Genomic DNA, 121,896 nt, shown 5'->3' with positions numbered 1-121,896 from the left:
AGTCGAACCCAAGACTTGTTGATAAAACCCAGAGACATATTACATGAACAATGCGCACCAAATACCGACTAGATTGAGTTAGGGAAATTTTATTTTTCATTAATTGTCATTGATATTATAAAATACGGTTTATAATTAATTAGTTCAATAATGAGGTGGGGTATGGGGGTTTGTCTAGCATTTAGTTGTTTTCCTCCAGAACGGTAGTGGAACTTCCACCGTCCGTCATGCCTTTGGATTGACTGTGACGTGATCGATCTCTATCAGACGATGAAGAAGCAATGACGCTGAGTCCAATAACCACTGATGTTAAAAAATAAAAAGATATAAGCACATATATACAAAATCGCACTTGACACCATTGTATCATTTTTTTTGGCATATTTTTGTTCGTGTGTGTGGGTTGGGGGTTATGATTTTATATGGAGATGTCAAGGGGTTAGAATTACAGAAGTCCATTTTGATGAGAATAGTCAACAACAAGCCACGCAAAGGCTGAAGACGTTTTTAATGAAAAATTCAAATTTTCTTCATGAATTAGAATGAAACCGGTCCAAAAATATAAGTATCGGTAAGAAATTTAGCAAACTTTATTTCAAACTTTCCTTCAACTGGTTTTATGAACCGGTTTTGATATAGAAAGCTCACTTTTTCCCTAAATCTTGTCAATTCTCATACCGAAGTTCCCTATGAAACGGGGAATGTATAACGTTATTGCTAAATAGACACCGAGGTCTCTTTCCGGTTGCCCTTTTTAGAATAGGAAACTTAAACAAATAGAATAAATTAAATAGACCTGCATTCGATGTTGTCTTGACGATGAATCGCCCCAAGAATTGACCGCCATTATGGCAACTAGACCCTCCAAAGTCGACTTTTCTTTTTTTATTCTATACAATTAATTTATATGCTTTATGGTTAATAATCTTCTAGCATGGAAATGTATACTCGTAGTTGTTGCCTTAATTATACATTTGGTATGAAAAGAGAGGTCATATTGATACCACATTATTTGATAAATTACCACATCTAATACACAACCATGATAATTAAATTAGTCAAAATTTCACGGTACCTTTATCAATTTATGTAGCAATAAAAACAAGTTGCACATTTCGTGGTTATAGAAAGTGTTATGAGTTGAAATCAAGTTCCTTCCATTAGAATTTCTTGATGATCCTCTTCCCTGCTTATTTTTAGAGCAATGGGAACAAAATCAGCTATCTACCAAATTTCACCAGCAGCTAACTTCCATTTTGCATAAAAACATACCTCTTGTAATCATCCTGCATTTCTACTAGGTGTTTGAAATTGTATTTTCAAAATATTGTTTTTAGAAAAACATGTTATAATTTACCGTGTTTTGTCGCGTAATAATGAATAATCTTTCAAAATGCGATCCAAACATCTTCTTAATATGTTACCCAACCACTAGACACACTTTTTTACCCACTCTCGTTCACAAATCAGTGAATCACAAGCCCCTTTGGTCAGTTGGTGTATGCTTGTCTGTGTTAATTCGACTGTCTTCTTTTTCCCCTTTTTATTCATTGGGGGTTTGGCCCAAATTTTATCATGGTCCTAGAAAAAGATGTGGGCTATAAAATCTACCAATAAGGCCTTTTTCATATGTTATTTGTCGTCGCGTATAGGTCTATTGGGCCAGACTAGTTTTATGACATGATGGATCCTTACTTTACAAGTTTACCATTATTAAATTTTTTTTCATTTTTGCGATGGTTATTAAATTTGAAACACAAATTTTAGGGGGTGTTTTGGGATTGATTTCGTATAATAGCTAGCGTTTTGAAATAGCATGTCTAAAACTGCTTTTACAAAACTCTGCAAAAACGTAACTAATTATTTTTTTTCAAACGCTTTTTTCATTAAATGCACGTAGTAAATAAATAATCATTTTGAAACGCAATTTCAAACCCCCTCTAAATTATCTTGATAGTGACCCAAAACCAGTTGCAATTTACCAACAGCTACATAATTGATAATTCCATTGATTCTTAACCATAACGTGGTTTTGTTGGTTTTCTTCTATAATAAAAATAATATAATAATAATACTAATACAAGATAAAAGTCAAAAACATACCAAAACAAAAAAATCCATAAAATATGAAAAAGCATACACTTGTTAGGATTTGCCACCACTTCTCCGAGTAACTGACCTCACCTCTGATTTCACTACCCACAGTACAGAATACATTTCTACAACCTTCCCCAAACAATTCCCAAATTCTCTCCCAAAGTCATGGTTTTCCCTTTAATTTCTACACCTTTTTTTTTTTACATTCTCCTATTCTGTTTTCACTGTCAAAACATACAATTACATATACATACATATATATAATATAAATTTAACAAATGGGAGAAAAAAGTGTCTTTGATGCCATAATAGTAGCAGAAGATACATTCAAATATTACTCAGAAGGTGAATGGAAAGTTTCTTCTTCTGGCAAACATGTGCCCATCATCAATCCCACTACCAGAAAGACACATTTCAAAGTCCAAGGTATTTATTTTGTTTTATTTATACTTTATATAGATTAAAAATTGTTAATTTCTGTTTTTAACCAGTGGGCTGGTGATCAGACATCTTAGATATCTCTAATATCAGGGTATTTGAAGAACTGAATAATTTTAACAAAAATCTCTCTTTAATAAAAGAAAATCAAGAACTGAACTTTTTGCTTATTTAATGAATTTCTCCAAATGGGTACCCATTATTCTCATGTTTTCTGTCATGGGTATTCATTAGAATTTAGAAATTCAAAAAAAAGTTTGGATTTTTTTATTTTTATTATTAATGCTTAATTGTTATTGTGATGTAGCATGTTCACAAGAAGAAGTGAACAAGGTGATGGAATCAGCAAGAGTTGCACAAAAAGCATGGGCTAAAACTCCTTTATGGAAAAGAGCTGAATTGTTGCACAAAGCTGCAGCTATTCTTAAAGATCATAAGAAGACCATAGCTGATTGTCTTGTTAAAGAGATTGCAAAACCTGCTAAAGATGCTGCTATTGAAGTAAGTTTGATTTAAATTGCAAGTTTTTTACTGTGTTTTTATGAAATTTTATGGTTAGTGACGTGATTGATTGATCGAATTTTTTAAACATTTTTGGATGATTTATTGTTACTTGTAACATTTAGTTAGTTACATTATGTTAAGTAACTTTTTTAGTAATTTACAAATAAGGGAAGGGAAATGTGTTAGCAAATTAACTAATTCTTCCATTTTTTGCACGTTAATAATCGGTATTAGAAATGAAGAAGCTTATACTCAACGACAGTAAATTTTTGTAGCGATATGTTCTCGCTACATGAAGAAAATAAGAAAGATGCAGCATAGCTTATGTTTGTGGATGACAAAGTTATAGTTATGTTATCTTTTAAGAATCAAATAAAGAAAGTGTTACAATATGAGCACATAAACATATAACAATTCACGAGTACGCAGTGGAAAGAAACGTATATGTAATACTATTAATTAACAAAGAGAGAATTGAAACGTGTACCTTTGCGCAAAGCTTCCAATAATATTAATAATAAGATTATTATTATTAGTTAGGGTTTAAAGCAAAACCCCTCTACGATCGCACACTAGACACCCCTATACCGTATGCTAGTACCCGAATCACGATCTCACAAACCCTTTTGTGCTTTCCCTTTTGTTGAAGTCGAAATTCAAAACATCCCCACAATCTATAGATGTTGTATAATGAATGTTTCATGAATAAAACTTATATTCATATAAGTTTTACGGATGAAAAACAAAACAAGAATCCTTATTTTGTCTCTTTCGTATTCAAAAACCAAAGTCACAAAAACCCTTTGTCTTTGATGCTTATTCGACCGAACTAAAAGAAGAGAGAAAGAAGAAAGATTTTCCTATGTGAAGGAATGAATAAACCCTTAGAATAAAACCTTTATATATAGGGATTATTTAAGGTTTATTTACTTGGTGACCAAGTTAATCAAGACCCCTAAAAGGCTCTCAAAAACCGGGCCCCCCATATGGATTTAGAGCGCAACTCTAATTTCCATATTTCACATTTTAATCTTTCATTTAATTAATTAAATATAATTAACCCCTTAATATATTTAAATTAATCATTTCGTGATCTAATTAATTAATATATTACTTTAATATACTAATTAATAATATAGAGTTACCGTGTCATTTCTTGTGACCCCGTAGGCTTAAATTATTTCGGGACATGCGATTTATAATAAAATGATCGCACTCCAACAGAAAGAAGCTTTAAGAAAAATCTAGTTTGAATTTCAGTTCTGAGTTTGAATACCGTGTGCATCTTTTGTTGCATAAAGCCCAAGTTTCTATATATATGATTTTGAAGGTTGTGAGGTCAGGGGACCTGGTGTCGTATTGTGCTGAGGAAGGGGTCAGAGTTCTTGGTGAAGGGAAGTTTTTGATGTCAGATAGTTTCCCGGGAAATGAACGGACAAAATACTGCCTAACGTCAAAGGTAAATTTGCTACCATCTATGTTACTGATCTTGCCTTCATTGAACAATAATTAATGCTGCCTATCTGGACAAGTGAAGATACTTGCATGACATTGTGTGTTCGGTTATTGCAGATTCCATTAGGTGTCGTACTAGCAATCCCGCCCTTCAATTATCCAGTCAATTTGGCCGTCTCAAAGATTGCTCCAGCCCTTATTGCTGGCAACTCCATTGTATTGAAGCCTCCTACACAGGTATGTCTGTTGAGGCAGGGAAACGTGCGGGTTGAGTAATGGGTCAATATGGGTTAGGTTCATAAACATTAAAATTGTAAATTCTGGTCACAACATGTTTGTTTGGGTTAACTGGCGCACACATTTATCACTTTTATCAACAATTAATGTATTGTTATAATTTCCTTATTGATATTATTAAAATGACTTCAGTTTTGAAGTTGTAAGCTTGTTTATATATGCTTAAGGCGACTTTTGACCCGTTTGACCACTTTTTATAGCTTATATATTCTTTCTTATCTATATGACTAATTTTCTGTAACGTATAACCCGCTCTGACCCTTTTTGCTTATAAATTGCCACCTCTTTTGACAAAAGGTTTAACTATCAGTCAATTGCCTAAAGTATATTTTGACTATGACTTAATGAAGGAATTTACACACTCCAGTTTAACAACTTCCGTGTATATTTTGATATGTTGATGTTCTTATATGTTAATCGGTTCAGGGTGCAGCATCTGCTCTCCATATGATACATTGCTTTCACTTGGCTGGTTTCCCAAAGGGGCTCATCAGTTGTGTTACTGGAAAAGGTTCAGAGATCGGAGACTTTCTCACAATGCATCCCAGAGTTAATTGTATAAGGTGATTGTGATCTGCTATTTTCCAATTATATAACCATATAAAATTAAACCTTTTTGTTAGAAGAAGAAAGGAATTTAAAATCTTAGGCCTGAAACCTTTCTTGTCATTCAGCTTCACGGGTGGAGACACTGGTATAGCTATATCAAAAAAGGCGGGAATGATTCCTCTACAAATGGAATTGGGTGGAAAAGACGCTTGCATTATTCTTGAGGACGCGGATTTGGACTTGGCCGCATCTAACATCGTCAAAGGAGGCTTTTCTTACAGGTTCGTGGAGGTCATTCTTGTTTTGCGGCTCTCGCTTTATAGTCTTTTAAGAAATGAAGATATTAAAGGTGACAATTTGAACTCCTCTATCTATAAATGACTTGATTTTGGTTAATTATATCTCAAACGGGTCAGATAATAAAATTCGTATATGAAGTTTGAAGATTTCTGAATATTACTGTTAAATCTCAAGTTCATTAATTTGTTGTTTTTACAACTTTTATCACACTTATTAGTTATGTCTAGGGGTGTTATCGAGTCGAGCCGGGCTCAAGCTCGACTCGAACCATATTTGCTCGGCTCGAGCTCGACTCGATAGCTCGATGAGCTTTCAGTGTGTAGGCTCGAGCTCGACTCGTTGTACCTACAATATGGCTCGAGCTCGGCTCGAAAAGCTCGAAAAAGGCTCGAGTTTGGCTTGTGTCTATAAACATGACTCGAGCTCGGCTCGAAAAGCTCGAAAATATATATCACTTTTAACAAAATTTATACAAATAGCCCCTGTAGAATTAGAATTTACTATTTAAGGATTATATATATAAATATTTACATAATATATGGAAAGCTCGAAAAAATCGATAAGTATTCGAGCCGAGGTATGTAAAGCTCGAGCTCGACTCGATAATATTTCGAGCTTTAATTTAAGGCTCGGGCTCGAGCTCGATACTTGTTCGACTCGATCGAGTCGAGCTCGAGTTGCTCGATAAAAGCTTGGCTCGTTGGCAGCCCTAAGTTATGTCCATTAAAATTTCAACTAGACTTAATTTACCCGACTCTCATATCACAACATTGTTCCATTTCTTATACTCAAAGGCAGTTAAAATATTTGACTGATAATCTAATTCTTTGTGAAGACAAGTATTGTTATCTTAATGATAGAGTCATACACATTAGAATGTCAGAGTTGACATAGTTTATCTATCTTTTTCGAGTAAAGGAGGAGAACCTCCCGATAAACCTAGTTTATTTGTCTTAACTTCTTGGGGTTCTTTATCCTTATCAGTGGTCAAAGATGCACAGCAGTTAAAGTCGTGTTAGTAATGGAATCCGTAGCCGATATTCTCGTGAAAAAAGTTAACGAAAAGCTGGGAAAATTAAGTGTGGGCTCACCTGAGAATGATTGTGACATCACTCCTGTAGTAACAGAGTCCTCTGCTAACTTCATAGAAGGTTTGGTTATGGATGCTAAGAAAAAAGGAGCAACATTTTGTCAAGACTATAAGAGGGAAGGCAATCTCATATGGCCTCTTTTGCTCGATAATGTAAGACCAGACATGAGAGTGGCATGGGAAGAACCGTTTGGACCCGTGGTGCCTGTTTTAAGGATTCGTAACATTGAAGAAGGGATTAACCATTGTAATGCAAGTAATTTCGGGCTCCAGGTATGATCCGTTTGACTCTTAATGTCAAAACAGAACAAAAAAAGTTGTTTCTATGACTTGATTTTTTTTTCCAATTTCAAGAATAAATAACGACTATGTTGGAGCTTATTATATATGCTGTTGTTTAGAAGTTTTTGGTCTAAATATGCAAGAAAAAGAAACTAGAAGAGGCATACTATGTTGAATTTAAGGAATTAACATCTTTCACATCAGAAGTATCTTATTCTTCCAAACACACACAGTAGTAAAGTTGTTCGTATTTGATTGTTGATTTCATAGGGGTGCATTTTTACGAAAGACATCAACAAAGCTATGTTGATAAGTGACACCATGGAAACTGGTACCGTACAGATAAACTCAGCTCCAGCTCGAGGACCCGATCATTTCCCTTTTCAGGTTCACATTCTTTCACTTGATCATGAATTTACGTAAAACAATTCTGCCCCAGATGCCTGATCAAGGAAAACTTGTTTTTCTATAGGGCTTTAAAGATAGCGGAATTGGTTCACAAGGAGTGACAAATAGTATCAACATGATGACAAAAGTCAAGAGTACCGTGATCAACTTGCCCATACCTTCGTACGCGATGGGCTAGTAAATTTTACATCTTAATATAATGCTTTGGAGAACACTATGTGTATCTATAGCTCGTGTAATATTACAGTATTTGTGATTTTGCTTGTAATAGTTATTTTTGTTGGCAATATAACATGAGTTATAATATACTAAATTGGTTAATTACTTAAAATAGAATGTTTTACTAAATTATTTTTGCTCTAAATTTTTAAAGGGTTTTGTTAAACACTGATTAAATAATTGTACACTTATCACAAAATTTAGAGGTGAATTTTTAATATATGAAGTATATTTTTTTATCCACGAGAAATTTTGCCCTAAACGTTACATTCAACATTTTGTATTTTTAAAAGTGAAGGAAACCAAACCCAATAAATTTTTTTTTTTTAAGAAACCAGACTTTCCAATCCAGTTTCTTCTTTTACAAAAACATACCCGCTCCTCCGAATCCACGTTGACCCTGGCCCGGTCCAAGCGGTCAATATATTCTCGATGGGTTAAGTTTTTTTATTTAACCTTTTAACCTTTTTAAACGGCATAAAGTATTTACCTTTTTTATATATAAACAAACAAAAACCCTAAAATAAATACAAGTCCATTACACATATATCGCACATACGCACACGCACCACTTTCTTTTAGTTGTTTTTGTGTTAGCTTAATTACACGTACGTGTGACTTATTTAGAATAATGACGCTTACAGATGTTCAATCTTTGGAACAACAGCTTAAAGACGCAGGGCAACAGCTATTTTATCCTTCACATGCCGTTGATGGTCTTCTTTTCCTTCTTGATGTATAGTATATCTTTTTATCTAAACCCACCCTCTACTTTTTAATCAATTCTAGTTTTTGTTTTATCTATATTATTTATATCTTTAGTCTCTTTAGTTATTCATAGTTGTTATATGTTGTATAATTTGTGCTTCTTTATACATTTATATACAGGCTCTAAAAAGTTTTGTTTTTCCATCTTCTTTTGTGTGTATGTTCCTCAGCATGCAGAGAAACTTCTATCAAAGGTTGACCAGGAGCCCACATTGTCAATGCGAGATGCTCTTAAGCCATCCATGAAGGCGTTGGTTCAACACAGTCTTTTATACCATTCGGATGTCGATGTGAAAGTTGTAGTCGCTTCCTGCCTTAGTGAAATCACGAGAATAACAGCTCCTGATGCACCTTATGATGATGACCAGATGAAGGTACAACCAGAGGCGGAGCCAAGATTTAACATTGAGGGAGGCTCAACTGTATTTTTTTCTCGATCATTGTATACAATATAATGTGAAAGACACAACCATTTAATAATATGTTAGTATAATAGAATTTTATTACCATGGTCTACTTTTATGGGCCGAATATAAATGTTTTACTTGCACTAGCATGACTAGAAATCAAATAGTTATAGATTGGGGGTGGCTCGGTTCGAAAAAACATGTGTAATAGTTAGCTATGAGCTAGCGTTGCAATGTAAAGCATGAACGGTTGGCGGGGGCTAAGCACCCGCCAGTCCCCCAACTGGCTCCGCCCCTGGGTACAACCGCATACGCCCCCCACTTGTTAGACTAATTAATCAGTTAATCTAATCATTTATTAGCTGTTAATTAAACATCTTATGTATGGACAGGGTGTGTTGTAAGTGATTGTCTCTTCCTTTGAGCATTTAGCTGACTACTCCAGCCGATCTTATAACAAGCGAGCCTCAATTCTTGAAACGGTTTCTAAAGTCAGAGCGTGTGTCATCATGCTTGATCTTGGATGTGATGCTTTGATTGTACAAATATTTGAGCATTTTCTGAGATCAGTAAGGTGTGTTATATGTATCTCCTAAGATACGATGTATTTTATTTATTTTTGTTACTGTATACAGCATATAGTTGATGCAATCCTTACAACAAATGAACAAATGGAAATTTCTTTTATATCTGCAAGATTTCCATGTAAGATATAAACACAAATAACAGCCAGACGGGTTCTTCCTTTTCGGTACAAAAAGGAATTGAACCATGCACTTGATTTATAGTTTCGTTTTTCCCTAAATTTTGGACAGTGTTTATATCAGGGACTATCATCTTGACTCCATATATTCAATGATGGAAACTATAATGGTTATGGTTTTGGAAGAAAGTGATGAAATTGAATTTGGGATGCTCAAACCACTGCTGGCCAGCGTCAAGAAAGATAGTGAGGTACGGGTTATGAATTATGATAGCGTTATGAATGATGCATGATGTTTTTTTCTCGTTTTCTATGAAATTTTCCGACCCATTATGTTATTCTCATTTGTAGGGAGTTCTGCCAGTAGCTCGAAAGCTAGCTGAAGGTGTTCTTCTGAAGTCTGCAGATAAACTAAAGTCCGGCTGCCTTATGCGGGCTAAATTATCTCTGGGTCATACTTTAGATAGTTACAGTGAAGTTGTTGCTTCAGTATGTGGAAAGACAACTAGCGCTATGATTGGAAATAATCATGAAAATACTTATGGGCTACAATCGGTATGATTTATTTATGGACTAAGATTCATTCTTTACTGCAAATTTGGAAATTATACATTGATCTGTTGTGACTTGTCAGACATCTCTTATTTTTCGTATTATTGAGTATGATGAATCGCTTGTTTTTGTTTCTTCTAAGTTGGTTTTTTTTTTTGGTTTTTTTGCCACTAAGAACGGATATCGAACTTTTGGCTCAAATATATATGACGCGCTACAGGCTGATGAGAGCATGCTTGACGCAGAGTTATCAGATATATCACACAGTAGACCAGGTATGTCTTTAGCATTTCAGTAGTTGTTACAGGATATTGTGGAATCAATAAGTGTGTAAAGTTTCGAACACCACATGGGCTGTAAGTGTTAAGCTTAACTCACTATAAGTCTATTTAGACTAAGGTGCACGTAGTCACCTGGGGTTACCGTACATACTCCCGTGTGAACCAAATCGTGGAATAGTATTCCGGGCGGTGGGATTTAGCACTTTGTAAGATTATTGGAATTACTCATGAATTGGTTATGCCGTCCATAACGACAACAAGGGCCACTGGGTTTACTCATCATGTTTGTGAGGTTCCTTGTTAGGCCATGTGACCGCCTACAGACAACCTTCATTCCTAAGTGGCTAATGTAGTTAAAGTGGATAACATAAGCTAATGAAGTGTGATAAAATGAATATTATGGATTGCTAGGACATATTAGGAAGGTTTGATGTGTGTAGTTGTTACCTATTTGAATGCGTGAGAATATTTATAATGAAATTATTTAATTAGAAATCCTATTGTTGTATTAACTTTTATTTTACTCAACCTTTAAAACTGACACTTGTTTTGTAAAAATGTATTGTGTACTCAGGTGAGACGTTTGAAGATCTAAGTAGGTTGTTCGTGAAGCAGGTTGCTATTATCGAAGCTATTGGATGATTTTAGTTACCTTCTACTTAATGCATTTATATAGGCTCTATTAATGTAGTTGACTATTGTCTTATGGCTTTCTTTTAAGGAATAATGATCTCTAGATGTAGTGAATTATGACAAAATGTCTATGTGTATTGATCTAATCGGGGGTCTATGTTATGTAACGAACTTACCAAAATTGTTTCAGTGATGCATGTTTGATAAACGCCTAATCCATACTACTTTAAGATATGAAAACGAACATGTTTTGTGAATGTTAATAGACGATTAGGGCGTCTTTATGTTTGTTTAAGTGTTTCAGGTCTTTGGTGACAAATTGAAGTTAAATGGATCATTAAGAAGTCAAGCAAAGTCAAGAATTAAGTCAAGAAGTGTCAAGGCAAAAATCTGAAAAACTGCCATTTCAGGAAGCAGTCTGGGACGGCCCTAGCTGCACTAAAAATCCGAAAATTAGGGATTTATTTACTTTTCAGTTTATAACAATTCCATACACGACTTTGGAAGTTACCAATTCATAATTTCACATACTTGGGCAGTTTCTTAACACACACAACACCCCAATTTCATCATCAAATCATATTTTCATGGAGATCAAAGCTTTAATTGAAGAATCAATGATGCTATCAAAGATGAAGATTTTAGGCTAATTCTCTTTTGATCATTCTCATGTGAACAATTATGTAAGACAATTGTATTCAACTTTTCATATGTTTATGTTGGATTAGATGTTTAATTTCCCATTAGTCTTTTAACATCTAATGTTGTTTGGATTGTTTGAATGATTACTAGTTTATAACTTTGAATGAATTCCATCTATTTTTTGATTTCAATTTCTTGTTAATCAATTATTATTGGAAGAATCTCTTGTGAACTTGTAATCTTGTTAATGAATAGATAATTTAGTTGTGTCAATTCCCCGCTTTTCATTATCGTGAATCATCACAACCTAATTGATTAGTTCTTAGCATTCATTCAATCCAAGCATATAACGAATCATGTCTATATGGTTTCCAACGAACATAAGTTAGGTTATACTTTTGAAAACATAATTTGAAGCATGAGAATGATCCCTTTATTTAATTGAAGTATTTTGTTAAGTTTATGCTCAATTTTAGTTTTAATCAAACAAACAAATCAATCAAATCGTTTTAAGTTTATGTCTAGTTCAATTAACTCTTGTAATTTGTTTAACACTTTCCCTTGATTCCCTGTGGATACGGTACTCTGCTTACCCGTATTAATTATTGGTATTTAGTTTTAATTTTGATCGGTTCAACGACATTGATCAATGTTACCAGGTAATCTACAGATAGCCGGTTACCATCCATTCTTTTATACTTGGGATAATGACCTGTGGATGTAGTGAACTATGAGAAAATGTCTATGTTATGTATTGATCTAATAGGGGGTCTATGTTATGTAACGAAATTACCAAAACTGTCTAAGTGATGCATGTTACTGGGTAATCAACATGTAGCCGGTTATCATCCATTCTTTTAAACTTTTATGGCTAACCCCATTATCTAATGATTCATAAGTATAATCTAAATCAAGGGATTTAATCAAGAAAACAAGATACAACAAATATGCTAAAAAGATAGATCATAGTCGGGATAAACTACAAAAATGCCGGCAGTGCCTGAGTTTTAAGGAAAGAGGGTTATTGTAGAGATTGGATCAATTCATAAACGAAACAGAATCAAAGAGTGACTAATCTAAAAGTGATAATATGTTGACAAAAACTTTAGAGATATCAAAACTTTTATTTTTTTTTCTGTTGTTAAATTAAATTATTTATTTATCTGATTGACAACTAGTCAAATTCAAACAAATACATTTCCTTAAATACGAAGAACAAAAGACCCAGTAAAGTTTAGGGACTAATCTAAAATGTTAGATTATTATAAGGGGTTTTATAAAAATCTTTTAAAAAAGAAAAAGAATAATGGAATATAAAGACATTGCTAGTTACTGGTCCTACTTGCTACTATATTTGTCTTCTTCGACACACCTTCTTTAATTTTCATGGAAACCCAAACTCCATTAAAATGAAAAGTTAAGTTTCATTTTCAATTTTTAATTTCACCATATTAGCTAGATAAAACATACTTCATTCATCATGATACTATGTTTAGTCATACTAATCGTAAGAAAAAACCACTATAGATCTTAAAACATACTTAGATCTTGTTTTGGTAGACATCAAAAATTTTTGCCTTGTATTATCTGCTGCTCAGGGCTGTAGCCCAGCCTGTCCATAGGCAGGGCCAGCCCTGACAGTAATATAAGTAACTCTTAATAATGTCTTTCACGTCTCTGTGACTAAATAAGGATGTAATAGAATAATTGTGATTGTTCAGAGACTAGTTTATGACAATTTGAATATTAGTTACGGATTGTTGGTTTTGGAGGGCTGCAAAAGCCAAAACCATGCATATAGATATAGATATAAATATATATAGATACACTATCCATTTCAGATATCCATGTTTGATTTTTTAATGATGTGGCATGCCAAAACTTAAATAGGTTCTTTAACGACAAAAACTATCAATTTCAGATGTCCACGATTGACATCAAAACCTAACAATATTAGCTTTATTGAAAACTTTATAAAAAGAAAACTTTTTAATAGTCAAAACTTAAATAAGTTCTGTCAATTATGAATATTGAGTATAAAAATTTCTTTTTTTTTTTATTGAATCTCCCTATATATATAATGACACAAAGTTTAGTTGTCTTTTGTAAGACATATTTGGCAATGTTCGAGAAAAAGAGAGACATGTTTGGCAATTTAACATGAGTTATTAATATACTAAATTGGTTAATTACATAAATAAAAAGTTTTACTAAATTAATTTTGATCTAAAATTCAAAAAATAAAGGAAACCAAACCCAACAATTCTTCTATTATTAGAAACCAAACTTTTCAATCCAGTTTCTTGTTTTAGCAAAAACATAAACGCCCTTACGAATCCACGTTAACCCTGGCCCAACCCAAGCGGTCAATATAATCTATCCTTGATGTTTTGAACGGCATAAAGTAACCTCTTTTATTTATAAACAAAACAAAAACCTCTTTTATTTGGTGGGTGGTTTTTGCAAATAAAATCTCAACTTAAAAGAAAAAAAATTATCAATAAACAAAATAAAACCCTAAAAAAAAATAAAAAGTGCATTACATATATATCGCACATACACGCACTCACCACTTACTCTTTTAGCTGTTTTGGGTTAGCTTAATTCACGTTCACGTGGCTTATCTAGAAAAATGGCGCTTACAGATGTTGAATTTATGGAACAACAGCTTAAAGACGCAGGGCAACAACTAATTTATCCTTCAAATACCATTGATGGTCTCCTTTTTCTTCTCGATGTATATATTTTTATCTAAACCCACCCTCTTCTTTTTAATTTTAGTTTGTAAAATAAATAATTATTAAAATAAAACAAATAAAACTATAGGTTTCTTTTCACTAATAAAAATAAAAATCATCTTGCAATACATATAGGGGGAGTGGAGGTGGTTTTTTTTATTCTAAAAAATTTATGGGATCCAATTATTTATTCAATATACAAAAGAGATTTTAAAAATAGTATGTGAGAGGATTAATTTTCACCTAAGTTTGGTGTGACTCACTTTTCTCATATAGTATATTTTGAGCTTTGTGAACTTTGTCTTATTTATTTTATTTTAATACTTGTTTACTATAATCAATCCACATATATATTGGAGAAAAATGAATATGAGCATGTTACACATCCAAATTGAGTGAATCTCACATGAGAATTTTTTAAATTTTTAATAAGTGATTAGGCTCCATGTTTGTTATGTATTAAATTTAAAACTAGTATATGAGGATTGGTTGCCTAACAGTCCCATATTCGTTCCTTAGCTATAAATGTATATGTATATGTAAAAGGAGTGAATATGTATACCATTGACTCCCCTAGCTATATATGTATATATCTTTAGTCTCTTTAATTATTCATAATGTTGTAGAATTTGTGCTAATTATAGAATTATATATTGGCTAGCTCTAGTATTAGGGATAACCGGATAAATACATAAAAGTGTATTAATTAACCTTGTCATCTTTTGCTTTTGGATGTATAAATATAACTCTAAAAAGTTTTGTATTGTATGTAACAAAAACTTTCAATTCCTAGCTATTCGTCGGATATATAACATGTATATTTGTTGATGTGATGTGACAACTTTATAAGATGCCACATTACCTGATACGTCATCAAATCGATGCCAATGCCCCGTTATCAAAATCGATATCATGTAGCTTAACAAGTTATAAGTGATCACGTTCAAACAATAGAAAAATTTGGTTGTTTGATACACACGATTAAGGTTTTTAAGAGTTTGATATGTACAACAGAAATACTTTAATACATTTTCATGCCCTTTTATGTGTATGTCTTAAGATGTGATTCTGGTATAATTAATTAGCTAGTATTTTTTTACATCTTCTTTTGTGTGTATGTTCCTCAGCATGCAGAGAAACTTCTATGGAAGGTTGACCAGGATCCCACAATGTCAATGCTAGATGCTCTTAAACCATCCATGCAGGCGTTGGTTCAACACAGTACGTCTTTTAAACCATTCGAATATCGATGTGAAAGTTGCAGTCGCTTCCTGCCTTAGTGAAATCACGAGAATAACAGCTCCTGATGCACCTTATCCTGATGACCAGATCGATGAAGGTACAGCCGCATACGCCCCCCAGTACTTGTTAGACTAATCGATTGATCTAATCATTTATTAGCTGTTAATCAAACATCTTATGTATGGACAGGGTGTGTTGCAAGTGATTGTCTCTTCCTTTGAGCATTTGGCTGACTATTCTAGCCGATCTTAATTATAACAAGCGAGCCTCAATTCTTGAAACCGTCAGCTCCAAAGTCAGATTGTGTGCCGTGATGCTTGATCTTGAATGTGATGCTTTGATTGTAGAAATGTTTGAGCATTTTCTAAGATCAGTAAGGTGTGTTATATATGTGTTCTTCCTAGAAAAATTCACACGGATGGGACAAAAACTCCCTCTGTTGGTGTAACTAGGAACAAGACCTATATATTTGTAAAACTAAGAAGTCTGGTCTCTAAGACCCCGAACTTGGCCACATACATTGAAGTCCGGTGTTGTAGACACCGAACTTGCCCACGTGGAGTAAATCTGTTGATGGTCCTTGAACTTCGATTTCAGATTTACAAATATATTAGGCAAGTTCGGTGTCTACAACACCGGACTTCAATGTAAGTGCCCAAGTAAGACACCGGACTTCCTTGTTTTGCAAAAGTTTTGAGTAAAGTTCCTAGTTGCACCATTGGGTTGAATTTTGTTCCAATCCGTACAAAAAACTCGTACTTCCTAAGATATATACTATGTATTTCATTTTATTTTTGTATCGCATTTTTGTATACATTATATACTTGAAGCAATCTTTACAACAAATTTAATGGAAATTTCTTTTATATCTGCAAGATTTTCATGTAAGAAATAAACACGAATAATAGCCGGATATATGGGTTCTTCCTTTTTAGTACGTACAAAAAGGAATTGAACCATATATGCATTTGATTTATAGTTCCATTATTCCCCTAATTAAATTTTGGGGCTTGTTTATGTCAGGGACTATCATCTCGACTCCATATATTCAATGATGGAAACTATAATGGTTACGGTTTTGGAAGAAAGTGATGAAATTGAATTCGAGCTGCTCAAACCATTGCGATGTTTTATATTCACTTGGTAATTAGCTGTGTTTTGAAAAGACGCTTTAGTTGTCTATCTAACTGTGTTGGTATTTAAAGTTGAATTTTTTAGAAAGTCATATTTTCTTAAAGCAGCTTGTTACACAAGCATGCACGCATTCTCATCACACCAACATCTCGTTAATCAGGATTGCTAGTTGTGTCGATTTTTCATGGCGCATGTCGATGCCAATGCTTGCTGACACCTAAAGGATGGAGATGTTGTCTTTAACACCGAAAGTCTCTTCACATAAATATTTTTGTTGAAGGTCACCATTTGTATATAGCTCATGTGATAACGAAAACTTCCATCGAAGTATATCTTTTTTATATTTTATTATACTATTATAATTATTATATTACTTATGCTTGGCAAATCCATAAAGATATTTAAAACTTTTATTTTTCTAGTCTACAAAACAAAACAATTGTATTGTATATTTTATATGAGAAAAGTGAGTATAGCACTGTTATACATTCAATTTGGGTGAAAAACCCCTTACATACCAATATTTTAATATTTTGAATAAATATTTGTCACCCATGATTTTTAAATATAATTGTTAACATATATGATATTATATTTTTATTATGCATGTAAAATCTGAAAGTAACATATATAAAGTAAAATGTAGAAAGAAAAAAAGAAGGAAAAATAATATATAAAGATGAAGAGAGAAAATTTAAATCGAATATATAAACAAATATCAAAAATATGTGTGTGAAATTGATAAACTAAATATCTATTTTAACATTGATAATATAATCGGATAATAAAATATTAGATAAATTTATAAATATAATCTAGTTTTATATTATATTATAGTAGTAAATTATATTCCATATACAAAGATAATTAAATATAAAAGAAAATAGAAAGAGATAAGTTACAAATATCGACAATTATATATTTAATGTCTTTTAATTAGCTTTAATATTCACTAAATATCTAACGTATTTTTACAAAAAATAAACAAATATTAAGTTAGATCAAGTGGTTTGTGCATAATATAAAAAGTTAGAGGTTACGAGTCTCAATCTTGTATTTGACTTTTTTATTTGCTATTTAAAACTGATTAAAAAAAATGTCCAAGTAGAAAAATGATGATGTGGCAAATGAAGTCCACATGAGAACTAAAAAAATATAGATTTAAATGTAAATAAATCTAAATAAAACATTAAAATTACCAGAAAATGTTACCTAACCAAAAGGCCTAATTGACATGAAAAAAAATGTGTCACCTAGAAAAAAAACTATCATCTCTTAGTTATATAGAGAGAAAAACCTTTTATTTGTATTTATTTAATTATTCATTTTATTTTAAAAATGTTATTAATTTTCTATGTATTTGATACATGACTAAATCTAATAGATCAAAAAGTTTTCATTGCTTGACCTTTTTTTAGATGTTTTAAATAAAACCGTATATAACAAATCATTTTGGCTAACAAAAAGTATATCAAATGCAACACCTAATAGTCTAATACCACCACTTTGGTGGGGTGGTAGAGGTCTTGCCTATTAGTGTAAAAGACTAAGGTTCAATCCTTGGCAATAGGGCAGTTCAGGATTATTTGAAGTATATATATAATTGTAATATTTGATGTTAAAAAGAAATGCAACATCATTTATTGAGCACCAGCTTTATATGTTGGAGGTCTCGAGTTTGAGATATGAAAAAGACATTTGAGAAAATTTCACAATAAAGTTCTCCAGTGAAGCAGGTTGAGTCCTACAGAGGGGACAAGGTTTTATCCCAATTAAATGTCGTGCATTCGGACGGTTTAGTTGGGAGTTTCTCCTCCTACTAGGTATTGAGGGTGAGGAGGCTCTCTAGCGCGGACGCAGTTAAGAGAACGTAAGCTAGATCCCTGTTGCGAGCAAATGATCCACACCTTTTAAAAAAAAAAACATCCACGTTAACCCGATCGTTCCACACGGGTCTACATATACTGGATGGGTTAGGTTGTTCGATCCCCTATAAAAAAGAACCCTAAAAAAGTCCACTACATATATATCGCACGAATCACCCCTTTTTTTTATTTTCGCGTTTTGTGTGTTAGCTTAGTTCACGTACGTATGTGTGAGTCTTGTTTGTATATATCTAGTCTAAACTAGATGAATGGCGCTTCCATATGTTGAATATAGAGAACAACAGCTTAAAGAAGCAGGGCAACAGCTATTTTATCCTTCACATTCAATTGATGATCTTCTTTCTCTTCTTGATGTATATATATCTTATCTTAGCCCCACCCTCAATCTACTTTTTAATCTATATATTATCTTTCTTATAGAGGTGAGTTAATTTAGGGACATCTTAAATTAGAGACCATTAAGGACATGTAACTTACACTTGTGTAAGTATGGTGGTCGCCGCCGTCGGAGGATCATGGTGGTGGTCGGAGATGATGGTGGTGGCGGTGGTGATGGTGATTGTATAACTTACACTTGTGTAAGTTGTAACTTAACTTACACATGTGTAAGTCGTGGTGGCGGCGGTCGACGTCGCCGGAGGATCATGGTGGTGGTGGTGGTGGTGATGGTGGTCGGAGATGGTGAAAAATGAATGATTGAAAAGTGTCCCTAGTGTCCCAAAACTAACTTTTATTCTTTCCTATGTATCTATATCTATATATTTTAAGTCTCTTTTTAACATATGTTGCATAATACGAGTATATGCTTATATATAGGTTGGAGAATAATAGTAGGATAAGTGCATGAAAATTTATTACCCTTTGTCGCATCTTTTATTATTGTATGTAACAAACTTCCGATTCCTATCAATTCATATATCCCTTGTTTTTTTTTTTTTTGGATGTGGTGACGTGACAATCACATAAGATGCCACATTACCTGACATGTTATCAAAATCGATGTTAATGCCACGTCATCAAAAATGATGTAGCAAGTTAGAAGGCTCCTCCTTATAACACCCCACTTCTAAATCACTTCTAACACTATTAATCAGTTTCTCTCTCTTCTATACACACCAAGAACACCCCCTCCTTATAACCCCCACTTCTTCCCCTCACATCATCTTTTCGAGCCCTACTTTCCTTCACAAATTCGTGCGTCTAACATCCGAACAAAGCCCCAGACGTTTTCCTAGACGCGGCTGGTGCTTATTGCGTCTGAACGAGTGGCTGTGTCCGAAGCAACAAAGACGCAGGGACGATGCCCTATAAGCATGGGTCTAAGTGATCATGTACAAACAATAAAAATATTTGGTAGTTTGATACATAAAAATGATCAATAGAATACATTTTTCATGCCTTTTATGTGTATGTCTTAAGATGTGAATTTGATATTGTATGTTTTTCTATCTTCTTTTGTGTCTACTTCTCAGCATGTCGGGAAACTTTTATCGAAGGTTGACCAGACACCGGAAAAGTCAAACTTTCAATTCCTATCTATTCATCCGATAACAAGTATTATTGTTGACGTAGTGATGTGACAACCACATAAGATGCCACATTACCTGACTTGTCATCAAAATCGATGCCAATGTCACACGTTATCAAAACGGATGTAGCAAGTTATAAGAGATCATGTACAAACAATAGAAATATTTGGTAGTTTGATATATAAAAATGTACAATATTGTACATTTTTCATCTTGTTTCTATCAGGGATTCTGATATAATTAGTATGTTTTTTCATCTTCTTTTGTGTACAATATCCTTTTATGTGTATGTCTTAAGATGTGATTCTGATATAATTAGTATGTTTTTTCATCTTCTTTTGTGTCTACTCCTCAGCATGTTGGGAAACTATTATCGAAGGTTGACCAGACACCGGAAAAGTCAATGGCAGATGCTCTCAAACCATCCATAGAGGCGTTGGTTCAAGATAGTCTTCTAAACCATTCGGATGTCAACGTGAAAGTTTCAGTCGCGTTCTGCCTTAGTGAAATTACGAGAATTACAGCTCCTGATTTACCTTATGATGATGATGACCAGCTGAAGGTACGTATGTACAGCCATAATACATACACCCCACTTATTAGACTAATTCTATATATAATCAATTACTAATTATTGTTAATTAAACATCTTAATTATGTATGGACAGGATGTGTTGCAGTTGATTGTTTCTTCCTTTGAGCATTTAGCGGACCACTCCAGCCAATCTTATAAAAAGGGAACCTCAATTCTTGAAACGGTTTCTAAAGTCAGATCGTGTGTCATCATGCTTGATCTTGAATGTAATGCATTGATTGTAGAAATGTTTGAGCATTTTCTAAGATCAGTAAGGTGTGTTATATGTACTTCCTAAGATACCATGCAATCTTTACACAAATGGAAATTTCTTTTATATCTGCAAGATTTCCATCTAAGAAATAAATACAAATAACAGCCAGAAGGGTTCTTCCTTTTCGGTACAAAAACGAATTGAACCATGCATTTGATTTATAGTTCCATTTTTCCCTAAATTTTGGGTCTTGTTTCTATCAGGGACTATCAACTTGACTCCATATACTCAATGATGGAAACTATAATGGTTATGGTTTTGAAAGAAAGTGAAGAAATTCATGTAGAGATGCTCAAACCACTACTGGCTTGTGTTAAGCAAGATAGTGAGGTTCGGGTTATAATAGCTTTATGAATTATGCATAATGCTTTCTTCTTGTTCTCTGTGAAATTTTCCGACCCATTATGTTATTCTCATTTGTAGGGAGTTCTGCCAGTAGCTAGAAAGCTAGCTGAAGGTGTTCTTCTGAAGTCTGCAGAAAAACTAAGGTCCTACCTTATGCCGGCTATATTATCTCTAGGTGATACTTTAGATGATTACAGTGAAGTTGTGGCTACCATATGTGAAGAGAAAACTAGCGCTATGATTGAAATAAATGATAAAGATGCTTCTGGGCTACAATCGGTATGATTTATTTATAACTAGGAATCACTCTTGACTGCAAATGTGCAAATTTTACATTGTGAGGCATCTCTTATTTTTGTATTAAATGTGAGTATGCTAAATCAGTTGTTTTTGTTACTTTAATTTGTTTTATCTTTTTTTTTTGTGTGTGTGTGTGCCAACACTAAGAATGGATTTCAAACTTTTGACTCAAATTTATATGACACCGGTACAGGATGAAGAGAGCAAGCTTGCCAGAGGCTTATCAGATCACACAGACCAGGTATGTTATTTAGCATTTTAGTATTTGTTATAGATTCTGGATTCTTTTGATATGTATATATATATATACATGAAAGAAGCTGCAAATAATTTGTACATCAGGTGGTTATAGCAGGCGGTCATGCAGAAGTGATAGATCTCACTATAGACAGATCTCCAAAGTCAGTAATGAGTAATGGAGATGTCACTGGTAATGAAGAAACTTTAGCTGATCAAGAACTCTTAAAGAAACCAGAGGAAGATGACATAAATCAAAAAAATCTTAATAAGAAAGACACTGATGATTCAGATGCCGATAAACAATCAAAGCTGCAAGAACAAACTTCTAAAGAGAGAGGAAAAAAAGATGATATGGTAATAACTTCAACTGAACCAGGGGTGGCCTTTAATCACAAGAGGGCTAGTGAGGAAACTTCTGATCAAAATGCGAAAAAGAGCAGGATTTCTGAAGTGGCGGGGGGTACTGCCCAATGTTCCGAGAAGCATTTTTCTAAGGAACCATTACCTACCTTTGAGGGAGTTATAGATTCCTCTGAGCTTTCTGATCATTTCCCCCAATGTGATAAGGACGTTATGGGTCCACCATCTAATCAAATGTTTCTGCCTGACGAAAGGGTGAAGCATATGGGCCCTTCAGGTGTTGCTGATCGGCTGGGTTGGATGGCTAATGGCTCTGCTGCTTTTTTTTCTCATGCTGCAGAGTCTATTCGTGCTTTGGAACGTCGTGTGTCTGATCATGAAGCAGAAGTAAGGACTCTTAAATGCCAGGTTGCTAGGGATGCTGTTACTATTGATGATCTACAAAAGATGTGTGAACAACATAGTAAAAGGTACGCTGAGTTGTGTGCTCAACATACAGCTAAAATGAAGTTGTATGAATCCAGGGTTGATGAATCAGATTCTCTGGTTACGACTAAAAATCTAGAGACTTCACAGCTGAAAAAACAGCTGGATGAGTTGGTTATTCGTGACAAGGCTTCTATTGAGAAGATTGGTATATTGGAGAAGGAAGTAGCAAATCTGAAGTCCCTGGATAAGCAGACCAAGCTTTCTTTTGGCCCGAGGGCTGTGGATGCTGAGAGAAGAGCTATGAAGGTTGAGATAAAAACGGAGACGGAGAATTCAGAGTGAAGAAGTCAAGAAGCCACTAGACTCGTGATCAGGGTTTACGATGAGAACTTTGGTGTGTTGGAGAGGGAAGTAGCAGATTATATATGTTCATATGCTGAAGAAAAACTTCACAAGACCCTTTAATGTGAAGGCATTTTTTGAATGGTTGATCGAACTTGCATATATTTGATACGTACTACAAAGTACAAAGTTCATTTGAATTTTCCCAATGATGAATTTCAATCCCTATACCCTAAAGAGTATATACATGGAGTGGCGGAGCCACGAATCGATGTTTTTGACTCATTGGAGGGGGTCGTACTATATAAACTTTGAAAAATATTTGGTCGAGCTATAGAAAATCCGTTGCGTTTACGCCTATTGGGGGAGGCTTGGCACCACCCAGCCCCCCCTTGTCTCCGCCTCTGTATACATGGTAATTTTCAAGCCGAAGTGTCCAACAAATTTAGTTGTTCGACGTAGGACTGTAATCCAGTCGAGCTATTATGAAGCTCAATCCAAATGGCACATTGGAAGAATACTATTAAAACAGGACGACCATCACCAACTTATATTCACACACACATATATATATATATATATAATATATATATATATAATATATATATGTTAGGTTTGTACAGAAAACACGGTGGTTGTCATGGTTAAACTCATCATTATCACCGAGCTTGTAGTTTTATGCTCAAACATCTATATAAGATTTAAACGATTTTTATACAAACTATGGATTAGATAACTTTTTTTTCCAAACAACGAGTTAGTAGTTAGCATTCGAGACGTCACAATAACAGGCAGTTGGCGAAACCCGAACCATGATTCAAGATCCCTTGTTAGTACCCTTGTAAGGAAAACTTCAGTGGAAACTCAGACTTGAAGCAATAACATTTCACCTATACCACATGTTACAAGTACCCAATAGATGGCCACTTGAGCTAACTCAAGTGGTTTATTGGATAACTTTATTACTTGAATACTTGATTGTACATAATGTGATAATGAGGATTATGACTTTAATGATTTAGATTGTACATAATGTGATAATGAGGATTATGACCTTGTTAACGATTTAGATTTTATTTTCCGTTTGAATAGACATACACACCAATGTTAATAATTAGTGAATGAAATTTATAGTATTAAACTGAGATTGAGTAATCTTGTTGTATCATTTGAATTCGATTCTTGAATTCAAATTCAACTTTTAAAAGTAAAGTTTTTGCAACCAAATTTGTGAAATACAAAAACATTCACTTTACTAAACGTTAGATTAGGTGCATCGCATATCGCGACACCATCAGTATAAAGTATAAACCATATTCCTCTCTTTTAAACCACAAAGAGTTAATATAACATCACTAACCGAACATAACACTTGATGAATTAACTTGCAATAGCTATTTATTAACAACTAAAATATTTCACTATTTCATTCTCCATCAATTACATTTATATCAATATTTTATCCCAATAACACTTCTTATTACATCAATAACTTACCCAACCTGCCAAACACCCCTTATATCATTACCTTCCAAACACCCCCTTACACTTGATAAATTACCTTGCAATATTTTTTCATTTTATCCTACCAAATGCATCAATAACTTACCCAACCTGCAGTAACACTGCCCGCCTTAGCCGCGCGCGAAATCCACTTAATTAACAGTTAACTAGGGTTTACAAATCCTATATTTTCCCCCCATTTATTTATGGTCATCAATACCACCACCACCATATCACCGCTGCTTTGAAGTTTTCCGGCGAGAAATGTGGACTTAAACCACCCAATCAACACCGCCACCGTATCACAGCCCCATCTTCCTCTCTTGTCGGTATGATTATTCATATATACACATATATATTTACAGAGCACATTATTATTATTATTATTATTATTATTATTATTATTATTATTATTATTATTATTATTATTATTATTATTATTACATATGTTTATACATATACATATATATAAATGTGGATCAAATATAGTGTCCTATGTGTCCCGTAAAGAATACTTCAAGTCTTGAATCTTTTTAGTATTTTGGTAGATTATTATAAACGAGAGCAAGTACCCACGCGTTGCGGCGGTAAGATGGTGAGGGTCATAGGTAGGTGATATGTGATAGGTCATATATAGGAGGTGATATGTGATAGAGTGTCATAGCCAAATGTCTTAGCCGTATGGAGGAGAGAGAAAGTTGTAGGAATTGATGTATGGTACATCATGCATTATCATTTGTATATTGTTGAAATTGAAAGTTGAAACCTTATTTGCTTTATAATATACGAGAGCAAGTACCCGCGCGTTGCGGCGGTGAGATGGTGGGGTGATACCTAGGTCATAGAGTACGATAGGTTATAGGAGTTGATATGTCATAGAGTATGATAGTCAAATGCCTTAGCCGTACGGGCTCCGCCCTCGGATTTAAAAATTTGTCGAAAGTATATCGAATGACATCTCTAATGAAAGAGCATGAAATCTTAAGAACACCCATACAATTTTTATAATTTATCGATGTACGGTTTTTAAGATAAAAGATTTTGAATGAATTGGAGGAATAAATGATTTATGGAGGAGAGAGAAAAAAGATGATTGGTTGAGATTTGAGGAGAGAGAAAGGGTATTATAGTTATTTTAGATAAATATAGAATAGATAGGAGGGGCATTTTTGGGAAGTACTTAAAATCAATATTGAAAATTTCAAATTCAATGTTGAAAATATAGGGAAAATCTGCTTTATAATATAGTATAGATTATAAATATATTGCAATTGCAATTGAGTTTAGGGTTTTTTTTTTTTGAGCGGCAAAAAATTGATTTTAGTTTTTGTGTGTTTTGACTGTGGATATTTTACTGTTAGGATTTCAAGTGGGGCGAAGAGACCCTGAGCTCTAATTTTTGACTTTTTTTAATTAGATACAACATTTGTAAAAAAAAAAAAGTGAGAGAAATCGAAGATATGTGGCATATAGAAGCCAAGCTGCAACAAGAGCTTAAAGAAGCAGGGAAGCAGCTATTTTATCCTGCACATATTGACGAGTCCATTGATGAACTCCTTTTACTTCTTGATGTAAGTTTATATACACACACACACACATTTATAATTTATAGTTTCAGATTACATTATTGTATGTTATAATGTATATTTTAATTAATGATGGCAAAATCTGAATGAATTGTTTTTATGTGTATGTTAATCAGCAAATACAGAAACTGCTATCGGAAGTTGACGAGTCACCGGGAGAATCAATGCTAGAAGCACTCGAACCATCAAGGAAGGGGCTGATTCAATCGAGTCTTTTGAAGCATTCGGATATTGATGTGAAGGTTTCTGTTGCTGCATGCCTCAGTGAAATCACGAGGATTACGGCTCCTGGTGTTCCCTATAGTGATGACCAAATGAGGGTATACTACAACAACTGACGTTTGGTATTTTGTTTTATGTAACTTTGTTTTGTTTTCTGATTGTGAGCATGTTGTGTATCTGCAGGATATCTTTCAGGTAATCGTTTCCTCTTTCCAGGATCCAAACTAGCTACTCTTATATGAAGAGAGCGTCAATCCTTTATACAGTTTCTAAACACAAATTGTGTGTCATCATGCTTGATCTTGAATGTGATGCTTTGATTGTGGAGATGTTTGAACATTTTCTAAGATCAGTAAGGTGTGTCATATAGCTATTTGTGACTACGATGCATAGTTCTTTGCTTTTGTAATGATATGCTGTTTTGTTTATATCAGTGACTATCCTCATAGATTCATACCATCCATCAATGGAACGTATAATGGTGTTGGTTCTGGAAGAAAGTGATCGGATTTCAGCTGAGATGATTAAACCGCTACTGGCTAATGTTAAGAAAGATAACGAGGTTTAGGTTTTACGTTAGATATATTAACGAAATTCAATTGTCTATTCTCTATAAATTCTTACCAGTTATTTGTTGTTGCTGTAGGGAGTTCTGCCAGTAGCTAGAAAGTTGGCGGAAGGAGTTCTCCTGAAATCTGCAGATAAACTAAAGCCGAATCTGATGCCTGCTACAGTATCTCTGGGTGATACTTCAGAAGAGTACACCAAAGTTGCGGCTTCAGTATGTGAAGGCAAAACTGCTACAGTTGAACACAGTGATGAAGTTACTTCCGGGGTACAACAGGTATGATTCTTTTTATATGAGTGACAGTCGTTTTTAACTGCATTTGTGCAAAGTTTATCAATTGATTTTAATATGATGCACATTTATCCCTGCTATAATTTCGACATTGATGTGTCATAAGGCATATTCGACAAGTATGTTGAGTTAATTGTTTTTGTTACTTATAATACTTTATGTTTCAGGCCACAGAGTGCAAATTGGTTAAGGAATCTAAATTCAAGGCACATCAGGCATGCCACTCATCCAGTATTTATTTGTTGATTTATGGTTCTTTTTCATTCCACTTTCTATAACATTATAAATCATTGCAATCTACAATGTACTCTATATTACATGCTACAGGCTGATGAGATCATCCTTACCACAACATCATCAGATCACACTGGCCAGGTATGTTATTTGGCGTTATAAGTAATTTGTATGATCCGGATTCCATGATAAATTTATTGAAGGGTGAAATAATCGTAAATTAGGTTTTTAAAAAAGGGGCTTGTCTTAAAGAGGTAGATTCTACGTTAGATAGATCTCTAAAGTCGGTAATGATCAATGGAGTAGATGGGATGGGTAATCAAGAAGCTTCATTTGATCTTGAAACCTCAAACAAGTCGGAGGAAGAAGTCATAAATCAAGAAGGTGATAAGAAACACACAGAAGGTTCCATTTTGGATAAAGAATCAAAGCCAGAAGACCAGGCTTCCAGAAAGAGAGGAAAAGAAGATGATACTGTAATGAATTCAACCGAATCAGTGGTGGGTCTTGCTGACAAGAGGGCCAGTGCAGAAATTTCCGATGGAAGTGCGAAAAAGATCAGGGTATCTAGAGTAGTGAGGGATAGTTGTTTAGCTCCTTCCCCAGTCACATGCTCAGATGCCACTGTGGAGGGGAGAGAGTCTGACAGGACAGCATCTGGTCATTTACCCTTGGGTGATAAGGATGTCATGCGTAATCCATCTCACCAAATGTTTCTGCCTGGTGCTTCGATCCCTACTGCAGAAGAGAGGGTGAGGAAAATGGGCCGTTCAGGTGTTGTTGATCAGCTGCAGGGGATAGCTAATGAGTCTGCTGCTTTGTTTTCTCATGCTGCAGATTCTATTCATGCTTTGGAATTAGATCATTCGGAGCTGGAAAGGCAGCTAAATGAGTTTATCCTTCGTGATAAGGGGTATCATGAGAAGATTAGTGTATTGGAGAGGGAGGTGTCAGATTTGAAGTCCCTGGGTGAACAGATGAAGCTAAATTTGGAGGCGAGGGTTGTGGATGCCGAGAGAAGAGCTTTGGAGGCTGAGACAAAGCTTGCAGTGGCAAAGAGGAAAATGGTGGAGGCAGAGGGTACCATGAAGGCTGCTTTGGCCTCTTTTGCTTTATAATGTAAATCTGGAAATGTGAAAAGCGTAGGAAGAACCACCCTATGTTGCTTGTTACAATGATTTTTATCATTGCAGAAGGAATTTGCCATTGTAATGCAAGCAATTTTGAGACTTTGACCTTCGGGTATGATATCTTTTGACCTCAATATTGATGTGATTTCTTTTTGTTGTTAAAAAGGTCAAGATCAATACAGTTTCCGAGCTTTATAAAGTATGGTCTAATTTCAAAAATTTTGTCTACCGTATTATGGCCTTATGGGGTGTTTTTTTTTTATAGTTTTTTCACTTTGTTTGTTCTAGAGGGTTGGATAACTGAGTATGATGTTACCGTTTAAATATTGATGTTAAATCTGTAGCAGAGGAAGTATCGATCACATTATTAAATGCCAATTCCTGACTGCGAATGAAGGGTTGTGATGTTGGATTGTAAATTCCGTTTTCTTTTGATATATTAGGCCTTTTAAGCTCATTTGAGGTTAAAGAAAAAGTTTTGAGCATCTGACAATGAAAGGGTAACTTTGGTCCTTCATATGTCATCTTCAGTTTTTGGGTCGAGACTTGAGACAGATTAGTTTAGTCACCACTTAAGCCGGAAAAGTGATGCTATGATTATAAATTACATTATACTAGCACGGTACCCTCGTAATACGGCGGTGGCGTGGTGGTGCCGTTTGCGTCGGTGGGTGTAAATAATTGATGTTAAAAGTAATTGATGTAACAGGTTAATAGAGCTATTTTAAAAGGTAAAGACTGATATTGTAATTTCATTAAGAGTGTTTTAGACAATCTCTCATGTAACTTTCAGCAGGGCACTATTTTTTATAAAATAGTACAGATTATATTATAATGTATAAAATATTTAATCAGTAAACTATTGTTAACCCAAAACCAAAAAAATTTAAATAACTAACATGAGAACCCAATCATTTATCCATTATACAATAAACACTGGGTTTAAATCGCCTCACATTTTAGTATTTTAATTCATAAAAAACATGAGAACCCAATCATTTATCCATTACAATAAACATTTTTCACTTATTTATCTAACAGTCATATATTCACTTTTCTTATATAAAAATAATAAATCTTTAAAAAGGAAAACCAAAGTATGTCAGCTTTCTCTTATATAAATAAAATAACAATGTTTCTAAAAAAAATTTTAAAAAATAATATTTGACAAGTTCACATTCTTTTTCATGCTTATTTTAGAAATATATGATGTCATGTTGTATTTATGTAATTTTCTTTTTAACATTGGACTTTTGTATATCATTAATTTTAAAGAGAAAGGAGTTGGTTTTAAGGAGAAAGAAGTGCTCAAGTGTATTGTTTTTATCACTTGTTGATGCATATGGAAAGCTTGCAACGACTTAAGGTTTTCCAATATAACTATTAATGTTGATAGGATTTTCAATGATATTAGAACGCTTGGTTTCTTATGGTATAGGTATAGAGGAAACCACGGATCGATCATGTGGAATGATTGGTGTAATTGTGTTTTGAGGTAATTATTGTATACATTTTTGGCCTTACCACTAATTGGTGGGTTATGGTTTTGTGAATAATAGTAAACTTTCAAAAAAAAAAAATAATAAATTTTTTTTTCATTTTCAAACCTAAACTCTTTTATTAAACAGTTTGATTTTAATCAATAACCCAAAGATCATAGATATATATGCATACTAGACGAATGCCTGCCCAATGCGGTGGCAAAAGTGTAGCATCAATGTGATGGTGACGACAACAGTTAGTGGTGGTAGCGACGACACAAGTAGTGTCAATTATTGATATAAAAGGATGGTGTAGTTATTTTATAAAATAAAGAATAGATATTATATATTAAATTTATTACAGGTATATCTATACTTCTATACTCCTTTATAAAAATTAGGGTTATTTACTGAAATGGTACCTGGACTATCCACCATATTACTGGTTTCATACCTATAACTTTAAAATTACTCTCATCATACCCCAACTTATCAATTTTTCACTCGGACGATACCCGACTTGACGGGCGTCAGTTTGGCCGTTAAGTTGGGGTATGACTACCGTAAATTTTAAAGTTTTAGGTATGAAACCAGTAATATGGTGGATAGTCCAGATATCATTTATGTAATTATTATTATTATTATTATTATTATTATTATTATTATTATTATTATTATTATTATTATTATTATTATTATTATTATGGTTGTTGTTCTTGTTGTTTTTTTAATTACACAAAGTACATTGCTATTTTTTTTGTAAATATTTATATTTATTTTATAAAAGAATACTTTATTTTTATAAAAAAATTATTGTAAATATTTAATTTTTTATTAAAAACTATTAATATTTCAAAAACTATTATTTATAAAATTTATTTTTTAATAAAATAATATTTTCTTTTATAAAAGATCATTTTTAGTACAAAGTTTTTATTTTTATAAAAAATATTTTTCAATCTTCTTTTTTTATTTACAATATTTTTTATAAAATAAAGTATTCTTTGATACAATAATATTTTTAGTACTATATTTTTTTATAAAATAAAGTATTCTTTATTTACAATAATATTTTTTATTTACAACATTTTTAGTACAAATTTATTTTTTAATAAATATTTACAATATTTTTTATAAAAATAAAGTATTCTTTTATAAAATAAAAGTAAATATTTACAAAAAATATCAATGTACTTTTTAAAATTATTTATTCCTAAATAATACTTTGTGTAATTAAAACAACAATAACAATAACAACAACCATAATAATAATAATAATAGTAAAAGCATCACTACCATTAGAAATTAATAGGATTTACAAGAAATTATAGTAATAATATAATAATAATAATAATGGTTAATTACATAAATGACACCTGGACTATCTACTAGTTTCATACCTAAAACTTTAAAATTTACCGTAGTTATACCCCAACTTAACGGCCAAACTGACGTCCGTCAGGTCAGGTATCGTCCGTGTGGAGAATTGATAAGTTGGGGTATGATGAGAGTAATTTTAAAGTTATAGGTATGAAATCAGTAATATGGTGGATAGCCCAAGTACCATTTCAGTAAATAACCCTAAAAATTATCACTCCCCATTTTTAAATTTAAAAACAGAAAAATGGGAGTTTTAAAAGAATATTCAGCGCGTGATGAGGTGAGAACACTGTAATTAGCATATGAATCTCTTTCTAGTTGAAGGATTGAACCCAAAGTTGTGGGTCAACATGGGCTGATGGATGTTCTCTTGTTTTATTAGGCTATCTGCAATGTTAAGGATGTCTCTACATCATATTCCTTACAAATCCTTAAAATCCTTACACATCTTATAAATCTTTCAAATCCTATAACTTTATCTCCAACCATACAAACATCTTTACATATTCTTACATATCCTTAGGCTATCTCCAATGGGGGTGCCTTTAAGCACCATTAGGTGCCTTTAAATATCCTTTGCCGTTATAGTTTGTCCAAAACTAAGGATTTTTTAAAGGATACCCTTACTTGTCCTTACCTAAGATATTTTTGTTTTTAGTTTGAGGTAAAGAATGTGTAAGGATATGTAAGGATGTTTGTATGTTTGGAGATAAAATTATAGGATTTGAAGGATTTATAAGGATGTATAAGGATGTGTAAGGATATGATGTGGCAGCACAAGAACGCCTAAGGACGTCCTTAGCATTGGAAGGCTATCTTCTAATCTCCAATGGGGGGTGCTTTTGGGTGCCTTAGGTGCCCTTGAATATCTTTTGTCGTCGAAGCTTGTCTAAAACTAAAGATTTTTGAAGGATGTCCTTACCTAAGGGCATGCCCTTACTAAAGATTTTTATCCATGGTGCATACAACACTGATATAATATTAAGGCTATCTCCAATGGGGATGCTTTTGGGTGCCCTTAAGTATCTTTTGCGGTTGAAGCTTGTCCAAAACTAAAGATTTTTGAAGGATGCCCTTACCTAAGGGCATGCCCTTACTTGTCCTTACCTAATATATTTTTGTTTTTAGTGGGAGGTGGGTATGTAAGGATATTTGTATAGTTGGAGATAAAATTATAGGATTTGAAGGATTTATAAGGATGTATAAGGATTTGTAAGGATATTATGTGGCAGCTCAAGGACGCCTAAGGGCGTCCTTAGCATTGGAGATAGCTACAAAAGATTCTTGTTTTTAGGTAAGGACAAGTAAGGGCATGCACTTAGGTAAGGGCATCCTTCAAAAAATCTTTAGTTTTGGACAAGCTTCAATGGCAAAGGATATTCAAGGGCACCCAAAAGCATCCCCATTGGAGATAGCCTTAATATTATATTAGTGTTGTATGCACCATGGATATTAACCCATTTCGATTGAGTCTACTATCTTGTAATCTTTTGGTATTCCAACAATAAAAATCAGTAACTTAGCCTTAATTTCCGGGCTCTATCAGATTACTTTTTTAAGTCTACAGATAAATTAAAGCCTTACTTTATCCCTGCTATAATATTTATGGGTGATACGTATGATAACTACCCTGAACTTTTGGTATGTGAAACTGCTACAATCGAACTTAATGATGAAAATGCTTATCTGGGCTACAACCCGAATGAATTTATTATGGACTAAATATCATTCTTTACTGCACTTGTGTTGGAAAGATTAGCCCTCGTGTGTATTTTTAAAATTTATTTTATATACGCAACGGAAGACTGAAAATACAAACATGTATTTTTATAAAACTTGCACACGGTTAATATTTCCGCCAAGATCCAATTACACCATAATAGTTGTCATAATAGATGGACTAGATATTATACCTTCCAATTAAGTAGATGAAATCTTGTGTGATAAGAACAATATTCAATAATATGAATATCTCTACAGTTGATCCACACGAACACTTCAACCAATACCCGAAGGCCGCTAGACCTTAATTGCCAAAACTAAAAATACCAAACTGTTAGTTTGATGTTTTTGTTTCCCACCGTAGTCAATCTATAACAAGGAGCAATTTTCCTTTATTGTTTTCCATTTGCAAATATGGAGTTCCAAAGGAAGATATATCTAGTGTGGTGTCTTACTACACTCAACACATGCTCCTTTTATAGCCGATTGATCAGGAGACAGAGGATGCAAAATCTATACTAAATCCATGTCAAGATATCATATTGATTTGCATATCTCACATTAGATCAGATAAGATTGGATACATGGAATCTTATTCCCACTTGTTTCCACATACATTGAATCCATATTATTTGGTGTATACAGTATCATATATCCGGGTATTTAAGTGTTCATTGTGTGTGACCCCGTAGGCTCGTGTATAAACGGTAGTATAATTTTGTGTTATTATGTACACACTAATCCAAAAAACTCCCACTTGTGTATGGCATAACATCTAGAAATTTACACAGACAATGATTGGTGTCTAGCAACACATCATTGCCCCCGAAAACACACGAGTGTTTGTTTTAGCTAATCGAACGATCATTATTAAAATAATGATTTAATGATTAAGTGTCTATTGTCCCTTTATTTCGGATACCCTATTGATATGAGACATGGATCTAGTCAGTCTCATTAGTCAACAAAATATTTTCTCGATATAGAAAAGTTGAATGCGATCACCAAGTTAGATTTGATCAACAATCAATATAGCTTGGACACGGCCGTGTAAATATCCATTCGTTTTCATCGAGGGGCCCAGTGGTATCATACTCTCACATAGAGGAATAAATTCCATCTTGATTTTATGCGTACATCATGAACTTCACATCGTACCTAATGATGGCCTTTATAACTACCTTATTCAGGATAGCGTTTAACCATATCAAAGCATAACATGTCATACAATCAGCAACCAACATACAAATCTCAGGTCTAAGGGCACAAAGACATAATCATTTCGAGATTCACTATTTATGTCGATCCATGTAGTGACATCTCGTGATTGGGTCATTCCAATATTCATCAACAATGAATACATGTGAATTTTGGTCTCATCAAGTTAACTATTCACCATCAGTGAATAAAGCCAAAACTTCACATTAGTCTTAATTCATGTTACTCCCATAACATGACCGACTATGAAGATTTTGAATAATCAACAATTATTCATGGATTAAACATGCTAATATAAAACACAGAAATACAAATGAAAATGACCATACCAAGTATATCAATTCATTAAAATAAAACTGCTTATTATTTTAAAATATCCAAATACTAAATCACAATTGTAAAAGATCAGTAGCATAGCGAAGTCCAATACTACTAGCATGATCATCATGCTTATTGTGTGTCATTGGCTTCGTGAACGAGTCAGCCACATTATCATCTGTGTGAACCTTAAGAATATTAATCTCATTCCTCTCAATGACTTCACGAATGTAGTCAAACTTTCGAAGAATGTGTCGACTACCTTTACGTACACGTGATTCTTTCGCAAGTATAATAGTACTTAAATTATCACAGTACATTTCCATAGGAGATTTAATGCTGGGTACTACCCCAAGTTCAGCAACAAATTTCCTAATCCAGACAGCTTCCTGAGCAGCTTCTGAGGCAGCAATGTATTCTGCTTCTGTTGTAGATTGTGCAACTGTGCTCTGCTTTGAGCTTTTCCAATCAACTGCCCCGCCATTCATGACAAAGACATAACCAGATTGGGATCGAGAGTCATCTCGATCAGTTTGGAAACTAGCATCCGTATAACATTTAATACTCAACTCTTCTTCCAAACCACCGTAAACCAAGAACATATCTTTAGTTCTCCAGAGATACTTAAGAATGCTCTTAACAGCAATCCAGTGCTCTTCACCTGGATTCTGTTGATATCGGCTCGTCAAACTCAAGGCTAACGAGACATCAGGTCTAGTACATAACATGGCATACATGATGGATCCTATAGCTGAAGCATATGGGATACCTTTCATTCGTCTTATCTCATCAGGTGTGATAGGACTTTGAGACTTGCTCAAGGTTATGCCCTTTTGCACAGGCAATCCTCCACGCTTGGAGTTTTGCATGTTAAATCTTCGCAAGATTTTGTCAATGTATGTACTTTGACTCAAACCAATAAGCCGTTTGGATCTATTTCTATAGATCCTGATTCCAAGAATGTAAGTAGTTTCTCCAAGATCTTTCATTGCAAAACATCTTCCAAGCCAAGACTTAACATCTTGCAAAGTTAGAATATCGTTTCCAATAAGTAGCACGTCATCAACATACAAGATCAAGAAGACTACTTTGCCTCCACTAGCTCTAATGTAAACACAGGGCTCATCTTGGTTTTGAGAAAAACCAAACTCTTTGATTTTCTCATCAAACTTAAGATTCCAAGTCCTGGATGCTTGCTTTAATCCATAAATGGATTTATGAAGCTTGCATACTTTATTAGGATGCTTTGGATTAACAAAACCTTCTGGCTGAACCATATATACATCCTCACTTAGGTGGCCATTCAGAAAAGCGGTTTTGACATCCATTTGCCATATTTCATAATCATGAAAAGCAGCTATGGCAATAAGTATCCTGATCGATTTAATGCTCGCGACTGGTGAAAAGGTTTCCTCATAATCAATTCCTTGAGTCTGAGTGTATCCTTTTGCTACCAACCGAGCCTTAAAAGTGTTTACATTACCGTCCATGTCAATCTTCTTCTTAAAGACCCATTTACACCCTACTGTCTTACAATTGGGTGGAAGATCAATCAAGTCCCATACTTGATTATCCTTCATGGACTGCATCTCTGCATTGATAGCATCTTGCCATTTATCATATTCCGGATCCGATATGGCTTGACGATAAGTAGAGGGTTCATCATAATCCCCTATATCATTTTCATCTGAATTAATTAAATAATTATACCTTGCAGGCCGATGAGAAGTTCTATTAGATCTACGAAGTGCAGGTGCAACATGTTCTGGCTCACTAACTGTGTGCTTAGTTTCAACATCTGGATAGCTAGTGCTTGCAGAAGGTATGTCACTTTGTGGTTCTTGAACTTCTTCAAGATCTACTTTACTCCCACTAACTTCTTGTAAGAAAAGATCTCTTTCCAAGAACTCAACAAAACGAGCTGGAAACACTTTGTTGTCAGCTTTGTAGTAAAAGTAGTAACCCATTGTTTCTTTTGGGTATCCCACAAAGTTACATTTGATACTTCTAGGTTCTAATTTGTTTAAAGTGTCACGCTTCACGTAAGCTTCACAACCCCAGACTTTCAAGTAAGACAACTTGGGACTTTTCCCATGCCACAGTTCATGTGGTGTCTTTTCTACCTTCTTGGTCGGAACCATATTGAGTATGCGTGAAGCAGATTCTAACGCGTATCCCCAAAAAGACGGCGGTAGAGTAGTCAGACTCATCATAGAGCGAACCATATCAAGTAAAGTCCGATTTCTCCGCTCAGACACCCCATTATGTTGTGGTGTGTATGGCGGAGTGAATTGTGAGACAATCCCACGATTCTTTAAGTGGTCCAAAAACTCTTGACTCATATATTCACCACCTCGATCAGAGCGAAGGGCAAATGGTCTTTCCAAGCTGATTCTCTACTTCGTTTTGAAATATTTTGAATGTTTCAAAAACTTCATGTTTATGTTTCAGCAAGTAAACATAACCATATCTACTATAATCATCAGTGAATGTAACGAAGTATGATTCACCATTTCTAGACATAGTTCTAAAAGGTCCACATACATCAGTATGTATTAGTCCTAAAAGATCTTTAGCTCTTTCACCTAAACCGGAGAAATGAGCCTTTGTCATCTTTCCACATAAACAAGATTCGCATACATCAAATGACTCGGAGCCAGTTGATTCCAAAAGTCCATCAGATTGGAGTTTTGAAATGCGTTGTTTGTTTATATGACCTAGACGACAATGCCATAGATAGGTTTTATTCAAGTCTTGCTTGAATCGTTTGGCAGTACAGGTATATACATGATTATTACTTGAAATGGCACCACACATATCAATTTCAAAAATACCATCAGGTGGACAAGCATTAAAATAAAAAAACATTATTCTTAGAAACTGAAATGCCAAAGTGCGTAAATGCAAGTTCATAACCAGCATTTTTCAAAAGTGAAACTGAAATTACATTGCTTGTAATACTAGGAGCATAATGACATTCTTCCAATAAAACAATAAGACCACTTGGAAGAGTAAGCTCATAGGTGCCAATAGCTTTAACAGCTGCTCGATTCCCATTGCCCACTCGCAAGTCCAGTGTCCCTTTTTTCAGTTTCTTACTTCTTCTCATTCCCTGGATATTGTTACAGATGTGAGTGCCACAACCAGTATCAAAAATCCAGGAATCACTAGAAAAAGTATATAGTTGTATATGAAATATACCTAATTTGCTAGTCTCACCAGCTTTGCCCTTTTTCAGCTCAGATAGGTAGACAGGACAGTTCCTTCTCCAATGGCCAACCTTTCCACAATGGAAACATTCGGCGTCTTTTGCTGGGTTTTCTTTCTTGGGATGCGGTGGAATCTTATTCCTGACAATTCCTTTGCCTTTTCCCTTCCCATAAGTTTTAGGCTTATTCTTTTTAACCCTTCTATCCCTAATCATAAGGATGCCTGGATTGGAGGCTTTGGATGGAATATTCTGTTCAGCAGCTTTGAGCATCCGATGCAATTCTGACAGAGACTTATTCCAACCTTGCATGTTATAGTTCATGACAAAGTTATCATAAGACTTTGGTAGTGAAGCCAAAATGGTGTTCACAGCCAAAAGAGTCGGCATAGGAGTTCCAAGCTTTTCCAACCTGTCAATGTAGCTTTTCATTTTCAAAGCATGAGAGCTCACTGACTGACCCTCCTCCATTTTGCATGTGTGAAGAAGCTTGTGAGTTTCATACAACTCTTGATTTGCCTGTTTCTGAAACATATTTTTCAGCTCAGTGATCATATCATATGCTGTGCGATCTTCCATTTCCTTCTAGAGTTCGGGAGTCACACTCGCAAGCATTATTAAAGCTATCTTCTCTTGCTCATCAAACAATTTTTGATAAGCATCTTGCTGAGCAACAATATCTATCTCGGCAGGAGGATCGGGCAAGGGTTCATCAATGGTTTTCACCTTCCCTTCATACTTGAGGACAATCCTCAAATTGCGATACCAGTCTAGGAAGTTAGTATCATTAAGTTTCTCCTTCTCCAACAAAGAACGGAGTGAATTTTGGTTTACGTTTTGATTGTTTGCCATCTACATTAAAAGTAAGGTTTATTTTAGTATTTTCGATATGAGAACTTTAATAAATTATTTACCCAAGTTTTAATATTATAAAACGATTAATTATTAAAGTCTAAGATCCATATAGGGATTCCACAACTACATCTGTTGATCAGCTAGTAGTTATAGAGTCTATTGGTAGGTAGCGAGTACCAATTGCATTACAAGTGCAACTCTTAGATCTTTATGGGACCTAGAGATATGTGTAGTTCAACAAACTACTATTATCTACTGACATGTTTATCCCATCCTTGCCTCGGATTCAGGTCTCACCGAGAACTCGATTAAGTCGTCCAATTTGTAAACTGTGAATATTTAACCTAGTCTCACTCGAAACTAAAAATCTACCTCGTGGATAAAATTCGATTAGGTCTTACCGTAACCAAAAAATAACGAGGAGTATTCACAAGCTCATTGGATGGCATGACTTAAGTTTAACGGGTATATTTTAAAAAATTTGTGTTCACGAATATTTAATATACCAACAATTCGTTACGCTATGTTAAAACTCATTTTAACCGTTTATTATATAGTTTCAAAAGAAAACTATTTGAAGTTTAACTTTTAAAATCATCAATTTTAAACTTTAAACTCATTTTATGTTTTTATTTAATGTTTCCATCAAAAACATTTTAGCATATTATAATCAACAATTATATAAATAAAAACATATCCATGCATCAAACACTTATAGCTTAGTCCAAAAGAAAACTCCCACTTAATCTAACAACCAAGTGAGATTTTGTGTATAGCTCATTATTTTTAACTTGACTTCAAGTCTATCTTTTAAGCCAAATTAAAAACCCTTTTTGTAAAATTTAATAACTACATTATTAAAAGTTATATATGGCTTGTCCATGATTACAATGCATGGGTATAATCATGGATAAATTTAAATAATCAAGCCATAATTAATAAATTCAAAATTTATAGAGGTGATTTATTTTTCGATCTTATTTGTGCGCCATGAGGTTAAATCTGAATCAATCAAGTTGATTCTAAAAACCAAAAGGTTTTATTAAATACCAATACGCCACAAAGCTAGATCAAAAATAAAATCACATGACAACTAAAAGGTGTAAAAGTGGCTCTGGTACCACTGTTGGAAAGATTAGCCCTCGTGTGTATTTTTAAAATTTATTTTATATACGCAACGGAAGACTGAAAATACAAACATGTATTTTTATAAAACTTGCACACGGTTAATATTTCCGCCAAGATCCAATTACACCATAATAGTTGTCATAATAGATGGACTAGATATTATACCTTCCAATTAAGTAGATGAAATCTTGTGTGATAAGAACAATATTCAATAATATGAATATCTCTACAGTTGATCCACACGAACACTTCAACCAATACCCGAAGGCCGCTAGACCTTAATTGCCAAAACTAAAAATACCAAACTGTTAGTTTGATGTTTTGTTTCCCACCGTAGTCAATCTATAACAAGGAGCAATTTTCCTTTATTGTTTTCCATTTGCAAATATGGAGTTCCAAAGGAAGATATATCTAGTGTGGTGTCTTACTACACTCAACACATGCTCCTTTTATAGCCGATTGATCAGGAGACAGAGGATGCAAAATCTATACTAAATCCATGTCAAGATATCATATTGATTTGCATATCTCACATTAGATCAGATAAGATTGGATACATGGAATCTTATTCCCACTTGTTTCCACATACATTGAATCCCATATTATTTGGTGTATACAGTATCATATATCTGGGTATTTAAGTGTTCATTGTGTGTGACCCCGTAGGCTCGTGTATAAATGGTAGTATAATTTTGTGTTATGATGTACACACTAATCCAACAACTTGTTCAGATTTTACATTGATGTGTAATGTGTTGTGAGGCAAATTCTACAAGTATGTTGAGTTAGTTTGTCTTTATTACTTATAATACTTTGTGACTTTGTGTTTCAGGCCAACGATGCAGAGCCACAAAAGCTGGAAGTTTCTTGTTCTAGTGACTTGGATGCAGAGCCACAAAAACAAAAAGGGAAGAAGGTAGCTGCTGCTAAGGAAGTTAAACTCCCACCAAGGAATGAGTCGGAAGACGATGATGGAAGAAAATTTGGAAGTGGTAAAAATGCTACAGAGAATGAGCAAGCAAAAGCAATGTCCAGCGATGATGTCAGTAATTCAAAACTTTTTTTATTTTGTTTTTTATTTTTATTAATTTGAAACCCGCCTGATTTTTAGTTTTGGTTAGTGAAGGAGGTGGATTATTCACAGAAGTCTGCAGCAAAATCAGCTAAAGGTGAAGGCAGCTCAAAAGAGATACCAATGAATAGTGCAAAACGGAAGCGTTTTGCAGTCAAAGATAAAGTAGGTATTCTTAAATCTTGACTAAAATACCTTGTGCGCTTCGGCTTCTAACTGTTGGAATTTGACATATCACAGGTTGCTGATACTATGAAATATGATAAAAGCCTGGTTGGTTCAAAGGTCAAAGTTTGGTGGGCTGAAGATAAAACGTATGCATCTTCTTCATGCACCAGAAATTATTCTAGCTTTTGTCAATGGAACTTTATAGATTAGAATATATCTATATAGACGAGAACATATATGAACACACGTATAGCTGACATTTATGCCAATGCTTGTAGGTATTATGAAGGTTTCATTGAGTCATTTGATGCTGCGAGAAAGAAGCATAAGGTCTTTAAGTCATTTAATGCCGGAGCTCACTTTCTTTTTGTTTTGTTTTTCAACCAGTTTGATCCAACATGTTTTGGTGTTCAACAGGTTCACTATGTGGACGGTGAGAAAGAGACTTTGAATTTGAAAACAGAAAAATGGGAGATTTTGAAAGAATATTCTGTGTGTGATGAGGTGAGAAAATTGTAATTAGCATATGAATCTCTTCCTTTGATTTTTTCTTGTTTGTGCTGATGTTGTTCATCTGACAGGAGCAGGACCAATTTTTATTTTTTAGTTTAGGGAGTTCTGCCAGTAATTAGAAAGCTAGGTGAAGGATTATGATACGAAACCCACAGTTGTGGGTCAACATGGGCTGATGGAGGGTAACAGAATGTAAATATCAAGTTGACCATAACTGCCCACTAAAGTATAACTGCTCTATTATATTCTTTATAGGCTAGCATGTTTTGTTTTTGGGGGTGTCTTGTTTTATTAATATTATCAGTGTTCTTGTATGAACTATGGATATTAATCCATTTTGAATTGAGTCTACTTTCTTGTAATCTTTTGGTTTTCCAGCAATTAAAAACAGTATCTTCGCCTTAGTTTTCGGGTTCTATCAAATTACTTAATAAAAAAGTCTGCAGATAAACTAAAGCCTTTACTTATTCTTGCTATAATATATATGGGTGATACGTATGATAACTACCCCAAAGTTGTGGTATGTGAAACCTATACAATCTAATGTAATGATGTAAATGCTTGTGGGCTACAACCGGAATGATTTTATTATGGACTATGGACTAACGATCATTATTCACTGCAATTGTTCAGATTTTACATTGATGTGTTGTGAGACACATCTTACAAGTATGATGACTTAAATGTTTTTGTTACTTATGATACTTTGTGTTTCAGGCCAACTATGCAGAACCACAAAAGTGGGAGGCTTCTTGTTCTAGTGACTCGGATGCAGAGCCAGAAAAACGAACAGGGAAGAAAGCAGCTGCTGCAAAGGAGGTTAAACTCCAACCAAGGTATGAGTCGGAAGATAATGAATCTGATGCACCTCCTCTGAAAATGTCGGTTTCAAAGTCAATGAAACAATCGGATAAGAAGTCAAAGCTTTCTGGGAAGAAAATAGATGTGGGGGGATCAAATGCAAAGAACCCAAAACAGACTGGTAAGAAAGCAAAAGTGGGAGATAGCGATTCGGAGACTAATCCAATGAAATTGTTATTTAAGAAGGGGCAAAAAAGCAAACGTACCACTGAGGAAGAGGAGGAAAGTGATTCTGAAGGTACACCACTTAAACTCTCTGCAAGAAATGGTAAGTCAAAGAAGAAAGATGATGGAAGAAAATGCAGAAGTGGTAAAAATGCTGCAGAGAATGATCAAGCAATAGCAAAGTCCAGCGATGATGTCAGTAACTCAGAACTTTTTATTTTGTTTTTTCCATTTTTTTACTTGAAACCCGCCTGATTTTTACTTTTGGGTTGTGAAGGAGATGGATTATTCACAGAAGTCTGCAGCAAAATCTGCTAAAGGTGAGGGCAGCTCAAAAGAGATACTGGTAAAGAGTGGAAAACGAAAGCTTTCTGCAGTCAAAGATAAAGTAGGTTTTCTCAAAATTAATCAAAATACTGTGTGCGCTCCGGCTTCTAACCGTTGTAATTTGAAGTATTCGCAGGGATCCAACACTATAAAATATGATAAAAGTCTGGTTGGTTCGAAGGTCAAAGTTTGGTGGACTGAAGATAAAATGTATGTGTCTTCTCCATGCATCAGATATCTAGTTTCTAGTTTTTGTCAGTAAAACTTCAGAGATTAGAGTATCTATACAGACAAGAACATATTTGAACACATGTATCGCTGACATATATGCCAATGCTTGTAGGTATTATGAAGGTTTCATTGAGTCATTTGATGCTGCCAAAAAGAAGCATAAGGTCATTAATTCATTTGATGCTGGAGCTCGCTTTCTTTGTTTTGTTTTTCGACAGTTCGATCCAACATGTTTTGTTAAGGGTTTTGCTAACCGAAACCCTAAGGGCTTTCGTTAAGGTGCATTAATTAATTGTACACTTACTATAAAATTCAAGGGTGGGCTTTTGATATACAAAGGTACAATTTTATATGCATGTTAAGTGAACTCCTAAGGGCTTCATTTAGCATTTTCCTTTTGTTAAACAGGTTCATTATGTGGAAGGTGAGAAAGAGACTTTAAACTTAAAAACAGAAAAATAGGTATTTCTGAAAGAATATTCTGTGCATGATGAGGTGATAACACTTTTATTGGATATAAATCTCTCTCTTTGATATAATTGTTTGTGCTGATGTTTATCTATTTGACAGTGGCAAACCATTGAAGCTGAAAGTGAAGAAGCTTCCCCTGAAATGTATGCATTACTTTTTGCTATATTGCTTGATTGATCGAAGTTGGTCTTGGTTGATGCAAGTGACCTCTGTGATGTGTTTAATAGTATTTTTTACTCGGATGATCTTATGTTTTGACAATTATGTTTATTATATATTAAGAAGTAAAATACAATATAGTAGTTCGCTATACACAGTTACACACAACAGAGAGAGGGAAGGGGAGATCAGATGTTAGAAAGTTCAGGAGTAAAGCATTCTGATAAACATGGGTTATTAGATGCATATGCTGAGAGATAGAAATATAGTTGAAATACTTCCAATGTTTGTTGTATAAGGGATTCTAAAACTAGTTATTTAATCATCAAAATCAGGTGACTGGGTTTAGTTAAAATATGCTATAAATCGCAGTGCTTGTTTTTGTACGGAAAATTTATTATTAGCTAAGTGCAACCACACCAAACACGATGTTCTCTTAGGTTTTCTTCGCATTATATGATTTGTTTTTTTTGGTTTTGTGGTGCTGCTTCTACCCGACTTTTTGGCACTTATAATTTTTTTGGTAAATAATGTGGCAAAATGCCTGAAAGTCTTGTTGAAGTATTTTCATTTAAATCTGATTTACTTATATAAGTAATAACCATAAAAATGTGTGTGTATTTGTAAAAAATCAAAGGTCCCAATGTTTACTCACTATTAACCAAGGTGTTCATGCTATGGCTGGTAGATGTAGTTGCTGCTTTGATAAAACTTGATTATTGTGTTCTCATGGCCGTTCCTACTCCAGACACAAGAAGATGAAATCAAAAACAGATGTTACACCCTCTGCTTCAGAAGATCAGATCAAAGATTCAGCCAAGAGGTGTATTTCAAATTCCTTATGCCCAATTGTTCACTATCATTGTGAATGACCCGTATTACCAATTTTTGACTCTTGTTAATAAATAACAAGCAGAACTGGTGGGGTCTCTTCGTCCGGCAAGACAAAAGGTCCAACTTCAAAAGATAATAAGTCCAAGGACAAATCGGCTGCAAAATCAACTTCCAAGAAATCTACTGGCAAGTCTAGTGATGCAGCGACCTCCTCAAAATCTAAGGATGAAGAGACACCAAAAGCAGGTACAAAGACCAATCAAGATACTTGATTCTCATTAATTTCCCGTTGTTTTTTGTTTGTTTGTGCCGATGTTGTTCATCTGACAAGAGCAGGACCAATATATATATATTTATTTATTTAGGGAGTTGTGCACTTGTGCCTGTAATTCGAAAGCTAGGTGAAGGAGTACTTTTTAAGTCTGAAGATAAACTAAACACTTGCCTTATCCCTGCTGTAATATCTATGGGTGATATGTTCGATAACTACCCTAAAGTCGAGGTATGTGAAACTGCTACAATCGAACTTAATGATGAAAATGCTTCTGGGGTATGACAATGCTATGATTTTATTATGGACTAATGATCATTCTTCCCTGCAATTGTTCAAATCTTACATTGATGTGTTGGGAGACACATCTTACTTCTTACAATTCTGATGAGTTGCTTGTTTTTGTTACTTGTAATACTTTGCATTTTTCACTTTCAGGCCAACAAGTGTAAATTGGTTAAGGAATCTATATACAAGGCACATCAGGCATACCACTCACCCAGTATTTATTTCTTGTTTTATGTTTTTGTTCAATCCACTTACTATAATGTTATAGCTCATTACAATTTACATTGTACACGATATTACATGCTACAGGATTATGAGAGCAACCTTACCACAACATCATCAGACCACACAGGCAAGGTATGTTATTTGGCATTATAAGTAATTTTTGTATGCTCTGAATTGCGTGATAAATATATTTAAGGGTGAACTAATTGTAAATTAGGTTTTTAAAGAAGGGACTTGTCTTGAAGAGGTGGATTCTCGTTCTCGCTTAAATCTATATGTTAAAGAGATGATGCCAATCATGATCAAGCAGTTTGAAGGGGCTTGTCTTGGTGTAGATGTGACGAGTAATCAAGAGCTTCACTTGATCTTGAAACCTCAAACAAGTCAGAGGAAGAAGTCATAAATCAAGAAGGTCATGATAAGAAACACACCAATGGTACAAATACGAATAAAGAATCAAAGACAGAAGACCAGGCTTCAAAAAAGAGAGGAAAAGAAGATGATATTGTTATAAATTCAACCGAATCAATGGTGGGTCTTGCTCCCAAGAGGGCTAGTAGAGAAACTTCCGATGGAAGTGCGGAAAAGATAAGGGTATCTAGAGTAGCGGGGGGTAGTTCTTTTGCTCCTCCTCCAGTCACATGCAGTACAGATGCCACTGTGGAGGAAGGCAAGTCTGACAGGATAGCATCTGGTCATTTACCCTTGGGTGATAAGGATGTCATATGTTATCCATCTCACCAAATGCTTCTGCCAGGGGCTTCGGCTCCGGCTATGGAAGAGAGGGTGAGGCAAATGGGCCGGTCAGGTGTTGTTGATTGGCTGCAGGGGATATCTAATGAGTCTGCTGCTTTGTTTTCTCATTCTGCAGAGTCTATTCATGGTTTGGAACTAGATAATTCGGAGCTGAAAAGGCAGATCAATGAGTTGGTCCTTCGTGATAAGGGGTATCATGAGAAGATTAGTGTATTGGAGGGGGAGTTAGCAGATTTGAAGTCCCAGAATGTCCAGATGAAGATTACTTTAAAGGCCAGGGCTGTTGATGCCGACCGGAGAGCTACAAAGGCTGAGAGGAGGTTTGCAGAGGCGAAGAGTAAAATGGAGGTGGAGAATTTGAAGTTGAAGAAGCAGCTAGACGAGTGTGTTCTTTGCAATCAGGGTTACAAAGAAAAGATATGTATATTGGAGAGGGAAGTAGCAGATATGAAGTCTCTGGATGAACAGATGAAACTTAATTTGGAGGCGAGGGCTGTGGATGCCGAGAGAAGAGCTACGGAGGCTGAAAAGAGACTTGAAGAGGCAAAGAGGAAAATGGTGGAGGCAGAGGGAACCGTGAAGGCTGCTTTGGCTTCTTTTGCTTTATAATGTAATCTGGAAATGTGAGTAGCACAGGAAGAACCAAAGAACCACCCTGTGTTACACTGTTGTTTGTTAGAAAGAATTTTATTCATTGCAGAAGGAATTTGCCATTGTAATGCAAGCAATTTAGAGCTTCAGGTATGATATTTTTTACCTCAATATTGATGTAATTTCCTTTTGTTGTTTAAAAGTTCAAGATCAGTACACTTTCCAAGCTTTATAAAGTAAGTTTCGGCCTAATTGTAAGTTCTTTTGAGTTAGCAACTTTGACCTCAATAGCCTTTTTTTCCCAAACGTCTGTGTACCTATGTATATGTTTTTGACCTCAATTGCCATTTTTTTTCCCAAACGTCTGTGTACCTATGTATATGTAGATTCAAATCCTTAGATGTTAATGCAACTATTTCATCCTTATTATCGATTATCACATGGTTGTATTTTGACACAAGACATTATTAACAAAGCAATGTTGATAAGCAATGTAATAGATACTCGTACCATACAAATAAACTTAGCATCTGCTAAGTGATCTGATCATCTTCTATATCAGAGTCATACTTTTTCATGCTATATTATTGTAGACCCTTTTGACCCAAGTTTATTTACTACTGAAAAGAACTTGTTCTATTACAAGGTTTGACAGATAGTGGAACTCGTTCGTAACCGATAGTATAAACATGGTCTGGAAATTAAGAGTATCAAATTGCCAACACCCTTCATATCATGGGCTAATAGAAATTAGGGACTGAATGCCCATAGTTGGCTTATTTTGGGATGTTATTTTATTCTTTTTTACTCTGTTTGTTTTAGAGGTTAAATAACCTAATATGATGTTATGGTTCAAATATTGATGTTAAATCCGTAACAGCGGAAGTATCTTTTACTTGTTCTGTTCATTGAGTTTCTCACTGAAGTGAGATTACAATGATCTTGTGAAGACAATCAGAAACTTGCTAACTTAACATGTCAACAGTCTTAAAACTTGATGACATTATCAAATACCGATTCCTGGTACTGAAAGAAGGGCTGTGATGTTGAATTGTAAAATCGGGTTTCTTTTGACATATAAGCTCATATGCAGTTAAAGATGAAGTCTTGAGCATCTGAATGAGTAAATGAAAGGGTAACTTTGGTCCTTCATATGTCACTACTTGAGCAGAAAAAATTGGTTATTCAACAAGAGTTGTACATTGCGAATGATTCAATAGAATCCCTGACTACATCATGTAACGAACGTCTATACTAAACATGATGGTTGGTGACTCAAAATGAAGTTTCCACATGATTTTTCATCCATCTCATGTTTGTAGTTTGAAATACCTTGCGTAAAGATTCAAACTTTGTTAAATAGATGTTCAGCACTTGAAAAGTTGAAAAGTATCTCCTACTAGCAAAGGAGAAACCATTGGTCAGCTTATTGAAAGATAAAGTTCACAAGACACTTGGATGTTGAGGCATCTTTTGAATGATTGATCAAATGTGCATACTTCCGGTACATACCACAATGTTTATGTTTATTTGGATGCTGACAATCTTGAAAATCATTTCCAAAACATATCTACGGCAATTCACAAGCCACAATGCCAAACAAACCTTTATTGCAGTTTTAAGTTTTCAGTCATATCAAGTTGACATCCATATACAAATTTGGTAACCTTTATAAATCACACGAAGGAATATAACTGAAATATTTTGTAGCTCAATATTGTTCAACCTTTTGTAGTCCTACTCTCAGTGTTGCTTAAAGATATAAATTCCATTTCAATCATTTTGTCATTTTGACAATATCTAAATATCTACCAATAAACTAAAACAGGATTGAGATGTTCTTGAAAACGAGACGTGGCTTAATCCTTGATCAACACGTATCCTTTTAATTTATTTATTTTATAAAATTATCTTTTTTAATTGTATTGTATATTGATTCAATTTCCTTAGACTTATAATGAAACTCTAACTCTTGACTTATAGATACAAAACACATTATAAGCTAATTTGATTGATCGTTTTCTCATTAATAAAATTGTCAATAACTTATATTACTTATAATAAGTTATTAACATAAGACTTCATAATTTTGAGTTTACGATCCGAAATCACAAGGCTATTTGCCGTCATCCACTATGCTTACAAGTTTCGATTTTGATAGTGATTGTAAAATTTTAAAGTAAATTCAAAACTCTAACTAAAGATATATTGTATTTATCATTATTGTTTATTGTAATTTAACTTTGATTATCGTTTTACTTTAACCACAATTTTTGTCTCATACTCATGAATCATATATGAGGCATATTCGAATTTCTTTACAATACAATATATATAACTACCGTACATCGTACAGGTATTAGGACTAGTAATTTTAATAAATAGAAACAATTCATTATATTTTACTATTTTGGATATGTACATTGACATGCTTAATCCCCGAATACCATCATTGCTTCTTTTTTGGGAAAAGAATTTTATGACCCATTGACCTTTTACTTACATGTGGGTTGTGACAATGTTTCATCTGACCTTCGTCTATTGAAAAAAAGGAAAAAATTCTAGTAGCATCTTCATAGACATTAAGTCATGTCTCTCTCAATCCCGTATGACTAATTATCATTCTAAACAAGGAGCTGATCATCTTTTTAGTAAGCTATTACCTCACCAATGGCTTGGGAACTTCCTGGGTTGGCAAAACAGGTGGTTTTAGACATCGACATTGAATATATCTAAGGTGGTTGTAAGTTAAGTGTCACACCGGGAAGAGGTCTATTGTTTTGTTTTTCCTATACAGCGGTATAAATTTTTAAAAAAATAAATAAATAATGAGATATATGTCTATAAATATGACGGTTAATAACTTGCGCACCTTTTTTTAATCCATTTATTTACAATCATAAGTGCTATAAATACACAATAATTTATTATTTCTCTCGCTTCTTTATACTTTTAAACATCAAAAGAAGCATGTGAATAAATACGACAAGATTTACTGAAGATATAGCCAAAAGTCAAAGTATCCAAACAATCGAAACAAAAATTTGGTAGAAAATTAATTAGCACCGCGTATCATTATTTTATTTAATTACAGAAAGAGATGGCGTATGCAATCAATAAAGTATCACTAGCGACAAAAAAAGGACTTTGAAACGTTTACGTGAATTCATTGAGCCCTTCACAATAAAGGGGTCATCCCTTGTCAACCTTTCACATGTTCCATTACATTAATAGCAGAGATTCGTCGTTTGGGGGCATTGTCGGATAGTATCTACTTTTAGAAGTGCAAGAATGAAGAGAGAGAATGTGGTAGGGTTCCGGGGTCTATCACTTACTCAATAAAGAAACTTTTTGAAATGAGCTGAGGATGTAAAGAGAGAATGTTCATTGATGGTACGAGTATTATTAAGGATTTTTTTTTAATGATGTGACAATGAGGATTATATAAACTAGTTAATCGAAGAAATCTAAAGCTTTATATAAAACAATTTAAATCTTAAGTAAAAACAATATGTCACATATAATGAAAAGGGTTTTGCTAAATAAAGCCCTAAGGGCTTTCGTTTAGGTGTATTTATTAGTTGTACACTTTACATAAAATTAAGAGAATAAACTTTTAATATGAAAATGTACAATCTTTTTATGCAGTAGAAATATAAGCCATACACCGTGATAAAAAGGAATCAACTATAGAAAGGGAGAAGAGGCATCCAACTTTTTTAAAAAACTTACAAATATCACAAAAAAGATAAGAAAAAAAAAAGTGAGAGTATCTATCTAAAACATAAATTGCTTTTTAAGAGAAAAAAAAAAATCTAAAACCTAGAATATCATTTTAATTTAAAATTTTTCGAGAAGCTATTTGATTCACTGCAGCAATCTACAACACTTGTTCTCCACAATTTTCTCTTTCTTTTAACTCAACTCAATAATCCTTCCCATTCACTTTCTTTCACCCCCCCACATATTCAAAATTTTCACAAAAACAAACAAACAAGCCCTAATTCCCCCTTTCCTTTCTCTCTCTACACACATCTTATATCTATCTATCTATCTATATATCTATACATCTCATATATATCTATCTATATCTGTATCTCCAATATATTCAAAAACCACCTCTCGCCGGTATCTTTTCTCTCTCTACTTTTTTACTTTCTCTCTCTACACTCACAGTCTAGTTTTTGTTTTTAATAGATTTATTATTCGATTTATTATATTTATATATAATAATAATAATTACTTGATATTTTGTAGGTTTTTTTTTCGTACTATATATATAATTATAATTATGATTATAGATATAAATATAGTAATTGATTTTAGTATCTGTGTGATTTTGACGGTGATATTTTATTGTTAGGGTTTCGAGTGGTGCGAAGAGACTGAGCTCCAGTTTTGACCTGATTTTTTTTTTTTTTATAATTCTTTTTAATAAAAAATTCAAAAAATAAATAAATAATAAAAAAGTGAGAGAAATCGACGATATGGCGAATACGGATGCTGAGCTGGAACAACAGCTTAAAGAAGCAGGAAAACAATTATCTCGTCATTCAGATTCCGTTGCTGCACTCCTTTCTCTTCTTGATGTAAGTTTATATATATATATATATATATATAATTGTTATTATATGATTATTGTAATTGTATAGATTAAGATTACATTGTTTTATGTTATGATATATTTTGATTAATGATGATAATGAAGAATTTAATGTTAGTAATTTTGGGGAAATCTGAATGAATTGTTTTTATGTGTATGTTAATCAGCAAATAGAGAAACTGCTATCGAAAGTTGACCAATCACCGAAAAAGTCAATGCTTGATGCACTCAAACCATCAATGAAGGCGTTGATTCAAGAAAGTCTTTTGAAGCATTCGGATGTGGATGTGAAGGTTGCAGTTGCTGCATGCGTCAGCGAAATTACGAGGATAACGGCTCCTGATGCGCCTTATGATGATGACCAAATGAGGGTATAGTATAACGAGTGACATTTAGAATTCTGTATTATCTAATTGTGTTTTGTTTTCTAATTGGGAGTATGTTGTGTATGTGCAGGATATCTTTCAGTTAATTGTTTCTTCTTTTGAGGATATAGCTGACCAGGCTAGCCGGTCTTACATCAAGAGAGCGTCAATTCTTGAAACGGTTTCTAAAGTTAGATCGTGTGTCATCATGCTTGATCTTGAATGTGATGCTTTGATTGTGGAGATGTTTGAACATTTTCTACGATCAGTAAGGTGCGTCATATAGCTCTTTGTAAGTAATCCGCTTAGTTAATTTTTTCTTCTTTGCTTTTGTAACGATATGTTGTTATGTTTATGTCAGGGACTATCATCATGAGTCCATATATCCGTCAATGGAAAGTATAATGGTGTTGGTTTTGGAAGAAAGTGAAGAGATTCCAGTTGAGATGCTTAAGCCGCTACTTGCTAGCGTTAAGAAAGATAGCGAGGTATAGGGTTTATGTTTGAGCTATTTTAACAAAATTTAGTTGTCTATTCGTTCTCTATTAATTCTGACCAATTTTGTTTTTTCATAGGGAGTTCTGCCCGTGGCTAGAAAGTTGGCAGAAGGAGTTCTTTTGAAGTCTGCAGATAAACTAAAGCCATATCTGATGCCTGCTATAGTATCTCTGGGTGATACTTTAGATAAGTACACCGAAGTTGTGGCTTCAATATGTGAAGGGAAAACTGCTACAGTTGAACAGAATGATGAAATTGCTTCCGAGGTACAACCGGTATGATTACTTTATATATGATTAGCAGTCATTTTTTACTTCATTTCACATGTAGTTATCTGTACATTATGTGGAAATGTTGAATTATTTATTTTCATGACTTCAAATCTTACGTATTTCAGGCCAATGAGAGAAAATTGGAGAAGGAGTCTGTGGATGAGGCACCGCAGGCATGTCACTTATTTATTGTTTTAAATGTTATGTTCTATTTCAGTTGGTTTTCTTTTTCGTTCAATTTGTTTTTTCTCAATCTTACAATGTGCTCTGTAACATGCTACAGGCTGATGAAAGCAAGTTAACCACAGCTTCATCAGAACATACGAAACAGGTATGTTATTTGGCAGTTCGATTGTTATTATGTATTCTGTAATTCTTTGATAAATATGTTAAGGAGTTGCAAATAATTGTGCGTTAGGTGGTTAAAGGAGATTCTGCTGAAGAGGTAGATCCTACTATTGACAGATCTCCGAAGTCAGTAATGAGTAATGGAGTAAATGTGTTGGGTAATGAAGAAGCTTCAGTTGACCAAGAACCTCCAAAGAAGCCAGAGGACGAGGACACAAATCAGCAAAGCCTTAATAAGGAAGACACTGATGATTCAGGTGCTGACAAAGAATTGAAGCCAGAAGAACAGACCTCGGAAAATGGCGGAAAGAAATCAGATGCAGTAATAAATTCGGCTGAGCCTTCTGATTCTTCTCATGTTGAAGGTGACAAAGAAGCAGACAAGCCATCATCAGAAATTGAAAAGGATAATGATGTTAAAGAGTCTGAAAGTGGAGCAGTTATTCCGTCAGAAATTGAAAAAGATAATGATGTTCAGGTTTCTTCACCAAAACCGGTGGAAAGTAAGCCAGCAAGTGTTACTTCCCCGTCCCAAAGCAACAGCCTTCCAGATGAGAGTCGTGCCAAAAAGGCTGCTCAATCTAAAAATAAGCAGGTTCCTCAAGAAGATGAAATTGTTTCTCAATCTAAAAGCGAGACCCCTCCTGATGAAACCCGTTCGAAGAAAGGTGGCCAGCCCAAAAAGGATGACACTCAAGAGGATGCATCTGAAGAAACAGGTGATTTGGATATAAAGCCACAAAAACGAATTGGAAAGAAGGCAGTTGCTTCAAAGGAGGTTGAACCACCACCAAAAGATGAGTCGGAAGATGATGAAGCTGCTAGTGACTCGGATGCAGAGCCCCAAAAACGAACAGAAAAAAAAGCCTTTGATGCAGAGGAGGAGGTTAAAGCTCCTCCAAAAGCTGGCTCAGAAGATGATGACGTTGTGAGTGACTCGGATGCAGAGCCACAGAAACGAGCAGGAAAGAAGGCAGTTGCTACGAAGGAAGTTAAAACCCAACCAAAAGATGAGTCGGAAGATGACGCCCCACCAAAAGATGAGTCGGAAGATGATAAAGCCACTAGTGAATCGGATGCAGAGCCACAAAAACAAGCAGGAAAGAAGGCAGTTGCTGCAAAGGAAGTTAAATTACCATCAAAAGGCGAGTTGGAAGATGATGAAGCCACTAGTGAATCGGATGCAGAACCACAAATACCAATAGGAAAGAAGGCAGCTGTGGCAAAGGGTGTTAAACTCCCACCAAAAGATGATACGGAAGATGATGAAGCCACTAGTGAATCGGATGCAAAGCCACAAAAACGAACAAAGAAGGTAGCTGCTGCAAAGGATGTTAAACACCCACCAAAGGATGAGTCAGCAGACGATGAAGCTACTAGTGAATCTGATGCACCTCCTCCCAGAAAGACGGTTTCAAAGTCAACGAAACAACCGGATAAGAAGTCGAAGCTTTCTGGGAAGAAATCAGATGTGGTGGAATTAAATGCAAAGAAGCAAAAGCAGACCGGTAAGAAAGTGACCGCGAAAGTTGAAGATAGCGATTCGGAGGCTAAGCCTCCAAAATCGTCTGTCAAGAAGGGACAGAAAAGGAAAGCTGCCGTTGAGGAAGAGGAGGAAAGTGATTCTGAAAATAAACCACTTCAGCTGGCTGCAAAAAAAGGTAAATCAAAAAAGCAAGATGATGGAAGAAAACGTGGAAGTGGTAAGAATGCTACAGAGAATGATCAAGCAAAAGCTATGTCCAGCGATGATGTCAGTAATTCACACCTTTTATCCCTGGTTTTTCTTTTTCCTTTTTGAAACAAGCCTGATATTTACTTTTGATTTGTGAAGGAGATGGATTATTCACCAAAGTCTGCAGCGAAATCAGCTAAAGGTGAGGGAAGCTCAAAAGAGATATCAACAAATAGTGCAAAACGGAAGCGTTCTGCAGTCAAAGAAAAAGTACGTATTACTTAATCTTGACTAGAATACCGTGTGCGTTTCGTTTCTAACCGTTGGAATTTGACATATCACAGGTATCTGATACTATAAAATACGATAAAAGTCTGGTTGGTTCGAAGGTCAAAGTTTGGTGGCCTGAAGATAAAACGTATGCATCTTCTTCATGCACCAGAAATTATTCTAGCTTTTTGTCGATGGAACTTTATAGATTAGAATATATCTATATAGACGAGAACATATATGAAAACACGTTTGCTGACATATATGCCAATGCTTGTAGGTATTATGAAGGTTTCATTGAGTCATTTGATGCTGCGAGAAAGAAGCATAAGGTCATTAAGTCATTTGATGCTGGAGCTCATTTTCTTTTTGTTTTGTTTTTCAACCAGTTTGATCTAACATGTTTTGGTGTTTAACAGGTTCACTATGTGGACGGTGAGAAAGAGACTTTGAATTTAAGAACAGAAAAATGGGAGTTTTTGAACGAATATTCTGTGCGTGATGAGGTGAGAACACTTAAATTGGCATATACTCATCTCTCCCTTTGATGTAATTGTGTGTGCTGATGTTATTCATTTGACAGGAGCAAAACATTGAAGCTGAAAGTGAAGAAGCTTCCCCGGAAATGTATGGGTTGCTTTTTGCTATTTTCCTTTACTTTTGTTTTCCCCTCTAAACCATAATACATATTTTGATTGATTGATCGAAATTTCTCTTGACTGATGCAAGTTACCTCGATGATGTGTTTAAAAAATAGTTTTGCTTTGGATGATGTGATGTTTTGACGAGTATTAGTAAGAAATAGTAAAGATACAATGATACAGTAGTTGACTATACATAGAACACATAACAGAGAGGAAGGAAACATCAGATGTTAGAAAGTTTAGGAGTATAGCAGTCTGATTATATGGGTAGTTAGATGCATATGCTGAGAGATAGAAATATAGTTGAAATTATTCCAATGTATATATGTGAAAGGGATTCCAAAACTAATTATATGATATTCAATTTTTAGAATCTGATGATCGGGTTTAGTTAAAGTTATGCTATAAATTGTATTGCTTGTTTTTATATGGAAAACTATTAAAATAGAAGGGGTACCTAGCTAAGTGCAACCACACCAAACACGATGTTTGTCTAGGTTTTCTTTGCATTATAGGCTCTGTTTTTGGTTTCGCAGTGCTGTATCTACCCGAGTTTTTGACAGTTATAAATATTGTGGTAAATAGTATAGCTAAATGCCTGAAATTGTTGAAATATTTCCATTTGAATATGATTTATTTTTAACTATAAATGTGTGTATAGTTTCAAAAAATTGAAGGTTCCAACGTTTATTCACGATTAAATAAGGTGTTCATGCTATGGCTAGTAGAAATAGTTGCTGCCTTGATAAAATTTGATTATTGTGTTCTCATACATTGCCGTTCCTACTCCAGACAGAAGAAGAAATCAAAAACAGATGCTGCACCCTCTGCTTCACAAGATAAGATCAAAGATTCAACCAAGAGGTGTGTTTCATTCTCTGTATGTTCAATCATTGTGAATTTATAACCTGTATTACCAATTTTTGACTCTTGTTAATAAATAACAATCAGAACTGGTGGGGTCCCTTCATCTGGCAAGGCAAAAGTTCCGGCTTCAAAAGATAACAAATCCAAGGACAAATCGGCTGCAAAATCAGCTTCCCAAAAATCTGGTGGCAAGTCTAGTGATGCAGCGACCTCCTCTAAATCGAAGAAGGACGAAGAGACACCAAAAGCCGGTACCAAGACCAAGCAAGATACTCCAAAGACGGTGAGTAAGTCAAAGGGGAAAACCCCTCAAACTGGCAGCAAATCCAATGCCAATGGCCCCACTAAGGCAAAATCAAATGTGAAAGAACATGAGGATGTGAAAGCTCCCGATAGCACAAAAGGAAAATCAACAGTCACCACAAAGAGCGGATCAAAGAAACGAAAGCATAAGAGCTAGATGGTTAGAGAGCATTGTTGTCGTTTGCTGGGGTTGTCAGATATAAGCAGTTGACGGTAGTGTTTAGGGTGAAAATTAGAGATTTTCGCCGTATTGTTTGGTAGAAGTCTTGTTGGCCGTTTGTAGGGTAAGATACTGTTATGATTGTTGTTATTAGTTGGTTAGGTTTTGTTATAAAGGAGTTAGATAATGTGGTAGATTTTACTGGTGATAATTGGCATCAGTGCATGGTGACCTTGTTCTACTCTTTATTTTAGAACCTTGCTAGTGGTGATTGCGTTTTTGATTTGCAAAGTTTTCCTATGTTCATCTAGGTGTTTGTTTTCCATCCTTTCTATATAAAAATCATGCATTCTACCAATACAAAGGTGGACAGATATAATAGTACCCTTGAAGTATCATCCCAAGTGAATTCCTGTGTTCTGGTCCGAGCATGACCTCTCTTATTTTGGGGAAGTTACAATTTGCCGTTACTCACTTAGTCCTTTCACTCCTATCCCCTCATAAGAGGAGGATGCCAAGAGTTTCGCTCAACGGCCTGTGAGACAAGTTGGTGTGGGTGCCAACTCCCTTGCCCCTTGGAGAAGACATTGTAACCCCTCGTGATCATATTCAAGAGACAAAGCGACATCCATATCTGCTCAATTCAAAACATGAAACTGCATCCATTTCTTGTTTGTACCAACTTCCAATCATCTAATGACCATATTTATCGAGATTAACCTCTTTACTTGGTAGCAGTGAAGGTTTCTTGTAGCAGTTTTAATCGTAATCCTCACCTAAATGGCTAAATCCTTACTTCGGCTGCTATTTTTCCTTTTTTTCTTTTTTTTTTTTAAATCTTAGCAAAGCTTAATCTAACTTTGTAAATGTAGGCTGCTGGCTAACAGTATGATTGTTTTATTTCTTGTTATAAGTCATGTCCCTGTGAAGTTTTTATGGTTAGTTAAAAGTGTCACAAAAACGATTAATGAGAAAACTAAAGACAACTCGATAATTAGTTTAATTTATTTATTTAAGTACAGCATGACATATTGGACTGATTTGATGTTCGAGAGAGACTACGAGTGTTATTTAGGCTAGGCCTATTTTCAGTTGTTGGGCTTTTTATATTGCAATGGGTTGACTCTGCCTGCCCACTGGGCTCCTGGGTGTCAACTATGTAGCTTTGTTTATTTGTTTTTACATTTGTTTTTGTTAAAGGATTGACAATGAATATTATGGGGTTTGGATATAGATATGAGAGATAGTAAAACTAGAAAAAATGTTATCTGTTACAATAGCTTCTTTTTTTTTCTTTTCAATACATAAAGAAACCTTTTATCCTCAGCCAGATATAAAATTAAGATAATTTATGTAAGGATATAGAAACAAATGAAAAGTAAATATCAAATAAAAGGTATTTTAAGAATAATAGTAAAATTAAATCTATCTCAAAAAAGTATTTTAAAGTCTATCTCATTTTCTTATTCCATCACCAGCTATCACACACAACAAGCCATCGGGCCGGGGAGTCAGGGGCCAACACCTCAAACCTCATCTCCTAGTTGCATAAATTGAAAAACCACCATCACCGCATATCACTTGATAACTAGTTGTATAAAGAACTCGCTATTTATATGTTCATCCACATAGTTGAAACAAGTATTATGATCCACGTACTTTCTTGATCAGAAAACCCGTTACTCATGTTACATCGTTAGTTAGTATATGTACATAAACTTAATAAAAGAAAGTAACCCCCAATGTCGTTTTTCATGGGTTTTAAATCTCAATACATTTTCGACAGTTTATGGGGAAGTTGAGATGTAAATAGTCTTAACCCTACAAAATGTAGATAGACTAATTTCAAGTTCTACCAAAGGTAGAAATTAAAGGACATTCAACCTTGTTGTGCATGAAAACCGAGCCCTTGATCTTTGTCTCTAGAGGCAAAATGAGCACCAAGTCACCAACCACTTGATCTAACCTAGTTAGTTTATGTACATAATATCCTTGGGCCTTTAGGCGTCCTTGGGTTACCACATCATATCCTCACAAATCCTTATAAATTCTTCAAATCCTATAATTTTATCTCCAACCATATATACAGACATCATTCAATATCCTTACATATCCTTTTACTTTCAACTAAAAATAAAAATAGTTTATGTAAGGGCATGTCCTTAAGTAATTAAGGGCATCTTTCAAAAAATCAAACAAGTTTCAACAACAATGAATACTAAAAGGCAACTAAAGTCAATCAAAATCGACAATCCATTGGAGATAACCTTACTATTTACTACTAGCATAATAGTACTGTATTGTCATGTCATTATCACATGATCACTATCCATCACTCCACCTTTAAATTGGATTTGGAAACAAACAAAAGTTATAGTCGGATGTCACACCTCGAACCGGCACAACCCCTTGTCCTCCCAATCGATCCAGTTCTCAAATAGTTTGGACTATAAAGGATGTGAAAACGTCTAACTAAACTTCAATAATTTAAAAATACTAAAATGATCAACGGTACGGGTGATGCATGCATGGTATATCCATGCATCTTATGACATATGAGACAGCAATTGATCTTTGTACAATTTGATACCCGTTGACCCATATATGGATATATATTGAATCTATTAATCTTGATCTATACTATACTTACAGTCTATACATATATAGCTTATTATATTTTATTAGATGCAATGAACATGATAATATAGTTCTATTCAATCGAAAACAATGATATTTTAACATTATTAGTTTAAGGTTCATTTTGTAGGTGTCACGCGCACATAAGTCATCCAATTATTCTAAACACTTATGGGGTTGTATTTTTCAAACACAAGATTCTCTTTTAGTGTTAATACCAGAGATCAAGTTTTGGGTTAGTTTACTAATTAGAATAATATTGTACGGTTGGATTAGTTTACTAATTAATTTGATTACATCAGCTATCAGCTGCTTCAAAAGTTGTTGGTTGTTCCAACCAATCACAAGTTTGATACAAGAAAAATTATATATATATAATGATGGAAGGGAATATGTGGCTATCTTGTACCTAAGCTTGCATATAGAATTTCTCACATGTCATTTCTTTAAATTATAAAATTTGTGATTTTATTTATTTTACAAATATTAAAAAATTAATATGTGAGAGTATTCATACTTAAGTTTGAGTATATGGTAGCCACATATTCACTTTTCCATACATAATTTACAATATAAATTTTTCCTTTGACGTCGTGCCCGGATTTAAATACTTTGTAATCAACGCAAAGCATTACATATAAATTAATACTACTGTTAAAGATTACAAAAATAGAATTTAACATAAATAATTAATTAAATTTATATATGCTAGAAAATCAAAAATATTTATTATTCATCCCTTTTCTATATTTTACACTTAATTATCCCTCTGTGTTTGGGATTGCGTTATAGAGTGATTATCTGATTATTACGTTTGTAAAACGCAAATAATCTAAAATAGTGTTTGTATGAAAAAGTTATTATTGGCTATGAAAACACAGTTTTAGATAAGCATGTACCTACATGCTTTTTCAAAACGTAGTTTTGAAAACGCATAATCTATTTTAAAAATGTAGATTTTGTTTTGTAATCGCAATACCAAACACCCCATAACTGTAGATAGGTACTAGTTACATAACTTACATTGATCCATTTGTATTCCTTTTATACAATTTTTTTTATTATTAAAGCATATCGAAGTACTTATGTTTCCTTTATTTTTCATAAAAGATATAAGTTATTCGTCAATGATATACATAATCTTGATTAGGTTTCACTTAGAGAGTTCTTTCGCATAATAGATTCTTAATTTAAACACATCGATAAAAAACCTCTATCACCTAAAAATTTAAAGAGAAAATTAAATTCACACAAACTCACTATATAGGTGGATGTGACAACCCCAAAATTAATATGCATAGGGTAGAACTCGAGACTAAGACCTCTTGTGAGAAAACATGTCTCCTTACCACTAGCTAAACCATCTGGTGGTGATTTCCTGGACGTACCTATCTAGCCTTCTCACCTATTAACTATTTTAAACATTATAACTTGATATACATCTTATACCTCTATTAGTTTATTAGTTATATTTCTTTATTCGTTTAATGGAACTATCATTTAAATAGATACTTTGTTTGATGACCAATTTAATTGTTATAAGTTACATTATTTATGAAATAGAATAATAAATTTTATTAATTTATCTTTATAGTACTTTATTTGTATCTTGTGTGAGTAATATGTAATTATTATTTTCTTATACAAGTGTTTCATTGAAATTAAAGTTGTCAAAAGACACCAAACACGTTATCTATTGTCGTCAGCGCCATATTGCGTGGGTGTCCATACATCTAGTCTGGTAGTAACACGTGGAACCGATTTCTCTATATTTATAGTATTTTTGACAAAACTAGCTTATAGCTAATGACTGATAACTATAATTAAAAGATGATGCCTGAAGTTTTTTAAATATATTAAATATTTGACAAACTAACCAAAACTAGTAATAAAAAAATGTAAAATGATAAGATTAGACAATATATATATAGGAGGGGTTATTTGAGAACTCGTAAAAAAAAGAACCCAAGAACTTCTCTACACCATTGGATCAAAGAAAATGGATGGACAAAATTAAAAATAAAAAACTTCTCTCAACACTAGAAGGGTATTTTCGTCAGCTCTTTTTTTTCTCTCTATTACTTTAATATAATTCTATCTAATTCACTAAAAAACTTTTATCTCACAAACTGTAAATCGTTAGACGAAAAGAAAAGCATGGGTAGTCTTAGAATTTCGTCCTCTTTCATTAGAAATGCGATTCGATATACTTTTGACGACTTTTTAAATTTCATTTTTTTTCCATCACTATCATCTTACACATGTGTAAGTTGTACTTACCCATGGGCAAGTTGTACTTACCCCTAATACATCACGTTCTAAGGTTTAGGGTTTGAAAGTCGAGGTTAGCCGATAGGCTAACCCTCGGGCTTCAAACCCTAAACCCTATAGTGGGAACCTCATTCTTTTTAGGTTTTTAGGGTTTAGCATTTAGGGTTTAGATTTTCCAGGGTTTTTAAAATGTAGCTTCCCCCTCGGAGGCTAACCCTACAACTTCAAACCTTAAACCTTAGAGTGGGAACCCTCATTCGTTTTAGGTTTTTAGGGTTTTGATTTTCCTGGTTTTTCGAAAGTAGCTTCCCCCTCGGATTAGAAATTAAGTTTTAGGGTTTAGTATTTAGGGTTTTACAATGCGTCCTCATCATTTTTGAACTTTATAAGTAACTTACCTATGTGCAGGTTGTACATACCCATGGGCAAGTTGTACTTACCCATGGGTAGGTTATACAAGTCACCAGTTCCAGGTCTTTCCTACACATGTGTTAGGATGAACGTGATGGAAAAAAAAACGAAATTTAAAAAGTCGTTAAAAGTATATTGAATCGCATCTCTATTGAAAAAGGACGAAATTTCAAGACTACCCAATCTTTTTTTATTTTCGTCTAACGATGTACGGTTTGTAAGATAAAAGTTTTTTAATGATTTAGATATTTTTTGATTTAATAAGAGGAGAGAGAAAAAAAGTGTTGGACAACTTTTTTAATAATGACAAACATGCCCTTCCTGATCTTGATGAATGAAGGGCTGAGATTGGTTCTCGCGGTTTTTTTTTAGTGGTTCCCAAAATAACTCATCCCTATATATATAACTAATAATGAAGCTGGTAGTTAGTTGAACTTAGAAAGGTATTTAGATATCATATTTTAATCTTGACCATTACCTATAAAGCTGGATCAACTTTACAGAATCTCAATCCTAAAAAGACGCATAAACGTGTATTTCAGAGACTTTTGAGTGGTAAATAAAATTTTTTTTCTTCTAATCACATTTGATCTAAGATTAAAAAAAAAACCTTATAAATCTGTTAGGGATAAAAATTCTTTCCCTAAAAACACAAAAATCCAACCCACTTTATATTACAAATTTACAATAATCAACATATTTCCTCTTTGTATAATTGGTTCAATCCAACGAGGCAATTGGAGAGGTATATCATATATGGTAGACAAGGATATTCATGGCAACCCTATAATGTTTATAAAACATAATATTATTTTAATATATTTATTTAATTTTAAAGATAATTGACAACTTTATATGGATATAATTTAATTTTTTAGTTTCATTTTATGCTTATTATTTATTACGAGCATGGTACCCGCTCAATAATACGGCTACGATAACAGTGACATTGTTGTGGTCGATTAGGGGCGATACCACATGGGGGGCAAATGCCCCCTCAAAATTTAGATTTTGTCATGTATTTTCAAAATTTTCTTCGATTTTAATATTATTTTTTATAGGTTTTTAACATTTTGACCCCTTTCATATTTTTATTTCATAGATTTTTTATTTTTGCCTCCTCTGGATTTTTTTTTTGGTACCGTCTCTGGATGTGGTGACATCGACGAATGGTAACGGCGGCGCTAACCGTTGGTGATGACATATACGTCAAGTGGTGTAGATAGATACTTGATATAAAGATATTTAATTTAAACGAGTCGTGAATATTTTTAAAAAATAATGAAATAATTGTAGAAATTTATCTATTAAAAATAAAATGATAATTTCACATGTTATAAAAATTTTTTAACTGTTTGATGAGGAAAGGATAAAAATCCGGGCTCTGATGCTGAGACCAGAATGATAACAAAAACCAAGTCGATAAGAAGCCCCAAAGTCGCTGGAACTGTTCATCTTAATATCTCATCCATCCCTGTGCCCATCCACTCTTTCTCTCTCTTTAGATTCCCACACCTATATTCTTTTTTTTACTTATTCAAAAAATTATAAAATTATATATATGTATGGTGACCATCTGTGCTACTGTTTCATATGTCCAAAGAAGCCACTGCATCATCAGAAAACTAGTTTTATTTTTTACCCCCATCATCTGCAAAGTACACCAAGTACTCAATACCCCTTAATTACACCCCTTATATATATATATATCCACTCAGAAAGCAAAGCAGTAAAAGTTGGGGGTTTCTTTTACTGACCCAAACCCTAGCTGTTATCTTTCCAAAAATGGGTCTTTTTTCTGTAATTTTTTCAGATCTGACTAATCAAAATATTTACACTTTTTTTTTTTTTTTGTTATTAAAAAAACCATATTTGGCCAAGTATAGTTGAGATATATATATAAAGAGTTGACAGAAGAGAGTGAGCACACAAAGGCAAATTGTACCAATATTTTTGTATGATTGTTTTGTGTGCTCACTGCTCTATCTGTCACCTTCATTCTCTTCTTAATTGGTACCTAAATTAAGTTATTGGTTTGTCATTTGTGTACATATGATCTCTTTGTTTTTCATATTCAAAGATAGATTCTTTTTTTTTGTGTGTGTGTGTTTTTGTTGATGGGGGTAGTTGAAGAAACACACCTGAAATAGTCTGTTTGTTTTAGTTATTGTCTTTGTTTAAGATAAAATAAAACAATGATTTATTATTGTACTTTATTATTATATTATTGATAGACTTATTAATTAGTACTACTCATAGTAGGTTTAGTTTGATAAAAGCGTGACTTTTCATGGTTTTAATTTACTGTTCTAAATCAACAGAAAACTGACAAAAAAAAATTATGTTAACATCACCTTTCATTCTTTTCATTTTTATTCTATACTCATATATATTATACTAGTATATACATATTTTTTTTCCCTTCAACTATGCCATATCATACATACTTGCAGTCAGAAATTTCTTGTCTTGGTTTGGATCTATTCTTACAATCAAGGTATTGTAAATCATCTTTTGGTTTTGACCATATTTGAGAAGTTGGTAAGATTAGTTGCACTGTCTAAAAATCATGGAAAAACTCCTTTTGGTTTTAATTATTTTCTGTTTTTTTTATATATAATTATTTGGGGGTGGGGAGGCAGACTATGATGACCATGTCAAGTTCATTTTTTAAGTTAATATAGTTACCTGTATCTATGATTTTTAACCTACCCAAGTGATTAATTTGTTGACTATATTTTAAATTTTATGTGTTTTGATATATGACATTCTATCTTTATATCACATCACTTTGACTGTGTTTGCTTCTGGTGTGTCTATAGCATGTCTTTCTCCTTATCTTGTACTTTTTGTTTCTTGTGTTTTTTTTCCCTTTACTTCTTGTTTTCACATTTTGTTTTTAACCATATGTTCAGTAATTGGGTTGCTGTATTTCTTTCTGTTATGATTTTACAAGATTTTCTACCTAGCTTCTTTAGAAGCACAACTAACAAAAAACCTCAAAAAGATCTAATTAGAGCTTCACCTAGTAATATAAGTTTGTTGGACCACTACCCTCTACTAGGGTTTTTCTCATATTGTAGTTATAATTCCCAAATGTTTGAGTAGTTGAATGCAGCTAATAAATTAGTTTCAATAATAATCGAAGTTTTTCGCTTGTGTGCAGCATTCCCCGTTTTCCCCCTCGATCCCCTCTTTTGTGTTTAAGTACTTGGTTTCAACTTGACTGCGCGTAAGTCTTTCGATTACAAAAGAGACGGTTTAATTACTTGTAATGAAACACACCAATTAATTGTATGTGATATTGATCATGTCAACACCTGACTATAATTTTTTACAATATACATTGTAATGAGTTTCTCAGCTGCTTTGGTATTTCACAGTTAATAGTATCACATGAAATCAGCCAGCTAGCTACCTGTATTATTTGATAGATGATGAATTGAAGTTGTTCCTTTTTTTTTGTGTGTTCTCTTTGAATCTGTTTATCCATAACATCATGCAATTAACCACCTGAATTTTGTTATTTTTGTCTGGTCAATGTGATTAGTAGTGATTTTATTTTTGTTATAAACGAGCGATATGATTGAAAGGGTTGATCAATCTGTTTTATCATCTTCAGTAGCTTAGTTTACAAACTGACCATGTTCCTTTTTTGCAGTTAAACGATATAAAAAAAACTAGCATGAAATCAGGGTCCGGCCAGTAGTATTTGTCACACCATGATCTTTTTAAGCATTTACTTATAATGTCGAACTTTTAAATGACTAGCAACAAGTGCATTTTTTGTAATCACGGACTACAAGTTGTTTTAGTTCTCGAGCTGTTAACATTGGTTTTGTTGTGGCTCTTGGAAAGGTCTTGGGGGTGGAGGGGACCGCAGGGATACCTGTTCTATGTGTCCCTTAAATAGGTTCAATTGCAGCATGATATATATATATACATGATAAATGAGACTAATCTCTACACAACATATTTTAGCCATAGACAACACTGTATACATTATACAGCTGTACAATACAATCATATAATGCATATATTGTTGTGTATACAAAAAAAAATGTTGTGTAAGGATCGCCTCCCATAAATGAATGCTTATGTGAATTTATAATTTCATCAGTTAGCTAACTAGCTATGGGATCGATTAAACCTAAGATCAGTCTGATTCACTTTTTTTTATTATTATTTTAGATTGTCTTAGTTATTATTCATGGTCTTTATGGATGTACAGCTTATGGCTTGGATATAGCTCCCAAATTTGAGATTTCACATTACTTTAATTACATACGATATATAGGTATTAAAAATAATTATGATGTGAACAACGTTAGGTTGTTACGAGTATTTCTTAATTACATGGTAAAAATTCTTTTGCATATCCTCTACTCATTCTTCAAACATGTCATTCTTTCACCTTCCCTGCCTATAGAAAAACTAACGCAAAAACTAAGATTACCTGTATGACAGGTGCTATGCTAGCCTTTTTCGGGGAGCAAACGTATAAGGGCCTTTGGCAACTATAGTTACAGCATGACATAATTTTGCTAATTTATGTAATCTTTCATATACAATGACTGAACAAGATTTTGCTCGTTCTTTCTAGATTTTTCAGGTTAAAAGAGACAAGGTTCAAAAGTACATTGATTAAATAAGGACATAAAAAGGTAAGATCTTACTGTCCTTTGTACGTGGTACACTTTTTTTTGTTAGTAAATTTCCCTTTCTAGTAATTTGGTCCTTTATTTTTATGAAAGTTGAAGTTGTACGTTCAAAAAGAGTCCTATACTGTTGTAGGGGTATAAGGTGGGTAACTGTGAATTTTTTTTTTTATTCAAATTTTATTTGTGTCTTGAACATACATAAAAAAAGAGCAGGCAAATTGATGATATGATGTTGATAATTAATTGAGATGTTAGTTATTAAGACTTGAATAGAGTAGGCTATTTAATTGGGAAATTGGGTATGAACTGACAATAAAGAATTAATCAGCTGGGTGCTAGCATTGATCGAAGACGACTTGTTGTGTCCAATCTTATGAAATTACTTGAGAGAACCTCTTAGATCTTTTTTGAACTTTTAGATTCTACACGCAAGATATTCATATTGCCCGTTGCCCCAGTTTTGATGGGATGTTGAATGGACATATCTGGGATCGAGCTTTTCATTAATCAATTGTCCCTTTGCAAGAGATGTTTAATTAGTCGGAAAGTGTTAAAATCTTGGTAGAATATCAAAACACAAGAACCTAATTCAGCTATTGATTGTCTGCATTGGGCTGCCAACTTGGGCTTCATACTTCGATTAAAATCTTGGTAGAATATCAAAACACAAGAACCTAATTCAGCTATTGATTGTCTGCATTGGGCCGCCAACTTGGGCTTCATACTTCGATGCAGTGGTACGTACAGATGGGCAATTAGGAAAAACAGACACTCCACTTCGTTAACTTCAACTTATGCGGTCCAAACCTGAAGCTGTCTTTGATGTTATTGTTCTCTTTTTCTTTTCTTTTTTTATTAGGATTAGCAATAGGAGCAAAAATTGTCAAATTGATCTCCAATCTTGTTAATTTTGATTTTTTTTCCTATAATTGTTTTAATATATTCAGCGGTAGTTCTAGCTTAATAAAAGATCCTACACACAAGGTGAAGCTGACCCAGTCTTGACTTGATTTGGCATGTTTCAGAATAGGGAAAATTTCATATATATCCCATTTTAAAGACATAATTACATATATGCCTTAGGTGCAAGTTTTTAATGCATAAATACAATGCTTTTAAACCATGCTTTGGACATATATGTAATTATATATGTCTTTAAAATATGACATATTTGAAAATGTCCCGAATAGGGAAAATATGTTGAATATCACTCATCATGTTTCTGATTAACCTTTTTCTAATTTTGATCACTTCTTTTATAGCAATAATGGCGAAAGATGAAGTGTCGTCTGAATTGCAAGTTTTAATATTAATTGAGGATTTTATTGCACCAGGAAAGTGTGGCTTTGGTAGCTCCATAATAAGTGGAACCAACAGTAGTTTGTCACTTTGTCTTTGGTACCCTTCTAGTGAACAATCCGGAATGGCTGGCAGATCGAGATTAAATATGATTGTCGTTAGGCATACGCTTCTCTGTGTTTCCATTGTCTGATGATACTTAGAAGGAAAATCCCGGTGAGCACATTCATGCTGAATTGCTGATAGCTAGATACCTGGCTCTTGATACACACAGTCCCATTTCTGGTATATACTCTCTTTAATTAATTATTTGTGTATTGTGTAAGCGGTGATTAAAGATGAAGCATACATCAGTAACACCACATTTACTTTTTCTCTCCCGTTGCGATGTAGGTTAAACAACGTGCCAACCAAAACACATTGATGTTGTACATATGAAGATGCATCTAATTAACCTTTGACAATAACTACAGGGGCTAGCTTTAGAATGAGTGTACTTATCCTTCAAAGTTTCTTTAAACGCCTCATTGGAGATCGATAGTGAACTGACGCTGAATATGCTTCAGATTACAAGCTAGTACGCCGGTTCTTTTTTTTTGAAAGAGTTATTGTATGCAACAAGCTAGGAAGTAATTAACCTGGGGGGTAACTTAGTTCATTCTATCCAATTTTAATGTCTACACTATATATAGTACCTATTAACTAGATGGCTTCAATATCATCTGAATATTGTGTCATGTTTTATGCTTTGAAAGCTTGAAGTAGTAGATGTCGTTTCTCTATCAGGAATTTTCATATTGACTACACCCGGTATGCCAATCAATTGAATTCTGTACGTTTTTTTTTATACCATCCAAAATTCCATAAACCGTACTTGGTTGACTTAAAAGTATGCTGATTACTGATTAAGCAAAGATTCTATTTGTTTTCAAGTTGTTGCAAGTTTTTCTTTTTATTGTAGGTTCTTTTACAACGGAAAATTGAACTATATAATTAGCTACTTATGCGCTACTGGGAATCTGGGAGACTATGAAATGGGGCGCATGGCCGCTATTGGTTTACAACTTGTCAGTCGTTGTGTATCGCATGTTGGACAAGTCGAGATCTTTTTTTTTGTTTTTTTGGTATACTTCATATAGTTCAGTTCAATCATGTTGTTTTACTGCCTTTTGTATTTAAATCTGGGGGTTGAGGGGGAGTAATTGTGTATAAATAGAATCATTTCAGATTTTAAAGAGAAGGCAAAAGTAGTTATAGAGAAGCTTTCTCTTAGCTATGTTTATCGTACGTTTTAACCCGGCTAAATGTAAAAATATCAAAATGCACATTTGATTCACGACTTCGACTCGTGGGTGGACCTCACAGGTTTAAAGGCTTTATTTTTCCAAACCAGTCAGAATTATACATTTGGTATATACCTCGCCACTCGATCACCTACCTACTCGTGATCATTTGTGACATGTCAAATCAATTACTCATCTTCAACCCACCTTACCCCACCTCCCACCATCCATGAGACTCACGTACATGTGTAAAGCCATTCATGATTTTATTCTTTTTTTTTTCTTTGATATATTCATAAATGTTAAAGCTATATTTGTAAAAGTGAGACCGTCCACTCAAAATCTTGTATCAAAAGTATATTATATTTTTGATATATTTATGTCTACTTGGATTAGATATCAAATACATCAAATAGCTAGGAAGGATGATATCCACACAGTTATACCCACCCAAGAGCATATATAGAGGTACGGCTAGGGTTTAGAATTAAAGCAGGTGAGCACATATGGTTGAAAATTTAACACTATTCAATATCTCACTTTACACTTTTATTTTCTGGCGAAATCTTGGCCGTGTAATAAATTCGTCTCACACTTTTTGATTAATTGTTTGTCTTTAACAGAAATTTATTAAAGTAGACAGTGTTAGTTATCAATTATAGAACCTTTCAGCTAAACATCTGAAGACCATGGTTATTATTATTATTATATGGTCAAGCTAGCTAGTCCCCTGCTCCATAGTGACAAAGCTATTTTGGATGGCAGTGAAATTGTAAACAAACATTAACAGTTCATTACATTACAATTTACAAAGCCTACTAAAACTCATCAGCTGGACACGCTATTCTTTGTGACCGCCTCAACAAATCTAGATTTAAAGACATTGATCAATCTTTGCAAAACTGAGTAGTATACACAACAATCCGGATTATTCTAAGAAATAAGTTCAGCGTCACCGTAAGTATGCATAACAGAATAACATCTTATTTCTCACTATTTGCCTCATACAGTCTACCATGTTCTGCTTTTTCAGATAAGAAATGAGGACCTTTTGACACAAAAGTAGTAAATATCATTACAAGCTGACCCGCTCTTGAATGAGCAATTGAAATTTAGAAAGAACTTACAAAAGTGATCATTACTAAAAAGTCGTGGGTTTATAGCGATGGAGAAAAATGTCCAATTTTAATAGTGGGTCCACTATTTTTCTAAAATAGAAAAGAGAAAAAACACTTTACTTGAAAAACCTTCTACGCTGTAACTAGTTAGGAATTCGACATTGATCACTACTATTAAGGTTGGTTACGATTTAACTACAAGATAAATATAAGATCCTCTAAAATCGCCATTTTACACATTTGCCGAAAGTGCTCCAGCAGCAAAAAGAAGATTCCTTCGCGAAAACTGTCAGAAACAAGAAAAAATAAGCACCTCAACCAAGACATCAAAGAAATCCACCGACTTCCCAATCCCATAAAAATGTGCACAGATTTAAGAGCACGGCCCATCTTACTTAAATTTTCATTATACATACTAGAAAGATACCAAATTGATGTATTATACCAAATTGATGTATTTGGGAGAAAGATACCAAATTGATGTATTATACATAGCTCTTGGAAACAAATGTCAAGATAATCATTGGTACACATTTTCATGAGGCAGGGAAAGGGATGTGATCTCACAAAGTTAATTAAGTACATGTGTGTTATACCCGTAAAGAATAAACTGGGGTGGACTTGGTCGGTAGAGTCTTCAGCGATCTGAGTCTATTTGTATTACCACTTTTACTAAATAAACAAAATTACATTAGATGTCATTCTACAATATACACAAGTGAAAATAAATGACCCAAGTGGGAGCAAATGACGGTGAGAGCTTACCTTTCTTCTGTTTTTGGCTGTTTTGCGCTTGCGTTTACATCCCATAACTTGACAGTTGAATCAGCGGAACCAGATGCAAGAAGCGAGCCCTCACAGCTGAAAACATTATTTCGAAAGAATATTCATCTCACATCTTAAATAGTACAAACAGCATTAGCTATAGGTGGGAAATGGGCGGGATATGTTAAGCGTGCCTGAAGCATAGTTTTTTTCATTTTCTTTTGAACTTTATAATAACGATCCTAGAAAATGTGATTAAAAGATATATTATTCATTGCAAGATGTACTATTCATTGCTAAAGCAATAATCGTATTCTTGAAAAGTATTAAAGCAATTACAAAGGCGATATGGGTCAAAAGTATACTAAAAGCTAAAAACAATAGTCTTATCATCCCAAATATGTAAGTACTTTTAAAGTACACCTTTTAATCATATCTTAAACTTTAACTATTTATAAACTCAAAGAAGAAAATTGAAAGAATAAGCAGTCAATACAACCCATTGAACATGTTTTGACCCTTTTATCCCATTTGGGCCAATTTGAAGATGATGCTTCCCCCATGAAAATCCAAATAATCAACACTAACGAAAGCCCGGATTGACCCCAATTTATCTGTTTTGGGCTAAAAAATAGAATAGAGATCTTACCTGAAAGCAAGTGACCAGACACAGGATGTATGGCCCACGAGAGGAGTGATGCAACGACCATTCGAAACATCCCACATCATTATGGTTCCATCCTCATCACCAGATGCCAGATATCTACCATCAGGTGACATCGCCAATGATAAGATTGAACTTCTATGACCAATGAAAATCCGCATGCAATTCCCAGTTTGCACATCCCACATGCGGATAGTCTTGTCACTGGATCCAGTTGCAAGGTAATTGCAGTTCATATGCCACTGTACACACTGCCCAAAAGAATCCACTTTATACCAATGATTTTTAGAGAGAACCATAATTTAGAATGATGCAAATATAACTCACATCAACATCAGATAGATGTCCTGCTAGTATCCTTAAGGGCTGTACTCTATCCATTGACCAAACCCTTGCTGTTCTGTCATGAGATGCACTTGCAAAATAATGCCCAACTGGACTAAACTGTACACAGTTTTACAAAGGGGAAAATATAAAGAAATAAAATGACAAAGATAGTTCTCCATAAGTTGGATTTCTGCGATCAATTTCATATGTTACTAAAAAGAAAAGGTCCAAGCAACAATAAAACGAAAAATCCTATTTTGTTGTGTTTATAGAGGCAAAACTGTTGCAGAAATATGTAGGTTTGGCAAAAGTGGATGGAACTGGAGTTGTGGCTTGGTGTTGGAGCTAGAAGCTGTGGCTTTATCTTAACCTTCTTTCTAGTGCTTTTATTTTAAAGACTTTTAGGTCAGGACCGGGGCTATCTTTTTCAATAGCATATCCAAACAAAGCTTTTTTCCAGAACGGGTTTTTTTTTTTTAAAGCCCCTAAAAAACCCTTTGCCAAACATACCCATAAAATGAAATCAGATTCTGCTTTTTGAAATTGCAAACGGATGTGTCTTGCACCCTTCTTAAAAAATAAACATGTGCACAACATCTGAAATTAGAATCATTTATCCTTCCATCTTTATACATGTGTACGCAAATTGTATCTATTTTCTATGTAGCAATTGTGTGTTAAAATTTAATGAACGAATGATTTTTGCAGAACATCCCATATACAGGGAAATTGTGACACTTGTAGCAGACATATGATCATACATGTGTATGCAATTTGTATATATTTTCTATGTAGCAATTTTGAGTTATAACTTTTCTATAAGAATGCTTTCTACCTGCACATCCCATACAGGGTAATTGTGACCCTTGTAGCAGACAACGTTTGCATTAAACTTTGTGCTCCATAATCTTACTGCAGTAGATCATAAACCATAAGTAGGCACTTCAATTTACAGATGTGGATAGAAAAGCATTCAAATAACATACTTGTTGAATCTGATGAAGATGATAGAAGAAAATCCCCCATTGGACTAAATGAAGCGGAATAAACAGGTCCAGAATGACCCTGATACAATGTGTAAGGTCTTTTTCCACCATTTGATCCAACATTGTTTTCACTTAGAGCCGGATCAATTTCATTCTGCATAGCTGACACCACCAAATTTTAACAGCTCAGATTTGTCATATGGCATGAAGAGGTGGTTTTTGTATTCCATAAATTCAAAATACAGGATAATGTAATATTAAACAACGGGAATAACAAGTTGGATGACTTACAACTACCCATACGCCCAAGTTTTGCAACATCCCAAACCTGGCATACAACAGAGAAGTTTACAAATCAGAAGATTAACAGAGACTGCACTTGCATCAAAAAACAATATTAGTGAGGAAAAAGGACCTTGAGAGATGAATCTGAGAATCCTCCAGCAACTAATGATCCATCATGGGATATAGATGTACAGTTTAATCTGAAAAAGATTGACATGAATTAAACACTTGAGCACAAAGCAGCCCCAAAACACTTGGTGAAAAAGGACACATACATACCCGTTATGTGTGTTGATAAATGTGTAGAAACAAACTGAAGGAAGTGTTGAACTGCTCAATTGTACACGATTACGAAGGTCTTCCAGAATTGAATTCTCAACGTCTGCTGATCTGAGATAAAAATAAAGATACATAAAACAAAATAAGATAACATACTCCCTAAAGAATCTCATACATACATTGTTGGTAATGCAAGCTCAGGTTTGACACGTGGTGCAGCAGCTGCCTTGTCACCCTCCCCTCGAGCACCTTTCCCTGCACCACCAGCAACTTTATCCTTCTTTAACTTCTTGAGTGGCCCACCTTGCTTTCCACCATCTGTAGATTTCTTCTGAATAATAAAAACATTCCAAAAGAACCATAGATGATTGATGTGCACAGTTTTTATTTATTAAAAAAAAATAAAAAGTAAAAAGTGATAAATAAATTCTAAAAATTAACAATAGGCACATCAAGTAAGTGACCTTTACCCTGGGAACATCATACAAGTTTATCCGTTTAGGTAATAATCACCTGAAAATAAACTTTTCTGCAAGAACATCATATAATGTTACCTTATTCTCATCCAACTCCACTTCCTTGGCATCTCCGTCTGCCTTCTCTGAATCTGAGAGCAACCCTCCTGCTTTATCAAGCCGATCTTCTAACGAATCCTCAAGCAACTGCAAAGCTTAGTGGGGTCAATTTTCGTTACCAGGTTTAAATTTTAACTAATTGGTTTCTTTCTTCTTATTTTCCATATTTAATTTTGTATCAATAAGAGTCAATGATACTACTAAATTATTTTGAAATTTGAGTCAGATGTCAAATAAATCAATACTGTTAAACCTAGCATCTGAAGATAGTAAGAAGTGTCAAGAGTATGATTAACAAAGACACACAATGAAACTAAGTTAAAAGTAAACGTTAACAACAGAAAGGCAGACCAGAGTTCACAATAACTAACCCCCCAATGTATTTCTTTCTGATTTATTAAATTAGCAGCATCTTGACCACTACCAACAAGTGAAAAGGCTTCAGCATCATCAGAAACTGAGCTAGGCTGTCCCGGAGAAACTGAAAAAGCAACAAAAATGAGTTCAAAATGAGCTTAAGAGCACACTCTACTCCGGAATGCATGATAAAGTATACATCAGATTGTATCTAAAACTGACCTTGAAAATCAATATGCTCATTGATAATACCTAGCATTGTAATCAACTGTGTCTTGTGTAGATATTGCAGAAGAATCTCGTAAGAATACTGCATAAGGACAATAAAAATTAATGCTAGCTATTTAACTTGCCCTTTTTTAGTAGATTGTATTGTTGTAACCATAAATATTTACATGATTACATCAGTTATTCAGCAGATTTTGATATAAGTGAGCATAATAATCATCTAGCGAAAACAAAGATCAAAAGCTAACCTGGCATATCTTTATGCTCACTTTGCTCTGCCTTAAAGAGTGAGCAAACTCCATCTCCTGCATACTCACAAAAGATGAGGTATTCAGGCAAAGTGCTGATACTTCACATAGTTTAGAATTAAAGGCTTATGATTATTCACCTCCAGATGAGACGGAGAAAGAACACCTTCCAATTTTATGAGGTCACGTGAATGCATCATCTCATGATCTTCACGGAAACTACTGAAAAATGCTCGAGCTAAAATCCAGTTTAAGTTTGAATTGAAAACTTTAATTAGTATATGGATATGTTATGTTGTGTATTTAAAGAATGTATAATATGGCTACCTTCTTGAAGATGGCCTTTTGCTATGAGATCCATGAAACAGTGAATAAATACTGGATACAGAACACGAAGCAATTCATGCTGCATTGATAAACATTGTAACATAAATAAATAGAACAAATGTACGAAACAATACTGAATAGAAAATACGAAGCAATTATGGACACCTTGTACAGATCTAGTGAGCCATAAGTCCATGCCCTCAACTTGCTGTACCCATCCTGGTACAGTGCAGGGATATTTTCTGACCTGAAAAGTACAAGCCTTAATTAGATAGAGAACGCAAGAATACCAGTGGAATAAGTATTAAAAATAACTAGAGACTTGCACAAACATAAACCATAGAATGAAATGCACTTGGTTTCCACATTTTCATCATTCGAGAAGTATATAATACGAAATACAGAAACACAATTCATGGAGTTAGAAATAACTACACTATATAATGGAGGGAAGGGTCTTTTGAAGAGGTTGACTCTTAGACTTTTTAAGAAAGAGAAAGTGTGAAGTGGGGGTAAGAATAGAGAGGATTGAAATTTTAAAATTAATTAAATGGGGGGAGGGGGGGGGGGGGGGGTATAAATGATATGGATATTATTCACTATACTATATCAACAACGAGAATCATCATCATCAAGCCAGGCCACAATAGCGGATTTAAAATTATTCCACAACATGTTTGGGGCCACCACATTGTGCGGGTACCATTCTACTTTAATTGAATATAGGCTAATTTTCTTGGTAAACAGCATTATTCATCACGTATTCACGTTAGATTCTCTTCAAACTACTACACCAGCAAGTGCATGATAAATGGCTCATATAAATAAAAAAGAACAAGAAGAAGAGCTTAACAGCATGTTTATTTTGATGTTTACACATTTATATGCAAAGAAATTGACTATACAACAAACAATACTAGCGTTATATTTGCAGCAAATATCTACATATTCTCATTTCTATAACAAATGGAGTTGTAAACAATGATAATATTTACGTAGTATCTCCGCGTTAAAAAATGAGAAAGAATTAAAAACCATTCTATTTGGAACCTCAAAACGCAAGATTTATGCATCATTCAAGTGTTCCAATAAATTCGAAATGAGAAAATAGTAAGCAAATTCAGAATGACAATGATAAGTTGATAACAATTATCAAAATATATAATATTTTGGTAAGCATCAAAGAAGAATAACATACTATAAACCACAGATAATTCGTTAATAATAATAATGGTAAGGAACAATGTAAAGAGAGGGGGAAAGAATGTACTGGGAAAAGGTGAGGATTTGTTTAGTAAGATCTGGATCCAAAAGAGAAGCATCAGTAGCATTGTTGTTGTTAATCGTTTGCTGTTCTTGCTGAAAAATCTGTTCAGTTTGTGTAAATCCCTTTTTCTTTAAATATGTAACAACCGCTTTATCCAAATCTTCCATCTCCGACTTGTTTCTGTTTCTTTTACTGAAACTTAAAACAAATCAAAATCCAAACTTGTATCAAAATAAACTCCTATCAGTAAGGGGGGAAAAAAAAGAAACGTCTAACAAGCTAAATCCCTAACTTTATTCATATTTTCTAACACGCACTTAATCTTTTGAGTCCTATATTTCTAGATATACTAATATATTCGCACCTGAACACATAATGCAGACTAATAACAATAGCAATTGGATCATAACTATCTCATTCGTTCAGAAAATTAGCGCAAATTCATATTCTTTTTGTAAGTAAAAATACGTCATCATTTCAGTTCAGTAAATAAAAATTCCGTATGACGATGTGCAGTTGATCAATGTATCAACTGCATCGGGGGAGCGTGTCAGGAGTAAAACGTAAAATGCATCATCCTTCTAACCGTTTTTACGTTGTTCCTACCCGAATCTCGCCCCTCGACACGTATACCCAAAAAAGTCCTAAGAAATACAAAAGGCTAACAATCAAAAACCTTTCTAAAACAATGATACATATTCTATTGAGGCTAAAAATTATAGGCCTACAGGGAGTGGTTACTACTGAAGCACTTTCTTTCAACAGTTTTAACCACCGTAGTAAAATAATAATAATAAGTAGCTAAAAATTTTAACCTAACTAATTATTATGAATTAACAGTAACAAATTGAAAAGTAGGTTGTAATTTAGGTCACAGTTAAAATTAGGGCTCAATTTAGGGAGGGAATTAGGGTTTACCAGTCTCGGGTCGGATCCGACTGAGTGGTCGGATTTACAAATGCAAAGCAGTTATAATCGTTTCAAGCTCTCTATCATCAACAACCAAAGTTTTTTGCTTGCTCAAATACCCCCCTCGGCTTTTCGTTATTTAAGCCTTCTTTTTAACAGTAGAATACTGTATACTAAACCCAAAAAAAAACAGAATTTGGGCGGATATATTTTTTTTCATAGATAAGACTTTTATTATGTATCTATATTTTTCAATTTGGACCATCTACTTTTATGTTTATAAAAAAGTACCTTCAAGTAATATATTTGTTACGAGTATATTATTATCATTGTTATTTATATAAATTTATAAATAAATGAAAGTAATGTTTATTTTAATCAAATGTTTTAAGTTTTTATTATAAATGTTTGATTAAATTAGAAGAATAGTAAAATAAAAAAGTTTGAAAGGGTTGAAAAAGTGATGAATGTCTAAGAATTATATTGGGAGGGTTGAAAGAATAAATTGAGTTGAAGAGATATGATTGGTGAAATTTGGGAGAATTGAAATTTCTAACTACATGACTCCTAACTACATGATTTATTGTACCTATAGCAACTTTTGTGTCAAACTTTGTTGTTTTTTTACGCAATTTAAAAAAGTAATGATGTGGTAAAGTGGTATTAATAAACAAACATAAATACGTTAAAAAATTTCCTTACAAAAAATTGAATTAAACCAGTGTGTCTGTTATGGTTATTTTGGATTGTGTTTCGAAAAAAGTAGTTTACTTTATATAAAACACAAAAAATGACACTACCTAATGTGTCATGTGACATTTTTATATACAGTATATACCAATTTAACATGACATTTTTATATACAGTATATACCAATTTAAAATACATAATCAATTAAATTATTTACAAGAATATAATTTTTAATTACTTATAAACCACCACCAACTAATATGTTATATTACACCACTTATACCCATACCCCCTTACCCGATGGTCAATAAAGATGATTGTTGTTACCTTTAGTTGCGTACGCTGAGTGAGTTGAAGTTCGTCATCTTGATATTTTTCCCCACTCTAAGAATGGGAGGACCCATCTCTATTGGCGATGAAATCATTCATTATGTACATTCCACAACTAGAATTTTAGTAATAATAATATTAATATAACATAAGCTTAAAATAAATTAAGAAGTGTATATTTTAGTTCGATTCAGTTCTTTAAATATGTTTTTTGGTATGAAAAATCCAAACCAAAACAAATGTGAGGTGTGTTCAGTTACTACAAAACATCTTTCGATTTCCATAACTGTTCTTCAAAAAACATGAAAAATAACAAACACGATCAAGTCATAGTTTTACGGTTTTCTAATTTTCTAATGGAAGTTTAAAGATACTATTTATCGTTTCCACATTTACCATCTCCAAATTTTAAAGATCCCAATTTTCATTTGCCCGCTTTGCGTCCTCCCTTCTTCAAGTATGTTTACTAATTTTATGAAAAAATGAAAATAGTATTTTTAATTTAGTAGAATTATGATATACTTTTAAGAAATGGAAAATACTTTCCAATTTTTACAATATTATAAAACATAAAACAATTTCATTAATTTGGTTATCGGTTTAAGAAAAAGTAGACCATATGTATAAGCCCATACAAGTCAGTTCGTTAGTCCCGAGCATGTATCTATCGATAAGCCCATATTCACAATAAGTGAATGTATATAACTTCACAACACTAGGGTTTGTTATTTTCTCACTTGAGCTGCCGTCCCTCTTCCACCTTCAGAAAGAAAAATGGTATTTTCTCAATCTCCACATCTTCTTTCCCCTTGTTTGTTTGTTTTATATTGTTCATGATGATCTGCTATGCTGGGTGTTTTGATTTTAAGTTTCTTTATGACATCATTTTTATTAGTTATGATGACACCCATTTAAACTTTAGGAATCATGAACTTGATATGTATATATTTGTACTAAGTTTAAGTCTAGAGATTTTAATGTCTTAGTTTTTTTCTATCTTTTAAAAAAACTTGTATGGATAGAACCTCCATAGGATAAAATATTTTAAAGATTTTTAAGTTTGTTAAGTATTTTGAAAGTGAGTTTAGCAGATATAACTATACATTATGAGTATGTTTTTATGTATAATTATAGTCTGAGACTATATTAAAGTGATACTCATACTAGCTGGTTTGTAGTGTTATCAAGCTGTATAAATGTTTAAAATGTGATTTATTTTAGGTACTATAAAAATAAAAGTTTGTTGCCATTGAAATTTTTGTTTTGGCACAATGTTCAATGATCGGACAAGTTTTAAATGTGTAATGTAGTTTTAACTTTTCATAGTATGTTTCTTGTGTTGGCAATCCATCTACTCGTATACAGTCTTGGCTCGTTGATTGTCATTTTATATCTAAAAGATTTCGTTTTGAGTGGCATGACTACAGTGGAGTCTGACAAAATTCATCAGGATTTGTATGGTGTTAATGTTGGTCTAACAATTTGTTCTTTGTTTTCTTTTAATTGGTTTCTAAGTACCGACAGGTGGCTAACAGTATTGGTCCTAAATTTTAAATTCTGTTGTTTGTAATGATGCAGCCGAAGCAAATTCACGAGATTAAGGATTTCCTTCTGACGGCAAGAAGGAAGGATGCACGCTCTGTGAAGATCAAAAGGAGCAAGGATGCAGTCAAGTTTAAGGTTCGCTGCTCAAAGTACCTCTACACCTTGTGTGTCTTTGACAAGGAGAAAGCTGATAAGTTGAAGCAATCTCTTCCACCAGGTTTGTATATGTCTATTGCTTTACAGATAGATGTTTCTTATAATCTTATTCCAGTAGGAAATACGCCACTTTAGACAACACAGAATATACAAAATAGTTTGAACTCAACTTTAATCTAGTAGGGTCAATAAGCATTCTTAACGCTTTAGCTAATGCAGGCTTTGTGATGCTTATTCTTCTAGAATTGAACCATGTAGTCATTATTGTTTGGTCCTTAGTGTTTGATCTGTATCTAAGTCTTTGAGATGGTATCTATACTGTGTATATATGCCATTTATTGATAATGGTATATAAAAGGTGCAGTTTTTTATACCAAACATCGATACAGTTGCAGAATGGTCAACCAATCAGACACTTATAGAGTTATATATAGGTGTAGATTTACATCTTTTTTTATAGTTTATTCAAGTCTACGTTGGCATAAAGTTGTACTCTAGATTAAAAAAACTTGAGTGTTGATTAGTAATTTAGTTATGACCTGAAACATGTGAAGGACTGTGATTATTATCAACTAGATGATGCTAAACATAAGTTATAATATTCATACATAGCTTTCTTTCAATCTTTGTTCATTTCTTTGAAATCCCAGGTAAAGTAATGTTGAACCAAAAAAAAGTTAGTATCTTGTCACATAATGAACCATTAGCATTTTCTCTGCTTTGATATTTTTTCTTATGATGGTTAATGGGTTCCTGAATGAACCAATAAACATGAATTAACTTAAATCTTAATAAGTTGTCTTTAACATTTTTAATGCAGGTTTGAGCGTTCAAGACCTTTAAGCTGTATCTTTCTGAAAGTGTCGGGTCAATAACCTTTACCCAGTTTGAAGTTATCAAAAGGATGTTGGTATGCTATTGAATTTCCATATATTGCTACATGGTCAGTTTATGTTTGTTTTGTTTGGTATAGCAGACATGTAGTTGTAGTGGTAGTGTTTAATTTTGATTTTACTTTGTTGATGTTAACTTTGATTTGGATGGATTGAAATGCATTGTTGAACATGAAGATATTTAATATTTGTTAAATCATGGTCTGAAATTTGTTATCCGGGGTTTCTGTTAATTGTCGACTATTATGGTTGTGCTCGGTTGAAAGTGACCTTGTTGCTAGAGAGTAGAGACATATTATGTTAGTTATATAAAAATGGATGTTAGGTTAGTTGGGTTGGGTTAGTTAGGCTGTGTTGTATGGTGGTTGAACAATCATTACATAGTGTATTAAAAAACTGACTTGATAAATTCCACGACATTTCTGTAATAAGTTGCTAACCAGGCTTTATAATTAGTGGGGCATTCATTTATTGTAAAGCTTATTTTGATTCTTTTAGAGGCAGAATAATCAGATTTGCAAGATTTTAAAAATGCTCTTAAGACAGAATATGGTCTTTAAGGTTGTTGATCTTAATCATTTGAGATTCTTACATTATTATTGCAAAGTTTTAAGTATCTTCATTAAAAAAAAAGTTGTTGTCGACAAAAAGCATTTATGCCATCTTCGTTTTCATTATCATTTTTATTGTATCAATCTTTACCACCCATCACTTACGCCACCATCACTCATCCTAACCCCATCACCCATATCGGTGAGTGCTTTTTTTAGCCACAAAATTACAGATATTATCGGAGAGTGTAAATTTGTATATATATGGTGTCAGTTTGTATGATTGTATCACACCCATCATCAACGGATATTCATATGATAGTCACTTGGGACGACCCAAGACGCCTTATTTGTGTAACACTACTTTTTGTCAAAACTAATGAAATGATTTTTTATTTCTAAAATTTACACAATTAAAAAATAAACTAACTTTTATTCAATTAAAACACATCACATTATAAGGCTTACTCTCAAAGTTTTCCTAAACAGTCTCAAGGGCTACTCTCAATATGCTGTAATAATATAAATTGGATAATCAATTTATTATTATATATACTAAAAACCGATATACAAGTCTTGAAGCTTAAGGTACAACACCTTTTTAACCTTTGTCAATGTTCATTTTAAACCCTAAATTTTTTAACAATTTTACCTTTAAGGTTTTAACATAACTTTTGCCACTTTTTACCCCCTTAGAGTTTTTATTTTTAACTTTTTCCCCATAAAGTTTTCGCTTTTAAATATTTAATACCAAACTTTTAGGTTCTTATGTTTATATCAAACAACTTTCACACATGTAGTATTACTTTCAAGCATTTGGTTTTGATAATTTCTCTCTTTTCATTATATATAATGGCTAATTGGCTATAATGGCTTTTAATATCTTTTTTAATATATAACAATTTTCACTATCATTACGCTTAATATTTAAAACAAGATACTATTATATCACTGTCGTTAGAATGTCATTCCAACCATTCTTATTTTTTTATACGTTTTATTTTCTTTATTATTTATATTACATCATCGGTTTCTTTTTCTAAAATCCGGGTTCAAAAAATTGTATTATACTTATACTACTATATATTGTTTGTATCTAAACTTTAAACACGTAAAAAACATTATCCGTAATAACGTGCAGGTATAATAACTAGTTATTGCTAACATGAAGAAATGTATATTATGTGGTATTATGGTTAAAGAGACATTTCATGAGATCTAAATTCCCGACACAATTACATGTTGTGAACTGTAAATTCATTTAAAATAGTTATACCATTAATGGAAGATTTATCTTTAACACACAAATAAGAATCACATAAGCCAATGGGTTGATAGCCTAGTGTCATCAGGGTTCGAATATAAAGGGGAGCATGTTTTACCCCAAATGGGGGTGTAGATGTCGTGCCGATTGGCGATCTATCCGAGGGTTTTCCTTATGAACTACTGCGATGACATTCTGCTGGGTGGGTGTAGAGACCACATATGAGTTTGGTGGTTGATTGGTAAGGTCTTTGACCTTGTGAGGATGTACCTAGGTTTGAGTCTCACTTCTCACATTTGTGAAGGTGGATTAATAAGGGTTTTTTGAAGTTCTTGGTTTCCAGGCACACGTATAATTTAAGAGTAAGAGTAAAATAAAAGCATTAAAAAAAATCACATAAAAAAATGCAAGTTTCGAAAGAAATATTGTATTAGACGAATAAATAAGTCAAAGACCTAGAAGAAACTAGAAACGGTTGGGTAGTACTGTTAGCATTCCGTAGAAGAGTAACTCTACTTATTATAGTACGAGTATTTATTTATATAGAATGAAAATGAAAATGATATCACATCTATGTCGGATATATATGGACACATATAATCGTTTTGTATTTTCATTTTAAACAACCAATTTGGGATTAAGATCCACGTCCACACAATAAATACAAAAATATCAAATTTATATGTATATAAGTTTAATTAGTAGTGCATCTTAAACGTTGTTTATAACATACTCGTAAAAGTCTTTACTTTATGTTTAGGAGTTGTGTATCCACATTCCACACGGCAAACATAAAAAGAGATGCTGTAATTAGGCTTCTCTTTATATTAACTCACTTCTAACTCACGTCTAACACTATTCATTAGTTCCCCTATCTTCTAGATGCACCAAGAACACCCCCTCCTTATAACCTCCACTTCTTCCACCATCCATCCATTATTTTTCTTCTTCCCCCTTCAATAGTTGCGTCTAAAACCGGAGGAGAGGCAAAAACGCAACTGCAGACGCAGCTGCTGCTAGCAACGTCTTCATGATGGGGGGCGTCGGACACGAGGCAAAAGTGCCATAAGCATGGGCCTAAGTTTAATTATTGGTGCATCTAAAATGAGAGTTTATAACGTAAAAAGTCCTTAATTTATCTTCACGAGTGATGGCATATAAGATTAAACTACCATAGCCATACTAATGACATATGTTTGGATATGGATTCATTTGTATTACAAGTAAATCACACTAGTTTTATGTAAAGATTATATTACAAGTAATTAATGGTGGAATAAACATGATTCGATTCGAGTGATAAAACATCCCCAATCGTCCTGTGGAACCTATAAGAACATTAAAGCATAATTGCTATTGATTTCGGGTTCCCATAACAAGGTGATTGAGTAATAATGAGATGAGAAATTCGTCTAGAACATGATGAACGAATTTAGAGAGAGGAGGCACACGAAAATTAGGGTATAAGGTGTGTGTGTATTAACCTTAACTTAGGGTTAATGACTCTCTATATATAAGGTGAGTATTTACACTTTAGACCCCTTTGGTGTTTAATGTGTGCATCATTAGTCCTCTTAGTTACAATCACCTAATGGGAAACCCTATACTACATCCCTAAGAGTAAATATACCCATTATATATTTACTAGACATAGGGATTTCAGTTATCGTCAATTATCATATCATGAATGATAGATGATCAGTGACGGTCACACTAACGTGGTTCCAACATTCTCCCACTTGACCAAGCGATCATTTATCTATGAGTATTCAAATAAGTTCCGGAATAATACTCATTTTGTTTTAAACCGAAATCATAGCCAATAAGTACAGTCGTAGAAAAGAACATCAACTCAGGACCCCCACTAGTCAAACTATGACTCAAATTTAAAACTAATAAGCAATGATCAATTGACTAAGACAAATTTTGTTATATAATGTCTTTACACTGTTATGAGCTCGAAGTGTAACTAATAGACAAACAAAATCTGAATAAGGAGGACAATTTTAATTAACATAATAATAATGACCAATAAGTACAACATGCTATCATAATATGTCTTTAAGTAAGCCTCAACTTCGATACGTATCCTACGAAGATTTTAGGAGGAAGACCTTCGGTCATTGGATCCAGTAGCATATTATGTGTACTTATGTACTCAATACAAAGAACATTTTCCTCATTCTGTTAATGTAAAACAGAAACTTTGTATCGAGATACATCTCAGCGCCAGTTGAACTGTTACTGTTCAAAAATTACGGTAGCTGAGTTATCACAGTAAAACTTCAATGGTCTGGTAATAAAGTTGACGACTTTCGAGTCCACTGACCAGGTTTAACAACATCTCATGACATGAAATTATGAACGTTCAGACATCATGGTAGACGTTGCAGTCAGTTTCTACTTATGACTCTGTCAAAAGATAGGTTTGCCAGCTAAATATACATCCAGAAGTAGATTTCTTATTGGTATTAGAACATCCCACAATCTCATGACATGAAATTATGAACGTTCAGACATCATGGTAGACGTTGCAGTCAGTTTCTACTTATGACTCTGTCAAAAGATAGGTTTGCCAGCTAAATATACATCCAGAAGTAGATTTCTTATTGGAATTAGAACATCCCACAACTTCTAAGTTGTCACCTCTCCTATAAGTTAATATGTAGTTTTTAGTCCTTTGCAGATATCGTAGAACCTTTTTAGCCATTTTCCAATATGCTAATCCGGGATTATATACTTAACTCCCAACGACAATATGAGAGATATCTAGACGAGTACAGACCTGAGCGTACGTAATGCTCTTAACTACTTACGAGTAAGGTATCATCCTCATTTGCCCTTTCTTTAATCTCAATGTTCAAACTTTGGAAACAATCACATACATTTCCTTTTACTAATAGATCTATAGTGGGTGTGTAGTGTTGCATGTTATGGCATTCAAAGATGTGTTCAATATAAGTCTTTTGAGAAAGAACTAGAACATCATTACGCCTATCCCGATGTATTTCGATACCTGTGACATTAAAGGCATCACCGAGATCTTTTATGTCGACATTCTGCGAAAAGTAAACGCTTCGACTCATGCAACATATCCAAGTTGTTATTTGCAAGTATATCATCCACGTGCAAAACAAGGATCGTAAATTTACTCCCACTGATTTTGAGATAGGTGCATTAATCCACTTGATTTTCTTAGGAAGTCTTGTCCTCTTATGACTTCATTAAGCTTAAGGTACCATTTTAGTGATGCTTGCTTCAACCCATATATGGACTTATTCAACTTGCAGATCATGTGCTCTTTACTTTATGGAACTTCAGGTTCACATGTATACGTCTTATTACAAGTTTTCATTCAGGAAAGTGGTCTTGACATTCATCTAATGTAACTCTAAATCATAATGAGATACGAATGCCATGATGATCCTTATGGAATCTTTATGAGACAGGAGATAAGGTCTCTTGATAATCGATTTCTTCCTTTTGAGTAAAGCCCTTCGCAAATGGTTATGGCCTTATAGCGTGTGACGTTTCCATTCGGGTCTAATTTGGTTTTGAAGATCCACTTACAACTTATAATTCAACCAAGTCCCAAACGTCATTATGCTATATGGAATTAAGCTCTCAAATTATGGCTTCATTCCACTAAGTGGCCTGATCGCTATTAATGGCTTCTTAGAAAGGAATAGGATTAGTAAGCTTTCCAATGTCCCCAGCTTCAGTTAAGTTATGAAATCATCAAAAGTAGTATTCTAATTAGGAGGATTAGGATTTTGATTTTAATTAGGAGAAAGTGGATCAGTGATATTAGGAGCAGCGTTGGGTACAAGAGGAGTTATCGGAGGAGTAATAATAACCGACGAGTGGTTCCCCCCGCTTCTTGTACTTCCTGCAAATCTTAAGTTATGATTTGTCGTGCTTCCACTGATCTCTTAGTTCTCATGAAATGAGACATATTGCGTGTCAATAATGCTAGTAGAGTAGGAAAGACAATAAAACTAATAACCAATAAAGAAACGGGTAAAGGATTTAGGATTCAGTTTCTTTAAGTTAGGGTTATAGAGTTATGTTTTGACAGTACAACCTCATACGTTCATATAACTCAGACTCAGTTTCCATTCTGTCCAGGAGTCTTAAGGACAGATTCTAATGGAACTCTTATTAAGTATATAAACAGATGTGCGTAAGACCTCAGTCCAAAGGAAAGTAGATAAGTTAGTGTTGACAAACATACTTTTCACCATGTCCATTAAGGTTTTATTTCTCCATTTATCAACATGATTTTGTTGAGGAGAACCTGCAAGGTGTATTGGTTTATTATGCCATGTTCCTTTCAAAAGTTATGTAAAGGACCATGAGTTTGACCAATATCAGTATGCCAACCTTAATACTCACCTCCTCTATCTGATCTCACAACTTTTATTTTATGATCAAGTTGGTTTAAAAACAAAATTTTAAGATCAATAAAAGTCTCTAAGGGTTCAGATCAGATATAGGTGCATATAACATGAATAATCGTTAATGAATGTAATAAGTGATGTATGTTCTGAGATGGTTGCGGGATAGGGGCTAGTAACATCAGAGTGAATTATTTCCAACAAGTTGGAACTTCTAGTGGCTCCTTTCTTAATCCCTTAAGCCATTGAATACATGTTTCAAAATCACAAAAGTCAAGAGAATGTAATATTCCATCCTTTATGAGTCGTATCATGCAAACTCGTGAGATGTGGCTAAGGTATTTATGCCACTGATGTGCAAAATCGAGCTTTAAATTTATAAACTAAATCTACCCAAAAACTCACTACTACGCACTCACGGGAAGTGAACCCGATCGTTTGTAATATAGTTAAGAGGTAAGTCTGAGTTCGTTCTCAGGGATTGGGAAATGATTAGTTGCTTGTAAAATGGTTTGGAAAACGGGTGTTGCTTCGAAAATCCTTTTGACAAATAAAGTAAATTGGTTTGCAAAATAATTGCATAAATTTAAAAGAACACTTTAGACAATATAATTAAAAGTCATCCACCCTGACTTCCCTCGACTTCAAATGTGATTGCATTTAACGAAGAACAAATTCTCTAGAGTTTAAAGATAATCGTGACAAGATTAAGCTACTCACGTGGTACCACCAACCGTGAACAAATTATCTAATCACCTAACTACTAGTCGAATTACCCAAGCCGGTACCACCAAAACTAAGACAATTCTTCTAACAATCAGTTTTATTGACTATAAAATTATCAATTGAACCTATGTGACAATAGCGTGGTACCACCAACCGATATCAATCACGTTAACAAAATTAATCTTTTCTTAAAACGATATTCACTATCATACCATGAACTAGTGATAATTACTTATAGACAAGTAACCGTTTTAAAATCACATACACATTCAACTGGTACCACCAACGAAGAATCATATGCAACCAATATCAAAATTAATTAATGAAAAGAGTTAATATCATCAAGATCACAGAACAACGATAATTAAATAAACCCTTTTGAATTAAAAATATTGCAATCACATTATCCGTCTAGTTTCATCAAGGTGGATGATTAAACGTTTAGCCACTCATGATCAATTCACAATAATGAGTAAAATAGAAAAGAAACATGATGTACCAATCGTTTGAAGAAAATAAAATGCAAGACAATAAGTAGATACGATCTAGATGGGTGCCCGTGAATCTTCAATGAATCCCCTTAAGAATCAATCTTGATTGGAGGAAGAAGAACCCTTGTAGAACAGCTCCTAGAAAGATTTTTGATGCCTTATTTTCGACCTAGGGTTTTGTTTATATAACCCTCCAAAATCTGATGCAGAAACAAGGAAAGGTCTGTCCTCCCGTGCACCCACTGCGGCGTAGTGGGGTTGAGCCTTCCTTCACTGCGGCGCAGTGAGGTATTGTTTGACCTTGACTTCGGCTGACTGCGTCGCAATGGTTAAGCAAACCACCACTGCGGCATATGGGTGTTCACGGACCGGTTTGGTCCGGTTTTGATTAAATCTCAAACCAAACCAGCATTCCCAGTTTTAATATACATGAAACCAAGTTAGACCAACTATGTTGTCAAACCGAACTAGACCAAACCATGTGAGCCGGTCCGGTTTGGTCGGTTTGACGGTTTTTAATTCTTATTTCTCTTTTTTCTATTTCCATATAATCTTTGTGTATATTTGTGATAAAAAATCATAACAAACACTTAAAATTAAAACATTTATGAAACTATTAAAACATAATATATGTTTGAGTCAACAATCAAAAGACATTTGATCATATAATATTTTCATATAGATTCCACATCATTTAATATACATGAGAAAGTTTAATTTCTTTAAAAACATACAAGGTCAAAACAAAATATTTACATAATGTATATTATATCCATTGTAGTACCAACACATTATCGTAAAAATACATGTATATGTATATTTTTCCTTTTATTAATGGCTAGATATCATCAAAAGTCATATACATATATACCTTTGGTCCGGTCCGGTTTATGGCGGTTTTTTCTTTGTTGAAACCATAATCGAACCGATGAACCTGGTTTTTCAAAACTTGAATTGTCAGACCAGACTTTAGTAACTCAATCCGACCAAACCAATCCATACACCCCGGATTGGTCCGGTTTTTACGGTTTGACGGTTTGATGAACACCCCTACTGCGGTGCAGTTCGTTTCCACGGCCTCCTTTCTTCTTTACTTGACTGCGGCGCAGTCATTTCCTAGCCATCCCCACTGCGGCGCAGTGGGGGTTTGTTCATTAATTTCCGTGGATCAAGACTGCAGCGCAGTGGCTAAGTAAACCACCACTGCGGCGCAGTCATAGCTTATGTAAGACAAACTTCTTTAGATCTCGAATACAAGCCGAGCTTCGTCGTCTCTTCCACTCAAATCAACTCTCAACATCATAATATACTTCCAGGCCAATAATCATCCGAAAATGTACCAAATGGACGCGTAACCTGTTTAGAGCCTGTAAACACTAACAAACACCATAAACGCGCCAAATGCATACAAAAACGACTTAAAACATATAATAAAATGGCCAATAACGATGTGAGTAATGGGTATAAATTAGTCACATCAGCCACTACATGGAGTAATTCTCTTAATTAGTTAGGTGATTTTGTCTTTGTTTTAGTTATGTCATCAATATTAGGAGACAACAAAGACTGTGAGAAATTATGATCTAGTTCTAACTTATACAACATTTCATTCAAGAAACTATGACTAAGAAATTCATTATTATGAGTAATGGCAATCTCGTCGTAGCCATGAATTATTACATAACTTTCAAGGTCTTAAACTAGAGAAATAGATACAAGGTTCCGAGAAATTCTCGGTACACATAAGGTATCCACTAGTCTAATACACTTTCAAGTGTTTATATGTAAATCATAAGTCTCCATGGTTTCGACATATAAGAGATCAACCCTTCCAACTCTAAGCTTTCTTTGGTCATTTGATAGCTTCTGAATTGTTTGGAATCCTTATGTTGAGTTAATCACATGAACCATATAATTAGAATCACTCACACATGTATTAATAGATACATCATAAACATAAAAGAATCAAATATTACATGAAATAAGTAACCTTTCTTAGCTAGCAGTTCCTTGAAATTAAGGCAATCTGGGCACAATGAGAATTTGCAGTTAGGATTGCTAGTCAAGGACTTAAAGCCAGAGGCAATAGCACCATGATTATCCTTTTGAACTTTATTTGCAGTATTATTATTATCATACCTTTCCTCTTAATGGAATTAGCAGTGGTAGTAAGGTGAACACTTTAGGTTAGCCCAACTTAAGACAAACATTTTCTTGCACACACATTGCATTTAGTTCACTCATCGACCATTTATCCTTCATAGCACTAAAGTTAAATTTGAAGGTGTCAAAATGAGCATGCAATGAGGTCATTAGAAAATGCACAAGAAAATTGTCAAAGACTTCCATTTTAGGACTCTTAAACTTGTGAGTCATGTCAGTCATATTCATTATGTGTTTACAAATATTGTTATTTCCTTTATTCTTAAGCTACTTGCATACGCTTTATACATTCCTTAGATACTATGATGAAGTTCTTGACCATCATTAGTGACAAGTGATTCGCCCTATCCCACTTAAAGTTCGCTTTCTAAGCTGCAAAAGTTAGCAGTAAAGCAGTGGGTTCATTATGGCGAATTACATAGTCAAGGTCTAGCATCTCCAAAGTTAGAGGTAATTAACCTTTTCATGAAGCAAAGTTTGCGTTAATAAGCAGCTTAATGCTTAAGTTAGGTACTACAGTGGAAATAAGGAGGATATAAATTTAGGATACAAGTAATAGAAGATTAACAAAGTAATGCCTAAAACTAAGGGCAATAAGATTACAGTGACATAATTAGCTATCTAAAGCAGACTAAGCTATATCTATAAAACTAATGGAACTAAAGTAATGCCTAAACTTAACTAAGGGCTAATAATAATGTTCCTTATAATAAGATAATTAGATATCTAAGGCTTATTAAGTAATGTCTCTAAAAGTAATGGAACTAACGTAATGCCTAAATACGTAAGAGGCTAAAGTAATGTTCCTAAAAGTAATGAGACTAAGACCATTATACTAATGAAGCCAGTGATAGGTAACCTATCGTAATGCATGAAAAAAAAATATTCCTTTTAGCACACAAAGTGTATTAAATCACCTTTAGGCAGAATCAATATACTTAGTGTTCATTATCCAAAAGGAAAAGAACGCACCATGAGAATCATATTTGACCTTTGGGCACAAATGATGAAACCATGTACATTAGTGCGAAGCCCCCACACATTACGGGGGTCCGGGGGCAGCGCCCCTGGCGGGGTCCAAGGGGCAGAGCCCATGGTTGGGATCGAGCCATTCATCTACAAAATTAGAGACAAATTCAGCCACAAAACTATAGGGCAAAATAGTAAGCACGAACACATTCATCAGCTAAGATCGTCTTTAGTATACACAAATTTAAGTAATAACTTGTGATCAAGTAAGCACAAAGTTAGGTAATAGTTCGTGATAATGTAAACACGAAGACATCCTTTAGTCGTGGAGACGTAAGCACGAAGATGTATTCGGTTCGTGATAATGTCAGCGCGAAGTTGTCATAAGCTCGTGATGACGTAAGCACGAGTTTGTATGTAATTCGCGTATGAAGATAGCTGAAGTTCGTGTGATGACGTAAGCATGAATTCGTGATGACATAAGCGCGAGTCAGAGATGACGTAAGCGCGAAAATGAGCAGAAGGCATGATGATGTCAGTACGAAGATAACGTCAGCGCGAAGTGAACATTAGTCCGTGATGACGTCAGCACGAAGTTCGTGTGACGTAAGCACGAAGTTCTTATTCTGTAGATTTTTAGTTCGCGAAATTCATCAAATTCGAACCATATCATGACTTATAGCTCGTAACAAGTCTCTGATACCACATGTTGGAATAAACATGATTTGATTCGAGTGATAAAACATTCCCAATCGTCCTGTGGAACCTATAAGAACATTAAAGCATAATTGCTATTGATTTCGGGTTCCCATAACAAGGTGATTGAGTAATAATGGGATGGGAAATTCGTCCAGAACATGATGAACGAATTTAGAGAGAGGAGGCACACGAAAATTAGGGTATAAGGTGTGTGTGTATTAACCTTAACTTAGGGTTAATGACTCTCTATATATAAGGAGAGTATTTACACTTTAGACCCCTTTGGTGTTTAATGTGTGCATCATTAGTCCTCTTAGTTAGAATCACCTAATGGGAAACCCTATACTACGTCTCTAAGATTAAATATGCCCATTATATATTTACTAGACATAGGGATTTCAGTTATCGTCAATTATCATATCATGAATGATAGATGATCAGTGACGGTCACACTAACGTAGTTCCAACAATTAATTTTAATTAGTGTTTCTTAGATAATAAAATCATCTAATAAAGAACATTTAAAAATTAAAATCACAATCAGAAGCCCTAAAAGCGCAAAACTACAAGCAAAAGCCTCTTTTTTTCCATTTTAAACTATACTAGCTAATAAAACCGGGTTCAACCCAAACCGTTTAATTAAAAAGTTAAAACTAACAAATATATAGACTTATGTATGTAATTTAGGAGAGTTTTATGTATGTCTGGTTCAACCCTATTTGCTTCTTTGGTTTGCTGGGAGGGGGTTAAGAGGAGTTTTTACACATACCGCTCGTAATTGTTGGATTCCTGCTTGGTTGTATGCACATGGACATGTTTAATAGGTTTAAATGCCCTTTTTACTATGTATTATCATTTTGCGCTAAAGTGTGTAATGTGGTGTCTGCTATTCTTATCTAATTGTAATGTAGTCAGACGATATTTGACCGACATGTATGGTTACTAAATTTTTTACACTCTCTATCTTTTGCCTCTTTTTGGCCAGAGATCTTTTTGGAAACAACCTCTGTACCTTCGTGTAGGGGTAAGGTTGTCTACATTCTACCTCCCCCAAACTCGGCTTTTGCCGTATTGGGTATCGTTGTTGTTGTATGTAATTTGTTGTCAATATATTACGAGTATATTTTTTGATATGAAGATAGTAATATACTTATAAAGATGAAAATTAATATATAAACTGATTAGGGTGATGAAAAAGTAGAAAATAACTAACATAAATCAATGGTAGATATAAAGTTAAAATTAAAGAGATTAAAAAAAATAATTTGTAGAAAATAAAGAGCTTAAAGAGTTTTTGAAAATAAAAAAAAACCATTATGACATCATAAATTTGTAGAAAATAGCTTAACAAAAAATGTTAGCATGCCACATAAGGAAAAAAGTTTTAGAAACAATTCCCTTTTATTAATATAAGAGATAAGAGATTTAGCATTTAAAATATCGTAAATACCCTTGACATATTATAATATTTCACCAAATACATACTAAAATACTACTACACTATGTATATAAGTGGGTACGTACCATGCTATCATTTTGTTACATAAATATTTAGTTTGAAATTAACATAATTATAACACCTCGCATGTTATTGTTATCGTTGCATCACGCAAGCATCTGTTTAGTAGAAGTAAAAAAGAATCCTATTTTACTTGGTTGACTTGGTTCCAAATCAAGTTTACGTTTACATTATAAATGGTAATAAAGTGAAATTTGATATAAGTTCTGAAAATATTATACACAATATTAGTTTTCTTTTTATATAACAAGTTATTAATAACCATATCTTTATGTATAGCTTAAAGTTAGGATTTAATATAGTACTATGTTTTAATGGATATTTAGTGGTCTAAGAGAGATCTATATAAAATTAACTCTTATATATTAGTAAGGGAAGGGATGTAGCTATCGTAAGTATTACAACTTTACAAGGGACGATGATATATTGATACAGACGGTATTTTGGGTGATAATATAAAAGATTTTGAGGGACGAGTAATAGATTGTGTAATATGTATTAAGGATAATTTGAACATATCAAATACTTATATAACCAATTGATCATAGATCAACTGGTACCGTCACTATGTGAGCATACATGCCAACAGATGAATGCTGCAAGTCACAAGTTCAAATCTTGACAAAGACAAATGAAAAAATTATATCTTGTGACCCATGTATGAGAATGATAGTCATTAGACATGTCTGAATACCACTCATTTACTTTTTTTTTTAAATATATACACACTATTTAAATAATTGTCGTTCATAAAGTTATATATCTATACTACTATAAAAAAATTATGCCTCTATGTTGAAAAGTTTACAATTTTGGTACATGTAAAATTATCATTTTACCCTTAATTAATTAACTTAGACAATCATTCGATAAATATTCACTATCCTTAAAAATCAAATATCTTTGGACAATTAATTACACCATTTGACGCCGACACCATCACCATCGGTCGACGCCACCACATTACAGCTAATGTCATCACTGCCGCATTGCTCGAGTACCATATTCGTGTATATATATATAATATCATATCATATATTGTATATAATAATTACAGTTACATTATTTAATATATCATGCTTTAATATTTTTTTATATATAATATAATTTGGTATGTCGTATGTCTAAATGGAAGAACATGGGAATCACGAATTCACGATAAACTATGTTCAATGAACTTACAAATGATATGCTTAGTTAATTTATTTGTATATGCAATTGGTGTTTTTTCTATATACTATCCTTATTTTTATTTTATAAATTATGACTAAAATATTTTTAAAAAAAATTCTCTTTATCTCTCCCTCACACAGAAATACATAGGAAAAACCCTAATTCACAATTCGTCCCCATCCTCCCCCTTTCACATCTCACCGCAAAAAATATTACATTGCCAACCACAATAACCACATCGCCACTGCCACATTGCCGTTGCATTTCGCGAGCATCAATCTAGTCTATAATACTATATAAAACAAACTACACCCCCCCTTCCCCTAAACAATTAAGACTTTGAAATTACCATATTATCCATCTTTATTATTCAGTAATTTAAACATTTTCACCTATATACCTATAATACATTTAATGAAATAATTCAAAACATTGATCTTAATAACCATATTAACCACCCTCACATCAATTAATTTACATTCACCACCACACCACCACCATCGCACATCGCCCCCACCACTGTTGTCGTCCCTACACTATCGTCGGTACTATTATCGCCGCTGCATCACGCGCCCATACGTCTAGTGTTATAAAGAAAACTAGGGGATACACACCCGCGTTGCGACCGGGTCTCATTTATCTTGTTTACGTGTTGACGTGTTGACAAGAGTAGCTGTTTTCTTTCTTTAGAGGACAATACGAAGAACACAATATCATACACGTGTACTTGATTCTAACAATTAATAAAATTATTATGTTAAGAAAACCCAAAAACCAAATAAAAACTGATATATATTTATCAAAAATAAAACAATCGCACTCAATAGTTGAACCCTTATATGAAATCTTTATGATAAAAGAATAATCTAAAATCATAAAAAAAAAAAAAAAAACGATGAAAACATAAAAGCAGAATTCTATAATAAAAAGCAAGATGCATGTAATCCACCTAACACAAATTCATGGTTATATAATATGTTTTTAAACATGTATTTTATTGTTTAATTTGGTTGCATATTATGCTTTTAAACATGTACTTTACTATTTATAAAGGATATACTTAGTCATATTAAATTCATTTTTCATTATCTTTTACTTCTTATGTATACATAATACATCTATGTTTTGTAAAGAATATCCATATATTATTTATTTTCCATCTTATAATCAAACATAAATTTTTTAGTATCAACATAAGATTCTTCGATTTAATTTGTAAGCATGTTTAGAGGTAAAATAATTGTTTTATTTTACTTAAATTTGTTAAATTTTAAGACACAATAAGATCCATGTACATATCGTTATTATTGTAGTGTAGATTAGATGTCATACATAAGACTGTATACAGATAATTTATATTGTTAACTAGTATTAATACTCGTACGATGTACGGATTAATTATACATTGCACGACTTTTGTATTTAAGAGGTAAAATAATTCTAAATTTATTAAATCTTAAGACAATAAGATCCATATACAGATGGTTATTATTGTAGCGTAGATTAGATGTAATACATAAGACCGCATACAGATAATTTATGTTGTTAACTAGTATTAATACCCGTACGATGTACGGATAGATCATAGATTGCATGACTTTTGTATGTATAGAAAATAAAATATAAACATGTTACACTACAAGCATTTAGTATCCGTTCATGATAGCCTAATAATAAAAAAAAACATGTATTTGACGCAAACGAAAACGAGAGATAAACCATTGAACCTGTTCATTCAAAGAATAACATGAACCATTCTTTCTAATTCGTTGATTCAAATAGAATATCGAAAGTTTGAAAATTTCATACTAAGACACAGGTGTATGAGGAAAAATAAATTTTTGATATATTAAAGTCTGATCATTACCTCATACTTAAAATCATATAAATAGACAAGCAAAATTCAAACATGCCCTAAAATATAAATCGGCCACAAGTTATTTAAAAAACAAAATAAAAAGAACCCGAAAAACTTATAAAAATTTTCATAACTCATAAAAAATGACTTTTTTGGGCCGAAGACGACCCAAAACCCCACTTTACTACCATTACCGAATATTAAAACTTTCATTTCCACCTACTATTAATAAATTGACCACTCAAGGATAAGGAAAAAAAAAATATCCAAAGAATCCGGATAACGTGAAATACATGAAACCCTGAATAAAAAATGAAAATAGATCCCTCTTTCTACTCTGTCTTGCCGCCCATTTACCAATCTTCAACCCATTCTTAATCTATACAACAAAGCATCTATTAAAAAAAACACCCAAACAAAACAAAACAAAAATTCCTCAATAACCACTTCAAAATCCCTCTCTCCAAAATCATTCTTTCATGACACTCTAACAAAATTAAATTTATCATCATATGATCATGGAAGACCAGAAACACGACATGTTGTTAGGAGGCAAATATGAAAAAGGAAGACTTATAGGGAAAGGTACATTTGCTAAAGTTTACTATGGTCGTGAAATATCAACAGGTGAAAGTGTTGCAATAAAAGTCATAAACAAAGATCAAGTTAAAGATCAAGGCATGGTTGAACAAATCCAACGTGAGATCTCAGCTACACGCCTTGTTCGACATCCAAATATAGTCGAATTACATGAAGTCTTGGCTACTAAATCCAAAATTTATTATGTTATGGAATATGTATCAGGTGGTGAGCTATTTGCTAAGGTATCAAATGGTGGAAGGTTAAAAGAAGATGTTGCACGAAAATATTTCGTGCAACTGATAAGTGCAGTTGACTTTTGTCATAGTCGTGGTGTATCACACCGCGACATTAAGCCAGAAAACTTGTTGCTTAATGGAAATGATGATTTAAAAATTACTGATTTTGGTTTTTCGGCTTTGAATGAGCAAAAAAAGATAGATGGTTTGTTACACACGCAATGTGGGACACCGGCTTATGTGGCACCTGAGGTGCTTAGAAAAAAAGGCTATGACGGGGCAAAAGCCGATATTTGGTCATGTGGTGTTGTGTTGTATGTCTTGTTGGCTGGTTTTTTGCCTTTTCATGATGAGAATTTGATGTGTCTTTATAGAAAGATTTTTAAAGCAGAGTATGAGTTTCCGCCCTGGTTTAGTCCAGAGACGCGGAAACTCATCTCCAAATTATTGATGGCGGATCCTGAAAGACGGATCTCCATCCAAGGGATTATGCGTGTGCCGTGGTACAGAAAAGGCTTATCACGGCCACGTTCTTTTAGATTGAATAAACAATTAATAACAGTTTCTGGTTCGTCCCCGGATTTGCTGTCAAATCCGGGGACACTAAAAAAATCTACATCATCTCCATCGTTTTTCAATGCGTTTGAGTTGATTTCGTCTATGTCTTCTGGGTTTGACTTGTCAACTTTGTTTGAGACTAAAGAGAAGAAGAAAGTGGCTTCAATATTTACTTCAAAGTTTTCGGCTGCAGCCATTGTTGAAAGGCTAGAAAAACTAGCGCGTGAAATGAGGTTTCAGGTTGAAAAAGAGGATGATTTTAAAGTGAAGATGGAAGGAACGGAAGAAGGACGAAAAGGGGTGTTGGCAGTGACCGCGGAGGTGTTTGAGGTGGCTGCGGAGATGACGGTGGTCGAGTTTAGTAAAGATTCCGGTGATACATTGGAGTATGAAAAGTTTTGTGAAGAAGAAGTTAGGCCAGGGTTGAAGGATATTGTTTGGACCTGGCAAGGAGATGATTGTAATTCCAGTGTGGATGGTGATGGTAGTGTTTGTTCTAATTAATTGTTTTTGCCAAATACTCGTGTTAGTTTATTCTATATATGTTTTGATCTTGCATTCTTGCTAATTGGTGATTTGCAATATATGTTCAAAAAAGATTTGGATGTCATTTAGAACTTGTTAATTAGTTGTTTGTTTTTATTAGGCAACAAATTAACTTATAAATTTGTGTTTGTGATTTAATCTTGTAACTTAATAGTTAGAGAAGTTATAATAGACTTTGTAGTTGCAACTCCCTTAATCTTGTAACACTTCAAAGTAGTGCTCGATCTAGAGCAGATATATAAAGAAGCATCCCATGTGGGATTTTTTTTTTTTTTTTTATATAAAAAAAGGTAGACTTTCTTGTTCAATGTTATCTTTCGTACAAAATGAATAATGACTGGACCAAGTTGTTTGAACATATAGTCTTTAATAATATAGGAGAAATCGATTGTTAGTGATCGCCTGATCGGTACGCTAATGTTGAAAAAAAGAGATCGGTGCGCCACTGCGCTAAATCATAAATCCGTCGACATGAGGGAGTCGTACCCTCGAATAAAATATACGGATCTATGAAACCAACCAGAGAGAGGTAGATACCCCGATCAATATGGGCATAAACTTGTTTTTTAAAGTAGTGAATTATTTATGCATATTTGGATGTATAAACGTTGTCTTAAGTGAGTTAGATGTTACAAAGCTTTTCGACAATAACAAATCTTTATTTAAATTCTCGAAGAAGAAAACCTTACTTTGTTAATTAGTATATAAGATCTTAGAAAGAAAAACTCTTCCTTTAAACTACCTTAAGGTAAACTAGTGACTAACCCACTTAAGTTAGTTGTTTATAATTAGATCAAATAAAGTCTAGATTTTAATTAGTATCATATATAAGACTTTCATTATCGCTTTTTGCTTCGATCCAGGTTCTTTTTAAATAATGAGATATGAACAAGACTATATATAGTCAAACTTCTAGTACTATACAAATTACATTATATATCGAATAAATCTTAGGCAATACTCAAAATGTCTTATTATATTATTGGTATTTCTTAAGAGGTTCTATGCTTATACCTATCTCAAAAAATATTTCAAGAATAATCTCTTTGATTAATTAGATATTTTTAACAACAAATCTATTTTATTTTTATACTACTATCTCAAATAATCTTATTTGCTAAATAAACTCTGGACCTTTTTTAAAAAACAAAAATTTATGCTAAATGAGCTAATTACATACTGGCCCCTTCTATTATTAATTGAGTTTTTATTGTTTATACTGAATAATGTATGTATTTGAATAAAATAGTTCAAGAAATAAGAAATAGTCAAATGATGCTTCCAGATTATGTGCAATATAGCCATGAAGCCCCGACATTCAAAGCAAAGTTGTCCACTAGAAAGTTGCCATCAAACAAATTAAAAAAAAACTGGTGTATTTTAATGATCATGATCATTATTTTTTATTTGCAGCATTATAAATATCCAATAAGTTAATGTCACAATCAATTGTGTATGGGATGAATGTATATATTGTCATGATTCATGAATACGTGTAATTGAGTTATTTTAGGACAAACATTTAATTGCGTTTAATATCATTATGTTATTTTTTGGAATGTCAATATTATCATTAAGTTAAATTAAATAACTAATAAGTCAAATACAAGCTGTCTAAAATATCATAATCATTGAACATTGATTAGCAGAAAATAGCATTATAATAACAGAATATGCACAATATTGTTTTAGTTGTTCATTAGGGATAAAATTTTAGTCACATAGTTATTGAAAGATTAAAAAATGTAGAGTTTAAAATGTATAGTAGAACCTCTATAATTTAATACTCGATGAAATAATAACCTCGATAAAACTAATAATTTGTCCAGTCCCAACTTGAGACCAGTATAAAATTGGACCTCAATTAATAAAATAATAAGATAATAATTTTTTTGAAACCCAAATGTAAATATATTAGTCCCAATAAAACTATAAATTAATAATGACTTAAATATTTATAAATTTTAACATTGTCTAGCAAAAATGTATCTATAGATTGTTTTTTTTTTGGAACATGGAATCTATATTGAGTTCATCTTTAAATTTTCTCATTACATTTAAGAGTTAAAGCATTGTCTTCTTGTATTGTAACAAAAAGTTGTGAAGTGTTGTGGCCGATAATCTCTTGAGAGTTTTTGATATTGTAGTTTGACTAACTTTTGGATCGAAAGTTTTGTCACCCCACTACACCAAATCTTGTTGAGTACACCCTTGATGATATCACTTATACTTGCATAACAATTTTCTTTGTTGATTGGTCATGGTTGATTTCTTTACACCTTTTAGTTAATAAGCCATAGTTTATGTGATTTTAAAATCTATCTTTAACTTAAAACAATGCACTTGACAAGTTCATTTAATTTAATGTGTGAACATAAATTGAAAATGAAAGTTAAAAAGGGAATTTTTGAAGGTCATACATGGACATCTTTAAATTAATAATTTATTAAATTATCGATATAATAATATCTCGATAAATTTATAAAAAACTTCGGTCCCAACATTATTAATTTATAAAGGTTTTACTGTATGTCCATAGCATGCATAAACTATTTACCCAGTTCTGTTGTTAGCTTCACAAGAGTATGTTAATTATAAAATGCTTTTGTATTTCATTAATGTCTATTAAATGGACATCTATAAACCCTTATAAAGGGTATTAGGATTAAGTTTTAAGCACTTTTTTTTATTCCCATTATACCTTCCTTAATTACATTGTATTTTATACATCCTTTTCTAAATTCCGAAATTACCCCTATCAAAATTTAAACCCTAAAAAAAAACCATAAAAAAAAACACATCACTTTTTCCAGCCGATCTCCCTATCGCAACCCTTGCCATCAATTCATCACCATCAACAACTAAATCACAACCTCTATCTCTCACTCTCTCTCTCTCCCCGGATTCACCGCCCCCAACCACCGTCGCCGGATTCCTCACCATCAACAAGGGTTTTTCTAATATTGACAGCTGTCTTCCAACCGCCGCAACGCGCAGATACCAGGCTAGTTTTTCTAAAAATATATCCAAATTCTCATATTACAGAAAATAAGTACAATCTCAATCTCCAACATATTTATTACTCATTATTAACATTTTAGAACTTTTCTTCATACAAACTTTGTATCAACATAGTTGGCATACATACATATAAACTATGAATTGTTAATAGTTTATAATATATGAAGGTGCCATCCAAAAATCATGGGACAACAACTTTGAAGCAAATGATTTTAGATTTATCTTTGGCTGTCCATTTGATTCTCCATTTGTTTATGATTAAATAGAGACCACGAGGACACGTCGACTAAATCAAACATATAACTTTAATGAATGAACATTTTATAATTTCAATTTCAATAAATAGATACATACATATACTTCAAATATGTATAGATGTGGGCACTTAAACTCCACAACTACGAACATGGATAAGAGTCGATTTTCAATTGATAACCCTACATTTGACAAACATAAAACTGTCATCGTGATAACGACTTACATTTCACACATCTACGCAACTGTCCTTTATCGGGTTTTCATCAAAAGATATCTAATCTTATCGAGAAAACTTCGTTATCTTTGGCAACTTGCGAAAATGCTTTCAAAAACACATTATTACTCGTATTTTAACGTCGACATTTGCCAAAAAGGTTAAGCCTGAAAACGAGATCAACATCCATTTAGTAGGATAGTTTGTCCATCATACACAAAAACAGAATGAAAAGATTACGCTGATATGAAAAGATCCCTTAGGCCCTTGGGCCATGTTCACAACACAAGAGCCCACCATATTTGTGAAGCAGGGGCCCATTTTTTGACCAGTAGGATAGGGAAATAAATCTGGATTGTTGAGAAAATAACTTCCTCATTTAAGTTACTAGCGAATTTACCCGGGTTTAACCGAGCGTTTTAATTAAATTTATAAAACTATAAAATATGCATGTAATTTTTGTTATTAATTATAAATCGATATGGAGATGATAAATTGAAAAACATAATAATTATAAAAAAATTTAATAACATAATAATTATAAAAAAAAATTTCTTTGTTTGTAATAAAAGATTAGGAACTTTAAATAAGTATTTAGTGAGCTATTTTTAATTAAAAATATTGTAAATTATTTATGACATCATAAGTAAAATAAAAACCTTTTTAAAAAATATGTAGACTTGCCACATCACAATTTTTCTAAAAATATTTTTAAAAGACAATTATCTTTTATTTAGTATAGAGATAGAGATTATTGAAATAATATTTTTTACCATTATATATTTGATATAGAACTTTTGGACAAAAGTGGCTAGCAGTCAACACAAATCACCTCGCACAAGAATACACCCTTTTGACCAAAACCCATTTTAACCCTGTCACCCAACCCATCCATTTTGTCATCTCAAAGTATGAACTTAGAAATTACCTACTTCTGACTACAGGTTCTAACTTTCAGTTGGATCCTCTGTTCTTGAACGTTGTACTCAGAAACCCGTGTTCCAATCTACATTTAGCCACCAGAAGAAAAAAAACCTTGTCAGCATTTAATAATGAAAAATTAGCATAAAAGCAGATAGAAAATGTTAAACAAGATGAAACCAGAAATCCATAAAAGCATCCATATGATGTACAAAAAAAATAGGATCCAAAAAGCCATATAACTATTAAACATATGATCTCACCAGATTTTCGGCCTTTATATTACTTCTTGAACAGTAGATAAATTTTTTTAGTATTAACTACATTTTCCACTCCAGCTATATGTAGATAAATAACAATCTAAAATCTCATGAAGAAATGAACCTAGTAGCTTATTGTAGATTTGTAGCAAATAAATTACATTCATATTTCTTAAAGAATAATGATACAAACAATGTTAAATTCCCATTAGAACTTAAGCCATCTCTTCTCCTTCTCTTTGCTGGAAACAGCATTAGAAGCCGATGCATGAGCTGCTTCAACATCTGCCAAAGCTTTACGGGTCTCATTCAGCTTCCTAAGAGCTGCCTCATAAACCACCTTCTCTTTCTTGTTTCGAGTTACCATCTCTTCTAGTTTTTGAACTCTGCCTCGGAACTCCTTCACCTCATCCTCAAAAGCAACCAGAGCCCGTCTGTCACTATTCTTACCCATCTGTAAATCTTTCTTTTGTTGTTTCTTGACTGATCCAACTTTCAATGCTTCATCATGCTTGGCTAATTGTGTGTTTATAAGACTAAAAATATCTGACTCGGGTTCCTCTTGTTGTTTTGCAGCTTTAGCTGCTGCTGCGAATTTTTTATCACGTTTTCTCTTCCCACCTCTGTTTCGTTTTTTCTCTTGATTATCTTTATTTTCAGCTGATTTTAAAGCATGATCAAGAGACTGCTTTGGAGGCAACACTTTAACCGCAATGGGGTCCACTCTTCCTTGACCTTTCACACCCAAGCCCATTCCTTCACGAAAACCCATGTTAGCCATCATCTTAGAAGCTATACCCCGGGTGTGATTTTCCCATGTTGCAAAAATGGCAGTTTCGGTTTGTATGCCTCTTTGAAGATTTGAGCTCCCAAGAAATCCTAAACCTTCAGGAGTGTCTTCTATTTCACAATCGGCAAGATCGTCTTGATCTGACTCTGAATATGAATCACTATCATCTTCATCAGTCATTTGGGCATATTCAGACAAAGATACAGACTCGTTTCCAACGCTGGAAGAGCTACCATCGTTTCGAAAAACAACCTGGCCCACCCCGAGTTCATCATCCCATGACTCAAGTTCAGCTTCCCGCCAGATTCCGGTTTTACTATCAGAGGTAGCCCATACATTGGATCCCACCAATGACTGATTCCATGTTGTAGGACTATATTTTTTCAACGAGGATAAAGGAAGATCAATGCCTGGGTCAAATAAACAAAAGAACATATGACTATTTAGCATAAGATGTGGTCATTTCGACCTATTAACTAATGTAAGGCACGATTCAAGTTAAGTTTAATCTCTAATGGGTCAAAAACGAGTTACCAGAGAGGGATCCCTGTACATGCTACCAGGGGAAAGTCGAGTCCTTTACTTTGATGTACGCGGCCTAACCGGCATTCCTCAAGATGTTTAACTAGTGAGGTTCGAACCCTAGTCTCTTATGGGACTTTTAGGAAGCCTTACCACTAGACCACCTTAGAGATGGTTTAACAGGTCAAACAGGTAAAATAATCTTACATTAGCATAATAGGTAATAGGTTACCCCCAAGGTGTATTATGGAAACATACAACCTCCTAAAGAATAACTCATAATAAACTTTTGTGAATATTTGGCACACTAATTATTTATAGATAGCTTTGACAGAAAATATTTTAGGACGAACCAACAAGACCTGCTGTGTTCATACCAAAGAATTACCCAGTTTAAAAAGTTACCCAACCTTCTTTACCAGCTCAATTTCCTTTTCCCCCTGTAAAGTCTGAAGGTCCACCAATTAGAATTACAGTAGAGGGGTGCCCACACAATGCGAAGGCGGTGTGGTGGTGGCGGTGACTGGTGGTGATGGCGACGACTTGATGGTGGTGGTAATGGTGGTGACTGTTGGTGGTGGTGGAGTTGAGTGGCGTAGGTAATTGATGTAAAGGGGGTTGTAGATATATTTTAAGAGATAAGGGATATATGTAAAGTGGTAAGAGGGATAATATGGGTATTTCCAATATCCAAATTATCAAACTTTCAACAAGGGGGTGTAAAATTTTTATATAGTAGTACAGAAGTACAGATAAGAGAGTATATGCACCATGGGACGAGCGGCACTGGGTACCAAATCGACACCGCTGCTGTAAGAAAAACTTGCAAATCTGCATTTAGGTGGTGTACTATTAGTCGGTTGAACATGGTAAACATATAATCTTCCCTTCTGTTATTACATACAAAATTCAACAAATTAAACCCTTGTACCAATATAAGGACTAGTGCAGCAAGATGTTTCATCGCCTGTAAGCTAATAATGTGGACCAGAATTGGTTTAGTACACCTACCAACTGGTTCTCCGATGTTGGAGTAAGGAATGAAACTTTTGCACCATTACGACCTTCCATTGAAACAATCAAACCATCATACCATCGTCCATCAGAGTGGCGGAATCTACATTTTGACCCAACAGAGTATTCCTTCAGCGTTTCCACTTCTGTTTGTTTGGAATCGAGAATGTCTTGATTCACATCTTCAGCTTCCTTCAATGGTTCCACTTTTACATCTTTGGAGTCAATAGGATCTTGGTTCTCCCTATTACCACCGTCATTCTTCATCTGTAGAATATCAACTTCTTTTAATAACCTAGCCCGTTTGAGAACAAATAGACCCTCTTCGGCATCTTTGATAGATTGAAGAAGCTCTGCATGCACCTGATTAAACGCATATATATGATTATCAATATACCTTTAATATATTTGAAATTCCTGACTTTTATGTTATATGGAGTAATGCATTAGGTATCTTTTTTGTCATCCTTGAAGACAAAATTTGTATCAACATGATCTGTCCACATGACATCTATTTTATTCACAGGCATGTTTGGGCAAAATCGTTGAATATTTTAGCCAAAGAAGACAACACTCTCATAAGACTAAAACGGGCATTCATATGACACAACAAATTATGCATTGCAATTTGCATATTACTTATTAGTGTAAAATCATTCTATGCATATTCAAAAGAAAAAAAATTATTATAAAGTGATATACTAATATACACAGAGTGAGTTGTGATCTGACAAATTGTAGATACAAGAGAAAAGAAATACTAGTGCAACTAACAAGAGCTGCTGGCAGTATGCAAAGTTGCAAACCTTTTCAATGTTGAAATGATACAAATGACAATTGATGATGAGTTTATTTCTAGGCCATGGACTGGTAAGTATGATCAAAAAACAAGAAACCGATATAGCACAATCTCAAAATTGACTTCTAGATAAAAAGGCGGGTTTTTATAAACTTGTGAATGGAGATTTTATAGTACATTCAGAATGTACACATATCGCAGTCATAGTCAATCCATAAACAACTTTTGAATAAAATTTACAATCTTGTGAGAGAAATACTGTTTTTAAACTAAAAATATGGAAGCAAATGACTGCAAAACACATTAAGAGGCATAGAAATAAAAACTCAACTAAAATCAGTTGGAATACTTGAAGGTAATGAAACATTATACTTATAAGTTACACTTAACTCCTATTGTAACTTCAATTTACTGTAGGCTCATACACTAGATCACAAAGCAAAAAAAAATAAAATAAAAAAAAAGTCCTGCCATGGTTAGGAAGTGGCAATTCTATATTGAATGGAAATGGACGCGTGTTGATATCCTCAAGCACTGCAATAATCTTTTTATCTGAAAATTCAATCTGTGAAAAGTCAACAATGTAGATCCAGGGGCATTCAAGGTGTTCTATAAAGTTGGGCGAGAAATGGATGAGCCTACAAGACGCGGTCACACCTTAACAACCTTTGGATCTACGTTGGATTATTCACAACAAAAAGAGAAGTTGTTGTGTCAAAACCCCGATCATTAATGCTGGTATCAAAACCTCACTTCTCTTGTTTGGTGGTACGTTATGCTCACAATCATCGTTATAAACTAAAACTTAAGTCATCATGATTATGCAAAGCATGTGTCTCCTAAAGACGTAAAGTTTCATTATCTTTAGATATGCCAGCGCCTTCTATTCGAGTAATTCCTCGTCATTAGTTTCCACCTTATTCAGTAGGGGTACCAATAATACATACTATTCTATTATAAATCACACTCAAAATACTCCAATTACGAGTCTTTCAGATAGGCAACGACATCAAAGTCGAATACTTTAAATCATTTTGTCACACTTCTACGCAACATTCAACTTGGAACTAACAAATCCCACAAATTCTAAGTTACCCACAAAATCTGAACACTTTTCAACCTTAAAGAACACCTTTTGAGCTAAAACAAAACATAAAATAAAAAACATGGGTATTGTGTAGATTAAGAAATACCTCAAGGATTTCAGGATTATGTGGGTCGGAAGCAAGGGCTTCATCAAGGGCAGCGATTGATTCTTTTTGTTCTTGTAATTGAAGCTCGAGTTGATCTTCAAGAAGCCTTCTTTCTGCATCGTCCGCCATTTTTTCAATTTATTGTTGATTTATTAAAGAACAGAACCTGTTCATAGAAACTGGTTCTGATTTGCTAGGTCGTATGTATGATGTATGCGGTAACAACAACATAAGGTGCGTTTGTATAGGTTATTGTTTTTTTTTTTTTTTTTAATATTTTAATTTGCTCAATTTACTTAGAATAGATTATTTTGAAAACCTACAGATGTAGAATTAGACCGGTGTGAATATATGGTTTGTGTCTAAATATTTTGCCGATTAGTAATGTTAATATGTTATTGTTATAGTTTTCAAGTTATATTTTTTTGAGCTATATGTTTGATTTGATATTAGAGTAGAACCAACCTAAAGCAACGCTGGTGTGGCGGTGATAGTAATGATGGTGGCATCAATGATGGGTGGTGGCGGTGATGATTGTTGATGGTAGTGAGGGCGACGACTGGCTTTGGTGGCGACAACAGTCGAGGCGGTACATGAGATCAACAATTACCATCAATATATTATTTTTTTTATAAAATTATTATTTTTTTGTTTGTACTCGCTCCTAAATTTTAGGACCATATAATATTAACCGGTGATTTGAACATATTAGTATAATATAATAAACTAAAAATACTTATAAATGAAAATTAATGTGTGATTCTTTTAACAGTTGAGAATGGATTCCACGTGTTACCCATCTTGTAGAATCGTACAAGAATGTTCAAATATTCAATGGATCCATTATACTTTTACTAATTATAATCAAGATGGTTGTTATGCACATGGATCAAGATAACAATATTTAATACTTTTCTTATCCTTCATGATGTCACATATATGGTATCTTGCGAAAACCTTTTTGTAGCCCAACCTACAATTTTCTGCCTATAAACAAGTGACAACCAGTGATGTTGCCAATGAGTATATTGGGTGAGTGCCTAATATGTTATCACTCGCTGACTAATCTTGATTATTTTTACTGATACAGTAACATGTTTGTTAATTCCACTTTAGAGAGTCATGAACTCATGATATGCTTTCAATTGATTCTTTGAATTAGTTAAAAAACATTACATTTGTACTCAACTAAATACATTATGTGAGGACAATTAATTTTGTTTTTGTTAATAAGACGTACTTTTATCCCAACAAGTTATCCCCCGAAACATTTTATCATGGTATTGTTGGTGAAACCTAAAAATTAACTCCACTGAGTTGATATTATGTATGTTGTTGTTTATGTGGATTTCTATTAGCTAAAAGTGGTTATAATACCTTAGATTCTTAGAATCACTATTTTAGTATATTATAAGATAAGATTTTGTAGCCTTATTTACGTAACATTTCAATATATAGTGGTTTAGCTAGGGTTTAAGATTTTAAACCGAGAACCTTAATGCAATTTGCAATCTATGATTTAATTATGTGTGAATTTCATCATTATTTCAACATATATATTTGTTTCATCGGTTGGCTTAAATTTGTTTTAACAACGTATAGCTTATTGTTTTAAGACTAAGAGGAGTGAGAGTTTTGAGAGGGAGGTGCGACTTGCGCCATGTGGCAGTGAGGTAAGAAGAGTTGTCCTTTAAAAAAAGTGGAAAAATTTGAGTGATTAAGGGTGAAACGACTTACGTCATGTGACACTTTTAATGATTGAGATTTATTTTCTTTTTTATTCACTTTAAATATAAATAACAATTTTCGTAACAAATAATAATAATAATAATAATAATAATAATAATAATAATAATAATAAGGGAAAATGATCCGTACTGCAGACTTTACCTAAGCTTAGGTACTGCCACTTTAAAAAAAGTTACAAATTAAATCTTTGAATTTGATAAACATACATAGCCCCCCTGAATTTTACATAATCCTCTCTGCTTTACCTAAGATAGGTACTGCATTCTTTACCTAACATTTTCCTAATAATAATAAGATTACATATATTTGTATTTTGTATAGAAGATAGATTTATTATAGGGTAGATTTTAAAATATTTATAAATGTAGGGTTAAAAGTGAAAAAATCAAATTAATAATTATAAAACAAAAAGGTTATTCTCATACTATCACTCTATCACTCTGTGGATCTACCAAACTTACTTCCGGCCATCTTTCATTACTTCCGATTGTTAGTTTTTTATTTCATACTCTCCACTCACTATACACCACACACTCATATATATATATATATATATATATATAGGGGATGGAAATATAAAACTGTTAGGTACCTAAGCTTAAGTGTAGAACACTCACATATTGTTTTTTTAATCCATAAAATTCATGGGGGCTCAAACATTTATTCATTAATCAAGAAATTTTAAAAAATTTGTATGTGAGGGGTTCCACACCTAAGCGTAGGTGTTGGACAGCCTTATATTCACTTTTCTTATATATATATATAATACATAAAAACAGATTAAATATAAAAACTCTCCCCCTCCCCCCCCCCACCCCACATCACTTTTGCATTGATCCACACGCCGGTCACAAAAAATGGGGCGATGGAGAAGGTTTGCCCCATGGGGGCGGTGTTCCGGGCGGAAGAGGGGTGAACCCGGTGCCACCTTAGCCGGGCCACCCTCTTTTTCTTACCACTCCGTTCAGCCTAGCTATCAACAAATCTTTTCCATATATAAACATGTACAGGGCATACCATTCATATCTTATTAAACAAGACTTTTATGAAACCGATGCTGAAGGAAACATGTTTTATTAACTTATTTTCAACTTATTAATTCTTTTGATATAAAAACTGATAATGTTTTCCTTACTTGTGTGTATTAACTAGGATTCGGGTATAAGCATTCACTGTAAAGATGTTTGGATGTTATCCATTACACCACTATGTATAGTATATATGGCCACGACGTATACGAATAAGGTGGGGAGGGCAGGTTTCTTTTCTTTATAGCATTCCTTGATAGTTTTCAAACCTTTCCTAACCACCCTAAGAGTTGTATTGAGAAGGATTAGAACTTGAAACCTTTTGTAGAGATCCCAAAATTAATGTTAACCACTCGACGGTGATGGTTATTGATAATTTCCATCCTATACACATTTGATATAATCAGATAGATAAACTCACCCGCGAAAAACCTAATTATGCTTTGTTTTACATTCATTGAACCCTAAGCATATATGAAATGAAATTTCCCCACATTATTAAAGCAAGTATAAATTTTAAAATATACAAACTAATTAATAATTTTAAGGAAAACAGCCTAAGAGCTGACAATTAATGTTTTTTTTTTTTTTTTTTGACAGTATAGCGATAATGTTATTTATACATAATAAAAAGGTCATTAATCATCAATTTGATACAAATAAAAGGGTACAACCTTAAACCACAACAAAACCACATACTTAAACAACCGAATTTGAATAAGGGTTTATCCATGTAAACGTGTTATCCGCACAATAATGTGGTGATGGCGGTGGCGATGGTAGTGTAATAATGGAGGCATCGACAACGAATAATGTAGTTATTAATTAATGTAAACGGGATGATATTTTTAAGAGTTTGTGGATAAATGTTATAAACATAGGATCTATATATAGTATTAATTAAATTGGTTACTGACTTTTTACTTTTTATTAACCTAAAATCAATTTAGGCATTTACTGTTAAATAAAACATTAATTATTCATAGCTGTATCCCACATTGACCGGCCCAAACCCTAAACCATCCAAAGCGAACCTCTATAAATACTAGTATCATTTTCTCTTGTCCAAACCCATCCCTCGATCATCTAATCTGCCTCCGTCGTCCTCATGGCGGAGAAACCATTTACCTCCATATCTCCATTCTCATATATAGTGAGCTGAGATTTTATAATTAGCGTTTTTTAAAAATATATTCTACTCCGTGCTATATTACTCGATCACTTTATTTTAGTACTTCCGCTGACTCATGTTTTTTTGTATTTTTTTTTTGTAAGCATCAAGGCCGTTTCATATATACATATATGGATCTGTATGTCACGCAACATTCGATCGATTATTGTTCATTGGATTTCAAGTACGTCCTACTGGCATCACTAATGTCATTAGAAAACGTACGGCTTATCTTGCCACCCAAAAAGGCACGACTCAATGATGCTGAAACATCGAGTCGTGTTTGAACCTGATCATTGCCACTAGATAGCAACGCAAGGGACCTTTCATGTTTTTGTCACATGGAGGGTGAAGCGGCTAAGTGGCAAATGGTCTGGTTTGTATAGCAGGTGAGGTAGCTGTGAGCCATCTGGTTTAGGGTCTGGGAAGGCTAATACTGATCAGATTTTAACATCTGATCAACAGTTGAGGCAAGAACACCCAAAGAAGAGACATGAGTGAAGGCATGCATGCATTTCCACCTGTACGCTATATGTAGCAGATTCACAGGCGGTCTTATATAAGAACTCATGCTAAAAAGGAACTTGATTGCTCATGGACTACGTACATATGATGATAAAAGCCATAATTTTGAACCGGGATATCTTTTGATCAAATTCAATAATTTTTGTTTCTAATTTACGTAGTAGTAGAAGCTCATGTATAAATATATGTAGGGAAAATTTGGATACTTGATCCGTTGTTTAGGAAGGGATTAGTTTCCTGGAATGTAATTATCTTTGACCGAATGTCTATAGTAGAAAAAAACTAAAGTTGTGTGTATTGTATGTAAGTAACTTCGAAAAAATGTTTATTGTAGTATGTAAGAAAACATATCTGATAACTATATACAGGTGCCACTTGTCAAATTTTAATTGGTTGAAACGAAATTCTTACATACAATAAACATTATTTAGAGTTGTTTACATACAATACACACAACTTTAGTTATTTCCTACTATAGACATTCGTTCAAAGTTTCTTACATTTCAGGAAACTAATTCCTTTGATGAATTGTAAATTTAACTATCATTTTGGTGTTTGTGTTGTCAAGGTTTTTGATTCTATGACAAGAAAATTAATGCAAACAAAGATTTTTATCATAAAAATATGTTAACATAGAATGGCTATATTCTACAAGCACTATACCCTATCGGATTTTGCTTAGGGACAAGATTGCTCTTATATTTAATGTTTCGAATTGAAATCAATTTAGAGTTCGATCAAATTCATGTTTCAGTTTCAGATTTTTTTTTTTTTTTTAGTCTCTATGGATTTTGGATTTTGGCTTTGCTTTTAAAATTAGGTTGTTCTGTATGTAGATATGCTACTATCTTACACCATTCTGTATACAAGTGCGTTTCTACCCTCTTGACGGAATTCCTTGTATGCTCAAGGTTCTTCAGACCCTTTTTATAACAAATGTCAGACATATCACTCGAGGTTAATTGACATGCTTGACTTTGACCCTTCATATTTCCATCCAATATTTTGTGAGTCATGGTGAACCACCATAAAGATTCAAGTATGAAGCTTGATGTTCATGAAAAAAAACTGTCAATGTTCAAGAGTTCATACAATAACAATTTTCAAGATAGTTGACGACGGCGTGCATGTTTGGTTCAAAAAGGTTTCAAAGTTACAAGACTCTTCGAAGTGCAAGAGGTTTCAAGTTAAAGGCTAAAACATATCATCATGTATCCGTATCAAACTACAGAATCTAAAGATACTCGTGTATCTTGAAGACGTACTAGACTGTGTTTACCAGTGCAACAAAAACAGAATTTTTCCAAATTGTTTAACTACCATATAAGTTATAACCATAAATAGGTATCTCTATTAACTATAAATATAAACTTTGAAAACAGTACATGTACGGCGTTAATTTAAGGGGCAAAATTATACTCGTAATATTTAAGCTAGCATATCTCTGTTGCAGCAAGTATTGCTTTCTGAATTGAACTTTATCCTACACAACCAACTCAATGAACCCATGTACCTTTTGTTTGCAATCTAGCTAATGTAAACCAACACGAGCCTTGATAATGGACCCGAAATGGGACTCCCTGATAAGGACAACAAAATATTTGTATTTTCATCATTCCGTGTGACCCACGCCACAGCCACTCTGACAAAGTTAAAACATGTTAACCCAATGGTATTCGTGGAATGGAATTTATTCTTGTATGTATGAGCATCAAATGAGCTGCTGAATAGGAGAGAGGAAATTAAACATGAGGCAGCGGCCAAATGAAAACCTTATCCCATAACCACATCATAGTCAAACAAACATGGTCTCTTGGTCGAGCAAGTGGATGAGTTTTCAATCAAGTGCAGCTGCGGTATCTCCAAATGGTTGAGCAAGCAGTTTTGGTAACTGCATTGAAAATTTTAGCCTCCGAAGGTATTGGAAGAGCATATACCAGCCGACACAGGACACTTGATAAACAAATGCAGGGTATTTCGATACAAAATGAAATGTGTAAGTTCCCAAAAAGCAGGCATCTCCATATGGATAATTGAATGGAAACTCAATGCTAATTGTGTAAATTAAGAGAGTTTTTGATATTAATTTCTTATTAGGCCATATATGTGAGTTAGAAATGGAAATCTTCTGTACAGTCTACGTTTACTACCATTTACGCGCATCTGCAAAAACAGATGGTCCTACTTGGGAGGACTTTTGGGAGACAATCTAAATTTACGCCATACAATCTAAGGTGGCTAGAGTAGTAAACTGAAATCAAGAAAATGACTAAAATAATACATGCCTGTACTACATACTGGACAAACTATTTGGGCTTGCAATATATCCAAGCTTTAGTGTAACTAGTATTTTATAACCCCTTTGTTAAGCTTCTCACTACTTAATGAGATAAAATCCTTGTCTTAACAAGGTAAATATAAATCGTTGTTAGAAGAAAAGATATTGAGAATACATCTTTAAAGATGCCAATATAACTCATCGTTTATATAGATTTTCATTAGCTAGATTGAATAAGCTATAGGTTATAATTAGTGCAGTTGCATTCCAACCTTCTCGAGATGTAGACAATAAGCCGTTACAGATTATTTTGGGAAAAAACCCACAGACTTGTCACTCCAGATGGTCGAATTCAAGTCGTTATAATGATTCTGATATCTATTTGTTGTCGTATATACTATGACACCAGCTTAATGGGAGGAGTTTGAAGACCGTTCAGTGTGACACCGGCTTTAATTAGATGGGTTGAGGACCGGTGTCTTAAACGCCTATTTTATTGTAAATTTAAAAAAGACCATGTAAGACTGGTCTTTTGTCGGCACACCCAACTACTTGAAACCGGTGACATTTATGAGACACATAAGCTAAGACTGGTGTTCAAGACGCCAGGTTTCAATGACATGTGCAAGACGGTTAATTACAACACCGTTTTTCGTACTTTTACAACTTTTTGAAACAAAGTTCGTATATACACCACATGCTTCGAAAAAGTTAGCATCCGTACAATTTTTCCCAAAGAAAAGTGAATTTCCAGTATTTTAGAAGCAAGTAAACATGTTAAAAAAGGAAAAATAACTCTTGCCAACCGTGGATTGATCTGATCAGATTTTTAGACCCAATCTCAAATTAACGGCCCAATTATGATTCTTTGACATCCACCAAAAAACCCTAAAACAAACCCAAGCATTGAATTAACCTTCTATAAATAATAGCAGTATCAGTTCCTCTTGTCAAAACCATCCCTCATTTGCCGCCGGCCTTTGTCCTTCCTTATGGAGGAACGGCCTCTCCACAAAAATCCCCCTCCCAAAATATCCATCACCATCTTCAGATCTTTGTAAGCTAGCTCTAATTATGTTTTTATTTGTTTCTTTTTACATGTATATATATCTATATATATATATATTTAAATTTTTGAGTATTTTATATGTTAACTAGTTTGTGTTTTATTGTTGGTTTTGTGTGGAATCAGCATGATCGATGTTACTGGATCTGAATGTCGGGACATGTACGTATCGTCAGATTCATCATAATATATTATCGGATCATTGTTCGTTGGATTTCAATTAGCTGACATGCCGAGCCACTAGGATCCCAAGAGCGAGATGAAAATTGGGTCCCCAGATTGTTACAAATGCTACGTCATCTGAAGCATATTCATACGCTGGCACCTTATTCTAATTAGTTTGACTAGGTGGCCAGGAGGCTAAAATTATGACACGCTGAAAGGTTGATCGCGGCACAATTAATAGATTTGGTTTTAATGGCAGGCAAAGGTGGCTGTAATTTTGGCAGCCGGAAGAGCCAGCTCATGAACAAGCCACGAGTCTCTTTTTAACCCTAGAAAAGACTCATAGTTGGTAATAGAGTCTTTAACGATAAATGTGTCTTTAAAAACTAATTTCAATCTTTATGGTTTTAAGAAATTAGGGTAGGCTTTGAGTCTTAAGGATAAATGTGTCTTTAAAATCTGTGAATACTCGTTATGGTGTAATATAATTGATATTTATGATTCAATTTGGTTGGTAGTTTGATGAATTTGTAAATGTATAACAATCATAGTTATGATGAAATTGTATCATTTTTGGCAACACCACCCAAAAATAATTATGCTGTGAAGGTGTACAAGTATGTATGTATGTATGTATGTATGAATTATGAATAATGCTGTTCTTGTTGGTTTAATGCTTCTTACGACATCACTCTATATACAAGTAGTGTGTTTATATGAAGAAACTAAATTATATGTTCAAATAAGCTGTTTAAGGTTTTTCATAGCATTTTTTTAGACAGATATCATAAGCATGCCTTTTGAGATGTTCAGATTGGAGGTAGTTGTGTTTGATTTCTACTACTGTTCAATTTCCCATCACAAGTTTTGGTGGGTATTCAATGGATCTAAGTTTTAGTTTTAATGTTCATGAGGTCCAAGAAGTCTAAATTCAAGCGTTCAAGCGGTTAGCCGTACAACCATACAAAAAGTTACCTATGAGAAAACAATGGTTAAAGGAAAAAACTTTAGACTTTTTCAGGGTTATCTTTGTTTCTGCGAATTTTTTTTTTTTTACAAAACCAGCCATCCAGTGTTCGTTTACAATGCAGCAAAATTAGAAGAAATTTCTAAAGCTTTGACAAAAGGGGGCCTTATAAGGACAAGTTAATATTCGCATTTTGATACCCCTTGCCACAGCAACCATTCTTCCCTGTTATAATTAACACATAAACCAATTGGGATTGGTGGCATGGAATATGTACTTGTTTTAGCATCAAATGAGCTGCTTAAGAAGAGACAGGAAACATAAGCCACTGCCACCACATGAAAGTCTCTTTCCCAAAGTACCTCTTAGTCATGAACATGGCTTATTGATTACAGCAGCAACAACAACGGCACCCAATCCTGGCATAAACCGAGGTATTGGGGAGGTAAGATGTAGACAGACATTACCCATACTCAAAAGTAGAGAGGCTCCTTCCAGATCCACTGAAATGGAAGGGACCTCCGACCCAGGGCTATAACCCTTGCAAAAATACCCGACGGCAAGCAAAGCCAATACCGAATAGGGGAAACTCTCGATTTCAAACTCTTAATCTCAATCTTTCAATCTCTATCTCAGCCTCAATCTCAGATCTAGATTATGATCCAAAAATAGACTCCCTGTAACTTGTCATGGAAATGGTTACATCCGAAAATAAACTCCCTAAAGAATATAGAACCTAACAAAAGAGGCGCACATACCAATCAAGCGTATGGCACAAATCTAGGAAAGGGAAGGATATGGATAGTAACAACATTAGAAATGGCACAAGGAAAAGACTATATATGAGAGAAGTAGAGATTCATGGGTGAGACACATTAATAAGAAATAGGAGCGAGATAGAGGTTACATATATTGGATTAGTAGCAGAAAAAGGATCAGAAAAATGCTATACGAATGAAAAAGAGGTTTAAATTTGTATGACATAATTAAATGCTTGAGATCTAAGCGCGCATTGAAATTCTTCACAACGAAAATGACTAGGTTGGCTAAGGTAGCTTCATTAATTTATAGCCATTGAAATATATTAATCGCGTCAATCCAATATAAGAACGGGCATGTTTTTCCAGACTTGACACACATGTCATGGTTTTTTAGACATCTGATTTTCATTTGTGGAACCTTTACGGATTCCGTTGTTCAATTCATAACCAAGATGCAACCGACGAATGCTTAAATCAGCCACACATAATTGACAGTATTAAACTTTGTATCTTATTGTTCGGAAATTCAAATGGTTGGATAAAAATGTGCTGACATATAAGGTAATCACCAACATTTATCATTTTTCTTGGCCCGGAAACTCACAAAATGGCCCAATATTATTTTTTGTTGGATATCCACCTAGCTAGCTAAACCCTAAAAAACCTAAGCAAGACTCTATAAATAGGAGTACTATCATCTCACTTATCCAAACCATTCCTCACCATCTGCTAGCTGCCGCTGCGCGCCTCCATGGAGGAACAGGCTCCCCTATACAATCCCCCAAAACATCCACCGCCATGGCTAACCGTCTCTAGATCAGAGTGAGTCCTTATGATTACGATTTTCATTTCTTTCTTTATATATTTGGTTTTTTTTTATTACTAGCTAGCTTGCATCTGCTAACTAACCAATTTCTTGTTTGTTTTGTGTCAGGATCATCGGACCACTCATCATTCGATTGATCGTTGTTCATTGGATTTCATGTAGGTTCATGTAACATCATATATTCGATCTATTGATAAGCGATATAATAGATACTTAACATCATTCTTTTATTTAGAAAAATAACTAACGACAGTCACTCATGCAGGTGATTATCATGCCGGCATTGTTCAGCGCTAAGTCCCAGTTTACGCAACCCAGCTTGTTGAGAAAACGTAAAGCTGGTCTTAACAAGAAGAAGCAGAAGGCACTTCAAGCCAATGAATGTCAAAAAAACCATGTACGTACGACATGGATTGGGCCTCACTTCAAATACATGATTCTTGACATTCATATAAATGACATGAGTGCCTAATTGTTTCTAAAAATATATCATTTAGCCAACTTTTTTGGATTTTTACAATATACCGAACGAAATCAAAATAAAAAGTGAAAATCGCAATGAGATTTTAATGATATTTTAAAAATCACAATAAGATTTTGAAAATCAAAATGAGATTTTGACTTTTTTCTAATTTTGACTCTTTAAATTTTGACATTTTATTGAGATTTTAATTTTCACATTACTTTTTTTTTTTGAATCTCAATAAAAAGTTGAAATTTCAAAGGACAAAAAAATGTATTGTGAAATCTATAAAAAAAAGTCAGTAATAAGTTTTAACAGAATTTCGAAATCTCATTGTGATTTTTTGAAATCTCATTGCGATTTTTTAAATCTCATTGTGATTTTCTCTTTTTATTTCGATTTTGTTGGATATTTTATTAAAATCAAAAGGTTTGGTTAAATTGATATATTTTCTTAAAATTTGGGTACTCATGTATTTTCTTTTTTATATATGGTGAATAAAGTTCTACATATGGAGAAACTCAAGGAAAACATAATTCTATATAAAGCCAGATCGATAGACATTAAGTTGAATGATTTTGTTTGGAGAACCGGTATATGTATTGTTTCTTTAGAGTGCTGATGTATATATATATATATATATATATATTTTAGGAGAGCCAAGCTTCTTTATTTTTTCTTTGTAAAGTATTTTACAAATCAAGTCTTCTGTCTTCATATGAATCTTTGAAAATTTGATATGTATTTACTGTCATCTATTGACTAATTATATGTTGTGAGCTCTAACTTCATGGTGAACAAATTGTGAAAATGTGTAGTTGTATATCTTATTTTGCTTTATAAAATTAAAAAAAAAAATCACTTCAGAGAAGAATAGTCATTAACCAAACAATTTCAATGGAAAAGGTCATTCTTGCATTCTGAAAACCATTATTATTAAACGTTTTTTCTAAATCCGTTTAGGGTGACTTGCAAATGGAAATCGAATAAGAAAGGTTTGTATGTGTCGACAAATTGTAAGTACGTGTGGTTGTGTGAGAGATACTAGTCTTTCTTACAATTATAAATAAAAGAAAATACCTCAGACATATTGATGTTAATTCCTTGTTAGATCATATAGATGAGTTAGAAAAATATTCATTTAAAAAGCAGCATGGTTGGATCAGTGGTAAACACCCTTGCCTCTGGAGACAGAGGTCATGGGTTCGATTCTCGTCCCATGCAAAGGTTGGAGGGCCTTTTCTACCATTTAGGTAGAAACTGAAAGCAACCTCTCTACTTAGGTAGAAGTAAGGTTTGCCTATATCTTAACCTCTCCCATACACCGTCGAGGTATTGGAGCTCAAAACCCGCGGAAGGCGGCACTGAGCAGTTACTTACTTTTAGAAAAATATTCATTTGATTCTGTTATGATTCAATACATTGAGCGTTTATCAAGAACATAGGGTGTAATAAATAGGTGTGTATCTTCTATTCCAACTCAAGTTCTACTAGGCAGTTGTTTTCGCAGTTTAAGGGGTGATAATCGTGAAACTGGCATAACGTCGAGCCATGACAACTTGATAAGTAAAACGGTTTGCTTTTGGATGGATTGATAAAGCTGTAACGAGTAAATATCATCTTTGAGAACATATTTTAAAGGACATCAATTTTCATACCTACAACTCTACCAGACTACCAGAGTAAATATCAGCAGTTTAGAAAGCTTTATCATGGATATCCGGCCACAAACATGATTGGTGCACATATTATCTCCCTGACAAAAAAACATGGTACACATGACAATAAAAATGAATCTACATTTACTAAATCAAAAGATGTGAAATATACATCACTATTGTCCAAGGTGGCTGCTATTGCTATCATAAAATCAAGGAAATGCCTAAATCAATAAATCTACACATAAAATCGTGTGGCGTTTGGCGCTTTCTAGTTTTCAATTGACAACTTGCCTCTTCTGCTACCTACTGAACAGGGGGTTGTTCCAACCATTTTGCACGAAACCCAGTTCCCTTACAATCACCACAAGAAGTTGATCCCTGAAAGAATTAGAAACAAAAGCAGATCATTACCTTGAAAATATAACTTCCGTAATTATACTAAATACGTTAGCTATATAACATTTAAAAGATATAGACAAAAAAGTGTGGGCAGGAAACCCAGCCGGCCCATTTCAACCTGTACTGAAAAACTACTCATCTTGAGCCGGACCCTTTTTTAAATGGACCGGTTACTTTATTCCATGACATCAGAACTGGAAAAATTCAAAATTATGAAACAACTTTACACAAAAAAAAAAAACAAAACAAAAAAAAAAAAACAGAAATACTGCAGATTACCATGACTCAGAGTAATATATGGATTAGTATATGTTAAGGAAATGAAAACTAATCATTGTCAGAATCTCATGTCTCTCAAAGAAAAACAAACTATGTATTTTGACTAACGTTTTATTTCAACTTAGATACAGAACAAATGGTAAAAAGGAAATGCCCATGGTAAAAAGTTTCATACATAGCATAGTCTAGTTAATGACATGAGTAGCCTAATAAATAGATGCTAATGGAACTGCATCTAAAGAGAGTTTCCAATTAAAATGTGATCTGCAAATCATCCAAAAAAAGTTATCTGAAAAATTAATAAGCAGATTCGAATCTTAATGTTAATTGCAGCAGATGCAAAAATTAGCGTCCAAATTTACTAGTCAAATCCAAATTTGGTTGATCAAAGCATGTCCGCAAAAAGAAACTAGAAGTGATTCTAGTCCAAAACATTCCATATCTGGATCTATTGTTTCTGAACCTGATGTTGAAAATGAAAGCTTAAAGTTTCATATAAAGGGCCCAAGAACGGCCAATAAAGC

At 33.7% G+C, this 121,896-nt stretch overlaps 11 protein-coding genes, 1 long non-coding RNA gene and 1 pseudogene across 20 annotated transcripts in view; 9 read left to right on the top strand and 4 right to left on the bottom strand.

Annotated features, from left to right (window-relative positions):
- The first annotated feature begins 2,215 nt into the window (after positions 1-2,215).
- LOC122599992 (NADP-dependent glyceraldehyde-3-phosphate dehydrogenase-like) lies at positions 2,216-7,751 on the top strand. The gene is made up of 9 exons (XM_043772623.1): positions 2,216-2,523; positions 2,843-3,036; positions 4,370-4,498; positions 4,612-4,731; positions 5,218-5,354; positions 5,466-5,621; positions 6,625-7,003; positions 7,283-7,399; positions 7,485-7,751. Exons 1-9 carry the CDS (start codon positions 2,376-2,378, stop codon positions 7,596-7,598), a joined length of 1,494 nt encoding a protein of 497 aa, XP_043628558.1. The 5' UTR covers positions 2,216-2,375; the 3' UTR covers positions 7,599-7,751.
- Positions 7,752-8,270: 519 nt separating this feature from the next.
- On the top strand, positions 8,271-10,992 carry LOC122601736 (annotated as a pseudogene).
- A 13,790-nt stretch (positions 10,993-24,782) lies between these two features.
- Positions 24,783-26,581, top strand: LOC122599951 (sister chromatid cohesion protein PDS5-like). Of its 2 annotated transcripts, XM_043772572.1 has the most exons (4): positions 24,783-24,850; positions 25,939-26,092; positions 26,224-26,427; positions 26,513-26,581. In XM_043772572.1, exons 2-4 carry the CDS (start codon positions 25,982-25,984, stop codon positions 26,555-26,557), a joined length of 360 nt encoding a protein of 119 aa, XP_043628507.1. In that variant the 5' UTR covers positions 24,783-24,850; positions 25,939-25,981; the 3' UTR covers positions 26,558-26,581. The 2 variants fall into 2 exon arrangements, with proteins under 2 accessions (XP_043628507.1, XP_043628506.1); XM_043772571.1 differs by lacking the exon at positions 24,783-24,850 and having other exon boundaries at positions 25,857-26,092.
- Positions 26,521-28,771, top strand: LOC122599950. Its single transcript, XM_043772570.1, has 6 exons — positions 26,521-26,524; positions 26,779-26,891; positions 26,976-27,173; positions 27,356-27,403; positions 27,516-27,563; positions 27,647-28,771. The coding sequence occupies exons 2-6, from the start codon at positions 26,796-26,798 to the stop codon at positions 28,538-28,540; spliced, it is 1,284 nt and encodes a 427-aa protein (XP_043628505.1). The 5' UTR covers positions 26,521-26,524; positions 26,779-26,795; the 3' UTR covers positions 28,541-28,771.
- Positions 28,772-34,742: 5,971 nt separating this feature from the next.
- On the bottom strand, positions 34,743-35,526 carry LOC122601735 (secreted RxLR effector protein 161-like). Its single transcript, XM_043774475.1, has one exon. It carries the CDS (start codon positions 35,445-35,447, stop codon positions 34,743-34,745), a length of 705 nt encoding a protein of 234 aa, XP_043630410.1. The 5' UTR covers positions 35,448-35,526.
- A 4,893-nt stretch (positions 35,527-40,419) lies between these two features.
- LOC122601734 lies at positions 40,420-47,046 on the top strand. Its single transcript, XM_043774474.1, has 18 exons — positions 40,420-40,480; positions 40,529-40,566; positions 40,695-40,904; positions 40,989-41,099; positions 41,175-41,248; positions 41,381-41,432; positions 41,520-41,606; positions 42,333-42,836; positions 42,919-43,029; positions 43,096-43,178; positions 43,312-43,363; positions 43,770-43,813; positions 44,578-44,652; positions 44,746-44,909; positions 45,029-45,165; positions 45,373-45,420; positions 45,532-45,579; positions 45,665-47,046. Exons 1-18 carry the CDS (start codon positions 40,420-40,422, stop codon positions 45,848-45,850), a joined length of 2,085 nt encoding a protein of 694 aa, XP_043630409.1. The 3' UTR covers positions 45,851-47,046.
- Positions 47,047-50,827: 3,781 nt separating this feature from the next.
- On the top strand, positions 50,828-57,090 carry LOC122598956 (dentin sialophosphoprotein-like). Of its 2 annotated transcripts, none has more exons than XM_043771418.1 (16): positions 50,828-50,922; positions 51,158-51,383; positions 51,565-51,768; positions 51,854-52,035; positions 52,124-52,250; positions 52,338-52,526; positions 52,658-52,705; positions 52,816-52,863; positions 52,951-54,633; positions 54,715-54,825; positions 54,900-54,973; positions 55,106-55,157; positions 55,245-55,331; positions 55,409-55,452; positions 56,262-56,333; positions 56,421-57,090. In XM_043771418.1, exons 2-16 carry the CDS (start codon positions 51,282-51,284, stop codon positions 56,794-56,796), a joined length of 3,399 nt encoding a protein of 1,132 aa, XP_043627353.1. In that variant the 5' UTR covers positions 50,828-50,922; positions 51,158-51,281; the 3' UTR covers positions 56,797-57,090. The 2 variants fall into 2 exon arrangements, with proteins under 2 accessions (XP_043627353.1, XP_043627352.1); XM_043771417.1 differs by having other exon boundaries at positions 52,338-52,535.
- A 7,425-nt stretch (positions 57,091-64,515) lies between these two features.
- LOC122598917 lies at positions 64,516-68,925 on the top strand. 5 transcript variants are annotated; one of them, XR_006323784.1, is made up of 5 exons: positions 64,516-64,615; positions 65,285-65,350; positions 66,722-66,782; positions 68,114-68,363; positions 68,472-68,925. It is a non-coding gene; the product is annotated as an uncharacterized LOC122598917 (long non-coding RNA). The 5 variants fall into 5 exon arrangements; XR_006323782.1 differs by lacking the exon at positions 64,516-64,615 and having other exon boundaries at positions 65,052-65,350; XR_006323783.1 differs by lacking the exon at positions 64,516-64,615 and having other exon boundaries at positions 65,056-65,350; positions 66,731-66,782.
- Positions 68,926-70,499: 1,574 nt separating this feature from the next.
- On the bottom strand, positions 70,500-77,886 carry LOC122600974 (transcription initiation factor TFIID subunit 5). Of its 2 annotated transcripts, none has more exons than XM_043773754.1 (20): positions 77,706-77,886; positions 76,791-76,985; positions 75,686-75,767; positions 75,521-75,599; positions 75,334-75,431; positions 75,194-75,250; positions 74,940-75,027; positions 74,732-74,841; positions 74,340-74,447; positions 73,965-74,116; positions 73,786-73,896; positions 73,637-73,706; positions 73,513-73,549; positions 73,222-73,383; positions 73,071-73,147; positions 72,236-72,352; positions 71,894-72,159; positions 71,245-71,340; positions 71,076-71,151; positions 70,500-70,765 (listed from the first exon to the last, which is right to left on the bottom strand). In XM_043773754.1, exons 2-20 carry the CDS (start codon positions 76,952-76,954, stop codon positions 70,712-70,714), a joined length of 2,004 nt encoding a protein of 667 aa, XP_043629689.1. In that variant the 5' UTR covers positions 76,955-76,985; positions 77,706-77,886; the 3' UTR covers positions 70,500-70,711. The 2 variants fall into 2 exon arrangements, with proteins under 2 accessions (XP_043629689.1, XP_043629690.1); XM_043773755.1 differs by having other exon boundaries at positions 76,791-76,979.
- A 1,498-nt stretch (positions 77,887-79,384) lies between these two features.
- Positions 79,385-81,526, top strand: LOC122600419 (60S ribosomal protein L38). Of its 2 annotated transcripts, XM_043773131.1 has the most exons (3): positions 79,385-79,493; positions 80,295-80,478; positions 81,238-81,526. In XM_043773131.1, exons 1-3 carry the CDS (start codon positions 79,491-79,493, stop codon positions 81,258-81,260), a joined length of 210 nt encoding a protein of 69 aa, XP_043629066.1. In that variant the 5' UTR covers positions 79,385-79,490; the 3' UTR covers positions 81,261-81,526. The 2 variants fall into 2 exon arrangements, with proteins under 2 accessions (XP_043629066.1, XP_043629065.1); XM_043773130.1 differs by lacking the exon at positions 79,385-79,493 and having other exon boundaries at positions 80,289-80,478.
- Positions 81,527-97,400: 15,874 nt separating this feature from the next.
- On the top strand, positions 97,401-99,106 carry LOC122602018 (CBL-interacting serine/threonine-protein kinase 5-like). The gene has a single exon (XM_043774755.1). The coding sequence runs from the start codon at positions 97,633-97,635 to the stop codon at positions 98,998-99,000; it is 1,368 nt and encodes a 455-aa protein (XP_043630690.1). The 5' UTR covers positions 97,401-97,632; the 3' UTR covers positions 99,001-99,106.
- A 4,589-nt stretch (positions 99,107-103,695) lies between these two features.
- Positions 103,696-108,260, bottom strand: LOC122600833 (zinc finger CCCH domain-containing protein 22). The gene is made up of 4 exons (XM_043773608.1): positions 108,035-108,260; positions 106,040-106,405; positions 105,799-105,859; positions 103,696-104,916 (listed from the first exon to the last, which is right to left on the bottom strand). The coding sequence occupies exons 1-4, from the start codon at positions 108,161-108,163 to the stop codon at positions 103,925-103,927; spliced, it is 1,548 nt and encodes a 515-aa protein (XP_043629543.1). The 5' UTR covers positions 108,164-108,260; the 3' UTR covers positions 103,696-103,924.
- Positions 108,261-120,812: 12,552 nt separating this feature from the next.
- LOC122600795 (protein BUNDLE SHEATH DEFECTIVE 2, chloroplastic) overlaps positions 120,813-121,896 on the bottom strand; it is a 6,607-nt gene continuing 5,523 nt past the window's right edge. The window contains exon 3 of the mRNA XM_043773558.1: positions 120,813-121,072. Within this exon, the coding sequence (XP_043629493.1) occupies positions 120,998-121,072 (75 nt within the window). The 3' untranslated portion in view covers positions 120,813-120,997. The remainder of the gene's footprint in view (positions 121,073-121,896) is intronic.

The sequence above is a fragment of the Erigeron canadensis genome, chromosome 5 (genome assembly GCF_010389155.1).
Source record: "Erigeron canadensis isolate Cc75 chromosome 5, C_canadensis_v1, whole genome shotgun sequence".
In the NCBI taxonomy this organism is placed as follows: domain Eukaryota; kingdom Viridiplantae; phylum Streptophyta; class Magnoliopsida; order Asterales; family Asteraceae; genus Erigeron; species Erigeron canadensis.
This window is presented reverse-complemented; position numbering and strand designations above follow the sequence as displayed.

Coding starts and splice junctions, on each gene's coding strand:
- LOC122599992 (XM_043772623.1), top strand. CDS start 2,376: ATGGGAGAAAAAAGTGTCTTTGATGCCATAATAGTAGCAGAAGATACA. Junction 4,732..5,217: donor TATTGAAGCCTCCTACACAG/GTATGTCTGTTG, acceptor TAATCGGTTCAG/GGTGCAGCATCTGCTCTCCA. Junction 5,355..5,465: donor CCCAGAGTTAATTGTATAAG/GTGATTGTGATC, acceptor CTTGTCATTCAG/CTTCACGGGTGGAGACACTG.
- LOC122599951 (XM_043772572.1), top strand. CDS start 25,982: ATGTGGCATATAGAAGCCAAGCTGCAACAAGAGCTTAAAGAAGCAGGG. Junction 26,093..26,223: donor AACTCCTTTTACTTCTTGAT/GTAAGTTTATAT, acceptor TATGTTAATCAG/CAAATACAGAAACTGCTATC. Junction 26,428..26,512: donor ATAGTGATGACCAAATGAGG/GTATACTACAAC, acceptor GTGTATCTGCAG/GATATCTTTCAGGTAATCGT.
- LOC122599950 (XM_043772570.1), top strand. CDS start 26,796: ATGGAACGTATAATGGTGTTGGTTCTGGAAGAAAGTGATCGGATTTCA. Junction 26,892..26,975: donor ATGTTAAGAAAGATAACGAG/GTTTAGGTTTTA, acceptor TTGTTGCTGTAG/GGAGTTCTGCCAGTAGCTAG. Junction 27,564..27,646: donor CATCAGATCACACTGGCCAG/GTATGTTATTTG, acceptor ATCGTAAATTAG/GTTTTTAAAAAAGGGGCTTG.
- LOC122601735 (XM_043774475.1), bottom strand. CDS start 35,447: ATGAAAGGTATCCCATATGCTTCAGCTATAGGATCCATCATGTATGCC.
- LOC122601734 (XM_043774474.1), top strand. CDS start 40,420: ATGGAATCTTATTCCCACTTGTTTCCACATACATTGAATCCCATATTA. Junction 40,567..40,694: donor GTATAATTTTGTGTTATGAT/GTACACACTAAT, acceptor TTTGTGTTTCAG/GCCAACGATGCAGAGCCACA. Junction 43,179..43,311: donor TGGTGGACTGAAGATAAAAT/GTATGTGTCTTC, acceptor CAATGCTTGTAG/GTATTATGAAGGTTTCATTG.
- LOC122598956 (XM_043771417.1), top strand. CDS start 51,282: ATGGCGAATACGGATGCTGAGCTGGAACAACAGCTTAAAGAAGCAGGA. Junction 52,864..52,950: donor CATCAGAACATACGAAACAG/GTATGTTATTTG, acceptor ATTGTGCGTTAG/GTGGTTAAAGGAGATTCTGC. Junction 54,974..55,105: donor TGGTGGCCTGAAGATAAAAC/GTATGCATCTTC, acceptor CAATGCTTGTAG/GTATTATGAAGGTTTCATTG.
- LOC122600974 (XM_043773754.1), bottom strand. CDS start 76,954: ATGGAAGATTTGGATAAAGCGGTTGTTACATATTTAAAGAAAAAGGGA. Junction 74,842..74,939: donor TGAGCATATTGATTTTCAAG/GTCAGTTTTAGA, acceptor TTGCTTTTTCAG/TTTCTCCGGGACAGCCTAGC. Junction 72,353..73,070: donor ACCCTGTATGGGATGTGCAG/GTAGAAAGCATT, acceptor AACTGTGTACAG/TTTAGTCCAGTTGGGCATTA.
- LOC122600419 (XM_043773130.1), top strand. CDS start 80,289: ATGCAGCCGAAGCAAATTCACGAGATTAAGGATTTCCTTCTGACGGCA. Junction 80,479..81,237: donor GAAGCAATCTCTTCCACCAG/GTTTGTATATGT, acceptor TTTTTAATGCAG/GTTTGAGCGTTCAAGACCTT.
- LOC122602018 (XM_043774755.1), top strand. CDS start 97,633: ATGATCATGGAAGACCAGAAACACGACATGTTGTTAGGAGGCAAATAT.
- LOC122600833 (XM_043773608.1), bottom strand. CDS start 108,163: ATGGCGGACGATGCAGAAAGAAGGCTTCTTGAAGATCAACTCGAGCTT. Junction 105,860..106,039: donor CAACATCGGAGAACCAGTTG/GTAGGTGTACTA, acceptor ACCTAAATGCAG/ATTTGCAAGTTTTTCTTACA. Junction 104,917..105,798: donor CCAGTGCCGCTCGTCCCATG/GTGCATATACTC, acceptor TATTTGACCCAG/GCATTGATCTTCCTTTATCC.